The following is a 133794-nucleotide window of genomic DNA, read 5'->3' as shown; positions in this document are numbered from 1 at the left end:
CGGCTCACACCGGGGACAGAAGCGCCGCCCGACGCGCGGCCTGCGCGGGGGCTGAGCCCGGACCAGCCCGTCGGGGGCCCGCTCCCGGTGCCGTCCCCGTCCCCCGGCCTCCCCGCCGCCTCCCCGCCGCGGTGCAGACGGGCCCCTGGCGACGAGCGCGGGCCTCCTGCACTGTGGCCAAGCGGGACGGGCGGCTCCTTCCCGAGGGAGCGCGAGGGACACCGCCGAGGGGGGACGCGGGGACGCGGGGACGCGGGGACGCGGGGCCCGCATTTTGCTGGCCCGAGCCGCCTGCAGGAGGACAGGCCTTTTCTAGTCCCGGCCGGGGGGGGGGGGGGTCGCGTCCCGGGTGGGGCAGGGCGGCGGGTGGGGCAGAAGCCCCAGCCTCAGCCTGGCCAGCTGGGCACCCCCCTAAGTACCCCTCCCTCTGCAACCGCTCTTCTCAGCGGCCTCCCGCTGGGGTGGAACCAGGGCCCCTCAGAAGGACAGGGCTCGGGGCTGGGCCAGGAGGTCAGGTCTGGTCTCCCTTCCTCCCAGCCCACCACCTTCCCCCTGAAGCACTGCCCAGTGGGGTGCGGCCACATACACCTGAAGGCAGCCAGGCTGCAGCGCTGACCAGGCTGTGGACACTAGACTGGGGCCCGAGGTCCCCACCCAGCTGGTGCCCCAGGCTCTGCTCCTTTCCTTCCACCAGGTGGCCACCAAGGAGACCACAAGACAAAGCCACCAAGACAGGGGGTTAAGCCCCAGGGAATCCTCAGCACCCCTCACATACCCAATGACCTAGAACCACCAAGCTAGTGTCCACGGAGAGGATGTCTATGGGGAAGACTGAGCCTTGACAGTGGCTGGAGGATAGCGGCTTGACCAACGTGGGGGTCATCTCCAAGGTCACCAGCCCAGACCTGGAAGTCTGTAAAAAAGGCAATTCCCTGAGGGAGACAGATTCTAATCTGACCAGCATTCCGGGTGTCTCTCCACCTTGGGTGGCTCCCCGGCTCCCGCACACCAACAAGCAGCATGGGGGTCAGAGGCCTCCCCTGCAGCCTGCAGTGGCCCCTGGAAGGACTCCCAGCCGCAGGTCCTTGGCAGGTGTCTGCTGGCTCCCTGGGGGTGGGGAGCCGGGAGGCTGACATCTGCGGAGTGTTTTTACTGTTGGACAAATTGAATCAATTAAACAGGCCCCATCGGGGTGGCTGGGAGCCCAGAGAACAGGAAGAGGAGGGGAGGAGAGCCAGGGGTGTCTCCCCAGCGAGGGTGCAGGGTGAAGAGGTAAGCAGGACGTGCCCCTTTCCTGCTGTTTGGGGGCAGGGACCCTCTGCACCGACCACCACGAGGGAGAGAGGGAGGGAGGGAGGGGCAGGCACAGGGCAAAAGCAAATGGGCCAGCCCAGGGGGAGCTAGGGCAAGTTACTGGGGTTGCCTGTGCCCCCCTCTGCCACACTGAAACCCCTTTTTCCATCCAAGATGCAGGCACGCTGGGCTTCTCAGCCACCAGCCCTACAGCCCTTTGGGGCCAGAGCTCCCTGACACCGCAGCCTCCTTTCAAAGGCACTTTGTTGCTCCCACATGGAGGCCTCCGGAAGCTGGGAGGCTCCACCCAAGAGAGGAGGCTGCCCAGGGAGGCCGGGAGAGGGGGGGAGGAAAGAGGAAACAGACTGCGGAGGTGATAGCGAGGGCACCGGTCATCCACCTGGAGCGGAAGCCTCCCCTTTGGACCAACCCAGAGTGATTTAGGGGCTGGCTGCTCCGTGACCCAGCTGACCCAGGGCTGGCCACTGCTCGGGAGCCCCGCAGCTGCAGGAGCACCTCTCTGCCCCAGTTGTGCCCAGTTCCCCGACTCTGGCAAGGATGGTAGGGCCACCCCGACAAATGCCCCTCCCCAGAGGCCTGGGGCCTGGTGGCACTGCCTGAGGCTGCTGCAGGGTTTTGACAAGTCAGGCTTGGCTCCCGGCCCAGCTGCCACCCTGGCCACGGGCACTCACTGAAGTGCCTTTGCTCGTCCTGTGCCATAGCGGTGATCTCACTGACAGCCTGGACAGCCAGACCATGTCTGTCCCTTGATGTCAACTGACTGCTACTAGGCCACCTGAGGCAGGCAGACATCTCATCAGCAAAGGCCCATGGAGGACAGAGTGGTCAGCAGGAGACCTTCCTCTGCCAGCTCTCAGGACCATGGGGGGGAGGGCAGAGGCTGAGAAAGGGCACCGACCTGGGGCAGGGTTGGCCGAGGGTCCCCCTCTCAGAAATTAGCCTGGGACCAGGGCTACTTCACTGGGAGATGTTGCCCCTTCCTGGCCAGGCCACCTGAACCCCAGGCCCAGCTGCTTGGGGGTGGGGCAGGAAGGGGCAGGGAGAGTGACATGCGCTCCCCTGGTTCTCGCTTGCAGGTCACCTGTTGAGGACCCCCACCTGCCCCTTGGGTAGAGTTCTGAGGCGCTATGGTGTTGGGGACGCGCTGGAGGGACCGGATGCAGGGTCGTGGGTCACCTAGTGCTGGTGTTGAGCGACGCGGGTGCTCAGGCCGCGTCTCTGGCTGACGCTGGGGAGGGTGGGATTGGTCCAGGTGGCCGAGCGCCCAGGCAGGTGGCAGGAGGCGCAGGGCCCTCGGAGGAACGGCGGCTACCCCCTCCCCTGAGCTGCTGCTGCATCTTCGCCCCGACGTCATGAGCGGCGGTGCAGCCCCGGGGACCAGGTGTAAAGCCGACTCCGCAGCCTCCCGCGCCCATCCCGGGTCTACCACGGGGCGAGAACCAGGAGATCAACCTTTGGCGCCGCCGCCGGCCCTCCGCGGCGAGCCGGCCGGGCGGCAGAAGCGGTGTAGGGGCGCCCTCCAGCGGCCATGGCCGGGAAGGACCCGAAGCGGGGGCGGCGCGGGGGGCGGCGCGGGGCTGCTGGGCGGGCGGCTCACCTCTGCCCCAGCGACAGCGCCCCCGCCCCTCCCGGAGCCCCGTGTTCCTGATTGGGTCGCAGGTAACTTAGGAACCAAAAAGGGAGTTGCCAGGTGAGCGTAAAAGGCGAGACGCCTCCCTGGGTGGCTTCTGGGCTCCAGCTTGGACGGGGCGGTGGCGCACCCACCTAGTAAAGCAGGGTGTCCTGCCCGCCCGGAAGCAACCGACGCCTCCCTCTGGACCAAATCCCGCCACACCCGGCCCAGAGCACGAGAGGAGCAGAGAGGGCCGGCGGACGTGATTCCCAGTCTTTTGGCTTATAAATGTTTTAACAGCTTTGCTGAGACAGGCTTCACATACCATACAATTAACCCATTTAGAGTGTGTAATTCCGTGGTTTTGGTATATTACAGCATTAATTTTTTTAATTGTGGCAAAAGATAACAAAATTTGCCATTTTTTAAAAGTCCGCACCTGAGGATATTTGCATTGATTGATTTTTAAAAAAAAATTTGAGAGAGGGGAAGGGGTAGAGAGAGAAACATCGATGTGAAAGAGAAACACTGCCTCCTGCAAGGGCCCCAACCTGGGGCCAGTAATCAAACCTGTAACCTAGCAATGTGCCCTGACCGGTGTTAGACAGATGGGAGCAGAGCAAGGATGACGGACCAGGTACAGAAACTCAGGTACAGAAACTCACCAGGGCAGGAAGCCCGGGATGCCTACCAAGGGGTGAAACTGGGACAAGAACCTTGTCCCCAGGGTCACCTATCCTCTCCCAGCATATTGCTGGTCATGGAGTTTACACCCCCTCAGAGTTTCCTCCCTAAAGATAACATCCAGGCCTCAGTTGTATTCAGCTCCAGGCCCAGAAAAGCAGCAAAACCAGACAAGTGACGCAGGGGCTGCCTCAGGACCAGCTGCATGGATTCATGACCCCCCCTGCCCTGGCACTGACCAATCAGCAGAGACCACGACCCTGACAGAGCGCACCTGGAAAGCTGGTGAATATTCTATTAGACCCTCCCCTGAGACCTCCCCAAAGAGTTCCACCTGCGAGAAACACTCTCAGGACAAAGGACCAGCCTGGCCCCCACCAGGGAAGCAGGCCAGCGCCATCTCCTTCCCCTTTCTTTCTCTCGGAGGGGACCCCACAGACTTGCAACCAGGGGAGCAACCAGGGCAGCGGCAGCTCACCCCAGGCCCGCCCCCTGAGCCTGTCTCCAAGGCCCCTTCTCTCTGGCCTCTCCGTGAGCCAGAGCAGCCCAGCCCAGGCTCCCCTGCAGCCTCTTCTGCGCTCTTCCCGTCTCACTGTCCCAAGTGTCACGGACCCAATACCCTTCGGCTCAGCGCCGCGTAGTCCTTCCCGTTGGATATTCCCATCCCCCACCCCCTTTTCCTTACATAAATTCAACTTGTCTTTATCCGAGCACCACCCACCGACTTTAACCTTTCAACTGGGAGTCGAACCTGCCACCTTTCCATGTGCAGATAACGCTGCTACCAACTGAGCCACACCGGCCGGGGCAAAAATTCCCCATTTAAAAATCATTTTAAATGTACAGTTCAGTGGCATTAAGTACATTCCCAATGCTCGCCCCTCATCACCATCCATTTCCAGAACTTTTCCACCCCAGAAGAAACCTTGTGTTCAGTAAGCAATAATGTTGCATTCCTCTACCCCCAGCTCCTAGTAACCTCCAGTCTTTCTGTCTCTATTCTAAATATTTCACCGAAGTGGAATCGTACAATACTAGTCCTCTTGTGTCTGGCTTAGGTCCCTCCCCTGATGTCTTAAGGGCCATCTACCTTGCCGCCGATAGTCCATGGTGCGCACGGACCACGTTGTGAGCATCCGTCATCTGTTGACGGACATTTGGGTTGTTTCCACCTGCTCCCTAGTGAATGTTACAATGAACGTTGGCTCTGGAGCCCCCGCACTCCTTCCTTTGGGCCTATTCCTGGGAGGGGAAGGTAATTCTAGCTCTAGCTCTGAGAGCAGACAGACTGCTGTCCTCAGTGGCTGCGCGGGCATCGTTCGAGGGGTGCGATTCCTGCACCCCCACCAACGCGCGTCACTCTCATTACTACTGTTTAGTGTGGCGCTGACTTTTTTTACAGTAGTGGTTTCATCAGGAACTACACAGTCGTTGAGCACAGTTGAACTACAGAGGAGACAAGCGTCTCTCCACCTCTAGGCGACCGCCGCTAACTTTGGGGGGTGGGGATGGTTTTCACAAATGCGGGCTTGTCGGCTTCCTCGGCCTGCGTTTCTGCAATGGCAGGGCAGGGCGGGGCGGGGGGCAGGGCGGAGGGCGGGGGCCGCTGCGACACCCCGGAGGGCGCGGGGGCCCCCAGCCCGGTGACTGCGGGGGTGCGCACGGGCCCGTTACCGGGGGCTCCCGGGCTCGCTCGCGCCCCACCCCCCTCGCTGAACGGCGGCGGGCAGGTCGGAGGAGAGACCCGGGGACTTCAGGGGGGGCCGCCCCCACCGGCCCAACCCGAGTCCCCGACGCCATGGGCGGCCCGCGGCCGGGCTCTCAGGAGCCGCGCACCCATTGGCCGAGAGGGCGGCCGCCCGAGCCAATCACGGAGGGCGGAGGCTCAGTGCCCAATGGGAGCGCGGCAGGCGTGCGCGTGCGTCCCGGTCCCTGCGCGCGGCCGCGCCCCCCCGCCCGCCCCGAGGGTGGCTGCGGGCTGCCCCGGACCTGGCGCGGGGGGCGACCCGGGCGCGCCCTTGAAGTCCGGCCGCCGTCCCGCCCCCGGCGCCCCGAACCGCTCGTCAGTGGGGGGGCGGGGACCCTGCTGCCGCGGGGCTGTCGTGGCGGCGGGAGAACGGACGCGCCGCACAAAAGGGAGACGCGGGACGCGGAGCCGGCCCGGGAGCCCGCGGGCGACACCTGGCTGCGGGGCCCGGATCCAGACAAAGGCGTCCTCGGGCCCGCAGCGGGGGGCTCTGGGCTCTGGGCTCTGGGCGGGACGGAGCCCCTCCCCCCTTCTCCCCTCGTGCCCCCCGTTCTCCCCCCGCCCCGCCGCCGAGCTGCCAGGTTTAGAGCACAGGCTTCGGGAGGGTTTCGCCGCGTCAGCTCTGCTTCGAGGAGTAACTAGTAGAACCAGGGCGCCTGCGACCCCGCGCCCTCCGCGGAGATGTGTCCGCCTTCCGAGGGGCCCGCGGGTACCGGGGTCTTCCCGGGGGAGGCCGGTCTCCAGCGGCCCGGCTGCCCTCAGGCCCGCGGCCCGCATTTGTCCGACCCGCAGCCGGGCGGGGCTCCGCACCGAGGCCGCAGGGACCCGCAGCCCCTCTCATGTGACCGAGAGTCGGGCCCCGGGGCAGCCCACGGGCCCCCGGGCAGAGGAGCGGGCCGAGTGGGCCCGCAGGCAGGTGCTGTTCCCCCGCTGCCTCCAACCCGGGAGTCCAGCTTGGTGCTGGGATCGTTTGGAGAGGGACAGGGGTGGCGGGGCCCTCACAGCGGGGGCCGAGCTTTGGGGACAAGTGACCACGAGAACAGGGGGACCTATCACGCCCATCTGTCTCCCTCCTCCCCCACCCTGTTGCCGGGCTGCCTGGGTGTGGATCAGAAATCCCCAACCCTACCGAGGGGACTGTCGCGGGGGGCGGGGGGGGGGAACACATCAGGAGGTCCTGGGGGGTTGCCTCTAGCCCCATACGTAAACCCCTCTAAGTCACTCTGCTCCCAGCCTCGGTGCCGTCTACTCGAATGTGCAGACTCTGCACCTGGACAGCTGACACCTGCCCACCCGCCCAGCCCTCAGAGAAGCCAAAGTCCTCCGGAAACCCTTAGGCCCCACCTAACCTGACCTCCCTGCTCCGGGCGGCACCATCTCATGGCCCCAGACACAGGGCCTCCTTGCAGTTCCTGGAATTCACCCAGCCCAGCTGTCACCCCAGGGCCTTTGCACTTTTCTTTTTTAAACCCTCACCCGAGGATATGTTTTCCATTGCTTCTCAGAGACAGAAGAGAGAAACGTTGATGTGAGAGAGAGACATTGATTGGTTGTGTCCCTAACGCACCTGCACCCTGACCAGGGCTGGGGACTGAGTCTGCAACCTCCGGCTGATGCTCCGACCAGTGAGCACACCAGCCTGGGCAGAGCCTTTGCACTTTCAGTCCCTCGGGGGACTGCCTTCGCCCCGTACAGCTCGCTGCCCCATATCCGCCTTCAAATCTTTGCTCAAATGCTGTTTGTCTCCTCTAGCCCCCTATTTAAGCGTTTGACTCCCCCCAGCCCCCCCAGCTGTGTTTCTCCGCAGCCCGAACACGCTGCAGCTTCCTTGTTTTTCAGTCCGTTTCCCTCAACTAGGATGTGAGTTCTTTCTGCCGGCTTCCCAGCTGTGTCCTGCCTGGTCCCAGGAGGCCCTTTCTATGTACTTGTTGACAATGGTGCCTATAAATCCATGTAAATCTGTGGGCCCCCCTTTCAGATTGTCAACCCCCCACGCCAGAGCCAGCACTAGTGCTGGGGGCAAGGAGCCACCATATATAAGGCGCATAATGATCGTTAACACTCCCAGCCAATCAGAGGGTCCCGACTAATCATGGAGAATGAGTAGCACCCGGTGAGAGAGGGGCCTAGGGAGCAAACACCCCGCATGGCCAGCCCTCCCCAGGTCAGACATGTGCCTTCAAGCCAACAGGTGCTGTTTCTCACCTAGCAGATCTGCAGACATCACAGGTGTTGGTGGGATGCGGGGGAAAGGTGCCCACGGTGGGAGGGCAGGGACCCCCAGGCGCTTGCAGGTTCATGTGGAGGGCTTAGGTTGGGGGGCCCTCTGCTCCAGCTCAGCTTCTGGAACCCAGATTCCAGCTCTGAAGGGCACTTGCTGTAACTACACCGGAGAGCCACACAATAGGGTGCAGGTGGGGCCTTCCCAGCCAGGATGGCCTTCTGCCTGCCCCTTGCTCCTTCCTGGTCTCTTTCCCAGTGCAGTTTGCATCTCATACTTCCTCCAAAACACCAGCTGGCCTGGCCAGTGGGTGCCAGGTTGGGGGCAGGCCCACTCACGACCCCAGTGGAGGAGCCCACGGGCACCATACGGTTGGTGGGAGGCAGCCAGCGCAGCCCTAGAAATGCCTATTAAAGAGCCAATAAACCACAGCTTCATCCCCTCCCCCACCCTCATCACTGCCTCCCGTTTTTGATATCGATGTATTTATCTTTAAAAATGGTTAAGACTGTGGTTTCCACGGGAGCCCTGTAGAGCAGAGAGCTTAGGAAGTACCCCTGACTCTGGGTGGCTGATGCAATGGGTCCCCAGCACTGGAGGCCCTGTCCTGTCTCCCAGACACTCCTCAGTTTGGCTAAGGGCCACTCCCCATGCGATGACATCAGAGTTAGCGCTGTCCTTGGCAGCTGGCTTATTGGCCCATAGCCGGGGACACCCAGCAGTCCGGGAGGCCCTGTCAGGTGGCAGGCCCTGGCCCCTGGCCTCTCATCCATGCCTCCCAGAGAACAGGAGGTCTGGGCCAGGGTGGGGTGGGCTCTGGGCCAGCAAGGCTGTGAGGACAGCCTTGGGCTGTTCCTATCCCTCAGATGCTCATACAGACCAGATCTGTGAGCCTCCTGCAAAGGGATTTTTGCGCATTAAGGGACTGTTCTCAGCAAAAAGAATGGGAGAAAGTAGCCAAGGGATTGTGTGTCTACCCTGGACAGGCTGAGACCACTAAGCCCACAGGACCCTGGAGGAGGGATTCCAGAAGAATCCCAGCCAGCAAAACAGCCATTTCATACTTTCCAGGTGTGGCCCTCAACCTGCTTCAGACGGACCCGAGGCATCTTAGTAACAAACTGGCCAATCAGTTTCTAAAGCTAACACAGCTGGGGAGACACACAGGCCACTTATGATGGGCACCTCCACGATGGCCAATGCTTTCCCCTGGTCCTGTGCCCTGGGGTCCCCTCCCACAGTGTACTAGGTAGTGTGACCAATGAAATAGGGCAGGAGCAAGGGCACTTCTGAGATGAGCTTGTAAGACCCTGTGGCGCTCCCTTCCTCACCCGGCCAGAAACCCCATGAACCAAGGCCTCCTGCCAGCAGCCACATGCGCCCGTTCTGTAAAGTCTTCAGAGACCACAAACCCAGGCCACAACTTAACCACAGCCTGGTTGGAGACCCTGAGCCAGGACCACCCAGGCAAGCTGTGCAAACAACCAAGACCCTGAAATAAAAGAGCAAGTGGAGTAGATGCAGCCGGGTACCTACAGGAGCCAGTTATGAAAATAAGAGGAGGGCACCCCATGGCAAAGCACAACAGGGGGAGCCTAGGTTGGGGTCAGAGCACTGGGGTGGAGCCTCAAGGCCCCTCTGTCCAGTCCTGGCCCAGGCCCAGCAGGCTCCCATCCCTGGGCACTGCTTGCCAGCTTTCCAGTCAGCTCTCTGCATTCACTGCACATGGTCCTTCTGCCCAAAGTTCTTGGCCCCCCTGTGCACTGGAAAGTAGTATGGCCTGAGAAATGCATCATTGCATGATTTCATCTTTTAAACACCACAGAGTCGCGTAACACCTCGGCAGTGTCACCTGCTGCAGGCCCAGGCTCCATAATACAGCCTGTGCTCAGCAGGGGAGGAAAAGTCATTCCTTCCCTCCACCCTTCCGGGTTCTTCGCCAAGACCACTGTAGTGAAAGACGGATTAACAGGAGACAAGCCAAAGTTAAGTAACATGCACACCTCCTGTGAAGCTAGGAGAGACCCAGGAAAGCTGAGTAACTGGCTCAGATGGCTGAAGCCAGTGCCTTAAATACCACCTTCTGCCGAAGACAGAAGAAGGTCTTGGACATGGGGAGTCAGTTATAGGGAGTGGGAGGCAGCCAATAAAGGCACAGTCAACCGGGCAAGGTCCTCAGGCAGATTTAAATCTTTGCCTTCCACACTGATAAGTTTCTAGAGATGAGGTCTTTTTGCTTCTTCCTGCTATAGGGTGGGGACACCCTCACAGATGGAGATTCCCTCACAGGCATAATGTCCTTGCAAAGGGTAATTTTACTTGGTTTTCAGAGCTCTGCTGTTTCTTAAAATTGACCAGCCTAAAGTAACTATTATGCCAAAGAGGTGTGTTTTGGGTGACAAATTCTGTTCCCCTTCGCCTCCTGGGCTACAAACCTGTACAGCCTGTTACCGTGCTGAATACTGTGGAAGGATAAGTATTAGTGTAATGCATTTCCTACTATTATATGTAACTACGATGTTACAATAACTACGACATTATGATGGCTGTGATGTCACTGGGTGATAAAGAGTTTTTCAGCTTCATCGTAACCTTATGGACCCACCGTCATGTCTATGCAGTGTATCAATGTCTAAAATATTGTTTTGTGGCATGTGATTGTATTCACGTAAAAGATGTCACTAACATGTTGATAAAAGAAAAATCATATCCTGTATGTGTAAAAATATGTCAACATATGCACTACATAGTATAGAAGGGACTTCTGCTTCTGGCCACCATGGGATAACTGACCAGGGATTTGCCCACCTGCCATAAACAACTAGAAAAGGGGAAGAAAAAACACAAAGTGACTTTTTAGACACTGAACAGGCAACCCAGGACTGTCACCCCTGGGAGAAGGAACCTCAGACATGAGCCCTACAATTACCTTTCTTTATGCCAGGAAGCCCTTTCTGGATAGAGGCACAGAACACAGAGGTCTCCTGAAATGACACACCGAGATGAGAGTTTGGAGGCTGAAGTGGTTGGAATTTGCAAGGCAGGGTGCCTAGGTGGAGGTAGCTATGCAGAGATCAAGTCCAGAAGTCTACAGTGATGTCCCTTAAGGCTTTCAAGAAATTTTAAACTGTGCATGTGTATAAGGAAGCCTCATGAAACTAACCAAGGAATGGCTCCTGGAGAGCTGCAAAGCCACACAATTCCCAGGGCTCACATGGGACTGAGAGAAATCCGGGCTCCCCATAGAACTCATTAAGTGCTGAGAGCATTTAGTGGAGATTCCAAAAGAGGTATACAAGTAGCTGGACTAGACTATCCCAGTATAAAAGGCCAGTCTAGACTCATTCAAACAAAGCTCTAAAATCACCTCAAAGAGCCCGGCTGGTGAGGCTCAGTGGGTTGGGCATCGTCCTGTGCACCAAAAGATCACCAGTTCCATTCCCAGTTAGGGAACATGCCCAGGTTTTGGGTTCAGTTCCTGGTCAGGGTTCATACAAGAGGCAACCGATCAATGTTTCTTACATTGATGTTTCTCTCTCATTCCCTTTCCCTTCCTCTCTCTCTAAAATCAATAAAAACATTTTTTAAAAAAAGTAGCCAGAGAAAAAAACAAGTTTTATTTAGGGAAAAAAAGAATACGAATTACTGCTGACTCATTGTAAGAAGCATTGCAAAGCAGAAGACAATGGAATTGCTAAAGGAAAAAAAAATCTGTCAGCTTCATTTTATATCAAAAAAAAATTTGCTCTTCAAAAATGAAGGCAAAAATCAAACTTTTCAGACAAACAAAGCTGAAATGATTTGTGGCCAGCAGACATACACTACAAGAAATGTTAAAGGAAGTCTGCAAACTGAAGGAGACTGATACCAAATGGAAATAAAGAGTGCCAAATGTAGGAAATATGTGGGTCAGGTTTTAACATACAGAAGTACCATATGGCAAAACTAGCACCAAGATAAGAAAAATGAAACAAGTGTATTGTAAGTAAGGTTCTTACATTATATGTAGACTGATAGAATAGTGTTTGAAAGTAGACTATAATATGTTATGCACCGAAAGGCTGCCAGTTCAATTGCTGGTCAGGGCACATGCCCAGGCTATGGGCTCAATTCCCCGCAGGAAGGTTTCTCTCTCTCCCTCTCCCCTCCTCTCTCTCTAAAAATTGAGAAAAAAAGAATAAATGGAAAAACACACATGATCTTCTCAATGAGGCAGAAAACTCATGTGACAAAACTTAACACCCATTTATGATTTTTTAAAAAATTCTCGGCAAAATAAAAATAGAAGGAAACTCCCTGAACCTGATCAAGAGTCTCTAAAAACTCCGCAGCTAAACCCTGTTAAATGAGACTGAAGGCACCCAGGAGGTAAGGAACAAGATCTTACCCACCGCTCAGTTTTTCCAGATCGCACTGCAGATGCCAGTACAAGACAAAAATAATAAAGTAAATCATTTACTATTCACAGGATATGATTGTGTATATAAAACACCTGCTTCTAGAAACTCTACAGTGGAGACACCTGGGAAACACACCTCAACCAGGTGACCAAGGTCACGTCACCATGACTCACGTTGAGGGCACGACCCTTGACATGACCGATGAGAAGGGCACTTTGCCTCCCTGGTCTTCCTCCCCCAACCCCGGGAGGCCAGATTAATAACCAAAGAAACGTCATACAAACCCCAACAGAGGGACAGTCTGCAAAATCCCTGCCCAGCACTCAGCACCCAAAACGAGGAACATCTGAGAGGCAGCCACAGCCCAGAGGAGCCTGCAGAGTCCGCTAAATGTCCTGTTAATTCTGGAGCAGTTTAAAAACTAAGGAAACAAAGTGTGGGATTTGGTTAATAACAATGTATCCATATTGGCTCAGGAACTGTAACAAACGCACCGCACTCTGTAAGATGTCAGTGAGGCCCTGGAGCCCGTTTACCGGGACTCTGTGCACTGCCTTTGCAACTTTTCCCGACATGGAAAACTGTTCTAAGAGAAGATCAAAAAGAGAAAAAAGGAAGGTGGGGGGAGGGGGGGGAAAGAAAAATATAGAAAGATATGTTAACTTGAGAGAACACAGAATATTCAATATGATGTGTCTTTTCTTTCTGAAACAAGGGAAATGAAGGCTGTGACCACAGGCCCACAGGCTTTACCTGAGTGGCCAAATGTCCTACCTTTGCCATCAGACATAATGTGTTGTTTTTGTTCTGAAATACGTTATTGATTTTAGAGAGAGAGGAAGGGAGAGGGAGAGATAAAAACATTGATCAGCCGCCCCCCCCCAGGCCCCCTACTGGGATCTCTAACCAGGAGAGGGACCTGGAAGCCACAGTCTCTGTCACTGGACACCAGCCTCTCCAGGGTGAATCCTTGAACTCCCTCCCTGAAATGGTCTGTGCTCTACAAAAACAGGCCACTGGGGATGAGGGGGCCTTGAACTTGAAACTGCATCAAATAAACACGATGTCCACCTCTTTCCTGGGCACGTGGACTGAGTATTGCAGGGGTTACCGGCTGTCCCCTGGGCGGGTGGACAGGCTCCTGCCACGCTGAACCTGTCCTTCCCTCATTCCCACCATCAGGACAGCCAGTGGCCCTGGGGGAGGGGAGCCTTTCAGAGGTACACTGAGACCCCAGAATCCAAGACACTTCCCTGCAGAGGCACCACTTCCAGAAGCTTCCACGGACTAAGCTGAGCGGTATTTGCAACACTGTCAGCCTTTGAGATTTCATCTTCTGTAAGTTGTCTGCTTTTCTGTCACTTGGCCAGTTTCCTGTTTCTTGATATCTGGCTCTTCGCCCAGTCTGGGGACTCGTCCCCTCTCCCACTGTGAGGATGTCCGCCCCAAGTGAGTCCGGTCTGCGGACTGTCGGTGCCGCACTTCCTTGCAGGGAGTCCTTTTCTCTTCCCAGGAGTGGACAAAACAAGTCACGTCTTGCTTTGGCTTGAGCTAGTTGTTTCAAAATCATGGCTGCTCTGGTTGGTCTTTTTTATCTAAAGTCCCATCTCCTTTGTCAAAGCTCAGCATTTCTGAGTGCTCAGTGCTGAGCTGCTGGGACAGGCGAGGTTTCCAGCAGGGCCTGTGGCCAGGTTCACGTCACACCCTCCAGGGGTCACTGCAGGGGCCTCCCTCTGGCAGCGAAGCCTCTTTGGCGGCCTGCAGGCCCAGCAAGGTGCCGCGCCCTGGAACAGTGCCCACTTCCGCACCACATTCCTTCACTGTGTGGGCAGTGATTGGGTTTGACATCAGCTTACTGTCCCAAGAGTGTCACACAAAAGGCCAGTGTCTTCTTACTACCCATGGGAGTGGGGGGAGGGTTGATGTGTGACCCCTACCGTGTGTGAGCAGGGTGCAAGGGCCTTGCTGAATCCCAAGGTCCCTGTGGACACATTGCTGTCCCATTTGCAGTAGGGACACACCCACCAGCCCAAACACCAGGAAGGGTGGAGTGGGACAGGATCCCTCAGCCAGCTGCCACACCAGCCACCTCCCTCCCCTAGCAAAACATCCACCAGTCCAGTCTCCCGTCTCTTGCACCCGCTCTGCTGCTAGTGATTTTCAGAGCGGAAAGCTGTCCAAGGCAAAAGGGAACTGCAGGGTCAGTTCCTGTGAGGTGACAGGAAGAGCAGGGTGGGGGCCTGGGCTCAGCAGGGTCCCCTGTCTGCTGAAAGGACTCCACATACCACCTTCAGCCACATGCTCCTGTGCTCCTTGCTCCAACTCCAAAGCCCCCTCAACCAGGTACAGGTGCAGCTATAAACCACCAACCCCACTGGTGACATGTCCCCCCAACCTTGGCCACCTCAATATGAAATCCCCATTTATTCTTCCAAATCCTGAAGCTTTTCAACCTAGGGAAGTGATCTTACCTCCCTGACCCAACCTGCAAACTGTTTGAAAACTCAAAATAGCTGTGACTCCAGAGCCTGTAGCCACACCCACAGTGACATTCAATTGTCATCCCTTTTGTCCTGACACACTCCCAAAGACCCGGCCCCACACTGGACCTGACGGCAGAACCTGTGCATTCCCCACGTTGATGTTCCCAAGGTAGCAACAAACTTAATTGTGCCAAACTGTCCCCCAACCCACCTCTCCCCCAAAAACAGCAGCCAGGTGTTTACTGCAGCACTTTTATTTTCCTTACAATGACGTGTTGCTGGGGCCTAATGTTCTCACATGACAGTAGAAAACCAAAATTTGTCATCTCTTAAAAGAATTGAGAATCGCGTACAAAAACCTTACATAAATTAAAAGGATGAATAAATTTACAGGTGGAAATGCAAACCGTTTTCCAACTCAAGGCAAGTAACCACCCAGGTGTTCTGGCAGGAAACATCAGCTAAGAAAGGAACAGGGGTCCCAACGCGCGGATCCTCCCAACCCCGTCAGACTGGCAGGACAGAGATGACAACGGTTCAGGGCTCGTGCCAGCCTCTAGAGAAATCCTGGAATAGGCGGTTCCCGCACGTTAATACCCTGCACACATCAGGGACCCATGGTCTCGTTGACTCATCAGGCCACTGGATTTCTCTTGCAGAAGTATGTTCCCGTGTCAGCCACCAAGCGACCGGCAGCACGTACAGGGGTTTAAATCAAAGATATGCACAGGGTATTAAAGGTGTACCAAGGAACAGGTAACTCGAATACAAGGTCAGAGTCAGCAACCAGGCCTGCAGTCCAGTGCTGACATCAGATACAAGCTTCAAGGACAATTTCTTTTCGAAGGCTTATTCCAGTTTCACGAGGCCAGCATGAGGTGTGTACATTTGCCAGGGCAAACTTAAGACTTCATCAACTCATGCAGCAAATGCTACGCATCTGCCCGCAGTCCATTTAGAAGCATTTGCGGTGGACGATGGAGGGGCCCGACTCGTCGTATTCCTGCTTGCTGATCCACATCTGCTGGAAGGTGGACAGCGAGGCCAGGATGGAGCCGCCGATCCACACCGAGTACTTGCGCTCAGGCGGGGCGATGATCTGAAAGACAGGAGCGCGGCTTCAGCTTGGGCCACCCTCCCCCGGCGAGCCCCGCCCCGCCCGCCGCGCCCACAGCGCTCGGCTCACCTTGATCTTCATGGTGCTGGGCGCCAGGGCTGTGATCTCCTTCTGCATCCTGTCGGCAATGCCCGGGTACATGGTGGTCCCGCCCGACAGCACCGTGTTGGCGTAGAGGTCCTTCCGGATGTCCACGTCGCACTTCATGATGGAGTTGAAGGTGGTCTCGTGGATGCCGCACGACTCCATTCCTAAGAGACAAAGCGCTCGCTCAGCTCGCGGCTCCCCCTGCAGGCCGAGGGCGGCGCGGCTCGCGGCCCGGCCCGCACCTACCGAGGAAGGAGGGCTGGAAGAGCGCCTCGGGGCAGCGGAACCGCTCGTTGCCGATGGTGATCACCTGCCCGTCGGGCAGCTCGTAGCTCTTCTCCAGCGAGGACGACGACGCGGCCGTGGCCATCTCCTGCTCGAAGTCCAGGGCGACGTAGCACAGCTTCTCCTTGATGTCGCGCACGATCTCCCGCTCGGCCGTGGTGGTGAAGCTGTAGCCGCGCTCCGTGAGGATCTTCATGAGGTAGTCGGTCAGGTCCCGGCCAGCCAGGTCCAGACGCAGGATGGCGTGGGGGAGGGCGTAGCCCTCGTAGATGGGCACAGTGTGGGTGACCCCGTCCCCAGAGTCCATGACAATGCCAGTGGTGCGGCCGGAGGCGTACAGGGACAGCACCGCCTGGATGGCCACGTACATGGCCGGCGTGTTGAAGGTCTCGAACATGATCTGGACAAGAGGCAACGGAGCTCCCCTTAGCGGAGAGCAGGAACACCCAGGGCCACCCCATGCTCACGCCCCGCATGCCAGCATGCCACCAATGTGATGTGTGGAGAAAGAAAAGACAGCAGGCAAAACACAACGAGAAACCTTGAGACTTCAGGGAGGAAATGCCAGGAGAGGAACAGAACCCTGGAAATAGTGAGAGAAATACTTGAATTTCAGAAAATAAAGCTGAACAGAAAATGACTTGTGAAACGGCTGCGAGGGCGGACGCGTCCGGCGGCACTTACCTGAGTCATCTTCTCACGGTTGGCCTTGGGGTTCAGGGGGGCCTCGGTCAGCAGCACCGGGTGCTCCTCGGGGGCCACGCGCAGCTCGTTGTAGAAGGTGTGGTGCCAGATCTTCTCCATGTCGTCCCAGTTGGTGACGATGCCGTGCTCGATGGGGTACTTCAGGGTCAGGATGCCGCGCTTGCTCTGGGCCTCGTCGCCCACGTAGGAGTCCTTCTGCCCCATGCCCACCATGACGCCCTGGTGCCGGGGGCGCCCGACGATGGACGGGAACACGGCGCGGGGGGCGTCGTCCCCGGCAAAGCCCGCTTTGCACATGCCGGAGCCATTGTCGATGACCAGCGCGGCGATCTCCTCTTCCATGGCGAGCTGCGTGGGGACGCGACCGGCTTAGACGGGCCCGGGGCCCAGAGCCGGCCTCCAGGGAGGGTCCCGCCGCCCCGACCCCACCCCGCCGGCCGCAGGAGTAACCGCCTGGAACCCCGCCGGCCGCTCCCCTAACGCCCCCCACGCTCCTCCGCGGCGGCGCGGCCGGGGCTCGTCGCACTGCGGCCGGCCCCGCCCTGCCTCCCCTCCCCCACGGGCGGCACCGGCCCGGGCCCAGCCAGCCACCCGCCGGCCGCCCTTTGTTCCCGGGGACGGCGCGCCGGGGCTCCCGGGCGGGGAGCGGCCTGCGGGGAGCGGCGCGGGGGCCCGGAGCGCGACCGGGGCGCGCAGGGCGAGCCGTTTACCTGCGAGAGTGGCGGCGGCGGGGCGCAGAGGAGCGGAGCGCGGAGCGGCGAGAGGACGGAGAGAGCTGGCCGGCGGCGGAGAGTGAGACCGACCGCGGCCTCCCCCGCCGCTATTTAAGCGGAGCGGGGCGCGCGCGCGGGGCGGCGGCGCGCGCGGCCCCAGAACATGTCCATATATGGCGATCTTTCCGAACGCCGGGCGCCCATTGGCCCGTCCGGCTGGGGCACGTGGGGCCCCGCTCGGGCCCCGCCCCCCGCCTGCACCGCCCCCAACGGCCCCGCCCGCGCCCGCCGGGCTCCGGGGACCCGGCGCCCGAGACCCCGCGCTGCCCGCACGGGTGGGGCCGGCGGGAGCCCCCGGGGGTTGCGAGAGGGGCGAGGGGAGGATCCCGCGGGGCCCACCGGCCGGCTCCGCCCCGGGACTGCCGCGCGTCGTGGGGGAGGGCCCGGCTGCACCCCGAAACTGCCTGGCCCGGGGCTGGGTCGCGCCCCAAGTCGGGGTGTGTCACCGCGGCCCGGCCCCCCGAGGGGCTTCGGTCCCCGCGCGAGCGCCCCCTGCGAGCGTCCTCCCCGCGCTTCGCAGAGCGCTGGGCCCGAAGGCGGCTCCCGGGGCCGGGCCGGAGGAGGGGGGCTCCCTGCAGGCCGCCCTGGCGGCACCGTGGCCCCGCCGCCCGGGGCACCTCGGGGACCCGTGACCTCGCCCGGGCACGGTCGGAACAAGTCGCCGGACCCACGGGGCGGCTACGGCCGCGCAGGCTCCTCCGCCCGAGGAGGGGGCGCCCTGCGCAGGGTCCCCGGCGGTGCTCGGTGCAGACAGGCCCGGCTCTTCCCACTCGCGACACATCCTGTTCTCGAAACCGCAGCCCTGATTGTCCCCAATCGCGGCTCCACTCCGGATTTGGGGTCACCCCCCCATCCGCTAGGGAGGGAGTGGGGCTTTGTTTCCTTTTAGGCGCCTGCGGGCATGATAGGGGCAGGCGGGGGGGCGCCTGGGCTGCCCGCTCGGCCGGCGGCACCCCCTCCTGTGCTGGCCCGGGGGGGCCGGCCGGGGTGGTTTCCGCGCCCCCGCCTCCGCCGGGCCGGCTGCGCGGCGGGTCCTCCCCGGCCCGGGCCCGCCGCACCTGCCGCCGCCGGGCTTTGGCTTTGCCCCGAGGGGGGCGGGCGCGGGGCTTCCTTCAGGCTCATTTGTAACTTTTGGAGCCGCTCCGTGTGAACGCCCGAGGGGGCGCGAGGAGAGCGCCTGGGGGGCAGCAGTTGCTGGGGCAGAGGGAGGCCGGATTGTCCTGGACACTCAGCTTGACCGGGGCAGGTGTCCGAGGGTGGGGGCCCCAAGAACCCCGTAAGGTCAGCTGGTGACCACGTCTCGGGGTGAGGGCGCTGAGGCTCGCCACCGAGGCCCAGCTGGCTCACCAACGCCCCAGGCCTCGCAGGGTGCGGGCCCGGCTGCCACCACCTGCCCCACCCGCGAGATAACCCGGGGCCGGGCCCCCGCGGCGCCCACCCTCCCTGGCGCCCGGGGTGGGGGAGGGAGGCGGGGCGTCTCCGAGGCCTCCGCGCCCCGTCTGCCCACCGCACATTCCACCCGGGCCCCTGGCCCTCGGGGTGGGGGCGCCTGCCCCCCACTCAGTCCCTCCGGCCCTCCTTTGTCTGGCGCGTGCGCCGGGAGGAGTGGCTGCCCGGCTGCTGCCGGGGACAGACGGACGGAGCGGAGGCTCGGGGACCTCTGTCCCCGCCCCCCCCTTTCTTCCCCACCTTGCGCGCCGGGTGCACGGCCCGAGTCGCGGGGAAAGCGGGGCGGGAGCGAGCCTCTCGGGGCTCCCCCGCGGTCGGCCGCCAGCCCCCGACCCGCAGGCTGGGGTGCGGGGGGGCACTTCCCTCGACGCGGCTGTGTCGCCGCGGGGCGCGGCGGGGGGGTCAAGGTGCGGCCGCAGGTGCGCGGGCGGGGCGCGGGGGCGCGCGGTGCGGCCATATTTGGCGATTTCGGCGCCGCCCGGGAAACCGCGTCCCGGGCAGCCCCGTCCCCGCCCGCCGCCGGCCCTGAGTCACCGGCCGGGCGGGGGGCGGAAGTAACGGACGGGGGGCGCGGGGCGCGCTCCTCGCCTTATTTAGTCAAGGAGGCCGCCGATTGGCCGGCGGAACAAAGGGGCGGCGGCGGGGCGGCCGCGCGGCTCCGAGGGGCGGGCGGGCCCGCGGCCGCCCGGGTCCCACCCCGCGCGCGCTCCTCGGGGCGGCCCCGCGGCCCCGGCCGGGCCGGGAGGGGCGTCCGTGACCCCGGAGGCCTGGTGCCCGCCGCCGGGGAAGCACCAGCCGGACGCGGGGGACGCGGGAGCACCGCGTTCTGCACCCAGGCGTTTCTGTTTTGCAGCCGGGCAGCGCGAGACCTCGCCCAAGGTCACCGAAGGGCTGTGCTCTCGGCAGCGCCAGCACCGTCCCCTCGCCTCCCGGAGCAGGACCGGCCGGTCGTGCCCGGGGAGGGGCCCGTGCGGATGCTGCAGCCCCGGCTCCGAGCTCCGGGGGCCCTGGGGAGCGGGGAGAGTCAGCAGTTCCCTCCCGCGCCGGGGAGGGTGTGTCCTTCCCGTCTGGAGGGCGGATGCTGGGGCTCAGAGAAGTGATTTTTTTTCTAGCTCAGCGCCGGCTTTGGTGGATTTGCTGTGATCTTGGTGGGTCTCATTTACTCTTCCATCCACCTAATGGCTGAGAAACCTGCAGAGCAGGGAGGTGGTGCCCCTTGCAAGGGAGTGTGGCTGGGCCGAGACCCCCCCCCAGGCCTGCCTCCAGGTCCTGGGCTCTGCCTGGCAACCCCAGCTCAGGGCCCTTCCCTTTCCTCCTCCCTCTGACACCCACATCGCCTGTCATCTCCCTGCTCCAGCCTCCAGGGACACTCTCCAGGATCTGGGTCACCTCTGCACCTCATAGCATGGCCCGAAGCCCACCTTTACACACCCCACCCTCCAGACCCCCCTGTCCCCCTCCCACCTCTAGCCGCTTCCCAACAAGCTGGACACTGGTCAGGCAGACAGGGTAGGGAACTTAGTGAGTCCCCGCTCCTGGCCTTTGCCTCTACTGTTCTACCTGCCAGAAATGCCTTTCCTTCCCTCCTGGGGTGGATTCTGTCTCAGAAAACAGGACGGGGGTGGAAGAACAGGTGAAGTCTGGAGTTTAACTAACGCTAGACACCGAGGTCAATCTCAGTGTGACAACTGTGCAGGGCCTGTACGGTGTTGATTGGGGGAGACGGTGTAGAGCCTACAGGAACGCTCACACTGTCTTTGCAAATCGTAAGTCTAAAATCGTAACAAAAACTATTCCATAAAGTACAAGGAAAACCGAAGTTCCCCTGCCCTCAGCTCGCTGTCTTGTTCTCCCTGGCCCTTGGACAGATCAAATATCACCTAAAGCCCACTCCAGGGGCAGTCCCTGGACTGGCTCTGGAACCACTGAGGGCTGCGCTGGTGTCAAGGCCAGGTCACCCCCCCCCCCGCCCCTCCCGCTTGGCTTGCCTGCCTCTATTTCAGGTCAAGGGACAAGGTCAGGGCCACTCACTTCTGTCTCTGGTGTGGTGCCCAGTGGGGACTTGTTTTCCAGCAATGCTCAGACTGAGGCCCGGGAAGTCCCACTGTCCAGGGGCTCAGCCTTCACAGGGACAGTTGTTTCCTCACTATGGTGAGGTGAGTCCATGTGCCTATTGCTGCTATTTGTCCTGTGCCATGTGTTGTCCAGTCCTCACTGCCCGAGAACACACCAGATCCATGCCACTTCACAACAGGGAAACAGGCTCTCAGTGTGTACCCCCTCATGGAGTTTGGGGGTCAGGTCAGGTGCACAGAGACATCCAAGTCCAGGGTCCCTGGAGTCAACCTGAGGTTCCCTGTTCCCCGACTGGGCAGCAGGAACCAGGGAGGACCCTGGAAGAGCACTGGGCTGGGAATCAGGACCCCGAACCCCCTGTGACTTAGCTCTGTGAGGGGAACATGGCCCATCTGAGGCTCTGAGGCTGGTGCCCCGCTACACTGGATGACGGGTCTGGGGACAGGAGGCCACTGGGTGGCCCAGCAAACCTTCCCTCCCAGGCCTCACCACTGAGGTTTTCCAGGCCTCCAGCCTTGCTGTCCCCAAGTGTCCAATTTTGGTGAAGATTCTGAAGTGTTCACTCAGCCCATGTGTCAGACCCCAGCTTCCTGGGAGCAGGGCCTGCCTCGGGGCAGCAGATCCTCAGATTCTTCAGGACACTCCCTCAGGCCACACCTCCCTGGACTCCAGACAGGTGACAGCCACTGTCTGGAGGGTGACCTTTTGTTTCCCCTGCCCTTGGTAGTTCTTACTGGCAGTGAGCCACATCATGGTCCTGTGCCTCCACACGTGGCCAAAGCCAGAAACCAGGGTGCCCACAGCACACCTGGCACATTCCTGACCTACCATGGTGTCCACTTGTCTACCCACCTCCAGCTTCCCCACAATTAATGTTGCAAACCAGGTCACTGCTCCTTGTGCCACCTACTGCCTCAGATGGAACCTGAGCCCCTAATCCTGGGGCTGTAGGGTCTCAACATGACCCTCCACCCCTTCAACTACAGCACCTGTGGCTCATTGCCCTCCAGCCCCCGGCTACCACCTGGCTGTTCCTCTGCCCAGAAGTCATTCCTGTTGACTGCCTCCTTCATGAAGGATTCCAGACCGTCCTCTGGCCTTGGGTCAAGTCCCCACCACCCACCTGAATATTGTCTGTCTCCGACCTCCCCAGAGCACTAGGTCATCCAGCTTATGGTGAAGCAGGTGTCCCTGGAACAGGGCCTGGCCCCGAGATGCCTGCAGAAAGCTAGGATGGAGGCAGGAGTGGAGAGGGAGGGGCCTGCACTGAGAGGCAGAGGCAGAACTGGGACAGGTGAGAGGCAGAGGAGCTGTCACCCCAATATGTGAAGGGGGCTATGGCCCTGTGGCAGAGGGGAAAGGGAGCATGACTGCCCCCAGGGACCCTCTCTTCACCCAGCTGGTAGGTTTTTCAGGGTTGGACAGGTGGGTCCTTGAGGCGACACATAGAAGGTGCACAGGTAACCCAGCCTGCGCCTCCCACTGGCGCCGTGCTGTGCGGAGTGCACCTAGCCAGCCGAGCTTTCCCGAGCTAGACTAGGTCTGAGGCCTGTAGTCGGGGTTCCCACTTTGGGGACACCAGGGCCACGCTGAGGGCCGGGAGGTGGGTCAGGCTGGGATATGGGCAGGAGGCCGCTTCTCTGGACCCTGCCACTGTCCCCAGGGTGGGCAGAGAGGAGGGAGGTGGGGTTCTGAGCACTCATTCTGGCCTCAGCGGCCCCTCCTTTCCCTGCACAGACCACCCGGGGAAGGTGCCCTGGGCAGGGAGGAGGGGGTCCCTGGGGGTGGGAGTGGTTGGTCCGGCTGGCCCAGCCCCAGCAGGTGGGGGAGTGTACTGCTCCCCCGAGCCTGCCAGGTCCAGCACCCAGCAGAGACACCCCCACTGGGCGCTCGCTTCCCGGCCGGCCCAGGGCAGCACCTCCTAATTTGGTCCGGGAACGGTGCCGGCCATACATCCCGTGGCGCTCCTACTGGCGCCTGGCCCGGCCCCACCCCGGGGAACCTGGTCCCAGCACCGGCTTTTCCTGCACCCTTTGGGGACTGCGCCGATGTCCCTGGGGGAAAAGGGGTCCCGAGAGACGGGGTGGGCCCAGGCAGGAAAACCAGCAGGCAGCGAAAACTGGGTCCGGAGCCCTGGGACGCCCTGCCCGCCCGACCCACAAGGCGGCCCTGTCCCCCGCGGCCATTCTGCTTCCCGAGGGTGAGCTGGTTTCAGACCTGGAGCCAGAGCCCCCTCCCCTCCACCGCCCCGACCACCCCTCCTTTGCCCCACCGGGGTATGGCCAGGGTAGGGAACCCGGAGCCCTGGGGACAGGGGAGGTGGGCGCAGTGCCTGCACTCAGCACCCACCTCTCCAGGCCGGCACCGCGGCCTCTACCCCCAGGCAGGGAACTTAGAGGCCTGGGCCAGGAGGTGGCGCCCTGGCGGGCCTGGCTGCGCCCAGCGCCCAAAGCCTGGCGCCCAGCGCCCAGCCAGCCGGTGTCATTCCCGGGTGGGCCGCCAGGTGGGTCCCGCTCTCACCGGGGCCGCCCGGGGAGTCCCGGGGTGCCGGCCTGCCCCGCCCCCCACCCCAAGCCCGCAGGCCCTCCCTGGGTCTGGGGAGGTGCCCGGTGCCGCCAGCCTCCGATGAGTCACCGCCCCCCAAGGGTGACGCAGAGCCGGCTGGGAGTGGCCGGTGACCTCAGGCTGTGCTGACGCAGGGAGAGAAGGTGGGATCCGGGTCAGCCCGCACTCAGGGCCACGGAACCGGGAAGGGCCAGCCCACCCCAAAGCATGGAGCACCTGCTGTGCAGGGCGGACAGCACCCACAGAGGGCCCCCAAAGCTAGGGCTGCTCCTAGACCTGGTGTGTGTCTGTGGGATACCTGGAAGCGCCCCAGTAGAGAATCAATTCAGAGAGAAAGGGAGGGAGGCTCAGAGAGGCTGAGGCTGGCTCCAGGTCACACAGCAGGAGAGGTGGAGCCAGAAGAGGAGGGGTGGGACCCTGAGCGCCACCCCACCCCACTGGGCACACCCTGCTGTCTGTGAGATGCCAGCCTCGGGTCCACCAGGGTTACACCAGGGTAGTGGGGAGCTATGGAAGGCCCTAGGGTGGGTGGGGGGAGGAGCAGAGGGCGGAAGCCCCAGGGAGTCCTGAAGGTGGAGCCCGGAGGGGTGGAGAGAGCCAGGTGGGGTCAGGTCATTTCTGAGGAAGGACAGAAGACGCCCATGGGCAGGTGGCCAGGGCAGCACCTCCACCTCCCTGGGTGACAGGTGAGTCCGTCTCCACCTGTTGGTCCACCGGGGACTGTGGGAGTGGATCACCCCAGGGAGCCAGCCCCCAGGAGCAGCCCCCACCCACAGGCACCAGGAGCCTGAGGTTAGCTGTGTGAGCCCCTCCTGCCAGCCCCCACAGCGCCCCCCACTGTGCTGGCTGAGCTTGGAGGGCCACGCAGCTGGGCAAGGGCAGGCCTGGGGCCCCTCAGGAGGATTTTGAGTTTCAGATCCACACTGGCCTGTATTCCACCCTTCAGGGAGGGAGGGAGGTTCACGTAGAAATGTTCCCTGGGGCTTTGAAGGCTTGGCTGCCTGGCTCTTGCTTGTAGTGTGGCTCTCGGGAGATGGCTGTCATTCGAGTCCTGATCCAAAGTCTGTGATTGTTTGGGCGTCTCCAGCAGCACCTAGGATTGTCCCTTCGCTCCTGTGGGTCTGACATTTCCGGTGCACCCTCCTCGGAGAAGCTTGTCATCCTTGCCTTGGCCCCCGGCTGCTCAGATCCTTCGGTTCTTGGGAATTTTATTATTTCTTTCCTGCTTTTTTTTCCTGTTCTGTTCTTTGGGGGGGGGGTCTATTAATGGGGTGTCATAGCTACTAGATGAATCCATTAACATTTTAATTTTTCTTCTATTTGTCAATGTTTTGCTTTATTAACTTTCTGGGTTTTTTGTGGGTTTTTTTACTTCTTTTGACCCTGCAGTGGGGTTTTTTTATTCCAGTTATTATAGCTTTTAACTTCTTTGTTTTGAGAAAATTTCAGACTTACTAAATTGCTGCCACTGCCACATTTGCCTTCCCTTTCTCTCTCTTCACTCCTGAGCCACTTGGGCGTGTGTCTCAGGCACACTGACCTAGGCCCCTTATTTCAGTGTTTTTCCTAAGAACAGACATTATCTTTTATGTGACCACAGTACAGTGACCAAACTCAGGCACTTTAACATCAATGACACCTTCCATCTAAACTACAGTCCACATTTCCATGATGACAGTTGTCCTCGCAGCATTTTCCCGCCCTAATCCAGGATTCTGCTCCATGCTCAGTTGTCATAAACCATCACATATTTAATCCCCAAAGCCTCGCCCCTGTTCTCTGTACATCTACAGCGTCACCGACAGGTAAGGAGGTTTTTATGAGAACAGACCAGCACTAAAGCCTCGAGCTGAGTGGGGTGGCACCGTCCCCACGGGAGCCACTAGGCAAAGGACAGTGACCACGTGCAGAGCCTGAGTCACTGTAGGGAGGGCGAGGGGGATGGCCCAGAAGTCAGAAATGGAGTCAGCTCCTTTTCGGGTCCCCAGCAAGGTTTCTGGCACACAGTAGGTACTTAATCAGTGCCCATGATTGCTCGGTGTCAGGGCTCTGAATCTTTCACAAGGGCTGAGCCTCTGCAGATAGATGTGGCATTGTGCAGCCTGTGTGTGCATGTGTGTGCAGGCATGACTGGGCATGTGTGTGTGTTTTCCTGTGAAGGTGCACATGGGTGGGGGCGGGGCAGAGGCTGCCGTGGTCACCTGTGGAGCTGTGAGCTCGTGACAGATGTTGACACATTGTGGCCTCATACCTGTGTGTCTGGAAACCCAGGTGGGCAGTAAGTAGCTCTCTGTTTTCTTGGAGTTGGCCTGGTTCTCACTCTGAGCCCCATGCAGCCAGGGGCTCACTCTGATATATTCTTGTGAATGCTCCCCTCTTGTCCTAAGTATGTGCAAAGGTCCTGGGGTTTGGGTGTTGAACAGCTGCCCAACGTTCACGGGGCATCCTGGGTTGCTCAGATGTCTTCGGTCCTCTCCTTGTGGTCCTTTGAGGACTTTTGGCCTCGTTGAGGCCCAGAGGCCTTAGGTCTCTCCCTCCCCTCCCCTCCTAGACACAGCTCTGCCTCTTACGGTTTTACAAGAAACAAAGGCCAGGAGACTGCCCCAGCTTTCTACCCTGACAGCCCCAAGCTGGCCTCCCAGTCCAGCCAGCAGCTCTGTGCTTGAAGGGGGGGGTGGCACCAGGAAGGACAGGGGCCACAAAACCAGTATTTCAAGGGGCTGCCCCTCCAAGTCCAGGGGAAGGGGTGGTAGATAGGGGCCCTGCGGTAGGGTGGGGGGAGGGTGGCCATGAGCAGAGGGGGCATAGGGTGGGGGAGGGGTGGGTCTTGGGGGGGGTGGATTCTCACGAGAGCAGGCGGGAGGGGCAGGCTGGGCACCCCCAGGTGTGAGCACGGCGCAGTTGAGCGCGGAGCCCCCCCACACTGCTCGTTCAGGACCTCCCCATCCCCCGAGGGGCGCTGTCACACTAAACTGCCTGCCGGCTGCAGTAAACCAACCCCCGGGCCAGGCGGAGTAAGAGAAGCGCGGCCCCTCCCGCCATGTAAGTGGAACTGAGCAGCGGCAGGGAACTCGGGCATGAAAAAATCATGAGGTAACCAAGCCGGGGCCTGTGCTCAGGAGCAACGTGGGAGGCAGGGCCCTGGGCGCCAGCCGGCTTGGACCTCAGGAACAGGCCGTGGGCCCAGCATCCAGGAAATCAGGGCCTGGGCTGTGCCCACCAGTGCCCAGGCCAGCAGGGGGGCCCTTGCATCGTGGGGCAGAGGCCCAACAGGGGGTTGGCAAGGGTGGCCTGACCATGGAGGGGCAGAGCGCCAAGGCAGGGTGGGACCCAAATGCTTCAAGAGCAGCAGGTGGCCAGGCCTGGGGCTGAGGGTCTCTGGGAAGCGGGTGTGTTGGGATTATGCAGCTGGTGACACCCGGAGCAGGGGGTCACGACCTGGGTCTGGGAAAGGTGTGACCTGTGGAGGTCCCTCAGCCAATGGGCTGCCTGGGCCTCTGTCCTAGGCCCTTTCCCAGTTTCCAGGGCTCCAGGCCAGTCCAGTTGGGAGCCCCCCCCCAGCCTGCACACACACAGGGCCTGTGCCAGCTCACACCACCAGCATCAGCGTTGCCTGGGCACCCAGCCTAGCTCACGCGCCGGTCGCCATGGCAGCAAGCTGCATGCTGGCAGGAGCCCAGGCTGGCACTAGTGTCCAGGGCCGGTGGTCTAGATTTGCCAAGGCAGGGGTCCTTTCTCTGGTAGCCCCAGAGGGTCCTGCCTGGGTGGAGGGAGAGGGGAACCAGTCAAGAGGCCAGGCCTGCCCATCCCCCAGCATCCCTGGAAAGTAGTAGTTCTCTGAGCGCTCCAGGATGAACGCCAGTGGCCGAGGGGCCCTTGAAACAGACCTCTCTGCTCCTTGCCCCAGCTGGACACTCCCTAAGAGGGGCAGGAGCCAAGGACCAGCCCAGTCTTGTCTGCTGGGGGCTTCCAACAGCTGAAGGGACCCCCTCAGCTGTGGCCAGGAGGGACCCTCTGGCTGTGTCCACAGGTGGTCACTCCATGAGATAGGGCGCCGGGGTGCTGCTCACTCAAGTGGCCCCTTGGTGTCCATCAGGAAAAGGCGCCCCTCACGATGCCTTTAAGATGGTGCATTGGGTGGCCTAACGTCTGGTCCAGCAGTCAAGGGTGGCAGCCCAGGGCAGTGGGCACACACTAGGTACAGGTCCTGGCTCTGGGAGGGGCTGTGTCAAGTTTAGAGGTGACCGGGGGTGGATGAATGGGACTCCCAGAGCGGCAGGCTGGACAGGGCACAGTGGCAGGCACGTTCGTGTTCCTGAATGAGTGGCTGTGTGGACACCTGGGGCAGGGCCTAGGGTTTCGCGGGGTTCCACGAGGGTGGTAAGAGGGGCGGAGCGCCCAGCCCACCCGGGCTCTGGGGAGCAGTGCATACCTGGGGTGGGGGCCCTGAAGTAGACTCCCTAGTGGGGTACACAGCCTGATCTCCCGCTGGGCAGCCAGGAGTGGGCCGGATAGGGGTCTGGGGAGCATCTCCAGGGCCCGGGGGGTCGGCAGATGGCTGCAGCTCACTCTGCCCATCCCTGTCCATGTGTACTTTCACTCACATTCACACGTGCACACACCCACGCACAGAGCTCAGCCCGTTACATAAGAACCCCCACGTCAGACATTCACGGGGACCTAAGTACCTACTATGTCCCAGAACCTTGGGGGAGGGGTCCCAGAAAGAAACCATGACCCTAGCAAGCAGCTGGGCAGGGGACTCGGGTCCTGAGGGACAGGCAGGGACGGGGGAGGCCTGTGCAAACTACTTTCCTCCGAGGAAGCCTGGCCCGGGAGGCCCACCTCTGAGGCCCCCTAGGGCCCGAAAGGCAGCCCCAGGCAGTCCACCCACCTCCACCCGGGACCGTGGGGCCCCAGAATTGGGAGACCACAGCCGCTTTGGCTCTGACGCTGAGAGGCTGCCTGAGCCAGGCCTACTTAGTGCCTGGCGGCTGGACTTCCTCCACGGGGCACGTGATGCCGCGAGCACCCTGCCAGCACCAGTCAGCACTAATGAGGCTGTCACGCTCCTGAGACGCCCGGCTCCGTGCGGGAAGGCGGGCGGGGGGCTCAGGGTGCAGATGGGGGGGGCATGGGTGCAGTGCCCCTCGGGCCCCCCATGCACAGATGAACTGAGGTTCAGGCTCACCGTGGCTTTTACCCACAACCCAGGGATGCTTCTCACATGGAGGCCTGGGCTGGGTCCCATGGTCTCCTCCGTGTCTGACGCGCTGGGCTTGGTCACTGCCAGGGGCTGGGAGGGTAGAGGAAGGACTCCTGGCCTTGTGTCCATTCCTGACTGTGGCCCCCCGTGCCCCCTGCCCACCCCCTGGGCTCACACATGCTCAGCCAAGTCCATTTCAATCGGCTGGAACCCCACAGCACCGGGCCCTCACGGTCTCGAGAGGGATGCAGGGGCTCGCCTCGGCCTCAGGGCCCACGAGGATGGAGCGAGGCTCTGGAGGCTGTGGCTGGAAGTGCCCGTGGCCCCAGGTCCTGGTCCTCAGGGAGCCCTGAGGGTCACTCGCTGTGACGAGAAAGGGGACACTGACGCTGGCCCAGGCCCAGGCCAGGCAGCTATAGTTTCACTACTTGGCTTCCAGCCCTTGAGGCAGGTGCAGGAGACAGACAGGCATGGCCAGGCCAAGCAGGCCGCTGCAGGTCCCTAAAGACGGCCCCCTGGGACTCAGCAGGAAGGGGGTGCAGGGGAGCCCCGGCAGCCGGGACTGGGAGGTGCCGGGTTTGGCAGTGGCCAGCTCCCGGCCTCTCCTAGCTGGCCTCATCCCTACATGGCCCCCTGGACCCGGCCCCATAAAGACCTCACAGTCTCTCTGGCAATGTGGACGGCAGTTCAGGGGTTCCCAAGGCCACCCAACAACGCTGGCCTGACCGGAGCTGTCCCATGGAGGAGGGAGAAGTCTCGGGCCCCATGAGGTGCTCAGGGTGCAGAGGTCAGCTTGGAGCTGGGCCCTCTCACCTGGGTCCTTCCTGCCGCCTCCCCCTGCAGCCCCGATGACTTTGTCTGCTCCATGCTCACGTTCTCACGTCACCCTCCCCGTCCAACCTGTTAGCAGGTGTCACCGTCTCCATCACACAGCTGCCATCGTGGCCCGAAGCAGGGGCCCTCTCCCCGGGGCCCGGCCCAGTGGGGACAGGGTAAGCCGCCGCCTCTCCATAATGCCTGCACCCTAGCTGGGTGCCGCGGGTGCCGGGACAGGGTGCCCAGCGGCTCACTGGCACCGACACCCCCACCTGCCACTGTCCCAGCCCCGACCACCCTTGGGGAAGCATCAGGCCCAGGGCTTCTGACTGTGGCCAAGGGACAGCCTAGGGGGGCGCATGGCGCAGGCTGCAGGCTGCCGGGTGGGGGGCCTTGCCCTGCTCCTGGCAGCAGGAATCAGAGAAGCGGTAACTGGATCTGGCCGAGGCTCGGGCGGCTGCCGAGGGTGGAGGGCTGTGATCGGGTTGCGGCTGCGCTGTGTTTTCCACCAGGCGGCTTTTTCTACGTCGGGAAAGAGCTGGGCTGGGCTGGGCGTCCGTGCAGTGGGTCTGGGGGCCTGAGGTTGGGGCAAGAAGGAGAGAGGCCAAGAGGTGCCGGGACCACGAGGCGGGACGCAGGGCCCGAGCCCGGGCCCCAGCAGCCACTGGGGAGGACGAGAGGGCGGTCAGGCCTGCGGCCGGGGCACCCTCCATCGCCGAGGGCCGGCTCTGGCCCCCTGCAGTCCAGGAGTGGCTGAAATCCAAGCTGGGGTAACGACAGGCAGCCTCTGTCCCTAAGCCGGCCCAGCTCTGATCCGCCTCCCACCCGCCCTCTGCTGCCCGCTGGTCATGTAAGAGCTGCCCGGGCCTCCAGCCACTGGTTAGAGGAGGCGTCCAAGCAGGCAACGGGTCCATGACGCTGGCGGGACCTGGGGGCCACCGGCCAGCCCAGATGAGCTGGATCCCTGGGGACCATCCGGGGCCGTGAGCGCACAGAGGGAGCTTCCCAGGCCCCTGCCGGGCTGCCCCCAGGATGCCCACCAACGGCCTGCACCAGGTGCTGAAGATCCAGTTCGGCCTGGTCAACGACACCGACCGCTACCTGACGGCTGAGAGCTTCGGCTTCAAGGTCAACGCCTCGGCGCCCAGCCTCAAGAGGAAGCAGATGTGGGTGCTGGAGCCCGACCCCGGCCGGGGCACGGCCGTGCTGTTCCGCAGCAGCCACCTGGGCCGCTACCTGTCGGCCGAGGAGGACGGGCGGGTGGCCTGCGAGGCGGAGCAGCCGGGCCCCGACTGCCGCTTCCTGGTCCTGCCGCAGCCCGACGGGCGCTGGGTGCTGCAGTCGGAGCCCCACGGCCGCTTCTTCGGGGGCACCGAGGACCGGCTGTCCTGCTTCGCCACGGCCATCTCCCCGGCCGAGCTGTGGACGGTGCACCTGGCCATCCACCCGCAGGCCCACCTGCTGAGCGTGAGCCGGCGGCGCTACGCCCACCTGTGCCCGCAGGAGGACGAGATCGCCACCGACAGCAACGCGCCGTGGGGCGTGGACGCCCTCATCACCCTCATCTTCCAGAACCGCCAGTACTGCCTCCGGTCCTGCGACAGCCGCTATCTGCGCAACGACGGCCGGCTGGTCCGGGAGCCCGAGGCCCGTGCCCGCTACACGCTGGAGTTCAAGGCGGGCAAGCTGGCCTTCAAGGACTGCGACGGCCGCTACCTGGCGCCCGTGGGGCCCACCGGCACGCTCCGGGCTGGGCGCAACACGCGGCCCGGCAAAGACGAGCTGTTCGACCTGGAGGAGAGCCACCCGCAGGTGGTGCTGGTGGCCGCCAACCACCGCTACGTGTCCGTGCGGCAAGGTGAGCGGGGGCGGCCTCCACGTGGGGGCTGCGGGGGGAGTGGCCGCGGGTCCCAGGGGTGAAGACGTGGGGGGGGTGCAGGGCGCAGATGGCGGGGCCGTGGGCCATCAGTGGGGTCAGAAGGAAGAAGCTTTGTCTTGGGACAGCTGGGCGGCTGCCTAAAGCCTCATGGGCAGTGCCCAGGGGGGGTAAGCAAGGGCCCCCTCCTCCCACCCCTTCTCTCTCACCACCCACCCCACTTTGAGCTTTAAAGGAAATTAGAGAGGGTGTGAAGACCAGGGCAAGGAGCCAGCAGAGCAGCGGTCCCCACACCCCCATGTGGCTGACCAGCGGGTCTTCATCCAGCCCCAGGAGTGGGGTGCGGAAGGGCCTTAGGGTCCCCCCAGCCTGGGGGATGCAGGGAGCAGATGGCCCCTCCAGGGCCTGTGGTCCTCGGTGGGAAGGCTCGGTCTCAGCCTGGCCCCCCTGCCTCCTGGATCATTGGTCCCCTGCCTCATGTGACCGGTGGGCCCTTCCACATGCAGTCACACGCCTGTGGGATGGACACCGGCAGTTCCTACTACCCCTTGAGGAAGCTGAGGCCCCAGAGTGGCCTCACACTGCTAGTGGCCACCCCTGGCCCAGGCCAGCAGTCTCAGCTGCCTCCCACTTGGGCTCCTGGCTCTGCGCACCCAGGAGTGGCCAGGCACACCCTGACCTGGCACAGTGCCGCCCTTGTCGGGATGGCAGAGGCCCAGTCCTGAGCACCTGGGAGGGGTGCCCCACTATGGCTGCAGGGGCCCCTGCCTGTAGTCAGGGTCCTCAAGGCCAGTCCAGCACAGGGAAGGCATCCCACAAACACCCCCTGAGCACTTGTCCCGATGGGTGGCCGGGTCCTGGGGTTCGACGGAGGATGAACAGCCTGGCCCTTCCCACCACAGGCCCTGTGGTCCAGCTACACCAGCTTCTGGCCTGGGCCAAGGCCCGTAGGCTCGGTTCATCAGTGACACGTGGGCACAGTGTGGAAAAGCTGCCTGCGTGAGTCACAGGAGAGGCTGCACACAGTGACCTGCACGTGCTGAGCTTGTGGGCCAGGCTCGCGGTGGCATGGGAGCTGGTGGGGCGGTGGTGATGGTGGTTAGCGAGGTGGTGTTAACGATATTGGTATTGACGGTGGTGATGGTGATGGTGTTGGTAGTGATGGTGCTGGTGTTGATGTTGGTAGTGATGGTGCTGGTGTTGATGTTGGTGGTGATGGTGCTGGTGTTGATGTTGGTGGTGATGGTGCTGGTGTTGATGTTGGTGGTGATGGTGCTGGTGTTGATGTTGGTGGTATTATGTTGGCACTGGTGTTGTTTTGGAGATGGTGGTGGTGGTGGTGGTGAGGGAAAGGGCCGTATGGACCATTTTTCACCCACTGGCCCACCCTGGATCTGACCGCATACCTCTGATGGGGGAACCCCCCATTAACGACCAGACCCACCTCCCGCTGTAGAAGTGGAGGTACCTACATTTGCCTCCCCACTTCCCTTGCAATAAGCCTGACTGCATACGGCCTGGCCCCCAAGATGTCCGTATGTTGACGTGGCAACCAGGGTGTGAGGAAGCAGGACGTGGCATCTCAGCCCCGGGAGGGTGCCCCTAGGTTGGAGGCAGCTGGAGCAGCGGGTTCTGCAGAGTAGCGGGGCCTGGATCTTGGCCACCTTCCTGCTAGGTAGCCCCTGAACCCGACTCCGTCCCCCAGGAGCTGCGTGAGCCCCCGTCTGGCCCGTTTTCTCCTGATACCTTTGGCTGCCGCCAGCCTTCGTGGCTACTGTCCACAGCCGTCAGCGTTTGCTGCTGCGAGTAACAGGAAAAGCAGTGCAAACTGGCAAACCCACAAGGACGTCGATTCTCTCTCATAAAGGGGCGTCTGGAGGCACGGGGTGGGGGCGTCCCAGGCAGGGCACTGTTGCCAGCTCAGTGGCATTACCAAAGTCTCCTCAAGGAGCCAGCCACTTGCCCGGGACAGCTCTGACCTCAGGCTGGTGCCCTTATGGTCACAAGGCGGTTGCTGCTTTCCAGGCCTCACATCTAGACAGGACAGTCCAGAGGAGGGGCCCAGCTCCTCTCCTGTCTTCCCAGGAGTGAGGCAAGTTCTCCCGTAAATCTCCTCAGACCCCCACTTGGTGCTCACACACCCACTGCTCAGCCAGTCCCTCCGGGGCAGCGGGTGGGGTGTGTGCTCTCCGCCAGCACCGACCAGGGCTCCTGGTGCTCTTCCACCTCGAGGTCAGGGCCCCAGCAGGTGACTGTGAGATGGAGGCCCTGGGACGCACCCTGTCTGCAGGGGTGTGTGGGGACACGCTGTGGGGAGGGGTGGCAGAGGCGTGAGCCCATCCTCGGCGCCCACCCCATAGCCTTGCCCCTCCAGCAGCACCTGTGGGACCGTTCCCACACCCCTCAGGTCTGCTTCAGTGTCACCTTCCCCCGGAGGCCAGCCCAGCCCAGGCCCACAGCGGTCACGGGCACTGGACACCCCATGTTGTTGTTGGTCACTCCCCGCAGAGGGGAGGACTATTTTCCGTGTTGTCACTGACTGCGAGCCCAGAGCAGAGGGCGCTCTCTTAGTTCAGTGTTGCTGACAGACGCAAGGTGGGGACGGCCATGAAAAACGCCAGCCACCTTCTACTCTGAGCAGTGACCTAAGTGAGAGGGGAGGCCCCGCCTGGGGCTGCGGAGGGAGGGAGGCCCAGGCCTCTGCAGTGCAGGCCCTGCCCGGGGCCCAGCCTTCTTTCTCAGGGTCAGGGTGGGACAGGATCTGGCCCCGACCCTCAGGCTCTGATGGGGATCGGCTGTCACCCCTCCTACTCCCCCAGCTGGACATACTGGAGCCCAAGTGGGGGGCTCTGTGACCTGCCACACCACTCAGACTGGCCAGTTGTCACAGAAACAGAAACTTGGTTTATGGATACTGGGATGGCCCCAGTGCCCGCCTGCTGCCCCCCACCTGAGCATGGGTACCCCCCCGTCCCTGGCCCAGGAACCCCAGGCAGTCCCTGGGGTAGCCTTGTCCTCTCCTAGGACTCCTAGGATACCCCACTCGTGAGTGGGAGGCTGGGGAGCTGAGATGGGTTCAGCCCCTGCCCAGTGCCCTGGAGTGAACCCTAGGCCTTGGCTGTGTCCTGGGCCTTGGCACTGGGAAGCACAGGGACCCCACTATGCCCACGCAGCCGCTCAGGAGTGAATTATAAATAGAGGCCAGTGTAAGTGCTGGGCCCAGAGCAGGGGAAGCAGATTACCTGCTGATTAGCGAGGCCGCGGATTTGCTGGCACGGAAGGGCCTGGCTCCCGGGCTGCGGTCGGAGCTGGGCCTTAGGGAGCAGTGTGTGGGGCTCCACGTGCCCACGTGGCCCTGGGGCAGAGCTCCCGGAACCTCTGAGAAGTGCCTTTTGAATCCTCTCAGGTTCTAGGTGAGCCTCCTCTGACTTCGGGGTTGCCCCAAGAGCATGCTTCCCCACCCGTCTGCTCCCCACCCACTCAGGGAGAGGCGTGAGGGGCTTCCCATCTCCTCCCTCCAGGGGTCAACGTCTCAGCCAACCAAGACGAAGAGCTGGATCATGAGACCTTCCTGATGCAAATTGACCGGGAGACAAAGAAGTGCACCTTCTATTCCAGCACTGGGGGCTACTGGACCCTGGTCACCCACGGGGGCATCCAGGCCACAGCCACACAAGTGTGAGTGTGCCATCCCCGTGTCCACCACCTTCTCTTCCACTTCCATCACCACCACCATCACCTCCATCACCACCACCATCACCTCCATCACCACCACCATCACCTCCATCACCACCATCACCTCCATCACCACCACCACCACCTCCATCACCACCATCACCTCCATCACCACCACCTCCATCACCACCACCATCACCTCCATCATCATCACCTCCATCACCACTATCTCCACCGCAAGGATATTGTAGCAGCCCAGCCAGGGAAGAATGCCTACTGGGGTGGGCACAAATCTTTTTTTAAAAAAAAAATATTTTTTATTGATTTTTAGAGAGAGGGAGAGATAGAAACATGGATGAGAAACATCCATCGGCTGCCTCCTGCACGCCCCCTACTGGGGATGGAGCCTGCAACCCGGGCCTGGGCCCTGACTGGGAATCCAACCTTGACCTCCTGGTTCATAGGTCAATGCTCAACCACTGAACCACATGAGCAGGGCGAGGTGGGGACAGTTCTTAATGGTGGTGGGCGCGTCAGTGGAAGGCAGGTGCCTGCCCCTCCCCCTGGGGGTGGTACTGGACCTGAGGGGGTTGGGGAGCCCTGAGCCCCAGTCCGGCTGCTCTGAAGGGACCCTGCCCTGCCCCCTCAGCTCGGCCAGCACCATGTTTGAGATGGAGTGGCGGGGCCGGCGGGTGGCCCTCAAAGCCAGTAACGGGCGCTACGTGTGCATGAAGAAAAACGGGCAGCTGGCGGCCATCAGCGACTTCGTGGGTAAGCACTCCGGGCATGCCTGGGGTGACGGGCTGGGCCCTCTGCCCAGGGACAGCGCCTGCTGAGCCCGGGTCCCCCGAGAGCTGGCCTCTCCCCTGCCCCTCCCCGCGGACTGGGTGCTGTCCCTGGCACTAGCCACACCTGCTGGCCCAGAGCACTGCCGCTGACGTCGGGGCAGGTGGGCCCCAGAGCGCCCCTGTCCCCACTGCACCTCAGGGAGGCCCTGGCTAAGGTCAGGTCATGAGGTCACCACGGGAACAGCAACGGCACATGTGGCCCAGGGGCCTGAAGCCCAAGCCTGCTGGGGGCGCTTTCTGGGGAGCCCGTTGCACCCCACGGGCGGCTAGGCCAGGGACGGCTCCCCCCGCAGGCCAGGACGAGGAGTTCACCCTCAAGCTCATCAACCGGCCCATCCTGGTGCTGCGCGGCCTGGACGGCTTCGTGTGCCACCGCCGGGGCTCCAACCAGCTGGACACCAACCGCTCGGTCTACGACGTCTTCCACCTGAGCTTCAGCGACGGCGCCTATCAGATCCGAGGTGCCGGGGCGCGCGGGGCGGGGAGCCGGGGCGCGCGGGGCGGGGAGCCGGGGCGCGCGGGGCGGGGAGCGGGGCCGCACGGGGCGGGGCGCACGGGGCGCGAGGCGGGGCGCGGGGCGCGCGGGGCCCAGGGCGCCCCCCGACGGCTGCTCCCCCGCAGGCCGCGGCGGCGGGTTCTGGCACACGGGCAGCCACGGCAGCGTGCGCAGCGACGGCGAGCGCGCCGAGGATTTCCTCTTCGAGTTCCGCGAGCGCGGCCGCCTGGCCATCCGCGCGCGCAGCGGCAAGTACCTGCGCGGCGGCGCCTCGGGGCTGCTGCGCGCCGACGGGGACGCGCCGGCCGGGGTCGCGCTCTGGGAGTACTGAGCGCGCGGCGCGCTGTCCCCATTAAAGTGTCTGTCTCAGCGGCTGGTGGCTCGGTGGCCGCTGCTCGGGGTGGGCGCACAGGGTCTGCGCCGGGGCCCTCGGCTCTGCGGGGCGCGGGCGGGCTGCGCCCGGTTACCCAGCGGGGCCCCCGGGTTCCTGCGGTGCGCGCTCCACCCGTCCGTCCCAGGACACGCAGCGCCCGGGGCTTGGCCGGGAGGAAAGTCCAGCCGGTTACCGCCCCACCCCCCGGCACAACCACAGCCCTGGGTCTCCTCTTGCCCCCCCCCCCCCCAAACCCGGAGACGCTCCGCCGCTGTGGGGCTGAGGCAGCTGGGGGCCGCCAGCTAAGCAGGCCAGTTAGGTCTTCAGGGTTCACGCCTCCAGGCAGGATCGCTGCTCCCCGCACCTCCCAAACGGCCCCGCTCAGCTTCTTAACCCGCCTCATTGCCACCCAGCCCCACCCAACCCCGGAAAAGGGCTCTCAGGCCAAGCCCACCCCAAGCTGAGCACAGAGGCCCTCACTCGCCTCGCCCCACAGCCGGCTGGCTGCCCTGTGGCCAGAGCGGACGACCAGGCAAGGCCCGTAGCTCACCCACGTGCCTCCCCACAGCAGCCGGCACCCAGAGCACCCAGCTCACAAGGACTCCCACCCAGGCAGATGCCTCTTCAGTGGGCTGGGTGACCCGGGACTCCTGAGGTGGGTGCTGGGTGGGAGGCATGACCCCTGGGACTGGTCAGACCTTGAAGATGGGGAGATGGGGGGCTGGGGGGTGTGGGTAGGACACAGTCTGAGGAAGGCCTAGAGCCCAGAGAGAGGGTGCAGCCACAGATGACCCCGCCTGACCAAGATGCTCTCACTACCCTCCCCCTAGGCCCACGCCCCTCTCCCCACCCCGGGCAGCCCCAGCCCTGGCTTGGGGCCTGAAGCCCCCCTCCAGTGAGTCCTGCCAGTGTGGCCCAAGGAGAGGGGTCACTGAGGATGGAACGCTTTGAGAAAGGAGGGCAGCAGGGAGGGGGCGTGGGACGGGTGCCAGGGGAGACCAGATGTATGTAGCCTGGGAGAAGGCAGGAAGGGGCTGAGAGGAATCCTGGGGACACAGGGGACCTGCTAGGTCACCCCCAAGCCTTCCTGCAGCCCCTCTCCAAGGGCTGCCTGGGCCCACTCCCCTCACCTTAGGGACAAGGCAGGCACCAGTTAACTCAGGACACAGCCCAGCAGGAAGGAGCCAGGGAGGCTGCCGAGCTTCAGTCTGTGCTGCCCCCTGGTGGCATCTGGGGAGGGAGGCTTGGGGCCCATCTGCCAGGGCGCCCACAGCCTGGAAGGTGGAGGCACCAGGCCTGGATCCCAGTGCCCTGCCCCTGGGTTCCTCGACCCTGCAGGGTGCCAAGGACGGGTTCCCCCTTGGCTCTCAGCCACAGTGCACTTGGCCTGAGATACTCAGAGTGGTGCCCACATGGCCTGCAGCAGCCGCTGGAGAGGGGAGGCAGGAAGGGGAGGAACTGGGGTGGCAGTAAGGAGACCCGGGCACCCCCAGGATGGGGAATAAAGGGGGAGACAGGCATGCTGTGGCTGAGGTGGGCTTGAGCTGCGTGCAGGGGTATCTTGGTAATGGCCAGGCCAGGGCCTCATACAGCCCACTCGGTGGAGGCCACACTGTGGCCAAAGGAGGGGTACCAGGCGGGTGAAGGCCTGGACCAGGTGGCTCCCAGAGCAGCTGTCACCTTCCCTGGCTCTGCAGCCTGGCACCCACCCTGCACCTGTGTGTGCTGTTCTAGGCGGTTCCCTGACCAGGCGGGTCTGTGTCTTCACCAGCTTATACTACGCGTCCCAGCCGGGTTGAGGTCTGTCACCTTGCGGCTTGTGTCCTATTTGTCCTGTGTCCTGTCCCTCTTTTCCTGCCTCTTCCCAAATGTAGTTTTCCCCTTTTATTCCACGTGTACCCCTTCACCTCAGGACCACAGAGAGGCCAGGGCAGGGCTCGCATGGTGTAGAGTAGGAGGGTGCCCAGGAATCTGTGTGGGAGCTGCCACCCACCCGAGGGGGGGAGTAACAAAACCAGCGGAGACAGAGGCAGGTCACAGAAAGGGTCTGTTGTGGTGGCAGCAGGGCCCTCACAGCCCCACAAAGAGAGCACCAAGTGACACCCAGGAGTCACCTCCCCAAACAGAAAACACCAGCACCGGCTGGGCCCGCCCAACCATGGGGCCCTGGGATTGCAGTGCTGGGCGCTGGGGGCAGCCCTGGCCACAGGCCGCAGGCCACCCAGAGCACCTCCCACCTCGTGACCCCAGCAGTGCCGGGGCAGAGCCAAGGCACCCAGAGTGGGTGGCGGGGCAGGTGCCTCCAGGAACAGGGACAGCCAGACACAAACCTGCCCCACATCCTGGTCCCAAGCTGTCTCTCCCTGGCCTCTGGAAGCCAAGTGACCACTGGAGGCCAGGAGTCTGGTCTGCTGTACAATGGCCAAACTCACCCCCAACCTTCCACAGCCACAACCAGCCAGTACCTGCCTCCCAGCTCAGGAGCCAGGAAGTAGTCTTTTGTGTCCTCGATCTTTCTCCGTAAAACCAGAGGCACTGTGTCCTCAGAGGCTGTTAATGTGCACGGAGCTGGGGCGGGACCCACCGGCCTCACAGCAGCAGGAGGCTGGGGCTGCGCAGCTGCTGATACACCTGCAGGAGCCTCTCGGCAGTGGCGCAGGAGCTGGCTTCGTCCTCTGTGCACAGCCGGTCCCGCAGGGTCTGCACCTCCCGCAGCAGCGCCTGCAGGTGGGTGCGAGCAGCAACAACTAGGCCCCCACCCTCCCACCTGCATGTCACCAGGTCCCTCTGGGGACACCTGTCCCCCACAAACCCTACTTGAGACGTGGTTCAGGAAAAACTCTCATCTGTGGCCTTAGTGTGGGACAACCTGCCCGGCCACTGGAGACCCCTCAGGACAGGGCGTGGCAGGGCCGAAGGGGAGACCACACCCCCAGGTGACAGGAGGGTCCTAGCCAACAGGTAGGAACAGAACTAGAGACAGAAGTGACCGAGGCCACTCTTTGCCTCCCTACCCCACCCCTCTTGGTTCTAAGGGCTGTGCAGGCTGCTGGGAGGTTTGGGGACAGGACCCCAGGGGCCTCACCTCGTGGTTGGCCTGGATCTGGTGGAGGTACTGCATGCGGAGGTCAGGTGGGCTGGAGCCCCGGGCGGCCTGCTCCATAACCATCCTCTGAGGGCACAAGGGGCAGGTTGCTAGAGGGTGACAGGCAGTGCCAAGGGCTCCGGGGGCCTGTCCTCCGGCCCTTCCCTCCCCCAGTCTCCCTGCCTCGCCCCATTTCCTCCCAGGCCCCTCGGGCTCCCCCCCATTGCAGGCACACACCAGCTCCTGCTGACCACCCTCCCACATCTGCTCCCCACCCTTGTTCCTGCCCAGTCTGCTCGGCCACTCAGCCCACCGTGGGGCTGCTCCAAGTCCCGCTTTCCAAGTCCCCCTCCTCCACGCTGGCTCCCAGGGTTCAGATCTAAGCTCCAGACAGCTATAGACAGCAAGGGCCCTGCTGCCTCCAGAGCAAAGCCTCGAGAAGATGGGGACACTTGGCTCCTCCCTGGGCGGAGAAATGCAGGAGCTGGACCAGCCGTCGGCATGGAAAGGGAACAGGTGTCCTTGGTGGGTAGAGCCTAAGAGGTGGCACCACTACCGTGGAGGCAACCTGCCACCAGAATGCCGGGACCAGATTCCCGGGTCTAGTGCGAAGCCTCGAGGTGTGCCAGGCAGGGCCATCACAGCAGTGAGGTGACCACTGGGGTCACGGCGGGATGAGAAGGGTCACAGAAAGGTCATGGTGCCACACAAGGTGGTCATTAGAGTTGCTGGCCTGGGCTAGTGCAGGTGCCCGGCCCACCTGAGGTCCAGCACTGCCCTCAGACCCTCGTCAAAGCTCAGACTGTGGGCTGATTCTCGAGGGCAGGGCTGGGGCCTGGGAATGCATGTTGGTAAGTTCGCAGGTGAGGCTGATGCAGACCATGCTTAAGAAAAGTCCCCAAAGCTGGCTGGCTGGTGGCTGCACTGCGACCGGTGCCGGGAGGGGCACCAGCTGACAGCCGTTTTCTGGAACGTGAAGACTTTCTTGGAGCTGGAGTTGTCCCACCCCCCGCACGGCACTGAAGTCCCAAAACCCATGCAGGGAGCCACAGACCCCAGAGTCCATGTCCCAACCAGCCCGTGGAGACCTCCCCAGCAGGGGATGTACCTGCATACGTCCAACGACAGCATGGTGGGCCCTGCACATGTTGGCCAGAGAGGAGCTCTCCACCTGGATCTCCACGGCCTGGATGGGCCCCGCAGGGCACAGGTCGGTCACGGCCACCTGTGGCACAGGAGGAGCCTCGTGCCCACCCACAGCTCCCTGGCCCCTCTGCCTCCCTATAACGTCCTGGGCAAAGTTTGGTGCTGGGTCCTCCTGACTAACGGCAACTCCCACCAAATCTGCTCACCCGTCTGGGAAGAACTCTGCTCCCTGTGGCCCTCACTCTAGAACACGGTGACAACTGTGACTTTGCCTGGGCACCTCCCACAGCCCACATGGGACAACCCAGACCACCAGAGCAGCTGCCATCGAGGCCGCCTTCCCCAAGGACAGGAGAGCTGACCCCTGCTTGCCTCATGGACAATAAGGCAGATGTCAGTGCCGTCCGGGGCCACTCCCTGGACAGAGGACAGTGCTTGGGACCTCACGACATCCACGGCGGCATTCTCAGCGAGGAGCCACTGCAAGGTGGCACAACACAGGGACACACCTGAAGGACAGAGGTGCAGGCCGTGAGCGTGGATGGATCCTAGGACAGTGAGGAAGCACCCCACGTCCACGGGCCTTGGTGCATCCACAGGGAGCAGGGGCCACAAGGCCAGAGCGCAGTCGATCAGAACCACCAACCTGATGAACTGTCCCCCAAGGCGGCTCTGAGCAGCTCTGCTGACACCCTGATAGCGGCCACGGAAGGGGGCAGGTACTTGGCCCGCAGGGACTCGGGGCCCGATGGCTCGCTGCTGAGCCTGCAACAACTTTCCAGGAAGGTGTTCACGGGGTCACCCGAAGGGTGGGATGGCCCGGGGGCCTGCACGTGGGGTGCGGCTAGGCCAGGGAAACGCAGGCCCTGCAGCATGTCCACCGTGTGCTCGCTCAGGGGCAGGCAGATACCCCCCTGCTCAGGCAGGACGTCAGGGGGGCACCCGACCAAGGCAGGGTCCTTGAAAGAGTCCGAGGGGGCCAGGGCCCCGCCCACAACCTCCCTGAGGCTGTAGAAGAGCGCACAGGACACGGTCAGGGGCAGGTCGAGCACGCCATCCTCCCCAGGGCCGAGGAACAGCGTCACCTCCCGCCGACCGCCGGGGCCGAGCTGGTCCACGGGGATGGTGTAGGTCACGGCTGAGCCGGCCGTGTCCGGGTCTGAGGCATGGGAGCTGGGGAGCACCTGGACACACAAGGCCCAGCCCCGGTCCAGGCTGAAGCCACTACTGTTCTCTAGCAGGCAAGTAGCGGTCAGCACGTCCTGCAGCTCCTGGTGGCTCCAGGCAGTGGTGGTGGTGCAGGAGATGGGCCGGGGGCCCTCCCGGCTGGACAGCAGGGCGCAGCTCACATTCATGGCCTCGTTGAGGCACATCAAGGCCCTGTTCCGCTGGTCCACGGCCTTCTTCAGGGAAGACACTCTGGGGAGAGCAGACGGGGCACCAGGGAGGAGCGCGGAGCCGAGGTGGTGGGTACCACCCCCTACTACTGGGGTCAGAAAGGTCCAGACTTTGCTCCAAGCACCAATTAGGGAGCACCTGCCTCGGGGAGCAGCACTCCTTGTCCCACCCATGCTGTCCCCAGCCATCTGGGCCTAACCAGCTCTCTGGGTCAGGGAGTTTGCCGCCCCTGCCAGGGCCACATGGGCTAGCTGGTGCCTGTGCCAGGCTGGCCTCCCTACCATGTTTCTCGAGTTCTGAGTTGGCCTCTTTGCTCCACTCAGCCCTTAGAGTGACAAAGCACTATGGACGTGGCCCAATTCTACAGGGCCCTGGAGCCTAAGGAGACTCCTCGGGGCCACAGGAGGGCAGGTGAGGGACCCGCTCTCTCTGAATGGGTCAGAGGAAGGGCTGTGGACATCAGTGAACGCAAAGAGGAGAAGATCTCCGAGGAGAGGATGTCCTACATCCCCTACTAGAGAAAAGGGGGGTGGTCTGAGAAAACGGTGGGGGCCCCTTTTGCCTTCTGAGGGAGCCAGCCTAGTGTCAGGCATTTCTATGTCTGAGGCTCTTGGTAGGGACCAGAGGCAGAGTAAAAGGTCTGGCCTGGAGCAATATCCACACCTGGCCTGGGCACAGCCTGCAACTCACCTCTCAGAGACGGTGCCGATTCCACAGAGCAAATCCTTAATCTTTCGGCCAGTGTCCGCCGCAGTCACCCTGGTGGGATGAGGTGGCTCGGGGTTCAGGTCCAAGCTGCAGGTCATCAGGCGGCCTTTGGCAGACAGGGCCAGGAGCTCAGTGCCCCCTGAAGATGACACAGGCCAGGTCCAGTCAATGGGCAGGAGGAGCAAGCTGCTGGAACAGCTCCCCCAGACTCAGGACAAGTGCTGGCCGAAAACCAGCACCCAAAGGAGGACCCAGGACGAATGGAGAGCCTGGACGTACGCCACGGTCTGGGCGGAGCTGCCCAAGTTCATCATACACACACTCCATAGAGCTCTCCCTAGAAGGAGACACCGGCACAGTAGGAGTGGCACCGCTGTGTCACATCGCACACGGATGGGACTAGAAGAAGCCAAACAAGGAATCCTTGTGGGTATATCCATCCGACTCCTGCCTGCTTTCCTACGCCCCGCCATCCACATGGTCCTCTTTCCTTGTGGTGCACAGTGGCCTTTCCCTGTCAAAGCATTTCTTCCACATTAGAATTGCCTACAGCAGGCTTCAGGCCAACTCGGCGACCATCTAACAGGAACATACATTAGGGAACCTGCTGTCCCCCAACACTGGACAGAACACACAGGACCAGAGCTCCAGGAAGCCACTGCCTCCAGTGCAGGGTGGCTTGTTAACAGTGAGCAGGGGTGGTGTTTCCTGGCCTTTGGGAGAAACGCCAAGGCCTGAACTTCTCCTGGACCAACTGCAATGCAGGACTTGTCATGGAAAGACACTGCTGCCCTGGGTCACCCAGGTGCAGACCCCACCCAGGCAGAGCGGCACACCTCCTACAGGCAGGCACTCTCTGACCCCAAGACCTAGACCATCAACTAGGAGGCTCTGCCAGGTGAGGATGAACCTGCCCTGCCAGGATTACAGCAGCTGGGAACGAGGTAGGGAGAGAACAGGCCAGTTCCCAGGGGATAAACTACCAAAGGGGGGTCCACCTGTCCCCAAAGCTCTGGTTTTTCAGGTTTAAACAGCGACTCATACCTTCCGATGACCTAGACGACACACAGAGGGTGACGACGCTGCAGACACCCAAGCTGGCTGGACACAGCAAAGAGGGCAGGCCTCCTGGGCAGTCGGGCTGCACGGAGTCCCCGGGGGTGCCTCCTCGAGCCAGGTCCACCACGCAGAGGTTGGCAGGGGTGCTGTGGTAGACGCGGCCGTCCCCGCCACAGGCTGCACACAGCACAGGCCCCGGCAGGCAGTACTCCCGCAGCTCCGGCACCAGATTCCCTGCCTCGTCCCAGCTGGCCTTGATGGCCAGTGTCCGGCCACGATGACCGAGTGCCACAAGGCAGTCTGAGTTGGCGTCCTCTAGGTCCTCAGCCAGTGGCTCTGTCCTCAAGGCCCCGATGAAGATGACGGGCTCCTCCAGGTGATGGAGGATCTTGACAAGGGCTTTCGGGTCACCAGGGGCCAACCTGGAGGTGACCAGGGTCTTCAGGACCACGCAGCAGAGCTGACCATCAGGGAGACCACAGAGGATCACGGGAGATTCCAGGAGGGCGGCGTCGGCTCCAAAGAGCAGCCCAAAGAGGGGCCCCTCCAGCGTGAAGCCCCTGGGACCCTGCAGGTGGCTGTGCGGAGCCCTGGAGCCCGGCGGCAACGCGCAGCACAGCACTGGGAGGAAACGGGGGGCTGGGGGCGGCCCCGGGCTCCCAGGCGGGGGGGTGTAGGTAGAGAGCTCCACCTCGCCGATCTGGCCTCCGGGCCCCGGGGCCTCCCCGGGGCGCGGACACTCAAACAGCCGCACCTTCCACTGGGCGGGGCCCTGCGCCAGCGCCACCAGCACGTCGCCCAGCACGGAGAAGGCGCACAGCGCGGCGTCGGGGAGCGCGCAGGCGGCGGGGTCCACGGGGGTCGCGGGGGGCGGGGGCTCGCCGTCCTCGCCGTCCCCAGCGCCCCGGCTCACAGACCTTTGGGGACACAGGGAGGTGTCACTCACGACGTTCACTCGCTGTCCCCACGACACCGGCCACGGAGCAGGCTGGCTCCGGGGGCTTCGCGGCGGCCCCTCCTTACCTGCCCGCCTGGTCCAAAGACAAGCAGTAGATGCCCCTCCGGGCGCACAGCACGTAGAGCGCCCTGCGTTGGGCGGGGGCCTCCAGGTGCCACACCTGCCCGGGGAACCTGTACGCCGCCTGGGCGCCGGGGCGGGAGGGCGGGGGCGTCAGCGCTCAGCGGCCCCGGGGCGCCGCCCCCCCTGCCCCCGCCCCTCCCGTCCCCCCTGCCCCCCCGCCCCCGCGCCCCGGGCCCCCGCCCCGGGCCCGCCCGCGCCCGCCGCTCACGCTCAGCCGCCGCCCCTCGGGCTCGTAGACGTAGACGAGCTCCCCGCCGGCGGACAGGGCCACCTCCGCGCCCAGGCTCAGCACGCGGGGCGTGCCCGCCGCCAGGCCCCCCGCGGGGCAGCTGAAGCCCGCCAGGTAGTCCACGCGCGGCGCGCGGCCGGCCATGGTGCGGGCCCGCCGCCAGGGGACGCGGGGCGGGGGCGCGGGTGGGGGCGGCGGGGGCGCTGTACGGCCGCCCACGTTGCGACGCGGCCTCCGCCGTAAAGCGACGCGGCGGGGGCGGGGCCGAGGCCGGGCCTGGGCGGGGGGCGGGGACCCGGGGAGCACGCGGCGGGGCGGGGCGGGGCCGGGACCCGGGGAGCACGCGGCCGCGCCCCTGGTCGTGGGGTCCGGGCTGGAGCCCCGGCCCGCGGGCCGGGGGGCGACGCCGCTGCGGTCGAGTTAGGGGGACAGAGCAGCTTAGCAAACGGTGGCCTGTCCTCGCCACCCCGTCCGTCCTCCGCGCGGCCGCATCTCCCTCGCCCGTGGCGGGCGGCGGGGTCCCCTTGGTCCGCACCAAGTCCCCCCCCCGTGCGCCCTAGACCGGGCCGGCAGAACGCGTCTTCTCGGAGCAGGGGGCCGCTCCTAAAGCGGCTTCCTGGGGTTCGGGGAGCGCCGGGATGCTGTGGGGCCCAGGAGTGGGCGGGCGGCGCCAGCTCTTGCTGATTCCACAGCCTGTGGCTCTGGGCCCTTTCCTCTGACCTGTTGGGCCAAACGTGGGCAGAAGTGCCCCCTCCACGCCTGCACACGGGCTGAGCGCGGGTGTGTTGGTTTGAACGGACAGTGGGGAAAGCCAGAGGAGCTCTGGGATGGGGGCCAGGGCCCTAAAGAAAATGAGGGGCAATCACCGGCAGCCCTGGGGGTGAGCGAAGCGGGGCAAGCCGTCCCTGCCCCCACCGGGCTGCTCCCTCCTCAGCCTCCTGGGCTCAGGTGAGGTGCAGACCAGAGAGGGACCAAGAGCTTTCCTCTGATGAGAAACCTCTCCTTTAAGAAGCCAGTGGGACAATCTCCAAGGCCACCCACGAGGCCAATGGGAGGCATCGCCAGGCATGGCATGCTGAAGGGGCCCAGCTGCCAAGTGTTCTCTGGGCTTGGAAGTTAAGCTGGCACAAGGGAGGCTGGTGCGCCTGCCAAAAGAGAACCAGCAGCAAAAGTTCTAACTGCTCTTGAGGTGGGAGCGGGCACTTGGCCCCCAGGGCAGCGGATAGGCACTGTCGGACCGTCTCTGGGTGCTGGGATGGGCACGCATGTGTGGCATTTGCAGCGTTTGCCCTTTTCTGCTCCATGGTCTTTGGGTGTGAAACGCTGTCCTGGATGCTGGGACAGGGAGGGCCACTAGCATGAAGAAGACCAGCTCCCACTTGGCCTTCTAAGTGGGGACACGCTCCTTTCAAGCCACCTCCCACTGTGACCGTGCCCCCCAGGGGACAAGTGTTCTGCACTGCTCTGCTCACCAAGCCTGAGTTGGAGGGAAACACCCCTCCAGGCATTGTAAGTGGGTGGCTCCTCCGTCCCACTCCCTTCTGCTAGCAGGCTCCTGGCCCCAAGCCCAAGCAGGCCCACGCCCAGTGACACAAGGATTTACGAGCATCACCAGCCTGTCCAAACATCAAAGGACCTTGAGTGCTGATCCTGGGGGTCAGACATAAGCAAAGGGCTACAGTCCGGTCTGGCTCAGACATCTGAGGGGTGAGGCCGAGTGAGGGGTCACCACGTGTGCGCACAAGGTGCACGCTCCTGGCCCGAATCCTGTGGATTCTATGCTGGATTTGGAGGCAGTGTCTTCTTAGGACAGATTACACCCCGACTTGGGGAGGAAGCATGGTATGTGCAGGGAAGCTTCAGGCTGTGCGGTCCCTGCTCAAGTGCCAGGAAAGGGGGGCAGGCCCCCGAGTTCTGTTTCCAATCAGTACATTCCACTTCTTGATTTCTGGGGGAAGGTCTGAGAACCTTCTCACTTCAAGAACCAACGAGTTCAGCAGCCTCAGGTGCCCAGAGCTGAACAGCAGCCACACCTGAACTTGGGAGCTGTCCGCGGTCATCTCAGGGACAGGCCTGCAGGCCCCTCGGACAGCGGTGGTTTTATACACCTGTTGAGGGAGCAGTGAGTCACCTGGAGGAGTGTGCTGAATGCTGCGTATGAAGGCTGGCACCGAAATCAAAGGGACAAGGCAACTCGGGCCAGCAGTGTCTCCTCTGGCTTGTTCCCTGCAGTTCTGAGGGGCTCCTGGACTTCACCCTTCACCTGCCACCGGGCCACGTGCACCTGTCCCAGCAGGCAGAGGCCCAGGAGTGACACATGGTTGACAGGCAGGAAAGGCCCCGAGGGAGGCCAGGCTCCCTTCCAGACTGCTGGCTGGAAGCAGAGCTCTGGAGCCTGGACAGGAGGAGAGTTCTCTACCCTCCAATGGTCCACACCTGACACAGGCCACATGAACTGGCCCTGCAGACAGATGCAGAGGCCTGGGGCTTCAGGTGTTTATTGGCCCCCTGCAGGGCCAAGTCCAGGCAGTGCTGAGGCCACCCCAAGCACACCATAGGCCCTGAGTGGAATGGAGCATGGAGGGGGGCAGACTGGTCGGAGGCCACTGACAGTGTCCCCTGGAACAGGTGTGCACTCAGTCACCCCTCTCCACTGCAGTGCCTGGCAGAAGAGGGTTGTGCTCATACCAGGGCAGGTGGGATGCAGGGGGCTGGAGGCCCCTCCCCTGTGCAAGAGGACATGGCTGAGCCACCTGGGTCAAGGCCAGAGCCCACCAGCAGGGTGCCCCCCCCTCACCGCTGAGCTCTGACTCTCTTTGGACAAGGTAAAGTGCATTACTGAACAAAGAGCAACTCGAACCAGAAGCAGAGAAGTCACAACGCTTTTTCTTTAGCTGAAGAAACAAGGGAACATGAATTATGTGGATGCCAGAGCTTGAGAGGAGAATGCTGGTTGAAAGGAAGCTAGCAGTGGATGAAGGCGAGAGCACGTTGGGGAGCCGGGGGGCGGTGAGGTCTCAGGAGTGAGGTCAAGCGCGGGTCCAGCTGCAGCTTCACATCTGGTCACAGGAACCACACAACAGGCTGGAGTCCAGCCAGTGTGCCAGCCAGGAGTGCGACCAGACAGTCCCCCGAAGGTAGCTGTACTCTGCACTGGCCGCTCTGGCCCTCCTGCTCCTCCAGATCAGCCACTCTCTGCTCTGGCCAGACCCAACCTGAGCCTCCCCAAGAGCAGACAAGTCTGTGCTGGTGGACCTGGAGGTGCCAGACTGGGCTGTTACCACCACAGCCAACACCCAAGGGCTCTCCCGCACTGCACTGAGGGAAAGGGCAGGTCCCACAGGCCTGCCCCCGCCCCAGGGCAGATGTGAGGTCCCCAAGCAGTCTCTGTCTGGGCTGGCCCTTCCTGAGGGTGGGGAACAGCTCAGAGATCGGCTCTTATTAAGGCAAAGAGGCATCAGCATGCCCATGGGTTCCCGGGGCAGGGCGTGGTCACAGCCCAGCCACAGAGGATGGGTAAGGACCCCAGGGCACACCTGTAGGGTCTGACCACCACCTCTGTCCTGGGATGGCCCGGATCTCACACCATCAGCACAGCAGCACCCTTCCCGTCCCCATGGCAGAACCACGTAGCTCCACAACAGCCAAGCCCCACTCCCTCACCCGGGCCTGTCTCAATGGCCATGTCACTGTGCCAGAGGCTAGGGCCACGGGAAAGAACTGTGTGTGAGTCAAAGGGGACCAGCTTCTGGTCCTGGGCAACCTAGTTTGCCCCAGGGGGCCTGGTCAGCAGCCTTGGCCATCTGGAGGGGCCCCTGCCTGGCGGGAGCCACTGCTATACTCCTGCTCTGACAGCCCATGTCTGCAGCTGCCGTGCAGCTTGGCAGGAAAGTCTCAGGCACTGAGGTTTACTTCCAAGGAGGACTGAGTGTAGGCCCCCATCCATACTCACCCACCCTGCACACCCACAGGGACTCACTAGAGGGAAGGAAGTGGAAACTAGTCTCTCTCACTCCCCTTTTATGCAGTTTTTATCTTTAAAAAAATAAATAAACGTCTTCTGGGCAGGAATTACTGATAACTGTTATTACAACCAATGCCAACTTTAAAATCCCACCTGGATGTTGGGTGAGAGCAGGAGAAAGTGGGCAGCAAAGGAACCTGCAGACCAAGCAGACGGGAGGCCGGCGAGCCTGTGGCCACTTACGTTTCCACCAGACAACGGCTACCGGACGGGGAAGAGGTGCCCCCCAGGCAGGGCCTGCCCAAGGGCCACAGGGTACAGAGGCCACAAGAGCTCCAACCACAACCAGGGAGGGGCAAGAACAAACGGCATCCAGAGAGGAGGAAGCTGGCGCAGCAGCAAGCACTCCCGCCCTCCTGTGCAGGTGGAGATGTCGAGGCGCCAGGCCCCCCACCGTGGAGGTAGGTACCCGAGAGGCATCTGCGTCAGGCCCACTGCTCCTCCACTAGGAGCCTGGTTTCAGCCGGCAGAGCACCAGCCTGGCTCCAACCTCCAGGGAAGCCTGATGCTGAGAGGCTTCGTGGGCCAGAGACCCCCAGGGCAGCCATGCCACCCTGGGGCACGGCTCCGTGACCCTGGCTTCAGAGAGGGCTGGGGTGGGCCCAGTCCTGCCAGCGGGGCCGAGGCCCTAGGTCCTGGGGAGGCTGCACATCTCGCAGTGGCCAGTGCCCGGCTGGTTCATGAAGGTGCAGTGCTCACAGGCCCACATGGCGGCCGTGGCGGCGTGTGAGGAGCCCCCGACGGCACCATACTCCTGGAGGCCCGGAAGCTGCACCCCAACTGTGCCTGCAGGGTGGGAAGAGAAGCAGCACCCATCATTCCTGCACAGGGAAGACGCCCTGCCATCTGAGCTCTAGTTACTGCCTGTCGGGGTCAAATGGACTCTAAGCAATTGCTCCGGGTGGGCAGATAAGGCCCCGCCCCCACTGTGGGTCCCTGCTCACCCCCGGGACCCCGCTAGACACAGCTGCTGTCTGCATAGCTGGAAGCCAGCTGCCCTACCTGCTGCCCCTGCTTAGTGGATCCTGCCCAGTGTCCCGGCTGCCCACCCACAGTACGGACACTCAGTGGTTCCCGATTCAGTTGTCACTCATGCTGTGTCTGGATCACTATCAATATGCTAAGCTCTCTACAGTCACCTGCTGCACACCAACGCTGGACCCGCACAGACTAAGAGGTGGTCCAATAGGTCACAACAGAGCTGAAAATTTCCTATCACCTGTGGTGTTGTAGCTGGCGTCACACCATAGGACAGCGCCCCTCGTGTGTGTGGTGACGCTGGTGCAAGCAGACCTACTGCGCGTTTTTAGCGTTGCTGTCATGGAGCGGCGCATGATTGTGTACTGGGGCAAGTCTCATGTCACATCCTTGCACCTTAAACATTTCCCCAGCCTAGGCCTTGCCTTTTCACGTTTCTAAGTCTCTTGATGGGCCCAAGGGTTTCATTTTGATAAAAGTCCAACTGACCATTTTCCACGGTCAGTCCTTTCCTCTGTCCTACCCAAGGGCCTCTGGTCTTAGCTTCTACCATGAGGCCATGACCCGTGTTGAGCTGACTTTGGTAGCTGGTGTGCCTGTGGAGACTGTTTTCTGCACAGGCCCCGGGGGGCTCACTGCCCTCCCTGAAAAGGCTTCCTTTCCTCACTGAACTGCTCAGGCACCCTTGTCATCAGCCGGCCCTCAGCTCCAGCTGGTCACAGTCTATTTACTGTCGTGCTGACACCACGCCCCCGTAGCCACCACAGTGTCCCCGCTGAGACCGGGTGGTGCACAGCCTTCACCTTTCTCTGCCCTCCGCAGCCCAGATACATCTCATAATTTATCCCCCTCCCCCCGACTCAAAAAAGAAAGTGTCTATGGGGATTTTGATTGGGATTGTACTGATCAATTTTGGTAAAACTGATGTTAAAAATACCCGGAAACATGGTACTTCTTTGCATTTACTTATACTTAGTTCTTCCACAGAGTGTCTGCTTTCAGAGAGAGCTCTTACATGGCCTCCACCACACGCACACCAGGAAATCCCAGGTGCGCAGTATGGCAAGCCCCTCGAGGAGACCCTGTCGGCAGGATCTGGACAATCCAGAGCGGACTCTTGGATGTGAGCACGAGTGCCGGGAGCTCCCGGCAGAGGCTATGCTGCCTGGTTGCTATGACTCTTCCCAGCTGAGCATTGGAGAGCCAGCAGGCCCTGCTCCCAAGGGTCACCAGCTGTAGGCTCACTGCTCAGACAAACCTTCTCGGACCTAGCTTTCCTCACCCCCAACATGGCCACTGCACCTCCAGGATAACCCCTAGCCCACCTGCCCTCCCCTCCAGGGCCCCAGGATGCCCCTCTGCACCTCAGCTTCCCTGTGTGCAGCCCAGACAGCCACATGTGGGGGAGTGGGATACCACGTGCTGAGTGCTGCTGGCCAGCACTGCTCCACCGTCTACCCACAAACACGCGGCTGTAGGGCTTTATGGGGAGTCTGGTGGGATGCCTTGTCTCTAGAACACCTGAGCAGTGTCTTGGGATGGGGGGCAAGAATACCAGGCACATGCAGCCAGCGTATTGCTGGTCTGGTGTCAGAACTGTACAGAAAAGCACAACACAGGGAAGGCCCAGCTCTCAAGACCCAGAGCTTCTAGGTGTGTTAGTATGAAAAGAACAGCAGCTCCCACGGGCTCCCCTCAGCTTTGATTTCATGGAAGTTCTTGGCTAATTTTGTCTCTAGTGTCTGCCCACTAGATTGAGAACATGGCATACACACTTTCTAATGTGTACTTTCAAGGCTGTCTCAGAGGGAACTCCAGCACCTCTCACCCACAGGGAAAAGGCTGTGCCAGGAGCGCCTGCCCAAGGTGGCAGACACAGCTCTCACTAGGCGGCACGGTCATGCAGCTCCGGGACATGAGGCCCCACAATATGCTCTGTACCTCTCCTCCCTCGTCAATCATGGAAGCTCTGAGGACTGGTGGGAAAACGGAAAAGCTGGAGGAGAGCAAAGACTCTGTACTCTCAGCACTTGAGTGAACCTAGTTCCAGCTTCTCTACAACAACTTTCCAATTGCTCCTAAGATGCCGGAAGATTAGCATGCCCACTGCAGACATGTACACTCCCAGAGCTGTGCACCAAAGATCTGTAGCCCCCACAGCGTGTACATCACAGCCCTGAACACCCATGTGCCCTGGCAGAGGGCACCTGCATCCGCTGACTGCTCATGACACCTGTCAGACGTGTCTGGGTCAGGCTTCTGGGGCATAAGGAGTTTGGGAGCTTTGCAGAGCAGGTGTGGGGCCCCTGGGCTCTGGGAGGCCACTTACTGCAGAGCTGCTCGATGGTGGCCCACTGCTCAGACTTCTTCCACGTCTGGGCGAGCTCCTCGTTTCTGGTCCTCACGGCCTCCAGGAGCAGGCTGATGCTGTCCTGCAAGAAGCCAGAAAAGAAGGTTCCATAGCCTGGCCCACAGTGGACAGACTCCTGCTGGTAGGCTGCTGCTTCCCCAGCATCTCGACACACTTCAGGGGGATGTGGGAACCTCACAGGCTGTCACCATGAAATGCAAAGTGCCCCACACTTCAGTCTAGATGTACGAGTGCCAAATGAAGCTAGACCTTAAACTCCTCCCAAACGGCCCTGCTGTGCCATCTGTCATCACCCAGGTAATAGGCTCCATCCCTTTTCTGGGCTCAGGTGGAGAGACAGGAGCCTCTGTCCTGTGTCCACCCCCCTCACTCTCCCCTCAGGTTCTTCATCTTCTCAGTCGTGTCATCAAATACATATGCTATAGCCCAGGCCTCCGGGGTCGCAAGGCAGAGAGTTAAAATAGTTTAGGTACAACACCTGTAAGCTTTCGGGGGCCTCAGACAATAGCTATAGAAAGTGATGTTTGACAGGGACCGCAGATCAGTACCCGCTGCCCAGTGAGGAGCCCTGGGGGGCGGGGGGAGGGGCTTGCACCACTTGTCCCACCGGACAAGCGGCAGCTGAACCTGGGGCCGAGCTGCAAATCTGAGCTTTATAGGGAAAGCACAGCAGGTGGGACATCTCAGGGTGCCTGGTATGAAATGGCAGAAGAGGGTCATTTTGGACAAAATGCAGGCACAAGACAAAGGTGGCAAAATACAAGAGTAGCCACAGGCCAGCTGAAAGAGAAAAGCATGGCGGGGGTCAGCTCTCTATTCTACTCTGTTACGCTGGGGGGACGCACAACACTGGTGTCAGCAACTCAGTAAGAAACTGTTCCCCCCTCTCTCTGGTGTTTCCTTGGGTCTCAAGCAGAGAGAAGGGCCACCTACGCCATGACACACGCCTCGGGCTTCCTGGCTGGACACGCTGCCAGGCTGCCCACGGCCGCACTGCTCAGATAGCAACTGCCATCTGTACACTTGCCCTCTCCTCCCCTCAGAGTCTTACAGAAGCCAACTGTGCAGCTGTGTGCGGGGTCTGGACACCGGCCAACCATCTGGCCCAGGCGATAGCAGTGGGTTGGGAGGAGGGGAGACAGGGAAGAAGCAGGGTGTGGTTCTGAGGCTGTCAGGACAGTACTCCTGTGGGATCTCTACGGCCCCACACTGGGACCAGCTCACCACCACTGCATCCTTGTGGTTAGAACATACAAGGAGACCAGCCCCTTACAAAAAGTTGACACTTAAACACTGTCTCTAGGCAAACGCTAAATGAAAAAATTCACCTCTGGATCAAGAAGTCCCCTGTGCAAAGCTGCTGCCCACAGGACATAAGGGGGGCTGAGACCACCTCTCTGATTCTGGAGGAAGAGGAAGCCCCTGTACCCAGCCCCACCTGGGACCACCGGCGCCAGGCGCGCAGCAGGCACACACGCTCGCTCAGTCCATACCTGCAGAGGCATGACTTCGTTGGTGACCAGAAAGAGCAGGAGGTGGAAATCCGAGATGGTGTCCAGGAACATGGAGGAGGTATTCTGTGACAAGTAGGTGGCAAGACTGTGGAAGTCCTAGAGAATGAGACAGGAGGAGTAGAAGTGGCTCTGTCCCAGCTCCCAGAGGAGAACCTTCCTCCCGAGACGTAACTAAGGGCATTCAGGGCTGACAGATGGCCCTCTCTCTCTTCTATACCCCCTGACGGGAACCCAGAACAGGAATAAACACTCAGGACATCAGAGTGCCTGGCTGTGAGACACGTGCACGGGACCCGCCTTGCTCCCAGTGGAGAGGGCAGGAGACCTGGGCACCTTCCGTCTTGTCATGTTGTTGGCTTGGGCAGCAGACACTGTGGAGCAGGAGGGCTGGGGGGCAGGTAGCGGGCACACTTGTGTACCACAAACACCTTCAGCAGGACTAACAACAGGAGACTCAAGGGAACCACCCTAATAAGTGGCTCTGCTCCTCTGCAAGGCCCCCGCACGTCCCCAGGCGGATGGCAGTGAGGAGACAGTTTCAGAGGTCTCTAAACATGCCACTGCTCCAGAAGCAGCTCTCACTGTAGACACGCTCTCATCGAGCCACTCTCTGTGACGCCTGTGTGCTCACTGGCACCACAGCACACAGGCAGACACAGCAGTAGGTCACATGCTTGCATGGTGCCTGAGAAACGCAGCAGGTGAAAGGCGGGGCCAGAGCAAACGGCAGAGCGAGATGCCTCCACAAAGAGATGTTGCCATCAACAAATGAGCAATGAATTGTTGTAGGAAAATGGCAGAAGTGACAAATTTAGGGGGGAAAAGATGTTAATGGTCCTCCTGGCAAATCCGTCTGAGGACTGGCAGGACTTGCCCTGGTGGCCATCAGTCACCTGGCCAGGAGAGGGGGTTACAGTGACTAACAGTGTCGTAGAAAGAGGTCTTGCTGGGCTTTGTCAGAGCGAATTGGCACAGTCTAAAAGCTGGGCACTTGGAAAAAGCAGTATTGGCCCGAGACAAACCAGCAGCGGGTACTTTAAATTATGTTTCTAAAGACAGAGAGCTTACCTGTGTCTCCCCCAATACATCCCGGTTTTCAATAGGAAATGGATTTTGCGAAATAGAAAAAGTATAAACTGGATCCTTGGGGAAAGTGGTTGTGATCTAAGGACAAAAAGAGAAACCATGTCAATCCAGCTGTGCCATGAACAAGGTGTGGGTGACCTTCAAGGGCAGCAGCCCGAGCCCCAAATCACTCCCAACAGCCAGGGGCCCTGACTATCCCAACGAGGGACAGGTGAACCACGGCCCACCCCAAAAGAAATTCTGAAACTGACTCTGGAAACAAACAGAATCACTTCTAATAATTTCCAAGATCGCGCCCCATGTGGTGGCCACTGCCTGCGGTCTCTGTGACACAGAGCTCACACCCAGGGCCAGCCTGAGGACAGCTTCTGTGTGGCACGCCTCCCACACAGCTGCCCCCTCCAGCCCTGGACGAGCTCCAGGATGAGCCTTGGGCGCAGCACAGATACACGAGCAGGCATCTTGGGAGCTGGCTGTTCCCATTGCTGGGTGTGAGAGCCCCAGCAGCCTACGGGCTAGACTCATGGCAACGCCTCGGATCCTCTGGGGCTTTTCTAAAAGGTGAAGCTTTTGTTCTGCTCTGTGTTCCACATCAGTGAAGGTGGTGACTGGCTGGGACTGTGCCTGACTGACCAGACCATGCAGGCATCATGGCAGAAGGTGTGGACCTGAGTGACAGGGCCACATCCCAGCTGTGTGGCCTGTCGGCCATGGAGCTTAGGCCTCTGCTCGTTGGCCAGATAAGGATGACCCGGGTGCCTGCACCTCCTAAGGCTGCTCTAAGGATTAAATGCTCAGACACGTAAAGCCCTCAGAATGGTCACATGCACAGGTCTCAGTCTCAGCCACTGTCACGGTTCTAGAAGATGGCAGGGCTGTCCGTGCTGCTGAGACAAAGCCTGTGGGCAACTCAGTCCCTCCCACTGAGAAGGCAGGTCCGGCAGGGGACCAGCACAACAGAACACCTGCTAGTGAGCAAATGTGGAACTAGGAGAAGTGCTTGTCAGACTTGCAGTTGTCCCTGGAGAGCTCAGCACCAACCTGGGGCGCCCAGGGGAGGGGACACAGGCCGTCAAGCACCTCATCCTGTGCTTGAAACATCTCCCTACCCAGCCTGTCTCTGGGTCGACTAGCTGATGCCCTGGTACCTCCAGAAAACCTCCACAGGAGCCCAGGAACATAGCTCATGCTGCCTAAAACGGCTGCCCGGTCACAAAGTTTGAGGATAACAGATGGCCCTGGTCAGGCTGTGAGGCTGTGAGGCCGTGGGCCTGGGGCAGGGTGAGGAGCTGAGCACACCTGTCTGGGCCCTGCTGCTAGGGGCTGCTCCAACTCCTTCCACAGAAACAGGCGGCTGGGGAATCACAGCAACAGTGTTCCCTTGTCAACCAAATACAACCACAACAATGCACGAGGGCAGGAACGAGGCTCCTTCATAAACGGGAAGGGGTGGGAGGCCTGGGAGAGCAGCCTTAGAAAGCTGGCTTTAAATCACAAGCCTCCTCCTAAGTGTGTGTTCCACCCATCTGTCTGCATCTTAATTGCACTCCAGGTAGTCTAGAAACAGATGCCTTTACAGCCTAGGTAATCAATATGTTCTCGGGAACTGTCAATTGGATGGAGCATCGACGGCTTGGCTCCTGGGAACCCGCTGCTCCAAATGCAAAGCCATTTTACAGCCTGTGTCACATGCTCGTCCTGAGTTCAGTGCAACCCAAACAGGTCCTGGCAGGCGGCAGGCAGGGCACAAGTAGCTCCCGCCCCCTGAACGGAGCGCTGATTGCTGCAAACTGTCGGGCTCTCGTCCTGTAGCATCACCGCCTTGGTCTGCAGCCAGAGAGGAGCTGAGAAGATGCCCTGGAGCCAGGTGCTTTCTGGGCTCCTGGGGTTCTACCCAGGAAACGACACTGCCCCTCACGTAAAGATAGTGACGGCTGTGTCCCTTGAGGACTGACCCAGCAGAGGGTCACCATGAGCCCAGCTGTGGCACCAGCTATGGCCAGGGCAGCACCTGTACACGCCACGGGGGAACCAGTTGTGGTCCTTGGTGGCACTTTAGTTTGGGAGAAGTTAACACCTAAGTTGTTTTTAAGGCGAAAAAACTAAAAGAAAAAGCCCCTAAAACTGTGAGCATTTCCGGGATACAAGGAGACTGACCACTCTGACACTTGGGTGCCTGTCCTTTGCTGACATAGGGCAACTGTCCACCACCCGGCAGTGCCGCCTCCACCGCGCCGTGAGCCCAGGCGGGGACAACACCCACTTACATCTATGATGAGATACTCCACGGGCAGAGGGCGGGCCAGCTGGGTGATCTCATTGCCAAACTTGTCTATGTCCTGAAATGGAAAGCAAAGGTGAGTGGAGGTTTGCTGACCAGTGACGTTCCTCCTTTCACGTGTGCCTCTCACCTTTCACATTGACAATTCTTGCTGAGGTGCAGGACAGTGGGAAGGAAAATGTGCCCTTTTTTGCAAGACCCCACCTTCCATCACTTCCTGGAGCTCTTTATGATGCCTCACATGGGAAATAGCAGAGCTCTCAGCTGAGGGGAGTCTCCACAGGGAGTCAGGGCCCCGGCAGCCCGGGGCTACACCTGTGCCCTCTCCTCCTCTACAAGCTCTTGGTCTCAGGCCTGAATGCTAATCCTTAACGATCTTACACCTCTGAAACCCCGACTGTATGGAACTCAATACTTGTACATTACTAAAAAATGCGCACACAAACGAGCCCACAGTCACAAATACAGACACGGAAACCCCTCCACCAATCTGTCAACGTCGACACTTGTTTTGCTTTGTCAGATGCACAGAACATAAAGTTTAATTATGGGTAAAAACGGCCAGCATATGTTCATTAATCATAAAGTGACAATTAAACCTGATTTATGTCAAACATGCTGTGTTCAAACAGAGCTCTAGAAATAAATTCATGAGAGCTGATGCTTTTCATTAAAGATTCTGCAGGAGGGGTTACATTTTCTATCTAAATCATCACTTAACATTATATAAATCACCCATGGAGTAATATATAAATTATGCGTCTGTAATTTCCAATTACGGGTCTTACACAAAGTTTACATCTATTAGAGCTCTCGGACCTGTGCGGATGCCGAGCAGATCGCCCTGTGGCGTGAGGGTGGTGCATGGCTGCCCCAGCACCTCCATACCTTCCTGGGACACAGAGCCACCCCTAACTCAGACCAAGCCCACTGCCCCCACCTGGCCTTGCTCCTTGTGCTTAAAAATGGAAACTTCTCGCTGTAACACATCTCAAGTTTATCCACACCTTCCTCACCTTCTCTTCACAACTACAGACCTGCCAACAAGAACCTGTCCCTCTGAGCTCCCAGAAAGTGGGCTAAGCCCATCTAAACTTATCTGTGTACGTGGGAGCATCGCAAGCCATCAAAGGACATCTTCCTGCAACAATGCACAGCTCTGTCTGGCTGTCTGCGTCCTGTGGGGCTGAATGGCTCACCGGTCCACCTGGGAAGGACTCATCCGAACCTCCAGGAGATGGCTGCCCTGTGCTGGTTTCTGCGGGGGTCAGGCTGGGCCCAGGTTTCCTTGGCTGACCGGCCTCGACAGGGGCAGCCCAGGACGGGAGCCTACTGAGGGGGTCCTGGGGCCCCAGAAGCGGATGTTTCTCGATGGAGGAGACATGGCAGGAGGCAGGAGGCAAGAATCAAATCCAATCAAACTAAATCACCATTTCCGAAAATACACGCTTGCCCCCACAAGAAATAACCTGCAACAACTCACACGTAACGAGCCCGTCTGGAACTCACCTTCAGATCTAATTAAGCTCTAATATGCAGAACATGTCCCAGCACCTGCTCGCTTGCGTCTCCCTCCAGAGAGGTTTCCTGTTAAATGCCCTTCTCTCCTCTCCCTGTGCCGTGCTATTCGCTTTCACATTTAACTAGCCCACTGTGCCTCTCTGCTCCCCAAGAAGATAAAGGTGCTGCATCCCCCTCTCTTCCCTAGGGAACAGAGGTTATCCCCTCCCCACCCCGCCTTCCCTGTAGTGAGTGGTTTGCCAGCCAGTCCCGAGCCCTGTGCACTACTTTCACTTGAGTCAGCAAGTGCTGGTGCAGTCGCTGAGGGAAAACGTCTTAATTCTAAGTTTGGCAGCTGCCAAAGTGTCAGCAGTTTTATCTCCACCTTGAGCAAGATGCCGGGGGAGTCAGAAATTGAGGTCCCCCCTGACTCACTACCTGCCATGTGCCACGTCTGGAAACAGCGGCGCCAGCACCGAGACAGCAGAGGAGTCCAGGCCTCCATCTGTGGGAGTGGAAGGTACACGGGCCTGGTGCCAGGCAGCAGCAAACACTACTGGCTGGTGGCACCACCCTGCTCTGGAGAAGGCCAATGAAATCCTGACTATACTGCTTTTCTCTTTAAGAACTGACAAGAAGGTAACAAGTGACGTGAGCAGCTCATCTGCAACTTCACAGGACAAAGAAGGAAAGGTCTCACAGCCATTCCTTCCTTACAAAACCCTGCAGCATATCCTGCTCCCCAGCACGGTTAACCCTGCCCGAGGCCCACAGGACGGAAGGGTTACGTCCATGTCTGCTTCCTCAGTCTCCAGTCCTCCAGGCTACAAACCACACTCCAGCTACTCCCACTAACGGGCAGGTAACAACTGATGGAAAATAGCAGCCTGACCAAGGAAGTAACACAGGTTCCACAGCCATGTGTAAGAAACACACAAGACATGGAAATAAAGCAGATTTCCGACCTGGGAAAGGATAGTACAAAAACAAAACAAAACAAAACCTACAGCAAGTTTATAGTTCATGATGAAATCCCGAAAGCGCTTCCTTCACAGTTAAACCAGGAACAGAGTGTGGACGCTGGATGCTGTTTGGAAGCCCTGGCCAGCACACCGAGCCAACATGGACAGGGAGACAGAATATGCTGTGTGTGTGGGAAGCCTGAAACAACCCGCGTGTAAATTAGAGGGAGAGTAACAATAACATTGCTCAATACAAAAAAGTACTAGTTTCAAACAGCAAGTTTAAAAACATGCTTTTAAAAGGTGCTACTTAAAACCTGTAGAAACTACCACGCACCTGGGAACAACCCTCAGACAAGGGGCTGTGCAGTATATCGAAGGTACTAACCAGCTGACCTCAATATTGGGAGATGACCCGGAGTCCTCTGGGTGCCCAGTCAAATGACAGGAGCCCTTTCAAGGCTGCGCTGGCATTAGAAACAGACGCTCCAGAGGGCTGGGTGCCAGGAAGCTCAGTGCGGCTACCACCTCCCACCTCAGATGAAACAGTCGAGACCTACACTCGACTGCGGCCTAGACCAGGGGCAGAGAATACAGCCGGGCTCTGCCCAGACTCCAGAGTATGCAGCTGTCAGGTGAGACCCAGGTGTTGTGCTACAACCACCCAGTTTGCAGCCACGTTAGGGCAGCAACAGAAAATGAACACAGAAAATGAACACGAACACCACCATCAACCCACAGACCCAAGCTCAACAAACCCCAAACACAGGACACACATGCCAGGGCACCAGCACATCATGAACAAATTGCTAAAATCCATGCTATGGGAGGAAGGGTCAGCAGAGGGAAGAGTCGCATTGTGCACACGAGGGTGACAGTGACCGCCCGGGGAAACACTGCGAGTCAGGTGACTATGGAGCAAACCTTCAACCTACAGTCTTCACACAGTGAAACTCTGCAGACATAAAAGCCACCCCACACTATAAGAAAGATGACATCCTGCAGGTACAGGCAGTCCCAGGTGGACTCCAAGTCACCCGGAGTGGGGACCACGCAGGTGCCTCAATCATGACCAGGGACAAGTCCCAAGCTGAGGATGAGACTGTGTCTCTGGCCTGCATGTCCAACCCGGACACCCCTTCTCAATAAAAACAGTTTCACAGCTTTCGTAAGAAAGAGACTTTGGAGGGACACTTATATGTCTGAAGTGTCAGCTGAGAGCACGGGACCTTCAGGAGGCCTCGGCACTGACCACACAGCTCTATCCTTCACTCCTGCGAGGCCCTTACACACATCCCCATTTTTAGAAATCGAGATTGTCTGTGTTGCATGGTTTGACCTGGTGTTCTATACCCCAGACGTGGCGAGGTTAGGTCTACTCCGGTCACAGGCCTGACAGGCCCGGAAATGCTATGGAACACCTCATCAACAGCTGACACTGAGCCACCACGCTGACCAACGGCCCATGTGGCCAGAAAGCACCAGAACCAGTCGCAGCACAGCAGGCCCGTGTCCACATGTCCTCCGTCCACGCGAAGCCCCCGCACTGTGGTGTTTTTACCTTATAAAACACATCAGGCACGTACTGCTCACTGCTGGACTCCTTGACATAGCCGAGCTCGGGGGCGTCCTTGCAGGGCAGCAGGCACTCATCCCGGACCAGCGCCATGCACTGATTGGACACTTGGTACCCTTCAAAGTGGACCTGGTTGTCGGGACCACCTGCAAGAGAGAGACCTTCTGTGAGCATCCACTTGAGGACGTTCAGAACAAGACCGTATCTGCTCCTCCTCACTTCAGACCAACAGAGCAGACAAACTGATAGAGCTTGTTTGTACCCAAGAACTCAAAAACATTCCATAGCAACTTTACAAGGGGCTTGAGCATGGGGCCTTGAATGCAGGGCATGGAGACACCACAGTGGCACCTCAAAGAGGCTCCACCAAGGGCACACTCTCAGAATCGGCAAACTGGACTAGTAAACATTCTCCAACATCTGCCCAAACTTGGCTGAGTCAAATACTGGCCATTGGTTTTTAACAACAGACAGAGCCCGGTGAGCCAGTAAGTTTTCGTTCCAGTGGACAGGGGTGGGTCCATCTGGAGGCAGGAGAGGTACGCAGTGGAAGGGAGAAGAGCAGGACAGAAGCCATTTTCAGTGAAATTGTGACAGCGCTTGCATCACAGGTACACCGGTCTCTACCTTGGAGAGACCTGCATGGCCGCCATACTCCAGAGCTGTGGGCACCACCAGAGCAGCTAATACGTTCAGGATTTTTACCACAAACCAAAAAGACGACTCGATGTCTCACAGGCCCATTAAGAAAATCTAGTGTATCCTGGCTGGCGTGGCTCAGTGGTTGAGCACCAACCTAGGGATCCAGGAGGTTGCAGTTCGATTCCCGGTGAGGGCACATGCCCAGGTTGTGGGCTCTTCGACCCCCAGTAGGGGGTGTGCAGGGGGCAGCGGACCAATGACTCTCATCATTGATGTTTCTATCTCTCTCCCTCTCCCTTCCTCTCTCTGAAATCAATAAAGACATATTAAAAAAAAATAAAAATGTAAAGAAAATCCGCTGTAACTAAGTTAAAGATGAAAAGCTACCGAATGAGGAACAAAACATGGACAACTAGTGTCATTCACGATGTAAGGTCTTTGGTGTACCTGTGGCCACCGCAGTCACGAACTTGGAGCCAAAGTGCCCATCGGGGGAGAGCCGGCACATGTTGGGGTGCTTGTTCTGGAAGTCCCCTGCCGTGATGCACTCTTCCGCACTCAGGAAGTAGGTGTCCTGAGGAGAGAGCTGGGTCAAAACATGCTTCCACACTCCTCTAGGGAACATCAAGAACTAAACTACCACACGTCAGAAACTAGGGTGAACCAATGCCCACAGTGCCTGACCATCAGGAACCCTCATGTAAAACCACATGTAACTAGTAAGGCAGAAGCACTACGCCTGTAAAGGTCAGGTGGGCTTGCTCCACGAGAAAGAATCAACAGACCAGCTTAATTTATTGACACTGTGTGTAACCCAGCTGCAGGTCAGCGAGTGTGCCGCCCCCTCACCTTATTCCGACTGTATCGGACTGTACCCTTTCGAGTGTCTTCTGAAACGAGGTCTGTAAATATCCAGCCGACCTGCATAACAAAGGAAAGTGCCTTCTGAGTCTCTCCCTGAGTAGGTGATGCTTTTTGGCCTCTGCACAGAGGGCTTACAAACATCTCGGTGAGCCTCCCGAGCAGCCAGGCCACACCAGGCTTCCAAACTCGGCTCAGTGCAAGGAGGCCACCCTCCTGGTGCTGCCAGGTCAAAAGGAGCAGAACTCACTGGTCCATCACCCAAGTCCATGCCCAGCACTGTGCCAAGTGTTGGGAACCCCACAGTCAACAAAATGAAAACTGTCAATGAGAACAGAGCCTGCACTGCCAAGAGGAAGCACATAAAGGTGCCGTAACTCAGGTGCTGGGTAAGAACAGACTCCCTGGAGCAGCCAGGACAGGAGGAGGAGGACCACCATGGGAATGTGCCCAGCTGCTCCTCTGAGCCCCACTGCAGGCTGAAGGAAGCACCTGAGGGTACAGGGCACCTGAGGGCAAAACTCCCAGTGCCAGGGCTCCCTCAGGCCAGTCTCCAAGCTCGGGACAGGGGCGGCCTCCACAGTGTGTCCTGCTGCAGTGATGGCATCTGTCTACATGCTCCCTGACCCCTGGCCCTCCCATGCCCACGCCTCCAGCCGTCCTGAAGCAGACCCTGGCTGGGAGGCCTACGAGCAGGCTGGGATCCAGCATACACCCACTTATGTTCCTGGAGAAGGGATTTGGCACCCAGGACACTCACCCGCACAGCTCTGACACAGAACTCCTCAAAGCCATCCCTGCACACGTGACCAGGCAAATCGAGACTTTTGTTTTCCTTTAAAAATGCCCAAATGAATGGAAAACACGAGGAGGACGGCAATGGAGAAAGTGAGGCTTAAGGACAAGTGCTGGTAAGTGGTAAGCAGTAAGCAGAGTAGGCCCAACCTCAGCCTGAGGTGAGCAGGATATGGAAGCAGTGTTTAGGAAAAAGGCATTTAGGTAACTTCAAATCCTGTCATAATCATGATAATCACGAACTGTATGTGCTTACGACAGACACAGGTCAGAACACTGCGCCAAGAGAAACTTCCAGAACTGAAACAGGAATAGGGCCCTAAGTGGAGATGCTGACCCACTGGAAACAACGGGACATTTTCCCTCACATCAGTGAAGTGACTTCACACTAACGCTCCCAAGTCAGAAAGCAAATTCCCAGTGTCTCCCAGTTGCATGCTGGAGGAACTGACTTTCACTGCCTAAACTGACTGGGAAGCAAAGGATAAACCTGCATGGCTACTAGGAGTGAGCTTTCTAAGACATGTTCAGACTCCCAGCCTAACATGTATCTGTAGAAACCCATCTTTAAAGCTCCAGGAAGCTCTACCAAGGACGTGATGATAAACTAGACCCACAGACTCAACAAAGAGGCTCTGCCCCGTCCTCCGAGGGCCGGGGAAATTGGGAGGCACATGTGCTCTGACGCTTACGCTATAAGCAGGAATTCAGTGAGGCTGCAGAGGAAACACCTGCTCCAGCCACGAGCATACGTGAGCACTGTGGACGGGCCTCGGCTCGAGGCAGCCAAGGAGCACGAAGGAGAGCTCACACCCGAGGGTGTGCACAGCGGGGAGGGCAGGGGTACAGGCTGGCAGGACAGGGTCTGGCTCCGCTGCTTCCCCCTTGAGCAGGAAGTGTGGCTGGCAGATTTAATTGTAACAGCCCTGCGCTGGGATCGTTTGTTTCACGCTCAGGGAAATGTTCTCATTTTACTCTAAATCAGAGAAACACAAAGCCATCGGCACCCAATAAACACAAGTGAGGCTGTAGAACCATGACCTGCACTTGGCCACAAGCAGCTGAGCTCAGTCCCAGACGATGCCCCCCAGCCCGGGCCCAAGGCCAGTACCTTCCTCAGGCCGAGTTTGGCAGCGATTTCATCCACCACCTCAGCTTTTGGGTCTTCAAGAAGCTCCAAGCTGTTCTGTGTCCCAATCTGGCGGCATCAAAGGGAGAGACGGATTTAGAGAAGTGGGCGCAGAAAAGCATACCGCTCACAGCTCCACTTCTGACTCCAGTCACAAGGAGCACTGGGCTCCCCCGGCCCAAGGAGAGTGACAGCAGCAGCGAGAGCTCAAGGCCACCAGGCCAACCTGTTCCGGGCTCGCCCCTTCTCAGGCTGTCGTGCTTCAGTCAAGGCCCGGAACAGGGAGACATGATGTGCAGGCTGTGGACACCACAGCCCCGCTAGCAGCACGTGGGGGCTGGGGGACTAAGGAGGGCTCTGTACACGGTTTCTTAAGGTTCTTTCTTGGGAAAAGAAGTTAGTTTCAAAGTGCCCTTGGATAAACAGTTTCACTCTAAACAGGTGTGGCAAGATCAGACAGGATGAGAGCTGTAAGGTAACATTTGTTCTCAGAATACACCTCAGGAAAACCTGTGCAGCACCTGCAGAGACAGCACTAAGCTTCCAAGACAAGGTCCCGAGTGAGACAGCGACAGACCTGCACGCCCTCAGCAAAGACGCTGCCTAGAATCGGTAAACTGCTGGCCAGTGGGCAGAGCGCTCAGCTCGGAGCAGTAGGTGGGCTCAGGCTCTGGCTGGCTCACATACAGCCTAACTGGCCATTGACCTGCAGAGGGTGATGTTTGGGCAACCTTTAATCCGCACTGAAATGCAGGTTGTGGGTCATCAGTAACAAGTGTGGTGCCGAGCACAAGCCCAAACCACAGAACCGGGACAGTGAAGGGAAGCCCACACCGAAGTCCCTCACTGGATCTGTAAGTCAGTCACATTCTGACAAACCACAGAACTGCTTGTTGCTGGTATCACCCACCTGGAGATCGTTAATACCTTCCCGGCAGAGGTCAGATCACACACTTAGGAAAACCCTGCGGATCTCGTTTCATGACGTGGCAGCAGGAGCTTCAACTTCTAATGAGCTAGAGATTTTCAGTGGCCACCTGGTCCAACCTCCAGGACCCCCAAACTGGGGCCTCTGATAACACTGCTCGTAGTCTGGGTGCCAGAGGTTTCTGTTCCCATTTTTTGCTCAACTATACTCGTAAAAGAACTCTGGAACTCTTCATGAACAAGTCTCCCTAACACTGAACTGGAGCACCTCGTGCCTCCCTGGGAGCCTCCTGATCCAAGCACATGCAGGGCCGAGGGCGGGATACCAGGCTCTGTCTGGTGGGGTCTCTGCTGCCACCTAGTGTCTCCTTTTAAGTGAACCACACAAAGGCACGGTCAAGCACTTCATCTACAGCTCTCAGTAAATACTGCAAATGCCAAGGGGAGGGGGGCAGACTACACTCAAAATCAGTGCAAATGCAGCCGGGGGGATACTGGCACTTGTGCCACAGCACAGACCTGCAGGCCAGCCAGTGGCCATGTGCTGCAGTTTCACACCCTGGTCCTGGCGTGCTCTCTACAACACGGCCTGGAGACAGAGGTGTGCCGCGCAGAGCAGGCCCGCAGACACGAAGGCAGGGGACAGCGTGAGTACTTGTGTGTGCCTGCTTATATTAAAAAGTCAGACTTCAGAGGCCTAGACTAGAGATGCGCAGGTGGCACAACTTGCAGGGGAAGAGAGGAGACAGGAGGAGGGTACCTTGTTTGTAGGTCTGGCTTCAGAAATGTGCAATTTCCCCCAAACATATAGCAAAGTCACCAGAATTTTACAGAGAACACTGTATACCAGTACCTCGCTCAGCCACTAATGCTGACTGCGCCCCATCATCCCGCCAGCCACCCCCAGTCCATCTTGGTTTTGTGGCACCTCAGGGTAAGCTGCAGTTGTGTGCACACTGTTACCTGGAACTCGTGTCCTGAGCACATAAAGCCATCCCCTCAACACTCAAAACAAAAGATGACAAGAGAGCATAGACTGGAACAGGTTGGTGGCATCACCATACAGAGAGGACCTCCCAAGTAACTTTACTTTTCTTTGTAATTTTAATTTATTATTATTTTTAAATTCTCACCCAAGGACATGCTTATTGAATTTATTTATTTATTTATTAAACATATCTTTATTGACTTCAAAGAGGAAAGGAGGGGGAGAGAGAGAGATAGAAACATCAATGATGAGATTCATTGATCGGCTGCCTAACCCGCAACCTGGGCATGTGCCCTGACTGGGAATCGAACCCCGATCTCCTGGATCCTAGGTCGATGCTCAACTGCTGAGCCATGCCCAGGCGGGCGCTTATTGAATTTAGAGAGAGGAGAAATCGGGGGGGAAAGGGAGAGGGGGAGAGGGAGAGAGAGAGAGAGAGAGAAAGTAACATTGATGTGAGAAAGAAACATCAGTTTCCTTTCTGTACACATGCCAACTGGGGATTGAACCTGCAAACCTAGGTATGTGCCCTGACTAGGAACTGAACGTACAACTTTTCAGTGTACAAGGTGACATTCCAACTGAGCCACACTGGTCAGGGCTCAAGTAACTTTAAAACACAGTAACAGCCCTGGTCGCTGTGGCTCAGTTGGGTATCATCCCATGTACCAAAAGATTGCTGGTTTGATTCCCGGTCAGGGCAGATGCCTGGGCTGTGGCTCAATCCCCCATATGGGGAGTGAAGGAGGCAACCAATCGACGTTTCTCTCTCACATTAATGTTTCTCTCTAAAAATGAATTTTTAAAAATCTTAAAAAACAAACATAGTAAGAGATATACCCTAAGGGCCCTCCCCCTCCCACCAAAAAATCCTCCCCATTTTCAGTCCCACACAGCGGCAATCCTGGCACTATGTCCTCAGCCGGCTGTGTGTGGGGCTCAGGGTAAAGACCTGCGTGACCTGTGACTCTGCCTCCATCATTCCTGGAAGAGGTGACTGCAGCCGGGAAGGACATACCACACGGATCACAGAAGAGAGGGAGTGACTGTGGGACACTCTGGGGGCAGCTGACAGGAGTGGACTACAGATGGCAGGTGAGATAAAAGCACTGAATCAACAGAATTTACCGAGGTTGGTAAATGTATTTGTTACGTAAGAGAATATCCTCCTTCTTTGGAAACACGCACTGAAGTATTTCGGAACCGTGATCTTACTCTCCAGTGATTCAGAAAATAAGGATCGCGCACACGTGTGTGTGTAAACAGACGGACGGACACACCGACTGTGCAAAGGATGAAAGAAAAGCAGGTACATCTGAAAGGGCACCGCAGACCCACCTGAGGAGGTTCGTAGATGGCAGCCACCTCGGCCCGGACGCCCAGAGGAATGTCCCTGTGCTCCGTGTACCGTCCATACAAGTACCCGAAGTGCTGGCTTCCCGTCTTCCTCCAGAAGTCAAGGAAGCGGTCAGCAACTGTGTGGTTCTCAAACATGATATTGTCCACATGCCTGTATTTCTGTAGAGTCAACAACAGCGGGCTAAACAAAAACATCCTTCAAAAACAAACGGCCGTTCTTAAGTTAAACTTATTGGGTGACAATAGTTAATAAAACTACATAGGTAAAAATAAACAGCTTTACCCGGCTCTTAACACACACGCCTTTTAAAAATGTGCTCTGCGCTTAGCACCACCTCAGATTCTAGTGGGCAGGTAGGTGGGGTAGAGGTGGGGTTCCTCAATAAATTAATTCAAAATAATCTTACTGGGATTTCACCTAGAATGGAGCTTTTCAAACTCTCTAGAGGAAAGATTAGTTCTCAGAAAGAAAGAAAAGGACAGAGATGGAGGGAGGAGAGAAGGGAGAGGAAGAAAGGTTCCCAAGCAGCCCAGGAGGCCTCAGGATCCTGAGGAGCAAACGGGAGCATGGGGTGACTGTTCTCAGGGGGCAGGGCCACAGAGCAGGAAAAGCCAGAACAACACATGCAATTTCCCTGGTTCCTCTCCTGTTCCAGACTAGCTCCCTTCTTAACCTGGCTTGGACAGGTGCCCTGAGCTGGGTGCAGGACAGAGCTTCACAAGTTTCCAGACACAATTTCTTAAAAGGCAAAGTCACAAGCACTGAGCATTTTAAACAGGCACCAGGAAAATTATGCCTCCACACAAGGTGGGGAAACAAAAAACCGAGGCCCCGCCCCTGCTCGCAAGAGCTTCAGATCTCAAAAGGCACATCTCAGTGCGATTCCACAGAAGGGTCCACCTGAGCCTCTCACCTGTCTGTTCAGTGTGATGGCGCTGGGCTGGCACTTCGTGCAGATACCATTGGGCCACGGGAGGTGTCCCTCGCACCCTGACTTAATCTTGCAACTGATGTTCTCCAGGGCAACAAACTTCCCCCTGAACAAGAGGCGACTTAATTAGACATGACAACATGAAAAGCCTGGCAGAAGACTGGGAATTCAGATGCCTCATACTCTGAGCAGAGCTCTACGGAGCAAAGCAGGTGCAGGAGCAGCAGGAGGAAGTCTGAGCTCTCCCGGTGGAGCCCCGCCTGTCTGGTGCTCTCAGACTATAGGGCACACAACCCTTCTCCCACATACACCACCCTAACTTCCAATGTCTACCACTAACACAATGATTTTCAAAACACTGTCGAGCCATGGCCAGTGTGGCTCAGTCGGTGGAAGGTTCGATTTCCGGTGAGGGCATGTGCCGATTGTGGGCTCGATCCCCAGCAGGGGGCGTACAGGAGGCAGCCAATTGATATTTCTCTCTCTCCCTCCCTCTCTCTCTAAAACCCATTTAAAAAAAATCTTAAAAATATATATATATATATACTGTTGACTATCTACTGACCTAACCTGTGCCCCTGAAGGGAAATGCTGCCCTTTTCAAGTTTCATTAATTTATCAGCACCACTCACACTATGAGACTCATACTTAAGACAGCTATAAAAAATTATTATTTATGGGAAAAACCTGATTGGGAGATGGAACAAAGATATCTTCACTCTGCTTCTGGCAAAAATAAAAAACTGTGGTTAGAAGACTGCCCGTAAAGAAGCACTGGCCCCATTCTGAACTTGGGGTGAGCTCTCTGCCAGTTTCCAGTTCACAAAACAGTCCAAACATGCGATCTTGTCTCCATCAGCCACTGGCTGCTGTTGGGGGCATGCAGGAGCGATGGCTGCCACCATGTCTGTCTGCAGGTTGGTGACAGCTACAAACGTGCCCCTGCCAAGTCCACAGTCCTGGACCCAGACAGAAGAAAGGCTGACACAGTCATCCCCCAATCCATAAAGTTCCATAGCTTATCCACTGACAGGCAAGAATGAGTTTCTGGTGGGATTTTTTCTCCTGGCCTAACTTCTTTGAAAGTCATTTTAGGATTTCAGCAGGTTGTCAGAGAAAAACTACAGTCAGGCCCACATGACATCCCTCACACAGTGTTGCTGACTTGGGTTCAGCCACCTTCTCTTGCTGCACTGGCAGGAATTATAAAATTGTGGTAGGAAGTCTATCACTTTCTGGGTAGGTGAGCACATAGTCAACAGAAGGGGTCACACAGGCAAGTATTTGACATGGTTTAAAAGAAATCAAATGGTCAAAGCTTGCCATTTCTGGCCACTGTCTGGCCTGCACTCCTCCACCCATGCCCCCTGGCTGAGCCTACAGATGGCCCAGCTTAGACAGTGCCACTGCTCCAGTCCTACTGGGCTGCTCCACCCCAGGTCCAGGTAGGGGCTGACCGAGGGTCCGACATTGCCATGAGGTGGTTCTGTTTTTCCAAAAAGCTGAGGAAAAGCTTAAGATGCCAGACACACTGGCCACCATCACGCCTTAGCTCATCCACCTTCACGCACCACACACTCAGGTGAGGTCAGGAGGTCCCTGGGGGCCTCCAGTGGCATCACCAACCTGGCATCTGCCCAATACCCTGGCTCCGTGGACAACAGCAGGCCGTTGGATTTTCCACCCACCCATTTCTTTTCCATAATCGGGCAAAGTCCATGGATTCAAGTGCTTTGGGCCCAGGCCCCAATCTCTGCTTTTCTCATTCACATGCCCAGTGGCTTTAAGCAACAATGCCTAGCAGACACACAAAACAAACTCTGAGGGCTGGCCGCACTTGAGTCACTTACTTGTCAGCCCCTCCAGTCAGCTTTCGGATGTAGGCATGGAAGGACATGTGCTTCACAGGCGGCTCGAGATGGTTCAGGTAGTCCTCATCAAATGGCTGCCAAGATACAGTCAGACCAGTCACACACCCACTGTGGCTAAAAGGCCCGTGGGCAGCTGAGCCTGGTGCAGCAGGGAGGACCAGGCCACAGAGGGCAAGGAGGAGCACGGCTGGCTCTCACTATCACTCTAGGCCAGAATAGACCTTTTCTTTGGGCACCAACTATCTTTTCAAGATGAAAAACGGAAAATGAACATTAACTATAAAATGTTTTAAGTCAAGTAAATATCGGGAAAATTTTGCAAAAAAAGTGTCACAAGATGAAGCAAGAGAAGTCTCATGGAGAAAATTGGGTTGGCCTCCTGCTGTAAATTCAGGGTTAGCCAGTACCAGTCAGCATTATTATGGTAACTCTCAATCTCACCAGACAAATCAGCAGAGGAGGCGTGAGAAGCAGGGCAAAGTAAATCAAAACAACCATGAGCACGAAACTGCCAGGCCCAGCTTTGTGTCACGTTTTAAAGGATTGTCCAGGGAGCCCACAATAAATAGGGCCCCTTTATCACAAACGCCTGAGCCATTCATAATCCACCCAGAAGGTCAGTGCCATAAATAAGGGCTCGCTTCCTTGTAGCCTGCACTCGAGGCAGTAACAGATGAGCTCTCTGAACCATCAGGGCAAGGGCAGGGTCAGGGAAGTACTTAGCCACTGGGAAGCAGGACTTATCCAGACTCACCTCCAGAGGAACACAGTGCACGCACTTCCCCAGCGGCCCGTGTCGGCATCTGAGAAGAGCATGGCAGAGAAACAATGCAATTAGCACGCCTGTTCTCCTACTGCTGCCTCCTGGAGCTTCGAATGCTTAAAAAGTACATCAGACTTAATAAAGTGAAGTTATTTTAGATGGTACCCAGTGAATGTTTTTAATAGTTCTGTTAATTTTGATGTGTATTAGAAAAAATATGACCAGCACCTCAAACCTGTGATTTCATGGACATTAACTGCTTAAAGTGACACTAACCAAAAATAAAAGTGAGTGGATTTAAGGTCATTGAAAAACAAATATTGCCCGGCCAGGTGTGGCTCAGCGGTTGAGTGTCGGCCTAGGATCCAGGCGATCAGGGTTCGATTCCCGGTCAGGGCACATGCCCGGTTGTGGGCTTGATCAATGACTCTCTCCTCATTGATGTTTCTCTCTCTCTCTCCCTCTCCTTTCCTCTCTCTGAAATCAATAAAGATATATTTATAAAAAAATAAAACAGCCTGCAGCTAAGTCAACATTTAAAAAAAAACACAAATGTTAAGCAAATACTAAGGAAGGTAGTCCATGGATATGGGGAAAACCCTGACAGTGGTAGGTAAATAACCCGGGTTTGGAAAACACCCACGTCACACACATTTTGGGGAAAAGCCTACAGAGGACGCCTGGCTCTGTGGGTTTCAGTCACTTTGGTCAGAAGCCTCAGAAGCTCTGCACATGCGATGGGACAGTGCAGATGAGCTCAGGGGAGGAGGGCAGAGATGGCTGGTGGGAAAGCTGAGTGGTCCCTCCCAGCTCAACTGGAACCCTTTCTAAACAGGCTCAGGCTCTCAGATGCCCGTGAGCTCTACATTTCTGAGTAGACAGCTGATATCCCCTAACAGGCAAGGCTCTGCAGCTCGGAGGACAGGTCGGTATGCACATGCACCCTCTAAAAGGCTGCTAATGAAGCTCAAAGGCACAGGTGGGGAGCCAGCACTGGAAACCAGTGCCCGGCACACGTTCTAAAGCCCCCTCTACCATGGAGCAGTCAAGTCTCTCTAGGGCACATCAGGGTAAAGACTAGGTTTAATGATCCTCCTTCTTTCAAATCTTAGTTCCAAACACCTGAAAACTCTCTAGTCCACGTGGAATACACCCAAAGATTCAAACAATGAGAAAGGTTACAAATAATGCAGTGAAACCTAATCAGAAAACAGGTGGTCAAACTGCAGACTCAGGCTCTTCATCTGACCCTCGCTACAAGGACACTCTATAAACAGTTCCCGACTGAGTCCTGAAGCCAGCAGGCTGGCCCAGCACTCACAGCTGTGGGTCGCGGCTCCGGTAAATCTTCCCGTCCTGTTTGCTCAGGTACTGGTCAATCTCATCTTCTACCACGTTGGGAGCACCGAAGGCCTTCAACCCCAGTGCGGCTGATGTCTCCATCTCAGATGAGGGCCCAGCAATGCTCGAGGGAAACAGGAACAGCAAATCGCCATGCCTGTTAAATGACAAACGTCAGGTGAGGCCCATCGCCCTTCTAGAACCTGAGCTGCACAGATCCACTTGGATGCAAGAATCTCTGGCATCTGCAAAAAGCAAACACCAACCACCCTGAAAGCCTAAACAATGAGGTTTCCACTTTTAAAAGCCCAGAACTCTCTTCTCCGATCTCTCTTCTGCTCCTAACTCTATGAAGGTCGGCAACAGGGTCTCTGGAACTGCACCTTCTTTCACAACCGGGTTTCAGCACATATGAGCACGCCCACAGACCTATCTGGTTTTGCACAGATGAAGACACAGTTGACCCTGGGACAACACGGGGGCTGGGTGCCAACCTTATATAAGATGGCTCAGATCAATGCAGTCAGCCCTCCACACCTGCAGATTTCCAACTGCAGACTGAAAATACTGTTTTCAATACTGGTTGGACCTATGCATTTATTAGAAAATATTCACGTATAAGTGGATCCACACGCTCACCCGCATTGTTCAAGGGTAAGCTGTACAGTCACAACATGGACTGCGTGTGCAGGCAGCTTCTCCCTCTCATTCTCTGCTTGGCTCCCACTTTCCTTCATTTACTCCTTAGCCCCTATTCAGAGCCCCTACATCCCATCTGCCTTGGACACATCCTTCTATTTCTTTCTCTACATTCCTGCACCCATACCCCACATGTATGCGTATGTCACTGCTGGACAAATATGAGATTCTTAAAACATACTGTTTATACTTCCTTTTCTCATGCAACACCACCTCACAAAATCCACCCAAACACAGTCTCGTCTAATCGTCACTTCTGATGGCTGCACGATGCTCCCCAGTGAAGCCATCCCAGGATTCATTCTGCGGCTCCCACACTGGTGGGCCCACGCCTCTGTGGCTCCTGCCACCAGGAACACCACAGAAGGAAATGCCCCAAGACAAGCAGCCACAGCTTTCCTTCATCAGGGCGCTGGCCCTGGTGGATGGAGGATTTGTTTGTTTTTTAAAGTTGCTGACGTTCTGCTTTCAAAAAGGCTGCCAGAATTCACAGTTCCAACGGCAGCATTTGGTTTTCTATCACTTCCTGGGTAAATTGTGTTCCTCCCTTGATCAGCCTCGCACTGCTGGCAAAATGCAGGACCTTACTCACAGTAAACTCTACAACTGGAGGCTACATAGCATGTGCCACCCCGGGCAGCTCACAGCAGCACTCAGCCATGTGACCAGAGACGGTCTGCAGCACTCGGCCCAGCACTGTCCCCACAGAAGCACTGCAGCTCCGCCACTGGGTAAAGGTTCAGCAGCTGCCAGCCAGATGCACGGGACAGGAGACAGGGGCAGGGCTCAGCTGTCGGCACACAGCACGACCGGAGGTGGGGCTGTAGCTACTCTGACATCTGTTCTCCCCTCTTTTCCTTCCATCACTTCAGGGCCATAAAATTGCCAAACTATAAGGAGAGGCTTCTATTTATAGCAGGGATCAGATATTCCCAAGCACCCTCAGCTATGGAACGCTGCACTTAGCTGTCACGTCAGTTTTAACAAATATTTGCTAAAATGCACTGTTGAGAGCTAAAGAAAGTGAGGAATCCCCAAGGGTCCAAAACTCCAGGAGTAGTTCAAACAAGAGCAGCAGGAGCACAGCTCAGAGCTGCCCTCTGGAAGCTCGTCACAGGGACCTTTGGAGCTGACGAGGCCCAGAGCCTGCCCACCCAGAGCGGGCTGCCAAGCTTGAAACTACACAAAGCCAAATGACTAAGGATGTCTCAACAGCAGGGAAAACCCAAGGAGGAATCCTGTCTGCCTCCACCGTCTATGTAACAGGAAAGTCACCTCTAAAGCCTGAAGACAAAAACTGTCTCAAAAGGGGAGCCAGGTCCATAGCACTCCCTCGTACCAACAGAAGCAAACGAAAGCCCTCTCTGTAGAAAAGGAATCAAACAGTATTTAAAAGTGAAAATGTAACCACTGAAATAATAAAGAGAATGGGGAGAGGTAAATTTAGAGATAACCACCATGAGTTTTCCAGAGCTGAGCTGCAGACACAGAAAACATAACCTATATTAAGTAGGATTAAACAAATGACAAACCAGGAACCCACACCTGGTCAGGCCAAAGGAAACTGGAGGACTCAAAGAGGGCAGGAGACTTCAAAAACGGCCAGAGAAGAAAAGGTCACTACAATGAAGTAGACAGAACCACACAGAGCCCAAGGAGTAAGGACACGGTGGAACAGTCAGGTGACTCGGCAGTGACCGCACGGAGACCGCAGGTTCAGATCCGTACTGGCCAGTAGGCATCATGACTATTGCAGGAAAGCTACACACACTCCAGGAAATTCAGAAGGACAACCACTCCCAGCGCCTTGGGAGGGCTGTGCTGCCCCACACCTCTGGCCTGGTATTGGTGTGACCACACTCATTTGTTGGTTTGGTCTCGCGGTGTGTCGTTTGGCAGCCTCCCTTCTTGTCTGCAGCTATCAGAGTAGTTCTTACAGACAGAGCAGTCAATTCAGTGCTTATCACATGCAGGCACCGTGCAACCAGGCAAAGGTGAGCAGCACCCAGCAGGCCAGGGTGGTAAGGCCCAGGGAGGGTGAGTGACTGTCCCAGGCACACAGCCAGTAAGTAGGTGGCGGAGTGAGAATCCAAACCCACATGTAACACTCCTGAGAAGTGATTTGCAGAGGCAAAGACCCTTTCCCAGCTGGGAGGAAAGGTGAACTGTCCACACTGGACACGGACACAAACCACAACAAAAGGCTCTATCTAAAGGCTTTTGCAGCAGGTGCCCAACAAATATCAGTTGAAGAACAAATCAACGCTATAATGGCAAATTTTTTTTCCTGGACATAATTTGTAAACCCTGAAATGATCACACAAATGGCCCAAACTGCCTATTACTCTGGTCAATGGGCACACAGTCAGCTGCCAGCAGAGCCCAGCCCAATACTCAGGCAAGGGCGGCCACGCTGCCTGCAGACTGGCCGGGGAGCTGCTATCTCAGGAACTGAACCCATGTGAAGGGTCCTGCCCACTGAGTTGTGATCATGTGCCAACTATTTAGAAGGAGCTGGCATACTTCCGTAAAGGGCCCAACAGTAAATAACTCCTTTCGGCTTTGCAGACTGCAATCTGTCACCACTCAGCTCCACCCCTGGAGGGAAAACACATGAACTACAGAAGCAGGTGGGGCTGCAGCAAGAGGGCTCTGCACCCTGAAATCCCCTCCTGACACATCAAATCAGCTCCAAGGCACCCTGAGAGGTCCTGTCAGCAAGAAATGGAAGATGGGCAATGGGCCCAACTGCTGGCCCTCCTACCTGCCCACCATGCAGGTCCCGAGGCAGAACCCTGCTCAGAGCTCCATTCAAGGTCCTTAACCTGCAGGGGAGCAGCTGAGGGTACAGCTGCACACGTGGCCTGAGACCGTAACTTAGTGCTAAGTGACACACGTCTTGGAATTCTGCAAGTCAATCAAACCAGCTCACCAATAACTAGATCGTGTGACTGTTAACACCTGGGGAAAATACGGTGGGTCCCCTGCACTGCAGTTGGTGAAGAGACTGTAATAAGAGGGGCTTGAGGAGCAACCAGGTGTGAACCAAGCAGCCTCCGTAGACAACTGGTGTCACCCACCATCCTCCCCACTTCTCCTCCCTGGGGGCACTTACTTGATTTTCAGCAGGTTGAGGGACTTATTGGATGATGCTGTTATCTCTCCAGTCTTGTTTCTATTGATGTAAACCGAGAAACCATTATTCTGGAAGCCAAACTCCTTTGCAACCTGAAACAAGGCCCAAACAACAGAGATTTAGTCAGATATTTAAGTATCACTGCTGACTGCAGGTACCTCAGGTGTCACTAGAGCACTCACTCAGTTTCTCTCATTACTTTCTCTTGTGAGGAAGTTAGCACTGCCGACGTAGATGTCAAGCAAAATGAAGAAAGTGGCCAAAAAGAAGCAAAGCTCTGTGAACACAAAGACTGGGTGACACATTTAAGAGTCTGAAGCCAGAGTCATGGCCCTGTCTGGAGGTTTGACCTCTACTGTTGAAATCAACTGTAAAAGCCAATCCCAATCTTGACCCTGACAGAAGAATGAAGTGTCGAAAGACATCTGTACATGAGTAACGAACACCTGCTGGATCACGCACAGTCAACCAGCGCACAGCAGCAGTCCTGCTAGCTGGCTCCACTCCGGTGCTCAGAACCCCAAATAAAAACAGACAAGGTTCCTGCCATCAAGGGTCTGACCATCAAACAAGGGAGACAAAGTCAACAAAGATGAAACCACAGGCCGACAAAAGCCCCAGGGCAGGAAAGGAAGAGAGATGCCCGGGAGAGGCCACTCTGGATGAGAGAACAGAGGAGGCCTCTTTGAGGAGCCCATGTGAGCAGAGGCCTGAAGGACAGTGAGCCTGTCACGTGCAGAGCTGGGAAGGGACAACAAAGCAGGAGGACCATGTACATGGACTGGAGGAAATGCTGCAACTGAAAAATACAGTAACTAAAATGGAAACTCACTGATGGGCTTGTCAGCAGAAGGGAGATGACAGAAGTAAGAGTCATTAACCTAAAAATAGGTCAATAGGCAGGATCTCTGAAGACAGAGACCTGAAAGAAAAATGAACAGCCCGAGGAAACCCGGGACAACATCAAATGATCCTCAGGAGAAGAGAGTAAGAACAAAACTGGAAAATATTGGAAAGAAAATGGCTGAAAACCTCAAATTTGATGAAAAACAGAGAGAGTAACAAACCCAGGGAGTTCAGCAAACCTAAAATAAAATAAAAGAGAAAGCAGTCCCTAGGCACATTGTGGTCACACCACTGAACCAAGCATCATGGGGACCAGAAGATGACGGAGTGATACCTTTCAAGCGCCGAGGGGAAATCAAGCCTGTCAGCTTGGAATTCTGTCGCTGGTGAAAATGCTCTCAATCAGCAGGGTGAAAGGAAAATGACTTTAGGTCAACCACACCCAAGGGAGTCATGGCCAACAGGCTCAACTGCAGTAAGAGCTCGTGGACAGTCTTCAGGCTGCACAACGGACCAGACAGAAACTCAGACCCAAAGGAAACACTGGAGAAACAAGCCAGGCAGAGGCAGGAAACCAACAGAGAGCTGCCAGCAGAATCCTGACCGGGACGACACAGGTCAGGAACAAGACCAGGGAGCAGCTGTGTCCCTGAGTGCTGGACACTCCCTTCAACCATACCCTCTCCTACCTGTTTCTTTTCACCTACAAGTAATTTATCCTTTCATATGGAATTACCGATAGAACCTAGTATTTATTTACTCTAAGGGAAAAGAGTTGACTTAATAACTAACTCTACGTACTAACCTATTTTCTACTGATTTAAAAAATGGATTAAAACTAACTCCACCTTGTCATTCTGAAAGTGATAAGAAATGATCTCTAAGACAAAGTTGAGATTTTATATCAGATGTACTATAATATTTGATACCATGTGTTTTTTTCCCAAACCAAAAGTGCCATCAGGAAAATAAGACCGTGATGAATTTGTATCCCCAAGTGCAAAAAAATCAGGACTCAGGACTAAAAATAATGGCTTTAATTTCACTCCTCCTTGAAACTGCTTAGATATAAACTGAAATTAACTAAGTGTGGCATTTCACCAGTTCCACAAAAACTGTGCTTTTCCTGTGGACAAAACACTGCAAATTACCACCAAGAATGAGGAATCTTCCACAGGATGGTTCAGCTGTACAAACGTTAAATACTCCTAGATGTAAAGCCACGTCCAAAACGGGGCAAGGGTGTCCTGCAGCCAGCCTCTAAGTGAAGGTGACTGTGCAACGACCATGCGACTGGAGCGTCATGCTCTGTCAGGACTGATGCAGCTGCATCTCAAATGTGACAACCAGCGATAGCCCCCACATATGCTGATCCCACTGGGGAGATGCAGGAATGTGTGTATTTTTCTACAGTACTCCTGAGAAAAATCACTGCTTCTGTGAACTTCACGAGTTCTGCCTGTGAAGACACCGAAATCTAACGTAAGGCACTGGGCATTTCAACAGAATCTCAGCAGAACCTCACAAGAGCACCATTAAAATCGTAAACACTTTATATCCACATCTGGGGTCATCCTGATGTGATGCTGTAATAAAGCCAAAAACATGGTATGAATTGAAAGTACTACAGATATTTACCACTGAACGTAACAAAAGAGAATACGCAGCATGACTCCATTTAAGTTAAACTCAGAAACAGCAAAACTAAGATTTAGAGTTCAGGAATGCATGCTGAAGTGGTGGCACACAGGAGGGGGCAATTCCCACAGGGTCAGGAGAGGGGCAACAGGGTACAGGAGCTCGGAAGGCTGCCCAACAGCTTCCAGAGCACAGGCACCACCCCCACTGTGACCTGGGCCTTTGCTTCATCATCACTTGGCTGCCCCTATTTTTCAGGGACTCCTTAGTATGTATTTTATTTCATAGTTAAAAAAAAGCTTCCAAGTATTAAAAGAAGAGACTGTGTCACACGCTGCTGAGAGACCAATTAAGACAGGTCAGAACCGCCCACGAGAAAGAACAGGTAGGACCTGGCGTGACTCAATAGGGGCTGTTTCAGGGGAGCGACAGCAGAAGGCAGCCAGGGCATAGGCAAGCGGGGAGGCCAGAGGAACCTGTCCTGGGGTCACAGCTGATGACTCAGAGAGGGAACTTGAGTGAGAAGCAACAGATGGTCTCAAAGGAAATAGTGACTACGATGCTGTGAGGAATCTGCAAGGTACACGATGTCATCACACTTGCAACTTCCTTACAGGGCACAATGCCACATATTAAACAAAGATCGAGGCCACCAAGTATGGGGACAGCGAGCTGGAGCCAGCAATGTTCACAGTGGACCACACACTTGACAGGCAGGTTTGTGAGGACAGGAAGGCCATTTCAAACCCACTTACAGGGCTTTGTATACACATGTACAGCCAAATTATTCATTTTTAAAAGTGAGTATAATCCTACTAATAGAAGATACCTGGAGTAGACAGATTCATAGAGAAAGAAGGCAGGATGGTAGTTACCAGGAGGTGGGGGAGGGAAGGGAAAATTAGTGTTTAACTGGGACAGGGTTTCAGATTTGCAAACTGACAAGTTCTGGAGATGAATGGTGGTGATGGCTGCATAATATGAAGGTACTTAATGCTCTCCCTTTCCCTTCCTCTCGCTGAAATCAATAAAAGTATATTTTTTAAAAAAAGATCAGACTATACAATACCTGAGGTTCCCTCTGACTCTAACAGTCTATGACCCAACAATTTGTTTATGAAAAATGAAAAACATTATTTTATCATTACAAAGGTATCATCTGCTTGCAACAAATTCAAATAATACAAAATGCATAAGTAGAGGTTGGAAACTACTTTCTGTAAAGGGCCAACAGTAAATATTTGACTCTGTCACAACTACTCAACTCGGTCACTGGATATCAAAAGCAGCAAGACAATACATTACTCAGGAACTATGGCTGTGTCCCAATAAAACTTTATTTGCAAAACTAGGAGACCAGCCCATGAGTCAGTTTACTGTTTTCTCTTCACTGCAGCCTCTCCTCCCAGGTTGTGCTCTCCTCATCACAGTCTGCGCTAACACGACAGCTCTACACGGCGTTCATGTCTTAAGAACAAAGCAGGATCATTCTACACGTTTTTAACAATTCCCCTTAGCCAGACAATCTGAGGTTTTCTCTCTCATAAACACTACTCCTGTGAAACCCTTTTGCACTTCCTTTGGGACCTGGTCCTACAGCTGTAAGCTGTGCCAGCTGTGACACAATCTGATCCCTTATCAGTCCAACCAATCACAACAGGAAAAAGCAATGTGACTGACTGACCCCTGGGGTGGGTGGGACCAGGAAAGTAGAGAAGGCAGAGAAGGGAAGGGAGTCACAGTGGAGGGCTGAGATCCTGAAAGGTAAACAGCCAAAGTCCCAAGTACCTTTTTCAGAAATGTTGCAGCTGTCTCCCTCTTTGTCGCGGTGATCCGCTTCACCCCATCTGGGGACTGCACACGGATTATCTGTTGGAAGTGAAACAAGACGGTTACTACAGACTAGGAAGGCCCGGCCGTCACTGAGAGGAACATGCTTCCCCTGCAGTGCCCACCAGTGTTCCCAGGCGATGAAGCACGGGGGTGCGGCCCGTCATATTCCGGAGGACGCCCTGAGTGCTACCCTGATTCTCAACTCTTACCATTTCAGCCAGAAAAACATAACTTCAGTCTTTAGCCATCATTTATAAAGAATATATCTGAAACACTGATATTTTGCTCTTCAGATTCACACACAAAAAAGGGGGGGGAACCCCACCATGAATCATGAATGACTGGGTTCCTCAAAAAAAAAAAAAAAAAAAACACCAAACTTGGTTCCAGGATCTATACACACACGTTAGGCTGATTTAAAAGAACCACAGGAAATCTAACTTGTCATTTCCTTTATTTATTTACTTAATTATTTTCTTGGGGTGGTGGGGCAGGGCTGTCATTGGTAAAACTTAGTTGGACGACTACTGGACAAAGAGCGTCCCTTCTCCAGGACCTGATTTTATGTTGATCAAAGCCCTCCTGAAGGTGAGTGGTTACGCCTGGAAACTTCGAGGGGAGGAGGCAGCACGCCCTGCAGCCGACAGGTGATGCCCCAACCACCCTGGGAAGGGCGGGGAGCAGGAATATGCCAGAAAGTACTCCTGTGGTAGTTTCCCCTCAAAACCACTGCCCTGTGCACTGTCACGGATAAAAGACACTACACGGATAAAAGACGTCACAAGCCGTTGTTTTAAACAAAGGTTTTCACTGACACACGACAAAAATGCCACAAGGACTTTCAATCTACTATCTGCTTTTATCAAACAAAGGAAGACTCATCCAGTTTTATCCAGAACAGCCTGACTGTCCTCCCCATTTCTATTAGCTTTCACTGGCCTGAAAAGGTGTTGCCCAGACTGTTCTCAATTTCTAAGGTTTTGTTTTGAATTATCCTTATGAAATCCCAATTGTTAAGAGCATAAAGCATTTTCTACCTTTTTGCTCCTTCCCTACAATCTGTGTAAAGTGCAAACACGGGGGCTTTTGGCTTTTGACCCCGAGCCCCCTCCGCTCTGATTCGACACCTAGGGAAACATTCTGGGCATTGGCTAACTCCTTCCCTGTCTCTGTCTCTGAAACGTCTCCAACACTGAGGCGCGCTCAGAGTGAGGAGCTGTCTCTCTGTGGCCTCTCCTTTGACACCTCAGGTGGGAACAAGAGCCTGACACTCCAGGAGGAGCCAAAGGTTTGAAGTGTAAGAAGTCCTTCTACCTGACCGGCTACAGCAGGGCACGGTGGCCCTGGTTTCCAAGCTAAGCCTAGTGTTTAACTTGTACTGAGGGGAGCTCTGGCTTGGCTTCTAACACAGGCTACAAAATAAAATACACAACAAGGGCCGGCCGGTGTGACTCAGCGGTTGAGCACTGACCTCTGAAGCAGGAGGTCAGGGTTTGACTCCCGGTGGGGGCACATACCCGGGTTTCAGGCTCGATCCCCAGTAGGGGGCGTGCAAGAGGCAGCCGGGCAATGACTCTCTCTCATCAGTGATGTTTCTACCTCTCTATCCCTCCCCCTTCCTCTCTCAGAAAAAAAAAAAAAAAAAATACACACAAGGGACAGGCCCGGCAACAGGGACACACAGCCTCTCGGTAACTTAGGTTTCCCTATCTATAAGAAAACGAGCTCAGGAAACTTCTTGGGGAAGTCTAAGAATTGGTGAGATGAAAATCAGTTACACCCACAAAAGTTTTTAGAAGACCTCTTTCTAAACTCAAAACAAAAACCACCACCACACTCCTGCATCGGTTTCAAAAGAAGGACGGGATTTAATACCCCCGCAACCCGGGCAGCTGGAGGAGAGGGCGCAGGCGGGGACGAGGGAGGGGACAGCGCCTGGTCCAGGGCGACTCCAGCGCAGCCAAAAGCGCCGCCGCGCAGGGACGGTCTGAACGCAGACGCGAGAGCTCGTAACCTACTTCCAGAAGCCCCCGCACGACCAGGAGCCTGTTCAGGGGCGCCGGGCCCCCCTCCTGCTGCAGGGCCGCGCGAGGCGGCGCCGCCGCGGGGAAGCCTCGGCCTCGGGCCGGGAAGAGCACCAAGGCCACGCCGGACACCCGGCTGAGCCGCGGCGAGGCCTGCCCGCCGCCGGCCACCAGCGCTGCGCGGCTGCCCCGGGGAATCCCAAAGCGCCCTTAAAAACAACCGAGGTCCTTCCGTCCAGCTGCTCCGTGGGTTTTGTTTCCTGCCACGTTGACTCGGGAGGGAGAACGTCCCCCGAGCTAACGCGTGGCCGGGGCTCCGGTTGTGAGTGACCTCCCCCGTCTCGGGGCCGTGAGAGAGGAGGGCGCCGACCCCGGCGCGGAGGGAGTCAACCCCCGTCACGCGCCCCTAGACAGGCGGCTGTCAAGCTTCCCGGGCCGCCGGGAGCGAGGCCAGGCTCCCGCCCGCGGCCCCGCGGCCGCCCCACGGGGTCGGCCAGGTCCCCGCGCGGGGGAAGCGCTCTGCCTCCCCGAGCGGTGACCAGGCGCCGGCTGGGGCGGGCGCGGGGCCGGACGGAGCGACTCGAGCTGAGGAGAGGACACCCGGCGAGCCCCGGCCGCGGAGGGACGGGGAGCGAGGCGCGGCCGCTCCGCCAGACCCGCCGCCGTCCCCGGGCCGCGGGCGAACGCGAGGGTCGGGGACCGGGAGGAGCCGCGGGGGAGGTCGGGGGCCCGGCCCCGCAGCCGGCCCGGCGCGGAGGGCAGGCGGGCCGCGGGGGCCTCCACAGGCCGCGCCGGCAAATCTGCTGCCTCATCCCGGCGCCCGCTCCCGCCCGCCGCCCCACTCACGATGCTCTCGGCCATGGCGGCCGCTCCCGCCTCCGGGCTCGAGCCCCGGGCCGCCGCCGCCGCCGCCTGCCGCCCCGCGGGCCTCGCAGCCCCGGCCCCGGCCTCAGCCCCGGCCTCCCGCCGCCGCCGCCACCGTCGCTCCAGCTTCGCCGCCCGACAGCCACAGCCGCGACGTCCGGTGCCTCGCCCAACGCGCTCCCCCGGCCGCGCAGCCCCGAAGCCGGGTTCCGGCTGCACCAACGGCCGCGCGTGCGCACGGCGGCCCTGCGCCCGCTCCCCGCCCCTCCCCGGAACGCCCCGCCCTCCCCGCGCCGCCCCGCCCCTCTCCCTCGGCCCCGCCCTCCCGCGACGCCCCGCCCCTTTTCGGCCTGGCGCGCCGCCTTGGGCCCGGACCTCGCTGGCACACGGGTGGGCCTTGGGACAATGGCCTTATGTACCCCCGAAGCTGCTCTAAAGCAATACCGAATGCGAGCTGCAATTGAAAATGTTTTTAATTTATGTTTTAAGTTAAAAAAAGAAAGATGCCTTTATTAATGACCCATGCTAGTTATTAGAAACCCAAGCCATAGAGGAAAGTCCAAAGGGAAACAGAAATAACCACCGGTGGGTTGTGATTGGGAAAATGGCAGGGCAAAAGCCCTGGCTGGTCACATAGAAACAGAGGCACGATTTCAGGAAGGCGACATCCTGCCTTCGTGCTGTTACCATAAATAAATAAAAATAAAAAATAAGTTATTTTCCCTGAATCTAACCTAAGAGAAACACACGAATTTTGACAACGTTTTTAGAGAAACGTTTCCTTGCTGCAGAGATGTCGTCTCCTACAACGTGCCACCAGGGCCAGCTTCCCGGCCACCCTCTTCTGACGCTCAGAGGGCTGGTGCTCTGCGGGGAACACTGCTTGTCACTGTCTTAAAATTGTCAATAGTTTTAAACAAGGAGCTCCGTGTTTTCGTTCTGCACTGGGCTCCGCAAATTTTGTAGCTGACCTTGCCTATGATTGTAAAAAAGTTATGAAAACATCCAAGAAGCTAAAGTCTATGTTTTTTTAATCCCTGTGGTTCCATTTCAGATTGTATTTATTTAACTCCTGTGCTGGAAAAAGTCAGGAAATCGTTGCTCTCATTTCCTCCCATCCCCACCTGGTTTCCTTATTACTGTTACAATGTCAGTGTTTGAGACACACTCTGTTCCATAGTCTCAGTTACAGCCCTTATTTGAACTTGACTTGCTCATTCCATCACCAAATACTTTTAAGTGTCCACTTTCTGTGTGTCATGGCTCTCATGCTGGGGATAGAGCAGAAACTGGCATTTAGCTGGGAGCGGGTCACCTGGGACTGTCACTGTGAACCAGTTTACAGGGTTCTGTGTCCCTGGGTGAGCTAGGAGAGAAGTCGCAGAAACTGCCAGTCTGAGGCCAGCACTGGGACCCTGCAGTGATGGCCATGGGGGCAGCACCCTAACAGCCCCACACATGTGGTGCCCACAGAGTGAGGCCCAGAACCGGGCTCAAGAAGAAAGGCCAGCGGCTGCTTCTGGGAAAGCAGAGGCTGTCCTAAGCCCTAAAATGTGATTCCTCACATGATTCCGTCGTGACTGTGGTGTCCTGGTGGGGCTCACAGCTCAACCGGCCCTGGGCTCCCAGCTCCCAGAGTAGCTGGGGACACCGCAGCACCAGTCCCCCTGTCCCAGCCAGAGAGGCTGGCAGGAAGCTGCATACCTGTCCTGGTGGGGGATGGAGGAGGGAGAGAAGAGCCCTCTGCTATCCCAGGTAAGTCAGTGCCCTATTGGCTCCCCCCCCCCACCACCCAGTTGGAGAGGTTCCCAGGCCTGAGGCTCACAGAAGCTGCTAAGACTGGGGTGAGTTTTTACTAATCAGCCACTTAACCTCACCCAGCACCCTGTTTGGACTCTGGAATGTGACCCAGCCTTGCCTTTGCATTTGACCCGGTATGCACAGGGTGTGTCCATGCCCCGGGGAAAGCACACACTCAGGAGATGGAGCCATCAGGCCTCCCCATTCCCCTCCCCTTCCCCAGCCCCCCCAGCCTCCTCACCTCTCTGGGGCCCCCTCCCCCCTGCTCATGTCACTCAACCCAGTGCCAGCTCCTGGACAACGGATGGGGTGGGGGGTCTCCTTGCAGATCTGAGGGTGATCTCTGGCTCAGAGTGCAGGCGGGGCTGAAGGCCAATGTCCCTCTCAGTGGGCCATGGAGCTGTAAGACAATCCCAGGCCCGTGCCTGTGGCCTCCAGCAGCCCCGGCATGGCACCCGAAGCTTGTCTGTTTGTTCCTACTGATTTTGGGGGCCTGGAGGGCTGATAAGTAACCCTCTTCTCCACTCTGAGTCTAGAATCAATGAAGTGTCAGTGCAGAGTCAGGTGGGGTGGGAAGGGACATTCCTGGTCAACTGGATTGGAATGGACCCCTGCCCGGGCCCGCAGCCACGGCTTCCCCATTTGTCCCCCAGTCAGACTGCAGCACTGGCAGAACTGGGGCCCGCGGGTCCCCCAGCAGGGCTGGCGAAACAGGCTGTCCCTCTCCCCCTACAGGGAGAGACCAGAAGGCCCTCCCACACCAGCCTGTGGATGGAGGGGTTGGGCTGGGAGAGGGGACTGTCCATTTAGGGGCCAAGTGGAACAGGCTTACAGGCCTCTCCTAACCTCAAAGATCAATGAGCCACTTCTCTGTGGGAGACCAAGAGAGTGGGTGGGCCCTCCAGCATTCAGCACCCCTTTACCCTGCATCTTGGTACCTGTCCCCTGGATTTGGCTGAGGGTCCTGCTATAGAGCAAGGCGGGGCCCCTTGAAAGGTCCTGGTCTCCCGGGAGCCCCCTGTCTCCCCTTGCTGTGGGCCCAGCACAGCCTCTACACTCAGAGAGTGGGGGTGACCAAGTGCATCCTGGACATCGGGGCCTGTTTCAGAAGGGGAGGCAGAGAGGGCAGTTACCTGAGCAGGCTCCCCTGCCTCTGCCCCCACAGCCTGGTTGGAAAAGTCCCCCCGTGACCACATCCTTCGTCACCTAGGCGCAGAGGACAGCAGGGAGAGGTGTGCGTTTATGGAGCACGCATGTACTTCCCATGTCACCTTGCTCAGGATGCAGTCATCTGGCTTCCAAAGAAGCTAGGACCCGCCCCATCCAGCCTGGGAGCTCCCGTGTCCCTGGCTACCTAGGGTCTCTGAATCGGCCTTCCCCCACCACTGACCAACACTCCCTCACCCTGCTGGCGCTGACCCCAGCTGTGAGGTCACACTGGTGACCTCCCTGTCTCTCCTCCCTCTGCAGGACTCTGGGGACCAGGAGCCACCCCTCACTTACAGCTACCTGGGTCCAGCGCTCCCGGAGGGGCGGGCCTGGAGGGCAGGCCTTGGCAGAGGCCAGGCCCTCTCCCTCCCATTGAGAAGCAGCTGCCTCCAGTGCCTGACTTTTCTATCCAACTTTCTCTTCTCTCTGCTCGGCCTGCTGGCACTGGCCATCGGGCTCTGGGGCCTGGTTGTCAAGGGGTCTCTGGGGAGCAACTGGGGGGGCCCCCTCCCTGCAGACCCCATGCTGGGGCTGGTGCTGGGGGGGCTGGCGGTCAGTGCGGTGAGCCTGGCAGGCTGCCTGGGCGCCCTCTGCGAGAACGCCTGCCTGCTGCGCTGCTTCTCAGGGGGCCTCCTGGCCTTTCTTGTGCTGGAGGCCGTGGTGGGGGCCCTGGTGGTGGCCCTCTGGGGCCCGCTGCAGGATGGCCTGGAGCATGCCCTTCGCGTGGCCATCACCCACTACCAGGACAACCCTGACCTTTGCTTCCTCATCGACCAAGTCCAGCTGGGGCTGCAGTGCTGCGGGGCTGCCTCCTACCAGGACTGGCAGCGGAACCTGTGAGTCCTGAAGCCCAGAGGGGGCCACACACCCACATGTACACGCTCACTGGCACACACATATGTACACGTTCACTGGCACACACATATGTACATGCTCACTGGTACACACACCCACATGCACACGCTCACTGGCACACACATATGTACACGTTCACTGGCACACACATATGTACATGCTCACTGGTACACACACCCACATGCACACGCTCACTGGCACACACATATGTACACGTTCACTGGCACACACATATGTACATGCTCACTGGTACACACACCCACATGCACACGCTCACTGGCACACACATATGTATACACTCATATGTACACACACCCACATGTACACACTCAGGCCCAGCCAGGTGGACATGCAGGGACCGTAATGGAGAAGCTCAGCCAGCAGACTTAGAAAGTCACTTTTGGGCATTTTTTTGGTAAGGACGTCACACGAAACATCTCAGTGTCAAATGAAAATAGCTTTTAGGTTAACTCAAGCTGTTCCCTGGCCACTGTGTGTGTGCGAATCTGTGCGTGGCTGTGTGTGCACAAGGACCTGTGCCTGTGCATGTGTTCACGTGCGGACGGCTGCCCGTGTGCATGTGTGTGCATCATGTGTGGGCATTCATGCCTGAGTGTGCGTGCCTGTGCATGCACCGATGCCTGTGTGCAGCCGTGGAAGTGTGAGGGTGGGTAGGAGACACCCCGTGCAGGGGGCCCCTGCCCTCCCAATCGACCCTGGTGCCCTTGCAGGTACTTTAACTGCAGCTCCCCGGGGGTCCAGGCCTGCAGCCTTCCTGCCTCCTGCTGCATCGACCCCCAGGAAGACGGAGCCTCCATCAACGACCAGTGCGGCTTCGGGGCCCTGGGCCTGGATGAGGGTGCGGCTGGGAGAGTGGTGCACCTGGAGGGCTGTGGCGCACCGCTCCGCCGGTGGCTGCGCAGGAACGTCCAGGCGGCCGGCGGCTTCGCCATCGCCGTGGTGCTGGTCCAGGGGGCCGAACTCCTGCTGGCCGCGCAGCTGCTGAGGACCCTGGCTGTCCGCAAGGGGGTGGCCGAGAGCTTTGGACCCCGCGCTGGGTCCCTGGACAAGCCAGCCGCGGCTGGCCGGCAGCGGGGGACGTGCAGCGCGGACAGCTGGCCGGCTCCACCTGCTGCGCCTCTGCCCCCCAGGGCTCCCCTTCCCGAGGGCCGGGCCACCCGCTTCCTGCCCCATTCTGCCAGTTCCCTCATTTCGCTCTTTCAGAGGCTTCCGCCCCTGAGACCGTCCACTCCCAGTGCCCCCAACCTTGCAAACTGCTGCGGTCAGAGTGCAGGCCCATCTCCAGATCCCCACGGGCGCAGCCTGGCAGCCACCAAGGGTGCCCGCGAGGCCACGGGGCCGGAGGGCTAGGGGCTGAATGAAATCCTGCTGCCCAGCCTCCCACTCAGACTCCCGCCACACACCTCTGACCCCCACATGCGACCACTTCCTAGCCCTGCCTCCAAGGCCTCAGACCCCCCACCTCCCACCCCTCCTGGACCCCAGCCTCCCAGGCCCTGCCTAACAGCCCCCTACCATGTCCACCTCTGGCTCAAATGTCCATGTCTGACAGTTGCCTCTGAGGCCGTCCTCAGACCCTAATCCCCAACCACCTCTGACCACCCCCACCAGCCGCCCCCCTGAGGCCCCAGGGCTGCACCACAGCCTGCCACCCGGCCTCCTCTGTAGCCATCTCCTCCTCTCCCGTCCACTGTGGTGGTTGAGGCTGAAGCCCAGGCCTCTCCCTCTAGGGGGCTTTTTTGGGGAGGGAGTAAATTTTGTTGAGATGTGTCATTCATACAGTAAATTGCACCGATCTTAAATGGGCAGCGTGAGGGATTCTTACCTGTCTAAACCCCTGTGAACCCACCTTTGGATCAAGATCCAGCCCCACACTCCCTTTCCCTTTCCCTGCTGTCACCCCTGCTTGGGCTTCATCGCCTTTCTTTAGGGTGGCCTTTTCTGGATGTGACATTAATGGGGTCACAGAGGGGCCTTCCTGAGAGTCACCGTCTGGTCACTGAACCTGGTCTGTGTGGACGTGCACTAGGTGGCTTCTAGACGATGGCTGTCGCTGGAGACAGCTCGGCACAGGTCCCTGTCTGTGCGGGCGCCTGGTTCTCCTGGGTGTGGTGTCAGGAGGGAAATTGCTGGGTCACAACGGTGCCAGCCTGTCCAGCTCTAGGGGACACTAAGGGATGGGCTGGCCGGGCCACTGGGTGAATTACCCAATGCCTCTGCACCTGCTTCCTGCCCTGTGAGGTGGGGATAGGAGTTCCCTCCCGGTGCAAGCTGTTGTGGGCCCTCACCAAGTCCACCTCCTCAGTGAGGCCTGCTCTGGCTGCTGCGAGTGCATTCGGCCACCTGCCTTGCCCGAGTCCTATGGCCTTGTGTGACCCAGCCGTCACAGGTCCATGCTGAGCGCCTGAAGGGTTTTCTTCCCTCTTGGCCTGGCTGGGCTGCTGCTGCCCCCACCACCCTGCAGAAGCGACCTACACCCTCGGGCTCTGTCTCCACTCCCAACACATGGCAGGCGAGCGAGTGGGGGCGTGATTTTATTTTGAAACAGGGACAACAAGCGTGGCCATGCTGGAAAGTACAAGCTTCCCACAGGCGTGGTGGGTTTGGGGAGGCCCTGCTCTCTCACTGATGCCCCCAGGACTCCTGCCACCTACCATGCTGACTCAGTGGTACCAGCTGGGAATGGCTAGTTGGGGGTAGCTTGTCCTCACGTTGGGATAGGCAGGACAAGGAGCCGGCGTGTGCGGGACACTCCTGGGAGGTCCTGCCCTGGTTTTCCAGCCACAGGAGGAGAGGGTCTGACCGTCTCTTGGCAAGTCAAGCAGGGCCTGGCCAGCCCCGGAAGGGCATCCTATTGGGAGGTGGTGGGCTCCTGGTGTCAAGGGTCCTGAGGTCACTGCCCTTTGAAGGTCTCCCCACACAATCTGCACAATCCTGATGCCCTCAGCTGCGGGGTGGGCCTCCTTGCAGGAATCCTGAGGGGCGGGTCAGGCGGGCAGCGGGGTGGGTCCGGGACTGGCAGGTGGGTGCTAGATGATGCCGTATTGGGCCAGCTCATGCAGTTCCAGGTGGTTGAAGGCCTCCCATGGGCAGATGACCGTGATGTCTGTGAGAAAAGGGCCAGTATGTCCAGAAGGTCTCATGGCCCCACCGTCCCCTTAGGACCCTGTTATCCACACCCTGAGTGGTGAAAACCCTCCTTCCAGGACAAATCAGCTTTGGGGGTATTGAGTGAGCACCCACCCAGGAAGACAGTGGAGGCAGTAGGCCCAAGGGAGGGAGCAGCAAGGGCTCCTTTCTTTCCCAGCCCCTCCAAGCACCCGGTGAAGCCACTGTGTGGGAACGACCCCACTTCAGGGGGACCCCATTGGGGAGAAAATGGACAGGCTAGGGGTGTCCCTAAGTGAGCCTTGACCTGGGGAAAGTGGGAGAGCTGGGCCCCTGCACACTGTGGGCAGGGGAGTGGGGGGACTTGGTGGATCCTAGCATCGCCATACCTGTTCCTAGGCCTTCCATTCCAGGGATGTCGTCCCCAAACCTGCAAGGACACAGTGGTCAGGTCGGTGGCCATGATGAGAGTGGAGTGGGGTGTGTGGGGATATGTCTTCCCTTGAGTGCAGGTTTCTGAGTGTGGAGTGTCTGTGGGTGTGCCCTGGTGTGTACCTGTGGGGCTGTGGGTGGGGGGTGCAGGGACCCATGTCAGTGGGTTGTGACTGAGCCTCTAGCTGACAGTGAGTGTGCTTTCCAAACCCATTTGGCGATAAGTGCTAGAGAGAAGAACTGGGGCCCCCGCACCCCTGCCCTACCCCATGCTGAGGAGTGGGGGGCTCTGAGACAGGCCCTACTCAGGCTCTCCGGAACCCCATTCGAGGACAATGGGACCACCCTCAGCCAGAAAAGGGTGGCTAAGGCCCCCAGCCCCTGCCTCCCTCCTGTGCAGCCTGGGGCTGGGCCCCTCCACCCCTCAGAGAGGCGCCCCTTCCCAAGCTCTGCTTACCCTTGGATGCCTTTCTTGGGGGGCTTGCTCTTGAACTGCCTGGTTTGCCGCTGCTTAAATTTGGGGGGCCCTTTCCTGGGAGTGACGGGCCCCCCAGTCACCCTGGTGGCCGACCGGATCTCGGTCTTGGGTGGCTCCAGATTCATGGCCAGACTGGCAGAGCCCCTGTGGCGACCTTTGGCTTCTGGACTCCCTCCCTCTGTGGGCTGAGGGCAGACCAAGCGGGGGTCCCAGTCAGGCCTCCTGCTCCCAACCTTCCTCATAGGTCTCAATCCACAAGAGGAAACCCCAAAATGTGAGACCCAGGGGGCCCTCAGCATGACTTGGACAGCAGACCCTGCCATCTCCACGTAGGGCTCCACTGGGGCCAAGCGGGGGAATGAGAGTGCTGGAGGCCCCCCAGTACACCCCTCCTCTATCCCTGGAGCTGGGACGTGCTGTCTTGTTCATGGTGGCATGCCCATGTTGGACACCCAGGAGTGCCCAAGACAGGGGATCTGAGGGACGGGGGCGGGATGCCCGGGCAGGGAAGGGGCCTGTCTCAGCATGATACCAAATTGAACTGTGACACTTTCACCTGGTAGTGTCTTCCCAGCTGCTCACTGTGCTTGGAACCCGCTCTGGGTGCCAGTGTCACCTGCTGGTGTCCTTGTACCGCTGCACAAGTGACCTCCTCTCCTCTCCTCCTGAGCCTCTCCCCAAATGCCCTAAGCCCCAATGACCCTGGCCAAGGTCAGCGCCAGCTTGGTTTCCTCTAAGCTTATTAGCAGCAGAAGAATAATCCCTCATGGCCACTGGGGCCCAGAAGGTTCTTGGGATAAGCATGTGACACAGACAGGAGTGCTGTCCCCACACTGCATGCCCCAGGCACTGTCTCTTGGGTCCCCTTTCTTGCCCTCTGTCTGGTGGGCTGCAATGCCGGAGTCCAGCCTTGGGCTGCCGACAGCTGCCTACTAGAGCACCAGGGCTGAGAGTAAGTGAGAGGCAAGGACAGGTGGTCCCACTGGCAGGGAAGGCTCGGTGATGGATGCTGGGCACCTGGGATTGGGGTACACCTGCCATGGACCTTCCCTCCCTAAGGTTCAGCCTCTGTGCTGGGACCAGCACCAGCCCAGGAGGCCCAAGGCAGATGGCAGCAGGCCTGGGGGTTCTGGCTGCTCAGACCCCAATACCCACTCCTCACAGCCCTGACAGTGCAGGCCCAGCCAGATCCCTTCCCCAGTCCTGGGCCATGGGCCTGGCATGGACAGCTCTGAGCCCTGATGGAGCTCCAAGTAGCAGATGCTGTCCCCACAGAAACCACTGCTTGAGCCTCCCTGGCCCCAGCCAGGCCTACTGCCAGTGCCCCCTCAAGTTGACTGAGCGTGTGTGGCCTGAGACTCCCAGACCACTGCTGGCCTTGGGGACAGTCTGCAGCACTGTTTAACTTGGGGGAGTGGAGGTGATTGGCTGGGCGTCCTCTCTGACCATGGCGGTGGGTGAACTCTCACAGACCCAGGCCTCAGTGTGACGGTGAAAAGCCCACCAGCTTCCCACCCTCTGGGCAGATGCCCACTAACACCAGTGGGTAAGTGGCCACCAGGAAAGGTACCTGGGGGAGATTGATACTCACCAAGCAATAGGCAGGTCTCAGGCGGCCATGGGTGTGAGTGGCGGGCCTCCCTCACCAAGGGTAAGCCTGGCATTTATCCTGCGGCTGGGTAAGCTGATTAGGACTGTCCCCTGATGCCACGCTAATGAGATTGTCAGGGCCACTCGGCAGGCACCGCCTCTGAGGATTCCAGGGGATGGGGAAGTGGCTCAGGTGCAGTCAAGGGCCTAAAGGAAGGACGAGCTAGGGACAGGGCCAGGACAGGGAGGGGAAGTGTGATCAGGAACAGTGAGCAGAGCCCAGCTCTCTCCTGAAATAACTTATCTTTCAAATGAAGGCAAAATGCACTGGCTGCTGTCTTGGGCCTCCCCATGTCTCTGTCCAGTCCTCTGATTTCCGAAAAAACGCCTTCATGGCCCTCAAAACCCTGTGCAGCCAGGCTCCTATCCACTTCTTCAGCCTCACCTCTCATCTCCCCCTCTTGCTCACTGTGCTCCAAGGAGCCCTTTCCAACCCAGGGCCTTTGCACCTGCTGCCCCCTTCCCATAGCTCCCTCCTCTCTGGACTGCAGGGGCATTCAAGGTCTTTCCCAAGGGCAACTTCATGGGACTGGAGAGTCCTCCCTCTGCTGTGCTGCTGAGTAATGACAGCTGACCTGAGGGTAGGACTTCTGGGATGCTAGGATATGGAAGGGTGCCCTGGGATCATTGCCACTTGAACATTCAGGGAAACAAGTCTTATCTCACCCTCACACACTGGTGAAGGCTGTACATGCTCGCTGAACACCTGATGACACCTGCTTTTTGACGAGGCCACACAAGCCTTTCAGACAACAGCACAGAAGCCTCGTCTCACCAGCACAGAGAGCTTATTTATTTTCAGGGAAAGTCAGTAAATAATTCTTCCAATTCCCACCTGACACAAGCCCCACAAAGGGGCCACAAATAGAGGAGGCTGTGCTGCTGCCTGGGTGGGAGCTCCGGGCTGGAGCCCATGGGGTGAGCGTGTCCGGTCAGGCCAGCTCAGCCTCCACTCCTCATGCGGAGCTGGATCTCCATCCTGAGGAAGGCCTTGAGGTTCTCATCGGTCACATGCTCCTCCAGGGCAGCCAGGGCCCGCTCCCCGCCATCCTGGTAGTGCTGCAGCAGTGCCTCCGCATAATCCACCCACACGCAGTTGGGGCAGCCGCTCATGCAGCAGTTTGTGGGGGGCTGCAGCTCAGGGGGCGGGGGGTAACCGGCTTCTGAGGTGCCCCCGTTGGGCAGGGAGGACTTGGGATGCCCGGTGCCCTCTGCACCTGGTTGGGAGCCCTCCACACGGTCCTTTCCGAACTCTCTTCGCCCCTCATAGACTGGGATTTGGGCGTGGCACCTGTGCAGAGTGCCGCCTCCAGGAAGCCGGTGGCACCTGACCCAGCAGCTGGAGAGTCGGCCTGGCCCCTAAGAATGCAGATAAGCCTGTGAGTCTGCAGGAAGCTGGTAAGGCCTCGCCTGCCCATGGGAATTTGGGCCTCTTGTCAGGGGCAGAAGGCGCCACAATCTTCTCTGCTTCCTCACTTCCTATGTGACCTTAGACAAGACACTTCACTCTAGACTCGGTTTCCATCTGTAAAACGGGTGTGATGGTTGGTATGAGGGCGACACGATCCGACGGAGGAGAAGGGCTGGGTTCAGGGCCCGGGGCTAGGCCTGCGTTCCAGCAGGCGGTGGGCTGGGGGGAAGCCTGGCACCTCCAGCTAAGACGCCTCTGCCCCTCTTCCCACGAGGGTGCCCGCCCGCCTCCTGACCACCCGACTAATCTCAGCGGCCCGTCTCCCCACCCCCCCACTCCCCCCGTTTCCCTCTCACAGGAGCCCAGGCCGCCAGGTCACCCCACAGGCCCGAGGGCAGCCCGCCCTGCCTCCCCCAGCCCAGCCCAGCCCGGGGCCCTTCCCTGCTCCGTGCGTCTCCGGGGCACTGAGCGCGGAGCCTCAGCCAGGCTTACTTCCCAACTGCGGGGCGCACCAGCCCCCGTCCCCCGCGGCGTCCCCGAAAGGCTCCCGCGCACGGCGAGCGGAGAACGAGCTCGGACCCGGCTGGCGCTCCGCGGGGCTCTGCCCGGGGGCAAAGCGGCCCTTCCCGCAGGCCCGCCGCGGGCGCCGGCGGCAGCCGCGGTCCCCTGGGAGCGGGGAGGCCGGGCGGGCGGGGCGCCTCCGATCCCGGTCCCTCCGGCCCCTGCCGCTCCGGCCACGGTCCCGGCCCTCCGGCCCCGGCCCCTCCGGCCCGCGGGACGAGCCCTCCCCGCGCCCGCCGCAGCGCAGTCCCCCGGCTCTCACCGCGCAGAGGGCCGCGGAGGTCACCGCGGAGGCCCCGGCGGCCACGCTCCGCAGCAGCATCGCCCGCGGCCCGCCCCACGGCGCACGCGCGCTCCAGCCTCCGGCGTGAGCGGCGGCCGCCTCGGCCCATCGCGGCTCGGCCGGGAGCTGCGCCGCCCCAATGAGCGTGCGGCAGGAAGCGGAAGTGGCGGTCGTGGGGCGGGACCGTGCGCGAGGGCGGAAGTGACTTCTCCCGGGACCGCGGCGCGTGCGGATGGCCGGAGCCGGGCGCCGCGCGGCGGGCCCCGCGGGGACAGCGGGGCCTGGGGGCCCCGGGCGGCCGCAGGGGCGGCGGCAGCAGCTGCAGGGGCAGCAGCGCTCGGCGCCGTGGCCCCGGCCGCGCAGGTTGGTCTCTCTGCCCGGGCCTCTCCCCGGGCCAGGCCCCGCGCCCTGCCCTGTCCGAGCCGTGCGCGCGCCGGAGGGTCAGCGGAGCGGGCGAGCGGAGCCCTTGCCACCGTCCAGGGTGCCGCCTTTGCCATCCTGGACTGGGTCAGGGGCGGCGGCCGCCCTGGGCGCTCGGAGCGGCCTGCGAGGACCCGGCTCCGGGACAGCCCCGGGGAGGATGCCGCCTCCACCTGCCCCCAGGGCGGCCGGCGAAGCTTCGTTCCCTCTGACTCTGCCCACGCTGGACTCGGAACGCGTCTCACCCCCGTGTTCTCCTTCTTAGCAAAGAAAAGAAGAAAGTGAACTGCAAGCCCAAGAACCAGGATGAGCAGGAGATCCCTTTCCGGCTCCGGGAGATTATGAGGAGCCGCCAGGAAATGAAAAACCCCGTCAGTAACAAGAAGAGGAGGAAAGAGGGTAACGCGCGGGCGCCCCCGGGTGGCAGTGCAGCTCAATTCCCCAAATATCTAACGGTGGTCTGAGGGTGCGCGGGCAGGCGGGGAACTGACCCATGGCCGTGCCCCCAGGGCCACAGCAGTCGCTGGGGGCAGTGTGGCTTCAGGTGAGGTTCCAGAGGAGCCCTGGGCCTGGTGTAAGCAGCACTGATTCCCCCAGGAACAGTGGGGATCCATCAGAGGGGTGGTGGGGTCAGATATACTCCGAGGGAAGGTCCCTGTGTAACAAGCGAGGGGGAGTGGACAGGGCAAGCCAGCGAGGCGCTTCCAAGCGGGAGATGATGGAGAGAAGTGGGTGCTTTCTGGGGGTGAAGGAGGGAATTGATGACGCCCACTCTGACAAACCGACCTTCCCCCAAGGACAGGCAGGTGCCCATCCATCAGCTTCTGCCAGAGATGACAGGACATGTTGGGGCATGGAGTCTGGCGTGTTTTTCCTTTGGTTTAGATGTAAAATCAGTCCTGCGTTTCTTCTCCCAAACGCAGGACTGATTTTACAGCACTGCAGTCTGATAATTTCATCTAAACCTCAGGCTTTTCATTGGGGGTAATGTTAATGTGGGTGCCCAAGGGACAGTGAAATAGTCAAGGAAGGCAGAGGCAGAGGAGGTGCACTGGCGGGGGGAAGGTGACACATTTCAACCATGCTTATTGAACGAGCCCTTTTTTTGGTTATTTAAAAGATATAAACTCAATATACATCGTAAAAATCAAGCAGTTCTGAAAGGTATGAAGTGAGCTGTAGCCTCCCTCCTCTGCAAGAAACCACTATTCATCTCCTATACCTTCCCAGGGAAAACCTGTGCGTGTTTCCAAGTCCCTATGACGTAAAAGCTGTACCTTTCTGCACATTTAGTGTCCTGGGTTTTCACTGACAGTGGACCTTAGATCTGTCCACACCCGTCTGGAGCTCCACTGTGCTCCCCTATACCCGGGCAGTGAAGTCTCTGTGAGCCCAGGGAACTCACTCAGCAGTCACCTACTGATAGCCGTTTAGGCTGTTTCCCGTTTCCTCTTTCAACCGAGCTGCAGGGACGTCTTTGACATGTACCAGTGGGCTGTGGTGGCCCCATCCCTGTGGGTCCCCCAAGATGGGCATCTCAGATCCTTTTCAGCCACTGAAATTGGGCTGTTCCCTCTTGAGCCTGGTGTGGCCTTGGGAGGGGAATGACGGTGGCGGCCAGCCTGGCACCACCGACTCCCTCCTGCCTCTCACACTGTCTCCCCTTGTCCTCAGCCCAGGCAACCTTCAGAAAGATGCTGGAGAAGGAAGCAAGGGGTGTGGGTCCAGACATAGCTGTCCCCAAGTTCAAGCAGAGGAAGTGGGAGTCCGATGGGGCCTACATCCAGCGCATGGAACAGGAGGTCCAGCACGTGCTATTCCTCACCAAGAACCAGCCCGACCAGCAGCCCGAGGCCCAGGTGGCTCCCAGGAAGAAATCGGAGGGGAAGAAAGCGTGAGTGGGGGTTAGGGGGTGTGGGGTCCCACGATGGTCTACAGCAACAGTGTTTTGTTGCCAGAGGCACCCCCACCCCATCCCATGATTCAGGGAAAGCATGGAAAGAAGTTAAAAACCCCTGTCACCTCGGGGTTCAGGGAGGCTCTGACCCATGGACTTCAAGGGCCTGGCTTTGTCTTTGTGTTTCTCTGGGAAATCAAGGGGTTCTAAGAGCCAGAGCAGGTCAGGGCTGGCTGTCCAGCCAGGCTGGTTGCTATAGGGAGGTGGAGAAAAGATGAAGCTGTCCCCCCCCCAGGAGGGCTTGCTGACCACCAGGGAGCATATACACCCATGGGAATCAAGACTGTGGGTGGGGTCTGGGTGAGGCTGACACGCAGCCCTCTGGTTGGTGGACGCCACCATCTCTCCCTGGACCTGGACTGGGTCCTGTTCCCATGTCACCTTTCCTGTCCAGAGGAGATTTGAGAACGCTTAGCAGTGATCCCTATTAGCCTCAGTTCCTCATCTGTAAAGAGGAGATGCATCCCTCAAGGGCACGTGACCTTCATCACCACCGGAGTCCAGTGAAATGAGAGTTGGGAATTGGAATGGCATTGTGCTTTCTTGCCCAGGTTCCAGAAGCGGCGGCTGGATAAAGTCCGGAAAAAAAGAGAGGACAAGGCAGCGGAGAGGCTGGAGCAGGAGCTACTCCGAGGTGGCTCATCCTGAGGGGACTGTGTCAGCCCTGGGTGGGGAGTGGGGGCTGCTGGGCACCTGTGTCCCCCCAGGTGGGTAGATGGACACATAGCAGCTCAGGTGCTGGGTCTCCAGTGGTTGTGTGGGCAGAGGGCCTCAGGCATGCCCCTCTGTCCCTCCAGACACGGTGAAGTTTGGCGAGGTTGCCCTGCAGCCCCCGGAACTGACCGCCAAGCCCAGGAAGAGCGTGAGCATGGGCCAGGTGAGCAGTGGCGGGGTACTTCCCTGTTTGTCACTGGTCAGTGTGGTTCTCACTGGGCTAAACCCTTGGACCAGGCTCTTTGTCGTCCTCCCTCTTCCTGAACCTGTGCCCCACCTTCTGCCTCTGGTCCTCAGCCTGGCAAGAAATCACTGATGCTGGCGATGCTCTTGAGCCCTGGTGGTGTCCCCCAGCCTCCACCCACCTCGATGGCCCGACAGCGGATCATGGAGGAGGAGAGAGAGCGAGCTGTCCGGGCCTACAGGGCCATAAAGAAGCTGCAGCAGCAGGGGGCTCAGTCAGCCCGCCTCCCTCCTGGGAAGAAGCCAGAGATGTGTCTATAATGGCCAGAGACTAGGGCTGCCACACTGGGTTGGGGAGAGCAGGTGGGGGTGGGGGACACAGATCAAAGTCCTTCCCCTGGACACACCTCAGGACAGAGCCTGGTGCACCAGCTCACAAGTTTGGGAAAGGGCTCCAGTCTTTGCTCTCATCTTTTCCTCCCTCATGACTCTTCATGAGTGACTGCTCTCCAGGTCCATGCCCCACATGGGACATCATCTGTCCCAAGCTCTCATAGATGGGGCCAGTGCCTGGTTTAGAGACAGCTGGCCACACCCAGCACCATTCTGTGAATCTAGCAGTGCCCTCAGCTCTGTTCTGAACAGACAGGTCCAGGCTGAGACAACCTAGGGCCAATTCTATAATCCTGTATAATTGTAGATACTGCCAGCTTAGGTCGACCAAATCCATCACAGGCTCCCCTGGACTCAACAGAGCAGCACAGCTGGAGACGGGAGGCAGGCAGCGGGCCAGTGTGGGGAGGAAAGGCCTGGGGCGAGGGGTGGTCAGCACCTACACCACCTGTTCAAGGTGCCAGTTTAGTCACCGCAGAGGCAGGTGGAGCCCACCCAAGCTTTGGTTCTGATATGGAAACTGATGATGGCACCCACCCTAAGGGCATGAGGATCAGGAGGCATTTTTCACAGGGAAGCCACCTGTGAAGGAGGGCCACCTTAATAACTGTCAGTCCCCTAGTGGCAGATTAGGTCTGCAGGGGCACCTCACTGTGGACTCAAGTGATTTTAACAGTGCATTACAATAAATTTCAGAGTGTTTGGGGAGGTTCATTTTTAGCTTAAGTTGCCTCATATTTGGCCAGTGAAGATCCTGTATGTTGCCCAGCTGGCGTGGCTCAGATGACTGGAGCATTGCCTGTGTACCCAGGGTTGAGGGTCCATCGCCAGTCAGGGCACATACTCATGTTGTAGGTTCAACTCCCCAGGTGGGGTGGGAGGCAACCAATCAATTTCTCCCTCTCTAAAATCAATTTTAAAAGTCCTAAAGGGTTTATTATCCCTCTCCAAAAAAAAGAAAAAAGACCTTGTGTCTTTGATGCTGATCTCTGAGTGTCGGGCTCCTAGCTTTCAGACACAAGGTGCTCTTTCCCTGCCTGAGATAGAGTGGTTTCTGTGAGAGACCACTGCTCCTGGTGGTGGGGTGTGGTACTTAGAAACCAAGATCTGGGTTACAGAAATGCTCATTGATGCTGAGATGTCACTGCTTCTAGCCCATTTTTGCAGACAGGCCTTGGAAATGTAATTTAAATATATGTATATAACACTTTAAAATTCTGACTCTATGTTGATGTTTCTATTAAACTTAAATATTAGTTTTTCTTTGCATCTTTTGCACTGAAAGTGTTTCACAAATATACTTTATCCTACAATGAACATAAAGTGGCTCTAACAGGAAGAGTATTAACACAACGTACAGAATGAAGTTTAACATTTTTTCCGTTTTTGCTCTTATCCAACTAAAGACAGGCCGTTCAAATGTCACCTTAAGAGGTTCTTTTCTCTCTGGTTGTGGTACTGGTTTGATTTACAGTTAAGATCTTTTGTTTTCAGGTTTTAAGTTGCTATTTTTGCTTTGTTTTAGTTCATTTTTTGATTATGTAAAACATGGTTTACATAATTCAGAAACTTACAGTAAAAAGGGGGGACCTTCCTGCCTATTGTTGCCCTGTAGGTATGTCCTAGAGTTCACACCTAGTACTTTCCTGGGATCTTACACCCTTAGCTGAAGAATTGATGAGAGACATTCTTCTAACACTTCATGCTTTTAACCGGGCTTTGCTCAAGTCCTGAAATTGGGGGATGTCTGAAAGCCCTTTCTTTGGGTCCCAAGTTGTCTGACATCTATACGGACCTCACCAAAGAGTGGAGACGCTTGGTGGCGTCTCAGAAGGTGGCACCCAGCAGTGACAGGCAGGCCATGCAGAGCAAAGAGCCAGAAGCACTGCAAGGCCTAAGGCTTCAGACCACACTTGGGCACAGGGTTCCTTACCTAATTACACCATGTTGAACAGTGGCCCCAAAAAGGTAAGTCCAAGTTGTAACTCCCAGAACATGCCAGTATGAAATCTGGAGAAAGGGTCTTTGCAGATGTAATTACAGATCTCAAGATCATGTTGGATTTAGGGTGGGCTCTAAGTCCAGGGACAGGTGTTCTTACAAGAGAAGACCATGTTAGACAGAGATTTCAAGTTTGGCCGGCCACGAGCCAAGGACACTAAGAATTACCCGCAGCCACTAGAAGCCAGACGACAGGCAAGAAATGGATTCTCCCTCAGAGCCTCCAGAAGGAGAACCCAGCCCTGCAGACACCTTGATTTCAGACTTCTGACCTCCAGAACGGTGACCATAAACTTAGGCTGTTTTATGCTAGTTTATGGTAATTTGTTACGGGTCTCCCAGGACACATCCACCAATCAACAGGTGTTCTGCCAGCTCGAGGACACAGTGGGACACTGGGGAGCCATGGCCCTGAGGACCTGGCATGAGCTCACTGGCACCCGTGCTCAATCAGAGCCTCTCCCTGCCCTCCCCACCTGTGGGAACCCTGCCCTGGGTGCTCAGGAACAGAGGACCGGTTGGCCGGTCCTGCTGTCCCAGCCCTGGGAAGTCTTTTCATTCTAACGTCTGCTGTCAGAAGTTTCTGTAACCTCGGTACCTCAGTTTACCTATCATTGAAACTTAGCACAGAAGCCAGCCTTGTAGGTTCACTGGTCTTCCTCAGAACCTCCCGGGGCGAAGCAGGGCCATCCTCTGCCTGCACCCCACAGACCCCTCCAGCCATGTTCTCCACCCAACAGTCACCTGCCAGTTCTGTGGGTGTCCTGGAGCCAGTGCAGCACTCCTGTCAAGCCAGTGCCAGTCCGGGCACTGATTTCTGCCACGGTGATGTTCTGCTTGGCACATGCAATGATGTCTGGGAGCCTGATTAACGACTTCATCTCCTCTATGGTCATATAACAGGGCAGGTCGCTGGAGCAAAATTGGTGCCTTGTCAAAGTGGGCTCCACAAGCCTGCCCCAACCCCCACAGCACCCCTCCTTAGGAAGCCACCCTCCTGGCTACATTCTAAGGGAGCTCCTCTCCGGACACCCTCTGCGCTCCCTCTCGGCTCGAGGACCCGTACGTTTTATTGAAGAGTATCAGGACCGATGCTTCTGCAAGTGGTTCTGTAGAAAGGAGGCCCAGGAGCTGCACGCAGGACGCAGAGAGCTGGGTGGGGTTGGAGGCATCTATCATAAACTGGGAAGAAGGGGAAAGCTTCAGGGCCACCCTGATGGCGACAGCCCCTGCCAAACCTCCACTGGGCACCACAGACCTGGCTAGAGAAGAGCAAAATGACTGAAACAAAGGGCTCTGAGGACAGGTGGAAGCAGAAGGAAGGTGTATGAGAGTGACCAGGCGCCACTTGTTTCCACGTACACAGAAGTCTCTCTTCTCATGTGGCCATCAGTTCTCCCAGGATGGGTCCCAGAATTTGGGGCATAGGATTTGCCAGGATGGGATGAGGGATGTAGAATTTAAGCATAAACAAAAACACACCCACGGCAACAGGGTGGGCATCAGGCAGTTAGTTACCTGCAGAGCACGGAGCACTGCCCTCAGCAAGCCTTTCTCCAGCTCTGACAAGAGCTCACCAGCGAGAGCACAGGGATAAGGCCAAGTTCCAAGAGGGAAACAGTAGAGCAGGCCCCGTTCCCTTGACCAGCAACAGCTGCACAGGAGCCCAAACCCCATCCTATACAAAGTGAGGTCAGGGGCTAGACAAGGCCAACACGGGGACATGCTTCCCTAAGAGTTCAAAAAATACGACCCACCAGGAGTGCACGGCAGTTTCCATAGTAACTGGACCAGATGGGGCCCATGCACCCCCCCAGCTCCCGGATGGTGATCTTTCTGTGGGCCATGATGTCAGTGAGGTTGGTGCCCACCTGTGGGGGGAAAAACAGGATGCAGAGACCACCACAAGCTCTTTCCCACTGGGCTCCTCAACAGCAACGTGCCCGGCCCTTTACACTGTGACCTAACCCCCAAAAGGCCCTTCCTCCAGGTCTGAGGCCCTAAAGCAGAACCCATAAGGAAGGGGGGCTTCCAGGAGCGGGGCCCTACCCCTCCCGCTGGCTGTGGCCAACGCCCACCAGGGGGATTCGCTCCGTGGGGCGACCAGCTCCTTCCCGCTGTCACGCCCCACTCGCTTGCCCTGGGCGGTGTTTAATTCATCCACCCTCTGGGCTCCAGTTTCCCTTAAGAGCCCAGAGCGCCCTGCCAAACGCGAGGGGCACCGCGGCTGCGGAGCGTGCGCGGGCTGCGCCTACCGTGGGCCGCGTCGCGGGGGGGGCGCCCAGGTCGCCCTTGGCCTCCGGGGAGCTCAGCTGTGCGAGGCGGTCAAGGACCCAAGCGCGGCTGGGGGGGTCGCGGGGCCGGTCCCGGGCCTCCCCGCCCCGCCAGCTCCCGTCCCAGCCCCCAGGCGACCCACCCCGGCCGCCTGCGCAGAGGCCGCGTCGCCCGACCCCGGCCCCCCACAACCGCACCCCGGCCCCCACCCCACGCCCCCCCGGCCCCCGCCCCCGCGCCGGCCCGGAAGGATAGTCTGCAGCCGTTTCACCAACAGCGACTTGCCCACGCCCGCGGCCCCCAGCAGGAGACACATCCCCACGACTCGCGCCGCTCGGCCGCCGTAGCTCCGCCCCGCGGCGACGCTAGGCCCGCCCTCCTCCCCGCTTTCATTGGAGCAGCCTCGCCTTCTGGATGCTCATTGGAAGGCGCGGTCCAATCGGCGCACAGAGTCTGCGGCTGGCGGAAGGACCGCCTCCTCGCCGCTCGAGGGTGGGCCCCGCGACGTGTGCGTGCGTGCGTGCGCGCGCCCGAGGGGAAGGCGGAAGCGGAAGTCGGGGGCGCGCCGGCTAGCAGCGAAGGAGGCCTCGGCGTCGGGTCGGGCCCGGGTCGCCATGGGGCGCGGCAGCGGCACCTTCGAGCGTCTCCTAGGTAACGCGGCCCTGCCCCTCCCGGCTGCCCGCGGCCCGAGGGGTCCGAGCGGCGCCGCGCGGCCGGGGCCTGGGTGGGGGCGCGGCGGGCGGGGCGCGGCGGTGCCGGGGCGGGCGGGGGTCCGCGGAGGGGCCGGGCCGGCAGCCGACAGCCCCCGGGAGCCGGCCGCGGGCGCCTGACGGAGCGCCCCCGACGTCCCGAGTCACCGAGACGGGTGACTTAGCAAATCTCGGGAGACGCCCTCCCCGCAGAGCTAGGCTGCGTGGGGTTCGGGCCTTCGGACCCAACGCTGGCACCCCAAAAAAAGAGGACACCTTTGTGGGACCCGCCACGCTCCTTCGAGGCCCGTTCCCTGCGGGCCGGTCGCCCCCGCTCGCTCGGGCTCAGGAGGGCGCTCCCTCCGCCTGTCAGAGGCCGTGGCTGCTTCTCTCTGAGCCTCGGGGGAGGGGAGGTCACAGATTTTAGGAAGGAAAACGAGTGTTTCCGGGCAGGCCCCCCTCCTCCAGTGCCCCGCGGTCAGCCCGAGCCCACCGCCCCTTCCCTCGAGTGGCCTCCGACGGGGCTTCATTCTTGCCCTTGGAAGGTGCAGGCCCAGGGACTCAGCCACATGGGGCGGTTCAGCCTTTTAGGGATCAGTCCAGAAGTTGCCACCAGCTCAGTACTGAAGGTGGACAGGCCCTGTCCGGCTATTTGTAGGCGTGATGGGGAGAGGGGGGTATTAGTTGGAGAATTCCCTGAGGTCAGCCTTGTTTCGTCGCACAAAGACCCTTGATACAGAGGACAGGAGTCCATGGTGCATCCCCCAAGCCTGGCCTCCGTGGAAATCTAACCAACTAGGTCAAACTTCTGAAAACTGGGGACCCTGAGGATTGAGGCAGCAGGTTTCTCTGTTGAGAAACAGCCAGCGTAGCACTGAATGCTGGCTCTGTTCCCGGCAAGCTGTGTGACTCCCGCCAGTGACCTCACCTCTCTGCTTCAGTTTGTAAGAGGATCGAAACAGGACCCAGCTCGTAAGGCTGTGAGAAGCAAGCACAGGGAGAGCGTTTGGAAGGGCCCCGGGCTTGTAACAGGCACACAACGGGATTCCTCTGTTATTGTTTTTCAAGCTTTTTGTCTCATTAGGTCAGGACAGCAGTTTTCACGGTTATCACTGTGTCAGGAGGATTCTCACGGCGTTGTCCATTGGGTCCAGACGTTTAAAATGGGCAGGAGGCAGCTGCTCCTTCCTGTTGCTAAGCTGGGGCACCCTTGGGAATCACAACAGGATGAGCTCCTGTAATGGTGTGTTTCTGTCTTAGATAAAGCGACCAGCCAGCTTCTGCTGGAGACTGACTGGGAGTCCATCCTGCAGATCTGCGACCTGATCCGCCAGGGGGACACGCAGTAAGTGAGGAGGACTCTTGTGCCACTACCCTCCAGGGCCCTGTGGCCTTGGTGTGGAGCTGCATGCTCTGCATGCTGGGGTTTTGGGGATCTGGGCACAGCCAAAGACCTCTCTCTGTACAGCTTGGGGATCCCAAGGGCTACATGACACCTGGACTTGTCTTTTCGTAGTTGCTGTGACTCTTCTTTTTTTGAATTTTTGTGCTTGTACCAATACTTTTTTCCTTCAGGGCAAAATATGCTGTGAGTTCCATCAAGAAGAAAGTCAACGACAAGAACCCTCATGTGGCCTTGTATGCCCTAGAGGTGACTAGACCCCTGCATGCCAATCCTTTCCAGGGTCCCTATCCCCAGCAGTCAGGATGGCCGAGAGCAGCGGCCCCTGAGGCCTGGCCCACTTGCCTGGGCACACCACCAGCGCAATGTGGGCACTGGGTGTAAGGGCGGATATGAGCGACCCTGACATGGAGCTGGGGCCAGAAGCCGGGCCTCAGCTTCTCCACCTGAAATGGGGAGTTAGGACAGTTAAGTCTCTGTCCTTGGTGATGACGCGTGGAGTGAGGAACCTGGGTAGTGCTGGCACTGCCTGCCTCAGGCTTTCATGGAGTCTCCCCTGATGGGCTAGGTGACCTGAGCGGCCTGTGGAAGACTGCCTTCTGCTGGGGAGGTGGGCCCGTCCAGGAGGGGTCCTTGCCCTGACCAGCAGCTGGACCCTTCCCCTGCTTGGGGTCTGCAGGTCATGGAGTCTGTGGTGAAGAACTGTGGCCAGACAGTCCACGATGAGGTGGCCAACAAGCAGACTATGGAGGAGCTGAAGGAGCTGCTGAAGGTGGGCACTCTGTCGGGAGCAATAGATCCAGATGGGGTCAGAGGAGCACCTCACCCTGCTGCCAGGCCTTTGCTTCTCCAGTGTTTGCTGGTACCTGGGGCGGGAACAGTGCCAGGTGCAGCAGAGACCGGAGGGGGAGCGTCGGTAGTCCCTGCGCCATGCCAATCCCAGCCCGGCGATGTCTGGGTACAGGAGGCCTCTCTCTTCCTTAAGGTGGGAGAAGGCTTCCTGGGGCAGGGCTGGGAGCCAAGCCTTGAAGGGCAGGGGACACTCACTGGAGAAGGTGGAGGAAGGAGTTGCGTGTGAGAGCAGAGGCCCGGGGACCCCCAAGGGCAGCTTGGCAGGTTCCAAGCCCGGGGAAGGTTCCGAGCGGGATGCGCATGGGTATGATGGAGGGAGACTGGGGGAGACGCCCTCCTTTGGCAGAGGAGGAAAAGTCCTCCTGGATCCAAAACATTGTCCTGAGGGGCCCCTGCCAGTGGCCTCCCAGGTCGGCAGGGATTGTGACGTGGGCAATGACACCCCGGGGTATGTGATGCAGAGCTGGGTGGGGCAGACATTCTTTGAGATGAAAGGGTGCCCCACGGAGGTGAGGCTGCCTGAGTGGCCGCTGAGGAGCGCAGCCCCAGGCACCATCTTGCTGCCACCAGTGGGCCAGGCCACGGTCTCCTGGACCTGTCCCAGTGCCTGTGGCCCATGGGTCCAGGAGCCCATCTGGGACCTGAGCTGACAGCTGGCTTCTCTGAGGCCCACTGGGAGAGCAGGAGTTAGGAGCTGCCTCCTCCTGCGTCGGCAGACTGTGCCTGTTCTGCTGCATGTGATCTAAGGCAGTTAGTCCCCCTGGGAGATAGGAGGGGGTTGTCCACTGATTGGGCACAGATCACAGGAAAGACCCAGAAGTCCGGCGCTGATCTGTGGTTGGCATCTCCGTGAAGTGGCTTTCTCTTTCCGCCATCCTCCTGAGCGTCCTGTATGGACAGCGCCCCAGGGGCTCTAGAAGTGTACCTGGCTGTGCTTTCAGCCGGTGGAGTTGGTGGCTCTCTAGGTGGGTGTGTCCCTGGAGCATCTGTAACTGGAAAGAAGGGCCCGTGTCAGGCAGGGCCAGAGTGTTACAGACTGAGGGGCTCCCAGTCCGGTCAGGATGGGGTGGGAAGAGACGCATGTTGTTACGGGGTCAAGGGACTTGGAGAGCTTTTGCCTTGGGTCCCTGGGGTTACAGTGCTGGCCCTGAGTGGGCAGACAGGTGTGTGGGGTTCGTCCTCAGGGATGGGGTTCCATGGAGGAGGGCTGGGCCTGGGGAGAGGGTTGTACGTGGCCCCTGTGCCCCACCTGGGGGACCCCCCCTGCTCTGAGGAGGGGGGGGTCTCACCAGCCAGTTTGTCACGCTGGGACTTCCCTTTGGCACCTCTGTCTCTGGTGGTCCTCATGTCCTTCGTTCCTCTGCAGAGGCAGGTGGAGGTCAATGTCCGAAACAAGATCCTGTACCTGATCCAGGCCTGGGCACACGCCTTCCGGAATGAGCCCAAGTACAAGGTGGTGCAGGACACCTACCAGATCATGAAGGTGGAGGGTGAGTCGGGTTTGGGACACCGCCTGCACTAGGTGGGACCAAGGGGGGCTGAGTTTACCCTGGGCGGGTGGGAGACAGCACCCCACCAAGTGACCATCAGTGGGCGCATAGTTGGGCATCCCCAAGGTGGGTACATGGGGTCAGCTGGGCTCTGGGCACCCAAGCCCCTGCCTTTCCAGACCTCACACCCATCAGGGCCGGGGTGGGGCCAAGCAGCACACAGCAGGTGAGTGAGAAGTGAACAGAGAAGCTGACCTCTGAGGGCAGGGTCCAAGGAGGGAGGGAGTCAGGTTAGGACCAGTGGGCAGGGAGGCCTGAGCGTGAGAGTGAACAGTGAGTGGAGGTCTGGGCCCAGCATCCTGCTGAGGACTCAGGTTCAGAGGCCCCAGGAGGAACAGCCTGTGGGGAGCCACCTGGGTGTGGGGCAGCTGCCAGCTGTGCTCTTGGAGGTCTGTCTGTGGAGATAGATGCTGAGACACAGAACATGGCTCCTGGAGGTGTTGGGGCCAACTGAGGGGCAGATAAAGCTGTGGGGCCTCACACACCAGGGCAGCCCCAGCGTGACTGCAGCCTCCTTTCTCTAGGACACGTCTTCCCCGAGTTCAAGGAGAGCGACGCCATGTTTGCTGCAGAGAGAGTGAGTCTGTGCTGGGCGTGGGGTGGGGCTGCTCCGAGGAAGCTGGAGGGAGCCTGTGACAGGCCTGCTGGGAGCACTGGCCGCCGGTGAGCTGCTGTGTGTCTCGAAAGTGAGACGTCTAGCGTCACCAGGTAGAGCCGGCAGGCTGAGCCGGGAACATGGTTCAGGTGCTTTTGGACCATGGCTGGTGGCTCGTGTGGTTAAATAAGCACTGGCCTGTCCCCAAGGCCACAGCGTCCTGCTTTTGAGCCTTAGAGAGAAAAGAAGTCTTTTGGAGGGGGCTCCTTCCTCGTGACTGGGCCCAGCCTCTGTAGGGAGTGGAGGCAGAGTTTGCGGGGCTGTGGGGTCCTGACTCTGCTTCCCCATAGGCCCCCGACTGGGTGGACGCTGAGGAGTGCCACCGTTGCAGGGTGCAGTTCGGGGTAGTGACCCGCAAGGTGAGTCACCCATTGTGGGGAGGGGTCCTACCACCCACCGCCATCAGGAGGCCACTGCAGCCACACATGGTGAATGTGGTTACCCAGGGCCTGGTGTGTAACAGTCGGTGCCGCCGGGAAAAGCTCGCGCTCCCCGGGGGCAGGAACACCCAAGGCCAGGGCTGGGGGCTCGGACTGCGCTGTCTTGGCCGACAGCCCCTCAGCCAGCGATGGCAATGGTGACAGCTGGGTCTGGGATATCAGCAGATATACCAGAGCCCCACCCAGCCCAATTGACACACTTTTTTTGTGAATTAAAAAAAAAGATTATTTTTTTATTGCCGTTTAGAGGGAGGGAGAGAGAAACATTGATGTGAGAGCACAATGTTGTTTGGCTGCCTCCTGCACCCCCCCAGGGATCGAGCCTGCAGCCCCAGCATGTGCCTTTGGCCAGGAATCAAACTGGCAACCTTTTGGTGCACAGGACGACCCCCAACCAGTTGAGCCTCACCTGCCAATGCAAATCTTTCTTTTTAATTTAAAGTATTTTTCCCCAAACGGTGACTGCAGTTGACATCCTGGGCCCGGGCCCTATTCCCCTGGCAGCTCTCAGAGGGTGGTGCTGGGAGGGGTGGTATGAGGGGTCTGTGGCCCATCACACAGCCACCACCTCCACCCTGTGTCACAGCACCACTGCCGGGCCTGTGGCCAAATCTTCTGTGGCAAGTGCTCCTCCCGGTACTCCACCATCCCTAAGTTCGGCATCGAGAAGGAGGTGCGTGTGTGCGAGCCCTGCTACGAGCAGCTCAACAAGTGAGTCCCCACCAGCCCCAGCCTGCTCCCTGCACTCCACCAGCCCAGCTTCTGTCCACTGAGGACTGTCAGAGGGCTGGCCCCGGCCCCGAGTTCCAACCTCAGCTGCACCCAGACTCAAGACAGAGCCAGGCGGTAACCCAGGCTTGGGACCTGCCAGCCCATTGCTGCAGTTTATTTGCCTTTTAACTTTTTAGTTTGGAAGTAAAACTTCCAGGAAAGACGCAAGCCTGACGAGGGGAGGGGTGCCCTCCGCCTTGCCCCTCAGTGTTGATGTGTTGCCACAGTGGCTTCCCCTACATTTGTGTTTACACGTGTTTGGTCCTGACCTTCCTGTGTGTGTCTGGGAAGAGGAACCTTCTGTTCTGGAGCCCAGCAGGGTTGTCAGGGTGGCACTGACATCAGCGTGGCTCTTGCATGTCCTCGATGGTGTTGTGCTGGTTCCAGTGATGTTGGTGGCAGTTCTGTCCCTCCAGGGCCCGTTCGGCTCTTAGCCCCTCCCCCGCGTGCTCCCACCCTCTTTCCTGAGGGAGACCCTGCTGAAGCTTCCAGGCCCTTGCAGCAGTTCCTTCGTTTGGGCTTGAGGTTCCTGCGTGGTTCGGGTCAGGGTTTGTGCTCCTGGCTGTGTCCTCAGTGTAGTAGGTGCAGAGGCCGTGCTGTCTATCTATTCACCCCAGCAATCCCTTGTTAGGTGGTGGTCAGTCTGGCCGGGCAGGTGGTTGAACCTCACTCTCCCAGGTCCCTTGGCCTGGAAGCAGCAGCTGGTGTGAGGGTTCAGGTTTTCTCTCGAGTATGGGCTGTGGAACCACTGTCATCACTCTGATGACATTAGAGGGAGTCCCAGGTGACTTCCTCGAGAACCTTGGGGGGCCAGGGTGCGGAGCTTGGTCCCCCACAGCACCCTGTTGTTTCAGGAAAGCGGAGGGCAAGGCCCCCTCCACGGCGGAGCTGCCCCCGGAGTACCTGACCAGCCCCCTGTCGCAGCAGTCCCAGGTAGGCCCAGCCCAGGCCCCTCCCCTTAGCACTTCCCCCTCCTGGGACCTGCTCACCCCCCTGTGTGCTCCCAGCTGCCCCCCAAGAGGGACGAGACGGCCCTGCAGGAGGAGGAGGAGCTGCAGCTGGCCCTGGCCCTGTCGCAATCGGAGGCAGAGGAGAAGGAGAGGATGGTGAGTGGGGCGGCGGGGAGACCTGAAGCTTTGCTACGTCTGTGGGTGCTGGGGGGGCACCCCTAGATGTTAGGGGAGGGCAGAGTGCGGAGGCTCGTCCTGCTGTGCCATGTGCTCCCTATGGGTCCTCCTGCAGAGACAGAAGTCAGGGTACACCACATACCCCAAGGCGGAACCCACGCCCGTGGCCTCATCAGCACCCCCCGCCAGCAGCTTGTATTCCTCTCCCGTGGTGAGTGCCCTGGGAGGGAGCAGGAGGGCTGCCCCAGAAAGGACGGCACCTGTCACTCTGCCTCCCCTCCTGCCCCACCCTGGCTCTCGGCTCCCTGATCCGGGATCCCCTGTGGGGTGGAGAACACTAGAGAGGCTGGGGGCCCCACTAGCGAGAGTCCCATCCCAGGTGGGAGGTAGTGGGAATCCTGGGGCCAACGGTAGCTGCCCCTTTCTAGACCCAACCTGTGACTGTGACAGGTCTTACTTTCTGGGGTTCAGCCTAGTCCTGCTGTGACTAGGAGGTGGTGGTGGGTGGGGCTAGCCAGGCACATGGGTTGAGAATAGCCCTGCCACCTACCTATTGGGGACCATTTTTACGGTTGATGGGAGGGTGGGTGGGGTGCTGCCTTGCGTCTTGTCAGCGGTTATGGAGTCCCTCAGGTCCCCCACAAATCAGCCCTAGCCAGACTCCAGCACCCCATCACTGCTGTGCCATCTGGCCTCCTGAGCGACAGCTGGGGAGGAGCCACGGTGTGTGGCCTGTGACCCCTCAGACCCTCCCCTGTCTCCCCAGAACTCGTCGGCACCGCTGGCTGAGGACATGGACCCTGAGGTGAGTCCCCCGTGCATGGTGCTTCCCCTTGCTGCTCCCTGGCCCTCGGGATGACCACGTGTTGTCCTGCAGCTCGCCCGGTACCTCAACCGGAGCTACTGGGAGAAGAAGCAGGAGGAGGCTCGGAGGAGCCCCACGCCGTCCGCACCTGCGCCCATGGCGGAGCCGGCCGCGCAGCCCGGGGAGGCGCACACAGCCCCTGTAGCTGTGGTGGAGGTGAGGTGTGCTCTCAGTGCTCCTGGGCCACGGTCCCCTGGGAGGGGCCGTGGGGACAGGCCAGCCCCACTCACTTTCTGGTCTCTTCCAGACGTCCCTCCCGGAGACAGACCCTCAGCCGATAACGTCCTCCGGCGGCCCCTTTAGTGAGGTAAGCTCCCTCCTCGGGCCAGGGAAACAGCCTCCTGAGTGCAGAGCACCAGGCCCCGCACAGGTGCCTGCCACCTATAGTGGCTTCCTGGCGGGGGCTTGGCCATTGGCTGCCTACCCAGAGCCACCCAGCTCAGTCTGTCCTGAGGCTTCCGGGCTTCGTTCGCCACTGGAGTAAGACGCCAGGGCTTTTGCAAGGGATGCAGGTCTCAAGTCACCACTGGTGGGTGTGCCTAGGGCATGGCCACGGGCCGCAGCCAGCTCTGTCCTGGCCTCGGCTTCCTCGTTTATAGGACTGGAGGCTACGGTGCCTGCAGCGCCCTCGGAGGGTCAGGTCTGGTGGTGCAGGGGGGCTGCTGAGGCTGACTCAGGAGCCCGGGTCCCACTGTCACAGCAGCAGTTCCAGAATGGGGAGTCGGAGGAGAGCCATGCGCAGTTCCTGAAGGCCCTGCAGAACGCAGTGAGCACCTTCGTCAACCGCATGAAGAGCAACCACGTGCGCGGCCGCAGCATCACCAACGACTCGGCCGTGCTGTCCCTCTTCCAGTCCATCAACGGCATGCACCCCCAGCTGCTGGAGCTGCTCAACCAGCTGGATGAGCGCAGACGTGCGTGGCCCTGGGCCTCCGCCGGCCTCACCAGCCAGTGCTGTGCGAGGGCCCCCACGCTGCCGGTGGCTGCGGGCAGTAGCAAGGTCCCTGGGGCAGGGCTGTCCCGGGGAGCTGTGACCTCTCAGGCTCCGGGGAGGGCGTCCCAGTGACAGGAAGTGTCCCACTGAGCACGAAACAATCCGCTGAAGGAAGAATACCCCAGCCCCGGTGCCAGCCGTACCCTGTCAGCAAGCACTGGCAGGACAAGGGCAGGCGCCCCATGGGCAGCTCATGTGTCTGTACAATGCCAAGGGCCCTGCTCTGCCTCCCCCACAGTGTACTACGAGGGGCTGCAGGATAAGCTGGCACAGATCCGCGATGCCCGGGGGGCGCTGAGCGCCTTGCGGGAGGAGCACCGGGAGAAGCTGCGCCGGGCGGCAGAGGAGGCAGAGCGCCAGCGCCAGATCCAGCTGGCCCAGAAGCTGGAGATCATGCGGCAGAAGAAGCAGGTGCTGTGGGCGGCCTGGCAGCCAGGCTTTGGGGACACTGGGAGGCGGCCGTGCTGACTGCTGCCCTGTGGCCCACAGGAGTATCTGGAGGTGCAGAGGCAGCTGGCCATCCAGCGCCTGCAGGAGCAGGAGAAGGAGCGGCAGCTGCGCCTGGAGCAGCAGAAGCAGACCATCCAGATGCGCGCCCAGATGCCTGCCTTCCCCCTGCCCTATGCCCAGGTGCGCCCCACGCCTCATTCCCGCTGGCCTGCAGTCACTGGGAGCCTCCCTGACAGCCGTCTCTTTGTCCCCAGCTCCAGGCCATGCCCGCAGCGGGGGGCGTGCTGTACCAGCCCTCGGGTCCCACAAGTTTCCCAGCGACCTTCAGCCCGGCCGGCTCAGTGGAGGGCTCCCCCATGCACACTGTGTACATGAGCCAGCCAGCCCCGGCTGGCGGCGGCCCCTACCCCAGTGTGCCTGGGGCCGCAGCAGGTAACAGGGTGGGCGGACGTGCCGACCAGCCAGGATAAGCCCCAAAACGTTACCTTCTTTCATTTTTATTTTTGCATAACAGGTTTACAGAATAGTTAACGGGATAACGCAGAGGATTTCTGAGATTCCCCAAGTGTTAACATTTCACCACGTGCTCTTTGCTCACACGCACACGCACGTATTCACTGCACTCACTAAAATGCGTTTTCTCTCACACCTTCGTCTCTAGGCTCAGGTGTCCTCCCCTTTGTGTGCCTGTCACTGCCCCCCACCCTACCCCATCCCATGTTGACTGACTTGTTCGGTCCCAGAATTCAGAGAGCAGTTTCAGGAACGCCAGCCAAGGCCGCTGTGAAAGGCTGATGTTCGTTGTCCTAAGTCCCAATTCTAGGTTCAGAAGTCACCAGGCTGAGCTGTCTCCCACCCCCAGTGTCATTTACTCAGTTGGGGTACTCTTGGGTTCATTTCTCCTGATTTCATTCAGTGCTGGGGGTCCTCTCCCATCCTTGTTGATCTCATTTTTCTCCGGTGAGAATGTGAACCGTGAACTTGGTTCCAAAAACTCACAACAAAAAGGAAAACTCAGAGAAATGCTCCCCAAGCCCGGGGTCTTAACCTCACTCCTCTTCCCCCACAGATCCCAGCATGGTGAGCACCTACATGTACCCAGCGGGGGTCACTGGTGCGCAGGCAGCCCCCCAGGGCCCAGCGGGGCCCAGCGCCAACCCAGCCTACTCCTCCTACCAGCCCACCCCAACCCAGGGCTATCAGGTAGGGGGGTGGGGCTGCTCCCCTCCCGAGGCCCCAGTGAAGCACCAGCCAAGCCCTTCTCCCCTCACACTCCTTCCCTCCACAGACGGTGGCCTCCCAGCCCCAGCAGAGCCTCCCGGCCATCTCCCAGCCCCCGCAATCGGCCAGCATGGGTTACATGGGGAGCCAGGCAGTGTCCATGGGCTACCAGCCCTATAGCATGCAGGTGAGACCACGTGGGGCAGCCAGATGGCAGGTCCCTGGCAAGAAGCTGGGGGAGCACTGGCCGGGCTCAGCCCTTCTGACCACCCCCACACCGCTGGGCTCCCCTAGTGGGTTTCCCAAGAAGTTCCCTCTCATCTTCCACAGGGTCTCGTGACTCCCCTCCCCAGCCAGGATGCACCTCTGCCGCCCCCTCAGCAGCCCTACCTCTCGGGGCAGCAGCCCATGTACCAGCAGGTGAGCCTTTCCCAGGGCCACCACCCTGGGGACCTGGGCCCTCAGCACAGGGCAGTCCTGGGAAGAACAGGAAGTTTTGGCTGGGAATTCTGCTTGGCCAACAACCTGGACGCACAGGCATCCTGTGGAGAGCAGAGCCCACGTTGTCTTAGAAGCTGAACTCTGTGGACACCATTGGGAACTCCGAGGGTTGGCCCCCGCTGGGGCAGGAAGCTCAGAGAGCCGGTGACAAGCTGGAGGGGGAGGGACCGCCACCCTCCGTGGCCTCCACTGGAGGGCTGAGTCCCAGGGACAAGGTGGAGATGGGGTGTTCTGGAGAAGCCACCAGAGGGTGGGGACTGGGGGCCTGGGGGAGGACCAATGGCTTGTCCCCTTGTCCCCCAGATGGCGCCCTCTGGTGGCCCTCCCCAGCAGCCGCAGCCGGTGGCCCAGCAGCCGCCCACACAGGGGCCGCAGGTGCAGGGCCGTGAAGCCCAGCTCATCTCCTTCGACTGACCCCAGGCCAGCTTGCTGCCCAGAGTAACACTACGTTCTCCGAGGTCGCCGCGTCCGCCTCTGACTAGCGTCTTCCCTCCTGCTCCTCTTCTGCGCCCTGTAGTGTCCCTGCTCCCGCGAGCCGGTGGCCCTTCTCCCCAGCCCGCCTCTCCCTGCCCCGCCTGCCGGCTCATCCCCTCGGCTCCACCCTCCTCCTGGTCCCTGAGTTGGCCTCTGACTCCTTTCCCCACGGCTGGGCCTGGGGGCGGAGGTGGGAGGGCAGCATCTCCGACAGGAGCCCCGCCTGGTGTCAGCTCCCTCTGCCCTCCCATCCCCGTCATGGGGGCCCCTGGTCTGACTAGTGTGAGTGCTCCCCAGAGCCCTCCAGTGCCCCCTCCCCGGGCTGTCACCAGGGCACCCCTGGCCCCCACAGGAAGGTGGGGGTTGTCTTCAGCTTCTGTGCTTCTGAGCTGTCATCTCGTCCAGCGCCCCCAGTAGCCGGAATGGAACAGCGGTAATAAAATCTCTAAAACAAGTGTCACGTGTCTGCTCAGAGGCACGGTGGTGGGCAGCGGGTCCGGCTCTGGACCGGAGTGTAGGCGCATCCTGCTGGCCAGCCTGTCGCCCGTCCCAGGCCCCGCTCCACGGGCAGCCTCCCTGGGACAGCACCACGGGGCAGGCCCGAGTCCCGGGAAGGGCTGGCAGGGCCCGAGGCTCCGGTCCGCCCGCCGGTTGTGGGGAAGAAAACGTTCCATGCTGAAGGCTCGGCCCCTCGCCCCGAGCGCGCGCCTTCAGTACCCAGGCCTCGGGCTGCAGCATTAGCGCCCCGGAGGGAACGCGCGAGTGTAACACACGGGCCACCTGAGCTCGGTCAAGGCGGGGCCGGGCGCTGGGCGGAGGAAACGTGCCTGCCCGTCGGCCTGTTGCCTGGGACCAGCAGAGGCCCGGGCCCCGGGCCGACGCCGCGGGGGGCTGAGCTGGGCCGAGGGGCGGGCGTCTGGGGACAGCGGGCTTAGGCGTCGCTCCTCCCCGCGGCCCGCCGCCCAGGTCCCCTCCCGGGCGAGCCGCAAGCCTCGGCCACACCAGCAGCGGCCGGGCCCCGCGGAAGGAGGCGGCCTCGCTCCCGGAGCGGCCTGGGCCGAAGGACAAGACGAGCCCCCGCGCTGGCGGGAGAGCAGCGGCCCCGGGAGGAAGGCGCCAGGAGCAGGCCGGCCAGCGGGCAGCGGCGAGGCGACCGCGGGCTCTGGAGCAAACGGCTCGAGCCGGAGGCCACGGTCAGCCGACGCGAGGCTTCCGCAGGGGCCACTGCGCGGCTCTACGCGGGCCGGCCTCCCCGACTGGACGGAGCCTGCCCGAGCTCCGGCCTCCACTGGCCTTCGTGCGCCCGGGTCGCCGAGCGGTAACCTCGGCGAGCGAGAGGAAGCCCGGCAGGGTGCGGCTAGAGCGTCCTCCCCAGCTCGTATGCTCGGCTGCCCTTGAGGCTAGAGCGTCTTCCCCCAGCTCGTGTACTCGGCTGCTCTGGCGGCTAGAGCGTCCTTCCCAGCTCGTATGCTCGGCCGCCTTGGAGGCTAGAGCGCCCTCCCCCAGCTCGTGTACTCGGCTGCTCTGGCGGCTAGAGCGTCCTTTCCAGCTCGTATGCTCGGCCGCCTTGGAGGCTAGAGCGCCCTCCCCCAGCTCGTGTACTCGGCTGCTCTGGCGGCTAGAGCGTCCTCCCCAGCTCGTGTACTCGGCTGCTCTGGCGGCTAGAGCGTCCCTCCTCCCCGGAGCCTCGTGTGACCTTCCCGCCAGCGGAGCGATGCTGCCGGCGGCCGCTCTCCCCCTGTGGGGGCCGTGTCTCGGCCTTCGGGGCGCCGCGCTCCGTCTCGCCAGGTACTGCGCGCTGCCGAGGCCCGGGCCGGCCGAGTGGGAATGCGCGGCCGGCCACCGATGGTTCCGGTCGGGGCGGCGGGCGGGAGGCCCCGCGAATTCGGCGTGTCCCGGCGGGGCGGGGGGCGTGGAGACCGCCGCGTGCCGGCCCCGCAGCCGTGCGGCCCCCGAGACGTGCGGAGAGTGCCGGGGTGGCCCCAGGTCACATTGGACGGGCTCCTGCCTTTCTCCGGGCCTCGGTTTCCCCCGCAGCCCCGTGACCTGGGAGGACCCCCATCGGCGCCTCGGCGTCCCGTCGTCAAAGGCCCCAGGTTCTGAAGGCTTCGTGCAGCAAAGTGCATGTGCATAGCTGCGTTGCCCGCGAGGTGCCAGGGTCCATTCAAACCGGGAAGTTGCTGCGGGCAGCGTCCCGCAATAGCAGTTACTTGGGTCCCTAAGGCCTGTGTAGATGTAAAGTAGCTGGGAAACCGCCTTGTTGTCGACGGGGACCCTCGAGCCTGAGAACTCTGGGTGGGGAGCAAGGGGCGAGGCCTGAACTCATGGCACCTGCCGCCCACCTACCTATGCCGGCCTAACAGCTCCCTTTGAATGGGCTCTAGGCAGCAGATACCACGGGTCTGCACCGTGCGGCTGATGAGATGCAGCAGCCATCGGAGGGGGGAGGCCCTGGCTGGTGCGCCCCTAGACAACGCCCCCAAGGAGTACCCCCCCAAGATCCAGCAGCTGGTCCAGGACATTGCCAGCCTCACGCTCCTGGAGATCTCAGACCTCAATGAGCTCCTGAAGGTATCACGGGGCCAGGCCTTGGCAGTGAGGGCTGGGGCTTGCGTCTTGTTCCCGGCGCACCTGGGGGCTTTGGTCAGCTGTGGGAAGTGTGCTCCCCGAGTGTGAGGACGTGCCAGGCTTGTCCGTGAGAGGGTGTGGGTGCGACTGCCAGCTTCTGAGACCGCTCTCCTCTGTCCCTGCAGAAAACGTTGAAGATCCAGGACGTGGGGCTCATGCCCATGGGTGGGGCAATGCCTGCTGCTGCCCCTGCCGCGGCAGCTCCCGAGGTGAGCCCAGGCGGTGTCCTATGCAGAAGGGCGTGTTTCCCTGGTGCCCAGTTCCCAGCTCCCCTCGTGTCCGTCACGTGGCCAGGTTTCTCTCGTCCCTCATCTCTGTCCTGCACCAGTCAACACACCCTGCAGATCTGTGTGCTTCTGGCTGTGGTTCTGGTCGGCCTCCCTGGGACCTGCTCCCTGCCAAGGATGTGCAGGCCCTGCCCACTGGAGACCACGGCTCTAGTGGAGGGAAACAGATGATGAGCCTGATGAGAGGAAAAAGAAATTATGTTGGATAGTACGGTGTTACAAGTACTGTGGGGGAAAGTAGGGAAGAAACTTAAGGGGTGGGGAGGGTTACGAGTTCAAGCAAGGCTGTGTTGAGCAGGGGACACTCTGGAGAGGAGACGGGAGGAGTGAGGGAGAGAGTAAGGCATTCCCCGCAGAGGGCGGCAGGCAGGAGGGCCATGGGGCATGTCCAGGGCTGGAGATGAGCAGGGAGGTGACGGCAGCTCCATCTCTGGGCGACTGGGACGGGTTTGGGCGTCTTTGAGGAAACCAGCGGACTTGAATCCACACGCTAATTTGTTTTGTTGTTGCTTTTTTAATTTTTTCAATATTTGTTATTTTTTTAAAATCCCAAGTTATCCACAAATAGAAATAGTAACACTCTCACCAGCCTTAGTAATGATTAAGGTTTTGTCACATTTGCATGTCCTGTCCCTTGAGGTTTAAGGCAGATCCCTGGTCTGTCCTTTCCTCTGTCCCCAGATACCTCTCTAAAAACACAGGTGGCCTGAAGCCATTTGCACAACAGAGAATTGGCGGGGACTGCCTGTCCCAGCCCACTCGGGGAGCTCTACCACCCCCTACCGGCCACTTGGGGAAGGTGGGGCTAAGGCTGGGCTGAGAACTGGAATGACACTGCTTTTCTGGAACGTTATTTCACCCAAAGCACTTTTGCTGTCGCTCTTCCTTGTCTCATAAGTTACAGTTTTAAGGGATGAGCTTTGGGGGCTGGAAAGGGAGGCAGTTTTAGACCAGCCTCTGGAGAGCTGGAAGTGGTTTTGGGTGGTAGAGCTCAGCCTGACGAGGGATGGACAAGGGAGGGGAAGCGCCGAGTGGGCAGGGGGCTGGCCTGGCCTGGACTGCCTCCTGCTGGACTCACAGGGGCCCTGCCTTTGGGGTTACAGGACAGGCAGCACAGGAACGATTGGGCCTGTTCCATGCTGTCCTCTCGCACCTGGCTGCCCACTGTTTCCCTCCCCCAGGCAGTAGAGGAAGACATCCCCAAACAAAAAGAGCAGACACATTTCACCGTCCGCCTCACGGAGGCAAAGCCTGTGGACAAAGTGAAGCTGATCAAGGAAATCAAGAACTACATCCAGGGCATAAACCTCGTGCAGGTGAGCTCCGGGCATCCCCTCCCAGGCTGGGCTTGGTCCGGGTAGCCCAGGCATGGTGTCTGACCTTGCTCTCCTGCAGGCAAAGAAACTGGTGGAGTCGCTGCCCCAGGAAATCAAAGCCAACGTTGCCAAGGCCGAGGCGGAGAAGATCAAGGCGGCGCTGGAGGCGGTGGGCGGCACCGTGGTCCTGGAGTAGGGCAGCGCTGAGGACTTGTGGACAGGGGTCTGTGGGACACGGGCACGGCCCTGCTGGCCCCACCCAGCACCCAGGCTCAGCCCATGGGCGCCTTGGAGCAGTACTGCACACTGCCACTGCGTGGCAGCCCAGTTTTGGGACAGGCATGGACCCGCTGAGCCCGGAGGGGCAGCTGCTGCCCTGAGCCCCACCGGGGCAGACTCTGAAACACGCCTCGAGGTTACCACGCGCCCCCTGTTGGCCGCTGAGAAAATACATGGTTTGGGCCGTGTATGTGCCGTGCTGTGTCCCGTGGGCAGTGGGGTGGGTGAGGGTCTGCAGGTGATCATCTGGGTCCACTGAGACCCCACAGCCAGTGGTGTTTCCCTGTCCTGCCTGGCAGGTGGCAGCTGAGCGTGGCTAATGCCAGATCTTCACCCAGGAGCTGGGTGTGCAGTGCTGGCCTCACTGGGACAGCCTCAGAGGCCATGGTGCATGCAGCTCCACCCAGGCTGGCAAGGGTGAGGCATGTGCCCCAGGTGGCCCTTAGAGAGGACCTGGGAGCCAGGGTGAGGTGAGGGAGGAGGCCACCCTCAGCCACTGAGTAAGGACAGCCCTGGGGCCTCCCTCCCAGGAACCTTGGCTTTCTTCTCTGGGGGCTGTGAATTCCTTCCTCCCAGCCCTTAGCCTGAGATTCCTGGGACTTTGGGCCCAGAGCAGGAGAAAGGGAGGCTGCAGTGTGCTTTGAGCACCTATGACCCCCAGGGGCCCCCACCCCCTTTGGCCCTGCTGGAAGAATGACTTGCAAGATCAGTTCTGTGGAACCAGAGGGGGGTGCTGTGTGTCCTGGAGTGCCACCTCTGGGTGGGACAGCTCACTCATGGGCGTGCCCAGCATTCCCCAAAGCTAGGGGCCTTCCCCCAGTGTGTGCTCCCTGCTGAACCACAAACAAGAAGGGTCCAAGGGGGGGCGCAGGAAGGCTGCTCCCTGGCCCAGAGAGCCCCCCGGACCACCCTACAAGGTTAATGATTCTCCATCAGCAGATCTTGGGTGTGCCTTCCCTCTAGAGGTGGCTGCTGGGCCAACTGGGGCTGGGTGTGGCCTGCTGACCTGACTGCCTCTTGGGGAGTAGAGGGAGGAGGTGGGCTGAGCTCACCGGCAGCCCAGGCCTGCAGGATCACAGACCCTTGTCCAGCTTTCCCTGGGAGCCAGGGGTACAACTGGGATGATGGGGCCCTCTGCTTCATCCTAGGGTGGCTGCTCAAAGGTGGGGGTGACCCTGCATTTCTGGCCAAACGCATTCCTCCTCCAGTACCCCCGGCTAAGTCTGGCTCCCAGTGGTGTCCATGTGGTGCCCTGCACCTGACCTCACAGTCAGATTCCTAAAAGCACTGGGCAGATCCTGGGTCTCCTGATGGGGGTCCTGGCCCACCACTCCCAGCTCCTCCTGACGTGCTGCAGCCTGCAAGTGGCCTGTAAACAGGTGTCTCAGGCCCTGGGGCTCTGCACTGGGAGGTGGGTCTCTGCCTCCTGAGCTTCCCTGCTTGTGCCCACACAGCACTTCACAAGACCCTAGTAGAAACCAGCCTTCCTGGTCTTTGTCCAGCCTGGCGAAAAGGTCACGGGACATGGCTGAGAGAGCCAGAGCTGACTCATGTGCTTCCTGCCCCTGCAGATGCCCGTTCCAGGGACCCTGGTGTCTGCCAGGCCACCCACGTGGCTGTCCTCCCTGCTAGGCTCCAGGAGAAAGTGCAAATGTCGCAGAACAGACCCCAGGCCCCAGCCGAGAGCCGGGCCTGGCGGGCAGCCTGTGTTCGCACTGCCTGCTGCCTGCCCGCCCAGCAGGCTTGTGACTGAGAACTCTGCCCCGACCTGCAATATCGGTCTTTCCCTTTTATTTATTTTTTAATCCGTCTTTATCGAGAAACATCAATGATGAGAGTCATTGGTCGGCTGCCTCCTGCACGCCCCCTGCTGGGGATGGAGCCCGCAACCGGCCCGGGCCGACTGGAATCGAACCTCCATCTCCTGGATCCCAGGTTGATGCTCAACCGGGAGCCCCACCGCCGGGCCCCTTTGATTCCTAAAGCGTCCAGAGCCGCCGGCCGGCCCTCCTGTTTCCCCCCGGGCTTCCTGTGGGCACCTGCCCTCCCTGGTTCCCCGGGACAGTTCCCGGCCCGTCTCCCCGGGGAGCTCCTCGTGCCCCCGGGGCCGTGTTTTTACCTGGTCTGCATGGCACATTTTTTAAAAAATCCTCCCAAAACCAGGCTCAGAGGAAAAGAGAAACATCCGCTGGCTCAGCCAACTGAGCCCCTCGGCCGGGCTCGTCTGACACCCGTCTCCCCTCCCGGAGCCCGAGCCGGACAACCCAGCCCGCCGGCCCCTCCGGCCGGGCGCCTGGGCAGCGGGAGGCCGGGGCCGCACCCGGCTGGGGGCTCCGCGGGCGCCGTCTGGCCTCGCGCCCCGGTTTCCGCGGAGCCGCCGGCCGACTTGCAGCTGCGCGTGTCCAGGGCGGGCCCGGCTGCGGGGCGCGGGGTCAGGGCCCCGGCGGGGGGGCGCGGGCAGCGGCGGGGGGCTGGCGGGGCCCCGAGGCCAGTCCGCGCGCCCTCCGGACACGTGGCGCAGGCGGGGCGGGGCCGTGGGGGGCCGGGCGGCGGGTCCCCGAGGCCGCGGCCGCTTTAAGGCCGGGGGCGTGGCCTCCTGGCTCCGCCCCGCCGCTGGCCCCGCCCCGCCGCGCGGGCGTCCTGGTTGCGCCGGGCGCGGGCGGCCCGCTGCGCTTTGAACCCGGCGCTGCGGCTGCGGCGCGGGCTGGGGTGCGGGCCGGGGCGGGGGCCGGGGCCGGGGTCGGGGTGCGGGTCGGGGTGCGGGGTCGGGCTGCGGGCCGCGCCGGGCTCCTGCGGGCATGGCGGCCGAGGCGCGCGTGTCGCGCTGGTACTTCGGGGGCCTGGCCTCGTGCGGGGCCGCCTGCTGCACGCACCCGCTGGACCTGCTCAAGGTGAGGGCGGCGGGGGGCGGGCGGGGGGTCCCTGGGGGGGTCCCCGGCTCCGCGCCCCCGGTCCCCCGGCCCCCGCCCCGAGGCGCCGCGCTGAGGGACGGAGGCCCCGCGCCCGCGCCCGCGCCCGCGCCCGGCTGTTGGCGGCCCGCGCGCCCGGCTGTTGGCCCCGCGCTTCGCCACCTGTGTGACCTTGGGGGCCGCCCGGCCTCGCCCCGCGGGGGAGGCGCGTCCTTCCCGGGACGGCGGAGCGATTCTCCAGCCCCCGGGGCGCGACCCGCCGGGCGGGGCCGGGTCCCCGCGGGGGGAGGGGAGGGGCGTGGCCGGGCGCGGGGGGCACCCCTCGGGCTCGGGCGCTGGGTGGGCGCCTGGCCGCCGCCCCGGGGCGAGCGGGATGGCGCTTCCTGAGTCCAGGGCCGGCGGGGGCTGTGTGGGGCCGTTTTGGGGGCTGTTTCCTGCCCTGTCCCACCGCAGAGAACAAAGAAGGTCCAGGGCACAGGCCGTAGCCCCCCCCGGGGTCTGGCACCGTGTCGCGTGGGGCCTGTGGGCAAGAGGCAGCCACGGGCCACCCCTCCCGCCCTCGCCCGGCGCTGTCTGCGCCCACGCTGGCCCTGGCACCGCCCGCCCGCCCGGGGGCTGCTGCTTTCGGCCGGTGCCTAAGGGAGCGGTGGTTCCTCTGCTGAGTGAGATGCCAGCAGCAAGGGCAGGATTGGGGGGCAGCAGGCGAAGCCCGTAGCCCTGCCCCAGACCTGGCTGGTCCTGGGAGTGGCCCCCAGGGCCTGGCGGTGAACAGGAAGCTGCTTTCTGGTTTGGAGAAGGAGGAACCCCCTCCTCACGTCTGTTTTGTTTGCTTTCTGCCCACGCAGGTGTCCACCCCCCACCCCCCACAGTGGGACCCTGAGGGTCAGGCTCCGGCCCACTGGAGCAGGCACAGCCTCCAGGGGCCCTGGGAGGAGCCCTCCCCGCCCGGCCTGGCCTGGTCCTGCGTCCATTGCCCAAGGCCCCTTTGGGCGTCCCTGCCCCTTGCCCCCCCTCCCCAGGTGCTGTTTAGCTACAGAAGCTGCCGGGATGAGTCAGGGGAGGCAGGTGGCCACAGAAGTGTGGCCACCCTCTGGCCTGGGAGCACGTGGCCCCGAGCCGGGGGGCGGAGGCTGGAGGCCAGCCTTGGAGGGAGGCCCGGGCTGAGGTTCTTACCTCTCTGCGTGGTCATTAGAAAGATTATTTTAAAGCTCCTTGATCTTTCTTTGCCTCATGTCCTGACTTGATCCTCTGGAGGGGGGCTGTTGCCCGCGTGGCTGCCCTGACTGCGGGCCCGGTGCCTGCTGTCCTGCCCGGCTTGGCTCAGGCAGCAGGAGGACACCGGTCATGTCACTAGCCGGGTGCAAGGCCCCTCCGTCCCCACCTTTGCTGCCCCACTACCTGGAGGCCCCGGGAGGATTCCTCTTACTGAGGTCCTTAGTCGTCACAGCACACGGAGAGAAACCGAGGCACCGCTCAGTGACCTGCCCACGTGGGCCCAGCGGGGCGTGACCCCCTGAGGCGGCCTCTCCCCTTCTCCCCTGCAAATTCCCACCTGCCTCCCTGCCCCCCATGTTTCTTCAAGATGCCTCCGAGCTCCCATAATTTTGTCCCCTGAGAAGTGAGTAAGGCTGAACAGTAGGGCTCTGGGGCCACCCTGCTGGGGTCCTGCCTCAGTTTCCTCATCTGTAAAATGGGGCTGAGGACCTCCACCCACAGCAGGTGCTCAGAGGACCCAAGACAGGTGGGGAGTTTTTCATGGGCCTGGTCAGTGCACCAGTCACCTGGTATTCTTACTTGTAAAACAAAAGTGTGGAACAGAGGTTGGTGCCAGGCGTGGCATGGCATCCCAGCGCCTCCCCCTAGCTGGGTGCCCTCAGGAGGCCTCTTTCCCTCCCCCTGCCTCAGTTTCCCATCCCTGAGCGGGGAGGCAGTAGCACCTGGCCCACGGGGCCGTTGTGGAGGAGTGAAGGCAGTAGACGGGCTGGCCAGCCACTGAGCAGGTGTGTCCCCTTTCCCCGCAGGTGCACCTACAGACGCAGCAGGAAGTGAAGCTACGCATGACAGGCATGGCACTGCAGGTGGTGCGCTCGGACGGCATCCTGGCGCTCTACAACGGCCTGAGTGCCTCCCTGTGCAGACAGGTACCTCCAGGGCTCCCCCCATCCCAGGGCAGCCCCCCACCAGGGGCTCCCGTAGGTCCTGGTCCCCAAGCCCATGCTCTGAGCAGCCCAAGCAGGCAGAAGGGGTGGCTGACGTCTGCCATGCCTGGACTCAGACGTGGCTGTGCCTCCTGTCCACCGTGGGCACCCGTGGGCATCTTTCTCAAGGCTGCTTGTGAGGAACGAACCTCAGGGCCCCGGGAGCAGGCGACCCTGGGTGGGCACAGGGCATGGCAGTGTGGGGTGTGCCGCCTTCCACCTTCCACAGGGTCAGCCCTGTTCTCACAGCCAGCCAGAGACCTCCACTTACAGACGGGGAAACAGGCCTGGGGAGGAAAAGAGGTTTCCTTGTTGGCCGTGTGGCCTTGGGAGGGCTCCTCACTGTCTCCGTGGCCCACAAGTGATGGCTGTGCCCCTGGCCCACTGGGGTGGGGAGGGCCAAAGGGTAGGGCTTGCACCCAGCACTGTCCTGCCCCTCCCTCCCCAGATGACCTACTCCCTGACGCGGTTTGCCATCTACGAGACTGTGCGGGACCACGTGGCCAAGGGCAGCGAGGGGCCCCTGCCCTTCTACAAGAAGGTGTTGCTGGGGTCCATCAGTGGTGAGTGGCCGGGTGGGCAGGGGGGTGAGTGGGGGAGGAGGTGCTAGCGGGGGATGTGTTCAGGTGGCACCACAAGGACAGCATGGACATTGCCCGTGGTCACATGTGCGCTCTGGGGTCTGTTGCTCCAGGTTTCATCGGAGGCTTCGTGGGGACCCCTGCAGATATGGTCAACGTCAGGTCAGTGCAGCCCCCAAAGGTTGGGGTCTCTGCTGTCCCCTGACGGGGCCAGGGCTCAGCCTGGGACAAGGCACTTGGACCCAGTTCTGGGCATTGGGTGGGGATGCCCCAGAGCCTGTGGTGGACAAGCCGACGGAGCCCTGCTACCACCAGGGTCTGGGGGGGCATGGGGACCCCCACCACCCCCTGAGCCCCTGTCATCGTTTCAGGATGCAAAATGACATGAAGCTGCCCCAGAGTCAGCGCCGAAAGTGAGTAGTGGGGCCAAGTTCTGCCCTTGGCTTGTGGCTGGGGGTGCAGGGGGACCAGGCCAGGAAGGCCCCCAGCTGCTATACGGAGACTTGGCTGGGACACCAATAGGCCACCTGGGGCAGGGCAGGGTGGCTGGTGGTTTTCAGAAACATGCAGTATGCAGGTGTGTCCTGGGGTCACAAGGGGACCCCAGCACCTCTGATTGCTGTGGGGAATCTGGAACAGGGGCTGGGTGGCAGGACCAGGCCACTCACTGTCTTCTCCCTCTGTCTGCTCCTTGCACATGGAGGCTGGTTTAGAAGTTTGAGTTTGGGCCTTTCAGAGGGTTTGGAGCTGGGATGTTTTTATGATAAAAACGTTTTTTATGAAGCCTAAGACACTGTCAGCTCTGAGGCTCTGTTTATGGACTGACACTGCAAGTAAGCTCCAGGTGTCGGTGTCAGTTCAGGGTGAGATGTGCTCTGAGAGAGCCCGTTGTCCACACTCTGGCCAGAGGGGAAGGCGGGGATGGGGAGGGGCCAGGCTGGGCGTCCCATCTTCCTGTCCTCGGTAGCAGCCCCACACAGGGCCGCCTCGGGGCTAGCAGCTCCCCAGAGGGGCTGGTGCCCAGGTGTTTTCTTGTGGGTCTTGGGCTCTCGGGGTGCTGAGGTCCCCTGAGGGAGGAGACCGAGACCCCCCCTGAGCTGTCGGAACTGGCCGCTGTTCTTTGGCTTCTGTGATCCTTCTTTGAGGGTCTCCTGGCTCTTCCTGGGGAAAACCGTCCCAGGGGAGCTGGTGGTTAGGGGGAGCCTCATGTGGGCCCGTTCTGTGTCCCCGGCAGCTACGCCCACGCCCTGGACGGCCTGTACCGTGTGGCCCGAGAAGGTGAGGAGCAGGCCCTGTGCCTGGCAGGAGCCCGGGGCAGCCTCCAGCCAGGAGCCCAAAGAGTCCCCAGGAAGCAGAAGGGGGCAGGGAACACTGTCCAGAACCTGGGGGGAGCTTGATGGATTTGGGCAGGTGCCCAACCTTCTCCCTTCCTCTGGCAGAGGGTCTGAGAAAGCTGTTCTCGGGGGCAACCATGGCGTCCAGCCGAGGGATGTTGGTCACGGTGGGCCAGGTAGGGCTTCTGCTGGGGGTGGGGCTCTTTGGGGAGCGTCTGGGGGTCCCTGGCCCTGCCCCGGCCCTCCTAGAGGTCATAGAAGGCGGCAGTGGCCACAGAGCACAGGTGGGCACTGGGGAGGTGGGCACCCGGCAGGGCAAGTGTATGACCCTGGGCAGGCCCCTCCCTGCCTGGGCCTTACGTGTCCACCCAGCTGCAGGACTGTGTAGGTGACTGCAGAACAGGTACTTAGTCACTACGGGTGGTGTCACTGTGGTCCCCTGTCTGCATTCCCGTCTGCATTCCCTGGAACCAGGGGCCGTCCTTCAGGCCCTGACCATCCCTGTCATGTCCACAGCTGTCCTGCTACGACCAGGCCAAGCAGCTGGTCCTTGGCACGGGGTACCTGTCTGACGGCATCTTCACTCACTTCATTGCCAGCTTCATCGCAGTGAGTGCTGGGCGTGGCGTGGGTGGGGTCGCTGACCAGCTTTGGGAGGCAAGGGCCAGGGCTCAGAAGACAGGAAGCACCAGACAAGTTGGTGGACGTCCCTCTAAAGTTGGTGGGTGCCAGGCCGGGATTGCTTGCACGTCACCCCATGTCCAGGCTAGAGCAGTTCTTGGTGTCCCCCTGCAGCCCTGGGTCTTGCAGCCCTTGGGACGCCTCCTGGGGGTCGGGGGCAGGCCTATGAGGGGTTGAGGGGTTCCCAGACATCTTACGTGGCCGGCCCGGGGTGACACATTATCTGCCCCCAGGGTGGATGTGCCACGGTCCTGTGCCAGCCCCTGGACGTGCTGAAGACCCGCCTCATGAACTCCAAGGGCGAGTATCAGGTCAGTGGGAACCTGTGGGGGGTCCCTGCCAGGCTCTCTGGCTGGCGAGCCTGTGCCCTCCACCTGGGATTGGCCGACAGCTGCTCGCTGTCCGCTCCTAACTGCTTCCCTCCCAGCTGCCTCCAAACAGCCCGTGGCCCTTTGTGTTTCCTTAAGTCAGTTTCTTTGACACGTTAACAGAGGCGGCAGCGGGGGCCCAGCGCCCTGTGAGCACCTCCTGGGGCTCCACGGTGCCCGTGGCATCCTCTGTGTCTTCCTGGCACCTGAGGCCCTGCCCCTGCTCTCCCCCACCAGCGCGGGTGTCGGCTGGTCAGCCTGCCGCTGGGCACACTGGGCACACCCCCGGGGGCTCTGGTTTTGCCGTGTCAGCGGTCAGCCGACCAGTGGCAGGGCGGCCATGACCTTTTGCTCACGGTTTGTCCCGTGTTTAGCTTTGAATGTTCCAGGCCAGGCTGTGCGCTGGCCGTGTGGGCTCACACCCTCTCGTTGGCCTGCGGGCCGCCTGGCAGTGCTGTGGGTGGGGTTGCAATTTGTGCCTTTTGAGCGAGAAGCAGCCTTTCTTTTCACTGCTCGTTTCCTGTAGGGTGTTCTCCACTGCACCATGGAGACCGCGAAGCTCGGGCCGCTGGCCTTTTACAAGGTCCGGTGGGGCGAGGGTGGTGGGGTGGGGTTGCACCGTGGGGCGTGGGGGTGGCAGGGTGGGACAGGTGTGGCAAGGTGAGGGGCCGGGGCCCCCCAGCTCTTCCTTCCTTGCCTCCTTTCCCCACCAGGGCCTCGTGCCTGCCGGCATCCGCCTCATGCCACACACGGTGCTCACGTTCGTGTTCCTGGAACAGCTTCGAAAATACTTCGGCATCAAAGTGCCTTCCTGATGGGGACCAGGGAGCAGCTGGGCCATGCCCGGCCCCAGCGCCAGGTTCTCCCAGAGTCCACGCGGGCCCAGCGCTGCCCTGAGCCCAGCACCTGCCCGCAGAGCCCTGGCCTCCCTTCCTCCCTGACCCCAGGCCACCATGTGTGCTCCCTGGCCTGCCAGCCAGAGCTCCTTCCAGTGACGGTGTCACCTCCACCCTTCCTGCCCCCCACTCCTTGCCCTGCACACTCACTAGGACCACTCACCAGGAGGGGCGGCATTCGGGCCCTGGGATTCCTCCCCTCCCCCAGTAGGCAGTTAACACTGGAGATGGGAGGGGCGGGCTGCCCAGGTTTTTGGGGGTCCCTGCTCCTCCGGCCCCAAGGTTTCTTTCATGGAGCAGCTGCCCGAGGCCCTCAGCACCGTCTTCCAGCAGCTTCTATCAAGGGCCAGTGTGTGCACATGCACTTTTTTCTTAGGAGAGGGGCCATAGCGTTTATGATGCTGTGAAAAGTAGCTGTCCCCCCACAGCTGCTAGGCCAGTGAACAAATGAGGCAGGTACCAGACAGGTGCCAGGGTGAGGGTCTGAGCCCGGGATACCCCGCCCAACCCTCCCACTCCAGCCAATCCCCAGTGGCTTTAACAATTTGCCAAAAACTTCTCGGCATCCAGAGGCCTCTGCCGTCTTCCAGGACCATGCGGTGTCCCGGGCACTGTCCCTGCCTCCCCCTAGCACCCTGGGCAGAGTGGGCTGCAGTGTGTCCTCAGGGCCCCTCTCCGTGTGGACGGTGGTCACCCCTCAAGGCCCCTAGCAGCTGATCAGCCAAAACACCACCACCACCCGGGGTCTCCTGCCAATGCAGCTTGTTCTCCCCAAACGGAGCTGGGAGCTGTGGCCCTCTGCTTCTTGGGCCCCCTTGGGACTGTGTCCCCACCCCAGCAAGGGGCCAGTCTGCAGGAACAATAATAAAGGACAGTGAACCGTCATTTGTCTAGTCCTTGCATCCAGGCCGCTCACTGGTCTGCAGGCTGCTTTGCTTTTAGGGGGCAACGAGACCCCTCTGCTCCCCCCACAGAGGGCTCCTGGTTTGTGGGGACGGGGCCGGGGGGGTGGGGCAGAGGGAAGCGCAGCCCTGGCTGGGTGCGTTGGGCAGCCTGTGGACAGAGGGATTGGGGTGTGTGGGCAGCAGCCGCCCAAAACCATGCAGGAGGGGGGTGGGCAGCTCTGAGCTGAGAGGTCGGGTCAGTGCTGAGTTCCCAGGTCCTGGTCACCATGGACCCCATGGGGCCATCCCTTCCCAGCAAGAACCTGGGGACTGCAAAACCCCTTAGCTAAGCTGGTGGACCTCCCTCCAGCTGTGGGAGGTACCTGCGCGCCCCCCCCCCCCCAGTCCATGGTCATGGGCTGATCAGCAAGCCCCAGAGGGGCTGGGGGAGTTGGTCTGGGCACTGCCCTGGGGCCTTTTGATATCCCAGGACAGGTGGGAGCTGCCCGGGGCCTCCTGCTGCAGGACAGGTAGTCTGTGGGCCATCCATTCGGACATCAGGACCCCTGACACCCAGCCCTGGAGCATTTGAGCAGATATGCCCTGGGCAGCGGGCAGTTGGCATCTCACCAGCCTCCTCCCAGCCAGGCCCCCATTGTGCAATGCCCGCCTGGACCAAGGCTGGGGAGAAAGTGCCCCGTCTGGTTAGGCGGTTTGGCAGGGACCTGCCTGGCTTGGCCGGGGACCAGTGCAGGACAGAGAGCAGAGGGCGGGGTGGGCGGGATGTGAGGTTTCTAGGGCACAGGGGAGGGCAGTGGGCAGAGCTCCCCCTGGCCCAGAGCACCCAGCATGGCAGGAAGGCCTGGGGGGCAGGTCTGAGCGTGGGGCCCTCTCCCGGGGAGTTTTCAGTTCAGGAGCCCCACACTCATCTGCGCAGAGTCAGAGCCAGTCCGGAGCATGGCCGGCCCCACCTGCAGGTCCTTTGGGCCCCAGGAAGGAGGCAGATTAAGTTCCCTTTTTCAGGAGGGCAGCCCCGCCTTTCACAGGTCAACCCCAGGCCCTTTTCTTTGAAAAGACTATCCTTTACAAAAAGCTGCACCACGGGTACTGGTAGTGAAGAAATTTCAACAAGGAAAATTCACCAGGAAAATTCAGCGAGAAAGCCCGGCTTTTCATTGATTTTTTTTTTTTTTAGGGGGAGTGGGAGGCAGGGGGAGGGAAGGGTGGGCGAGGAGGGAGGTGAGGGGGAGAGAAACATCGAAGTGACAGAGACTCATCGATTGGTTGCCTTCTGCTCCTGCCCCGACCCGGGCAGGGGATTGAACCCGCAACCCAGGTGCGTGCCCTTGACCAGGAATCGAACCCGCCACCCTTCGGTGCTCGGACCGACCCTCTAACCACTGAGCCGTGCCGGCCTGGGCAAGTCTTTTCAACAACTGGTGCCGGGCAACTGAGGAGTCACGTGCAAAAGGGCGACTTTGGACCCTGACCCAGCACCCAGAGAACTTGAATGGATCACAGGGTTAACGGGCAAAGCAGAGCTCCAAGTACAAGGCGTGTAGAGCCCCAGTCAGTTTGGCTCAGTATCAGAGTGTCAACCGAGGGACTGAAGGGTCCCGGGTTCGATCCCTGCCAAGGGCATGCACCTCGGTTGCAGGCTTGACCCTGGTCGGGGTGCACGCAAGAGGCAACCAATCGACGTCTGTCTCCCTCTCTTTTTCTCTGAAAAGCAATAGGGGGAAAAATATCCTCGGGTGAGAATTAAAAAAAAAAAAAAGACGTAGAAATGAACAAAATCACCCAATAAGAACAAGCAGAGGCTGTGTACTCGGAGCTCGGGAGGCAGGGAGGCCACAGAGGGACCCAGGAACACCCCCCACGGGCCCCTCACAGCCACACCCTCAGTTTTACACAGCTGAGGTCTAGACACTGTCTTTTGTGTCACCTCTAGTGCACGGGGCTTTCGCCTTGTCCTGTTTGTGACAGTTTCCTTGCCCCACGGTCCCTCGATTCTGCCCAAGCTCACCCAGATTCCACCCACTGCCTCCCATGGGTGCAGGGGCCCCCAGGCTTGTGGGGCCTCAGAGGCCCGGCTGCAGCCTCCTGGGAGGAACGTCTCTGGGCCTTTGCACATTCCGTCTCCCACGTCCCCAGTCCTGTCCCGAATCTCTCCGCCTGCCTGGGTGTCTGTCGCCGAAAAACCAGGGGTTCTCCAGAAAGTAGCCTGGATAAATCCCTAACTGGGCAGGTGGGGGGGGGGTCACCCGCAGGCCTGTAACTTCTTTGGTGAAAGGCTGGTCTTTGCCAGCTCTGGGCGTCGTTTCTGGGCATCTACATTATCATAATAACCATGTTAGCTCTCCCTGCCAGATCCCTGCCGGCTTTCTCCCGCCTCCCTGTGACCTTCCCTGCACCCCCTTCTTAATTTCAGTCGCAGCATCAGAGGCTGCAGACTGTCCTCTGGAGCATTTGAAATTTTGAGCCCAGGCATATGGTCAATTTGGCTCAAATAAACTCAGAAACACTCTACAGGTTTGGACATTGGTGGGTAGTTTCCCGTCCCCGCCTGCCAAAGGCTGGCTGGCTGGGGGTTCGAGTCCTGGGGCCTCAGTGAGTCTTGGAGCTTGAATTTCAGTAGCACCAGGATGAGGCGCAGGGTCGGTTCTCTGTTAAATTTTTCCTGAACCAGGTGTCCCTCTGCTGTCACCCCTCCTTCCCTGGAGGGCATTTCCTGTCCCAGAAAAAGGGCGGCCTCCAGAGGCCCTTCCCGGGCATCTCTGTTCTCTACGCCCCTTATCTGCTCAAAGGTCCCTCCTCCCTGCCCCGTTGACCGCTCCCCCTTTCCTTGGTGCTTTAGGGACACTTGGGGTTCGTCCTGTTGGTCCAGGTCCTTGTCCTGGCTCTTCGAGGACCCCTCAGCCCTTGTTTCCCCCAAGTCGCTCCCTGGGGCCCCAACGGTTCCTGGAGGAGGTGCCCGTGACTCCCCTGGAGCCCCTTTTGCTCCGGTTAATCTTCCCCAGGCTGGGTGCTGGGTCTGCTCCTCACAGGCCCGGACTATTCCCCTTCTCCCTCCGCCTCTCTCCCCTCCTGAGTGTGTCTGTGTCTGTCTGTCCCTTTTTCTTTCTTTCCTGTTTTTGGCCGACCCCGTGTGTGTGGTCACTCTGTCCAGTGCTGTTGAGCGCCCCTGTTCCTCTGAGGTTTGGGGATCCGCTGCCCCCTCCCCCTGCCCAGCGCAGTG

The 133794-nt window shown here is 59.5% G+C and overlaps 12 protein-coding genes across 16 annotated transcripts; 6 read left to right on the top strand and 6 right to left on the bottom strand.

Moving 5' to 3' along the window:
• Positions 1–14699: 14699 nt before the first annotated feature.
• ACTG1 (actin gamma 1) lies at positions 14700–17450 on the bottom strand. Its single transcript, XM_081162755.1, has 5 exons — positions 17366–17450; positions 16635–17003; positions 15912–16350; positions 15648–15829; positions 14700–15560 (listed from the first exon to the last, which is right to left on the bottom strand). Exons 2-5 carry the CDS (start codon positions 16995–16997, stop codon positions 15417–15419), a joined length of 1128 nt encoding a protein of 375 aa, XP_081018881.1. The 5' UTR covers positions 16998–17003; positions 17366–17450; the 3' UTR covers positions 14700–15416.
• Positions 17451–30033: 12583 nt separating this feature from the next.
• On the top strand, positions 30034–36853 carry FSCN2 (fascin actin-bundling protein 2, retinal; the record flags this gene model as incomplete). 2 transcript variants are annotated; one of them, XM_081161476.1, is made up of 5 exons in its annotated part: positions 30034–31398; positions 34938–35094; positions 35741–35862; positions 36233–36400; positions 36561–36853. In XM_081161476.1, 5 exons carry the CDS (start codon positions 30573–30575, stop codon positions 36764–36766), a joined length of 1479 nt encoding a protein of 492 aa, XP_081017602.1. In that variant the 3' UTR covers positions 36767–36853. The 2 variants fall into 2 exon arrangements, with proteins under 2 accessions (XP_081017602.1, XP_081017603.1); XM_081161477.1 differs by having other exon boundaries at positions 30573–31398; positions 35741–35886; positions 36185–36400.
• A 1825-nt stretch (positions 36854–38678) lies between these two features.
• On the bottom strand, positions 38679–45694 carry FAAP100 (FA core complex associated protein 100). The gene is made up of 9 exons (XM_081161498.1): positions 45494–45694; positions 45228–45346; positions 44190–45121; positions 43128–43284; positions 41686–42458; positions 41412–41548; positions 41002–41118; positions 39894–39980; positions 38679–39529 (listed from the first exon to the last, which is right to left on the bottom strand). The coding sequence occupies exons 1-9, from the start codon at positions 45656–45658 to the stop codon at positions 39398–39400; spliced, it is 2619 nt and encodes an 872-aa protein (XP_081017624.1). The 5' UTR covers positions 45659–45694; the 3' UTR covers positions 38679–39397.
• Positions 45695–48382: 2688 nt separating this feature from the next.
• NPLOC4 (NPL4 homolog, ubiquitin recognition factor) lies at positions 48383–84596 on the bottom strand. 2 transcript variants are annotated; one of them, XM_081162596.1, is made up of 17 exons: positions 84437–84596; positions 81522–81602; positions 77229–77341; positions 73395–73571; positions 72065–72113; positions 71290–71384; positions 69422–69545; positions 68487–68666; positions 65216–65302; positions 63298–63369; positions 62896–63022; positions 61792–61952; positions 57755–57826; positions 55470–55565; positions 54381–54497; positions 52846–52948; positions 48383–50324 (listed from the first exon to the last, which is right to left on the bottom strand). In XM_081162596.1, the coding sequence occupies exons 1-17, from the start codon at positions 84449–84451 to the stop codon at positions 50167–50169; spliced, it is 1827 nt and encodes a 608-aa protein (XP_081018722.1). In that variant the 5' UTR covers positions 84452–84596; the 3' UTR covers positions 48383–50166. The 2 variants fall into 2 exon arrangements, with proteins under 2 accessions (XP_081018722.1, XP_081018721.1); XM_081162595.1 differs by lacking the exon at positions 84437–84596 and having other exon boundaries at positions 77229–77288.
• A 1577-nt stretch (positions 84597–86173) lies between these two features.
• Positions 86174–89689, top strand: TSPAN10 (tetraspanin 10; the record flags this gene model as incomplete). Its single annotated transcript, XM_081161983.1, has 3 exons — positions 86174–86209; positions 87725–88299; positions 89050–89689. The coding sequence occupies 3 exons, from the start codon at positions 86174–86176 to the stop codon at positions 89687–89689; spliced, it is 1251 nt and encodes a 416-aa protein (XP_081018109.1).
• Positions 89690–90850: 1161 nt separating this feature from the next.
• Positions 90851–94170, bottom strand: PDE6G (phosphodiesterase 6G). Its single transcript, XM_081115540.1, has 4 exons — positions 93949–94170; positions 92337–92542; positions 91837–91877; positions 90851–91445 (listed from the first exon to the last, which is right to left on the bottom strand). Exons 2-4 carry the CDS (start codon positions 92480–92482, stop codon positions 91369–91371), a joined length of 264 nt encoding a protein of 87 aa, XP_080971666.1. The 5' UTR covers positions 92483–92542; positions 93949–94170; the 3' UTR covers positions 90851–91368.
• A 608-nt stretch (positions 94171–94778) lies between these two features.
• Positions 94779–96368, bottom strand: OXLD1 (oxidoreductase like domain containing 1). Its single transcript, XM_081115539.1, has 2 exons — positions 96242–96368; positions 94779–95366 (listed from the first exon to the last, which is right to left on the bottom strand). Exons 1-2 carry the CDS (start codon positions 96299–96301, stop codon positions 94950–94952), a joined length of 477 nt encoding a protein of 158 aa, XP_080971665.1. The 5' UTR covers positions 96302–96368; the 3' UTR covers positions 94779–94949.
• A 111-nt stretch (positions 96369–96479) lies between these two features.
• CCDC137 (coiled-coil domain containing 137) lies at positions 96480–101185 on the top strand. Its single transcript, XM_081115536.1, has 6 exons — positions 96480–96625; positions 96948–97081; positions 98357–98576; positions 99191–99273; positions 99437–99516; positions 99651–101185. Exons 1-6 carry the CDS (start codon positions 96495–96497, stop codon positions 99855–99857), a joined length of 855 nt encoding a protein of 284 aa, XP_080971662.1. The 5' UTR covers positions 96480–96494; the 3' UTR covers positions 99858–101185.
• A 1135-nt stretch (positions 101186–102320) lies between these two features.
• Positions 102321–104345, bottom strand: ARL16 (ARF like GTPase 16). 2 transcript variants are annotated; one of them, XM_081115538.1, is made up of 4 exons: positions 104186–104345; positions 103688–103801; positions 102997–103112; positions 102321–102842 (listed from the first exon to the last, which is right to left on the bottom strand). In XM_081115538.1, exons 2-4 carry the CDS (start codon positions 103775–103777, stop codon positions 102671–102673), a joined length of 378 nt encoding a protein of 125 aa, XP_080971664.1. In that variant the 5' UTR covers positions 103778–103801; positions 104186–104345; the 3' UTR covers positions 102321–102670. The 2 variants fall into 2 exon arrangements, with proteins under 2 accessions (XP_080971664.1, XP_080971663.1); XM_081115537.1 differs by lacking the exon at positions 104186–104345 and having other exon boundaries at positions 103684–104120.
• Positions 104346–104742: 397 nt separating this feature from the next.
• Positions 104743–116650, top strand: HGS (hepatocyte growth factor-regulated tyrosine kinase substrate). 2 transcript variants are annotated; one of them, XM_081162754.1, is made up of 22 exons: positions 104743–104855; positions 106154–106238; positions 106469–106544; positions 106975–107067; positions 108514–108637; positions 109222–109274; positions 109643–109711; positions 110379–110503; positions 111418–111496; positions 111571–111669; positions 111806–111901; positions 112457–112495; positions 112568–112711; positions 112803–112862; positions 113259–113469; positions 113788–113960; positions 114039–114179; positions 114254–114431; positions 115069–115202; positions 115288–115407; positions 115551–115640; positions 116025–116650. In XM_081162754.1, the coding sequence occupies exons 1-22, from the start codon at positions 104819–104821 to the stop codon at positions 116133–116135; spliced, it is 2337 nt and encodes a 778-aa protein (XP_081018880.1). In that variant the 5' UTR covers positions 104743–104818; the 3' UTR covers positions 116136–116650. The 2 variants fall into 2 exon arrangements, with proteins under 2 accessions (XP_081018880.1, XP_081018879.1); XM_081162753.1 differs by having other exon boundaries at positions 113256–113469.
• A 544-nt stretch (positions 116651–117194) lies between these two features.
• On the top strand, positions 117195–120895 carry MRPL12 (mitochondrial ribosomal protein L12). The gene is made up of 5 exons (XM_081162083.1): positions 117195–117983; positions 118580–118766; positions 118949–119032; positions 120292–120426; positions 120506–120895. The coding sequence occupies exons 1-5, from the start codon at positions 117910–117912 to the stop codon at positions 120620–120622; spliced, it is 597 nt and encodes a 198-aa protein (XP_081018209.1). The 5' UTR covers positions 117195–117909; the 3' UTR covers positions 120623–120895.
• A 2456-nt stretch (positions 120896–123351) lies between these two features.
• On the top strand, positions 123352–130557 carry SLC25A10 (solute carrier family 25 member 10). The gene is made up of 11 exons (XM_081161765.1): positions 123352–123596; positions 125636–125755; positions 126261–126375; positions 126507–126555; positions 126765–126806; positions 127628–127671; positions 127833–127903; positions 128244–128336; positions 128642–128719; positions 129303–129359; positions 129490–130557. The coding sequence occupies exons 1-11, from the start codon at positions 123504–123506 to the stop codon at positions 129589–129591; spliced, it is 864 nt and encodes a 287-aa protein (XP_081017891.1). The 5' UTR covers positions 123352–123503; the 3' UTR covers positions 129592–130557.
• The last annotated feature ends 3237 nt before the right edge of the window (positions 130558–133794 follow it).

Source organism: Miniopterus schreibersii (assembly GCF_964146895.1).
Source record: "Miniopterus schreibersii genome assembly, chromosome: 16".
Classification (NCBI taxonomy): Eukaryota; Metazoa; Chordata; class Mammalia; order Chiroptera; family Miniopteridae; genus Miniopterus; species Miniopterus schreibersii.
Note: the sequence above shows the minus strand (reverse complement) of the source record. Positions and strands in the feature narration are given on the sequence as shown.

Excerpts from the sequence above, each read along its gene's own strand:
- FAAP100 (XM_081161498.1), bottom strand. The coding sequence starts at position 45,658 with ATGGCCGGCCGCGCGCCGCGCGTGGACTACCTGGCGGGCTTCAGCTGC. Across the intron at positions 45,347-45,493 it reads CCGAGGGGCGGCGGCTGAGC|GCGGCGTACAGGTTCCCCGG; the intron begins GTGAGCGGCGGG and ends CCCGGCGCCCAG. Across the intron at positions 39,981-41,001 it reads CTGTCGTTGGACGTATGCAG|AGGATGGTTATGGAGCAGGC; the intron begins GTACATCCCCTG and ends TTGTGCCCTCAG.
- SLC25A10 (XM_081161765.1), top strand. The coding sequence starts at position 123,504 with ATGGCGGCCGAGGCGCGCGTGTCGCGCTGGTACTTCGGGGGCCTGGCC. Across the intron at positions 126,556-126,764 it reads GCAGATATGGTCAACGTCAG|GATGCAAAATGACATGAAGC; the intron begins GTCAGTGCAGCC and ends TCATCGTTTCAG. Across the intron at positions 126,807-127,627 it reads CCCCAGAGTCAGCGCCGAAA|CTACGCCCACGCCCTGGACG; the intron begins GTGAGTAGTGGG and ends TGTCCCCGGCAG.
- OXLD1 (XM_081115539.1), bottom strand. The coding sequence starts at position 96,301 with ATGCTGCTGCGGAGCGTGGCCGCCGGGGCCTCCGCGGTGACCTCCGCG. Across the intron at positions 95,367-96,241 it reads CCTCCGCGGCCCTCTGCGCG|GGGCCAGGCCGACTCTCCAG; the intron begins GTGAGAGCCGGG and ends CTGCATTCTTAG.
- MRPL12 (XM_081162083.1), top strand. The coding sequence starts at position 117,910 with ATGCTGCCGGCGGCCGCTCTCCCCCTGTGGGGGCCGTGTCTCGGCCTT. Across the intron at positions 117,984-118,579 it reads GCCGCGCTCCGTCTCGCCAG|GCAGCAGATACCACGGGTCT; the intron begins GTACTGCGCGCT and ends AATGGGCTCTAG. Across the intron at positions 119,033-120,291 it reads CTGCCGCGGCAGCTCCCGAG|GCAGTAGAGGAAGACATCCC; the intron begins GTGAGCCCAGGC and ends TCCCTCCCCCAG.
- CCDC137 (XM_081115536.1), top strand. The coding sequence starts at position 96,495 with ATGGCCGGAGCCGGGCGCCGCGCGGCGGGCCCCGCGGGGACAGCGGGG. Across the intron at positions 99,274-99,436 it reads GGAGCAGGAGCTACTCCGAG|ACACGGTGAAGTTTGGCGAG; the intron begins GTGGCTCATCCT and ends CTGTCCCTCCAG. Across the intron at positions 99,517-99,650 it reads AGAGCGTGAGCATGGGCCAG|CCTGGCAAGAAATCACTGAT; the intron begins GTGAGCAGTGGC and ends TCTGGTCCTCAG.
- PDE6G (XM_081115540.1), bottom strand. The coding sequence starts at position 92,482 with ATGAATCTGGAGCCACCCAAGACCGAGATCCGGTCGGCCACCAGGGTG. Across the intron at positions 91,878-92,336 it reads CCCAAGAAAGGCATCCAAGG|GTTTGGGGACGACATCCCTG; the intron begins GTAAGCAGAGCT and ends GTGTCCTTGCAG. Across the intron at positions 91,446-91,836 it reads AATGGAAGGCCTAGGAACAG|ACATCACGGTCATCTGCCCA; the intron begins GTATGGCGATGC and ends CTTTTCTCACAG.
- HGS (XM_081162753.1), top strand. The coding sequence starts at position 104,819 with ATGGGGCGCGGCAGCGGCACCTTCGAGCGTCTCCTAG. Across the intron at positions 111,497-111,570 it reads CCCTGTCGCAGCAGTCCCAG|CTGCCCCCCAAGAGGGACGA; the intron begins GTAGGCCCAGCC and ends GTGTGCTCCCAG. Across the intron at positions 113,961-114,038 it reads TCATGCGGCAGAAGAAGCAG|GAGTATCTGGAGGTGCAGAG; the intron begins GTGCTGTGGGCG and ends TGTGGCCCACAG.
- ARL16 (XM_081115538.1), bottom strand. The coding sequence starts at position 103,777 with ATGGCCCACAGAAAGATCACCATCCGGGAGCTGGGGGGGTGCATGGGC. Across the intron at positions 103,113-103,687 it reads GAAACTGCCGTGCACTCCTG|TTTATGATAGATGCCTCCAA; the intron begins GTGGGTCGTATT and ends CCTTCTTCCCAG. Across the intron at positions 102,843-102,996 it reads CTGATACTCTTCAATAAAAC|CGACCTGCCCTGTTATATGA; the intron begins GTACGGGTCCTC and ends ATTTTGCTCCAG.
- NPLOC4 (XM_081162596.1), bottom strand. Across the intron at positions 63,370-65,215 it reads CCAAACTCGGCCTGAGGAAG|GTCGGCTGGATATTTACAGA; the intron begins GTACTGGCCTTG and ends TTTGTTATGCAG. Across the intron at positions 61,953-62,895 it reads CGTGACTGCGGTGGCCACAG|GTGGTCCCGACAACCAGGTC; the intron begins GTACACCAAAGA and ends TCTCTCTTGCAG.
- ACTG1 (XM_081162755.1), bottom strand. The coding sequence starts at position 16,997 with ATGGAAGAGGAGATCGCCGCGCTGGTCATCGACAATGGCTCCGGCATG. Across the intron at positions 15,830-15,911 it reads CTTCCAGCCCTCCTTCCTCG|GAATGGAGTCGTGCGGCATC; the intron begins GTAGGTGCGGGC and ends TTTGTCTCTTAG. Across the intron at positions 15,561-15,647 it reads CCAGCACCATGAAGATCAAG|ATCATCGCCCCGCCTGAGCG; the intron begins GTGAGCCGAGCG and ends CCTGTCTTTCAG.